The 113,252-nt window shown below is 32.8% G+C and overlaps 2 protein-coding genes across 4 annotated transcripts; both read right to left on the bottom strand.

The window, feature by feature from the left end:
* Positions 1-5,404: 5,404 nt before the first annotated feature.
* On the bottom strand, positions 5,405-13,787 carry LOC146998312 (neprilysin-like). Its single transcript, XM_085812494.1, has 3 exons — positions 13,630-13,787; positions 12,052-12,189; positions 5,405-5,586 (listed from the first exon to the last, which is right to left on the bottom strand). The coding sequence occupies exons 1-3, from the start codon at positions 13,703-13,705 to the stop codon at positions 5,405-5,407; spliced, it is 396 nt and encodes a 131-aa protein (XP_085668620.1). The 5' UTR covers positions 13,706-13,787.
* Positions 13,788-27,102: 13,315 nt separating this feature from the next.
* On the bottom strand, positions 27,103-80,386 carry LOC118181120 (putative G protein-coupled receptor AH9.1). 3 transcript variants are annotated; one of them, XM_035350194.2, is made up of 2 exons: positions 80,224-80,386; positions 27,103-29,956 (listed from the first exon to the last, which is right to left on the bottom strand). In XM_035350194.2, exon 2 carries the CDS (start codon positions 29,944-29,946, stop codon positions 28,810-28,812), a length of 1,137 nt encoding a protein of 378 aa, XP_035206085.1. In that variant the 5' UTR covers positions 29,947-29,956; positions 80,224-80,386; the 3' UTR covers positions 27,103-28,809. The 3 variants fall into 3 exon arrangements, with proteins under 3 accessions (XP_035206085.1, XP_035206086.1, XP_035206084.2); XM_035350195.2 differs by having other exon boundaries at positions 80,228-80,386; XM_035350193.2 differs by lacking the exon at positions 80,224-80,386 and adding an exon at positions 47,695-47,785.
* Positions 80,387-113,252: the final 32,866 nt, after the last annotated feature.

The raw sequence follows: 113,252 nt of genomic DNA, 5'->3' as shown, positions 1-113,252 counted from the left end.
TTTTATATGCGGATCAGAATTTATGCACCGTATTTTAGAATAAATATTTATTACATAGAGAATTTTGGCAGAATGTTTTGAAAAATGGTCATATTACTTAAGAGTCTCAATATTTCTGTTGAAATTTCATGTATATATAGTTTAAATATTTAAAATGTTTGCCAAAACATCAATAATTTAAATTAGTTGTATTGAGCCTTTTAATTTCTATAAGTATTCATACCCTTCTTGTTTTTAAACAAACCCGTCTTTGCCGATACGACGTAAATATGAGTGAGACATGTCCGCTATTAAGCGGAGCAAAAGCTTTCTGAACTGTATCCAGTTTGAGACAAGTGATTTACGCTTTTCGAAACTATCTGGCATAAGCCCTAAAATGTGCAAAACGATTTATCAAAATAATTTTGAATTTCAGAAAGAGAGAGCAATACAAAATTCTTTCGAAAACAATAGATAATTACTTCTATATTTTCAATAATTTTAAGACTATGCGGTACCTTGATTTTATGACTTAAATTGAAATTCGTTGAAGTATCGGCAGAAAAATTTATTTACAAATGTCTAGCTTGTAACTTTCTCATATAAACAAAACAAAAATTTGATAAGAATATATAACTGGAATATCTTATTTAAATCAGCAAACTAATAAAATCTGTACTGATCAGATAGTTAAAAACAAAACTTGTAAACATCTAATGAATTCCTTCACACCTATTTTATTTATATTAAGTTAATTTATTTCTTACCCAGCATGTTATTCATAAAACTATTCAAATATCATTGTATAAAAAGATATGACATGAAAAATGTGACGAATCCTCAGTTTTAGGATTTCAGGGTAATCCTTATACTTTACGTACAAATTTGTTTGCAGCTATAGAGAAATTCGTCTTTAAAACATAAAAACCTTTCGACTTTGACTAAGCAATGATTATCGCAATTTTAAAATTAGTTTTGGACCTTTTTTTCCTTTTAAAAAATCAGAGATATACAGGGTGGTTATAATTAAAGTTCCACTGGTCAGTCCAAATAATCATGAAGGGAAAACTTCTGGACCAAATGTTAAAACTGGTAATCGTGTAAAGAAGGTCAGGTGAGTTTATTTCCCGCAAAAACAGAAAAGTTTAAAAATTCACTACCGGGGGGGGGGGTAAATAACGCTGTATTCAATATTGTTAAACGAAATAAGGATCATTATCTAACATTATCTAACCTTTTGTTACACGGGTTTAACATGTTGTATATCCTTAAGAAACATTGACCTAAACAAAATTACTATTTAAAGACGTCAAAATTCGAGTGCGCCATCCATGTAACGCCGAAAATCGTCAATGAAAAACCACAAATTAGAGATTAGAAAGTGTGAGACAGAAAATCACTCGCAAAAGTGTGCGCATTTCGGAAACCGTTTTCTCACAGATTGTTAATTCATAATTTTTGAAGCCTGAATTAGGCCCTAAGACATGAAGATATCGATTTAATACGTTTTTAATCATTTCTAAAACGAAACTGTTTGTGGACTGAGACAAAACCGCAATGGCTTGTAATTGGTTTACGGCAGAAAGAAGCAAATAATCTAAACAGTTTGTAGTAATTGAAAGTTGCGATACACCGACATTTCCGTGACATTCCTCCTGATATGCTAAAAGCTGCTGTTGAGAATGCAGTAATACAATTTAACTTTCTTTCAGAAAACAGAGGACGCCATATTGAATAGGCTTTATAACCCATTTCAGAAACGATTAAGCGCAATTTAAACCGATGCCTTCATGTCTTATTTCGTTTAACAATATTGCATACAGCGCCATTTTTCCCTGCGGGTGCGTTTTGAACTTTTTTTTTTTTCCGTAGAAAATAAATTCTTATAATCTCCTTTACATGATTACCAAGTTTGATTCCAGTAGTTTTCATGTTATGAGCATTTTAAAGTGGAAATTTAATTATAACCAGTCTGTACATTTCTTTATTATCTTTAAATACATTCATATTCGCTGCCCCCTCCCAAGGACTGCACGTCCCGGGCAGTAGAACGCTTGGTCAGAAGCATAATTCGATACAAACAAAAGGTTCTAAAACCAACAAATAACATAACACAACATAATTCATAACTAAAGAAGCAAATATTTACACTATATACAGGTTATATAAACAAATTAAACACATAACAATTTCAAATTATACAAATTAAAGTCCTAAATGAATTTCAGTCGCAGTCTTTTCATTATTTATACCCGGGTCAAATACGTTTCCACTGCAGTTCTCAGATGCATTTCTGTTTTGCATATCACAGTCTGAAGATATAGTCTTTTCAGATTTTTCATCCACAGGGAGGTGTAAAACAGTTCGTTCACCACTCTGTAGTTCATTCGCAGCATGCGTATAGTTCATCTCGTTACTTTCAGCAATTGGTACATGCTCATTTTTCTCTATTTCCTGAAAACCAGTTCCGATGTTTGCATTAGAGTCGCTAACGGAACCCGATTCTTCACAAACACAAGTATTCTCGCTTAAAATCAAGTTCGTGTCTGTACAACTTGTATTAGGAGACATATACTCAGTTTGTGAAATGGGAGAATCTTCTTGCAATATTGGTGCACTCTGCGTAAGCTGTGCGTCAGCTTCTTTCATCTCTGCATCACATGCATTTTCAGATAGTTCAGTTCTTGCTAACTGCGACTTCGTAATTTCACTATCAGTTTCGACGAACTTAACAGTCGCATTTCCACTTTCTTCCACTTCAGGCACTTGAGAATCAAAAGCTGCTTTCACGTCTTTTATTTCTTCATGTTTTCGTTCTGTTTTTTTTTTTTTAATCCCGTTAGATGTTTCATCCTTCATTTCTTGATCTTTCTCAGACAGTTCATTAGCTACTTCCTTCATTTCTTCACCCTTTGATTCTTCAGAAGCCACTTCTCTCATATCCACATCGTCTTTTATGGCTCCAGTTTCTTCTGTAAGCTCCACTTTCGCCTGTTGGAGATGCTCTCACATCTTTTCTTGGCCGCCATTTATCTCTTCTCGTCGGCCTTTCTTCTCTTCTAGTCCGGCTTTGTTCTCAGCTGTCATCTTTTTATATCCAGCTTTTATCTCTTTACATCCAGCTTTTATCTCATCATATCCGGCTTTTATCTCAGCACATCCGGCTTTTATCTCAGCATATCCGGCTTTTATCTCGGCTAAGAAGTCCATCAAAGTCGTCGTTTCTTCCGCCATGGCTTTCCTCTGCAGGCGGGTCACTGGCATTCACTCGCATATCCCACTTCTGACACCAGTTGTTGCGTTTTTTCCTTATTCTTCTGACACCAGATGTTGCGTTATTTTCTTCCTTCACATTCGTACGGGGTTTGTAGATTTGAAGTGAATAACGACGACACTTGATGAAGTATCGAAACACACTTTATTTAGCCAATATTAATATGGATAGCTCCAATAACACAGTTTACAGTCGTCGAAGATCTACTACAAACACGCTGGAACAATCAGCGACACAACTTTCACACTGTCAGGCAATAACGGTGGAGACAGCTTCCCTCAAAGCACCCGACTCTGCTTTCCGGAGTACAGCTCCCGACTCTGCTTGGTCGCTCTCGTAACTTTACGTACTCTCGAGACTCTCCACGCTACAACTCGCGATGCACTCGACGACACACGAGCACAGCTCCCGATTCTTCGGTTCAGTCGTTCCCGGAGCTCAGCACGCTCTCTCGACGGTGCACTAAGTGCGATATAGTACGAGACTCTTGCGGTGCAATCGACGACCCAGTCGGCACTCGCTGCCCGACTATCAACTCGATCCACTCCGCAAGGACTGACTCGCTAGACGAGACACGCACTCAATGAGAGACACACACTGGCTGACTGCAGACCAGCAGGGTTTATATAGCTTTCAGCTTGTGTTCGAGAACCTTCTGGGCTAAACCGGTAAGAATTCGTTCCAGAAGGTTCTCCATCCGTCCATGGCTTATCGTCAATTTTGTCTCCAAATGTCGTCAAATGGGCGATTTCTCGCCAAATGTGGCAACCCTGCCTTCCCTTGCCACTTTATGGCAACCCTAAAACTGCTTTGCGAGAAAGCTATATGACCGCGCCTGTACGTTTCGTAACAATATATTGCTAATAACGATGGAAATATATTATGATTTTGTATTTTTTAAAAACAAAAAGCATTCAGTTGTTGGTATATAAAATATCAAATCTTTAAAGCAAACACTAGTATAGAGACTTACACTAGCAATAAAAAATATCATAACCCAGGAAATCTTTAACTATATTTTTGGCGTACCAGGTGCAAATATCATTTGCGAAAATTGCTCAGATAATTTCGAATGCAAATTTCTATCTATTGCCTTTTATATCTAGCAGAGTTTAATGTAGAAGCATAAGCTTCAAACACATATTTGTAAAATGGTAAGTCACTTTCTATAACTAAATTAAACTGTTATACAACCTATAATATGAATAATCCTAATTTTTTTCCCTGTGGAAAATGGTAGATTTGACATAAAGTTTTATGGACAATGTTATATATTGCAGACCATTTTGTCTGTAGATAAAATTAACAAATAAAACAACAGTAATAGATATTTAATAAATTAACGAATGAGCATATTACTAGCTAGTATTGACCTCGTACTATTTAATATTACTATTTAAAGACATAATGAGGTACTATTTAAAGACATAATGTTTCCAGGAATTTTCATTTAATAGGACACGTGTTTAAAGTGGTCTTATGACGAATACTTGCTATATCTGACTCATTTAATAAGGAATAACCATAATCCTATGACCAATTAATCAAGAGTGATATACCATATTTACTTTGAAGTAAGACCCTCTCAAATACAAGATCCTCTTGACATTTTTGGAAAAATTTGAAGAAAATAAATAAAGGTGAATATATGATAAGAACCTGATTCAGACCAGAATTAAAATTAATTTGTCTAATTAAATAGAGTATTATACTATGGTGAAGAAAGAAAAATTACAATAAGTTAGTATGAAATTCCTACCCGGTTGTTGTAAATCGCTGTGCTCGACATGCCTATTATAATTATTGGTAAATGTGCAGTTCATATATAATAAAAAGTGTAATTATTATGTACGGTGGGAGAATTAGATTACTTTCATCGATTTTGTAATTTAATATGTCAAAATACAAATATAATATTTGTAAGACCATAGTAAATTTTAGTACAAAACCATAGCAAAAATTTTTGTTCGGAGTTAAAATGGTAGTCGTTCAATTTTTTTCTCTGGAACATATTTTTTATGTGACATATTTGCGCGTTTTCGAACTTGTCCATATTGGGTGTTTCCTCAAAGAAGCTTTCACATAGTCAACCCAAAGATATTGTGTAGTTTTTAATTCCCAAACATCATAAAAACAATTTCGTTTCACTTTTCAGAGTTTTAAATACATATACTTGCATTTGAGTCTGAGATGGATAACACGTTGAACTGTGGACAAGAAGGAAATATCCGAAGTGTGATAGTCAAGTCTCTTTTTATAACCACCACAGGCAAACTGATAAAAGTCATTGCAAGGATCCATCGTATCATCCATATTGGATAAGATCACGGTAGCTGAAAGGCAAACGAAAAGTGATCAGTTTCGTAAGAATGTATGCAATATGCAAAATGCTATTTAATCCGTATCTACATTTCTAAAGGAAAATGCGTGAGTTTATTTTAACATTGTTCCGCATAATAAAAGTCAATAGATGTGTTAATCCATAATGAATAGGAAATCGGAGGCGAAGGCAGATTAAATCTTCACTTTTATTTCAGCAAATATGTTCTGGCCACAGTGAAGTTGGCACATTAATTGTGTCTATTCCAAAAAATTGACATTTTAGATAAACTTGCAGTAAGAAAGAAGGAGCAGACAAACTGCAGTCCAACTAGGCCAAAGCGTATAGAGCAAGTGATTTATGTTCAGGGTGAAATCTTAGTCCAGATTGAGTTACTTTTGGTTCTCAATGCATTTTGATTGGATAACTAATATTACTGTAAAATTACTATTGGCTGCTTGAGTATTAGTTCTATTTTCATCACCAGAATTATGCAGGAGTCATATGACATGGATTAATCCAGAAATGGCGCAGTGCAAACAGAGGTTATTATTTCTAGAATCGAGAAGGAAAATTTACGTTGCTAATTTAATCTTTTACATATTCTGTATTTTTCTTACATATATATATCTATATACATATTTCGTTCAAGTACAAAATATCTACACGAAGAACAAATACACACTCACACACTCATATATATATAAATATATAAATATAAATTGTATATATATATGTAAGATAAAAATGTATGTATCAGAGTTATAATATAACTATAAACATTAATTCTTCCTCTCTATTCTAAAATCGTAATAACTTATCTGCATTGCGTCATTCAAATTAATCATGCGATCTTACGTAACCATTTATTCCAGATGCCTCTTGACGACCAATCACCGAATTATAAACCAAAACTTTTCTCTTCGCGTGCTTCCATCTTTCATAACTATGCACTTCAGCTTTTGCTCTCTACTTTGCTAAGATGTAATTTCGCTAGCTTGCTTTATACTCAGCAATATCAAAAATGTAAATCTTCTGTGGAAAGGCACGACTAGAGTGCCAAGTGATTGTGGACACAAATATCAATTGGAAATAAAAATGGAATTAAAACTGCTTCGACTACCAAGTTAGCATTACTAGCATACTACGCAATCAAATTCTTCTTCAGTATGGGTCTAATCACGCATCTACAGTGTTCCGTCTTTTCCTTGTGCTTTTATTATGACATATACATATATATACAAATACATATATATATATATATATATACAATTTTTGAAATTTATTCCTTATGAATTTCAATTTTTAGTCTTTGTGAAAAATTGGTTCTAAATCTTTTTCTTTCTTTATATATATATATGTAATAATAAAATGCCATAGTCAAGAATACACTTAAAATTCTAACTGTATGTTCGTTTCATTTTTTAATGGCGACGGTCTCTTATTTGAAAGTACGTGGAATTAAATCAACAGCCCCGTAGTCAAGTTGTTTTTCCCGCCTTTTCTACACGTACAGTTATAGAATGTTCTGGAGATATTTAAAGCGAACTGGAATGGCTGACGTCATTTCTTGGAAGCTCCGCCTTTCCAGAGGCTATAAAAGGACTCGCAAAGGAATATCGGGGTCTTTTCTTAAATGCAACGATGCAGTAAACTTCATACAAAAAGTTATTAGTAATTCTTTTTTATTTACTCCGGAGATCTTAATTTTTGTAACTGCTATTTCTTCTAACCAATAATAAATGGATCCTGTTTTTTAACCTTATCGTCTGATAATTTAAGCTACGGCTACATTTATATTTCTTCACAAATCTATTTATTCCGGACAAAAGCTGGTACATCCTTTGTGTGTGTATACTTCAAGCAAATATATATATATTTTGCATTTCGATCAAATACATATATATTTTTGTACTTCAAGTAAATATATAGAGAGTGTTTCAAAATGTCGTTCCCAAACTTAAAATGTCGGTCTGTTACACCATGACAAACAAGATTTACATAGAAACTTGTGTCCATAAATGCGAACAGCGATCGTTAGATAGCAGTGTTCGCAGGCTTATAGGAGAGTGGGAAGTGTGATCATTTCAGACGAGCACGTTGCAGAATAAGGATGAATCGATTAACTAACTCATATTTTTATAGACATTTTGTGGGAAGAGTACGGCTGGATCTGATGGCTGACTTTCCAGCAGCTATACGCTGAAACAGCTAGTTTCAGCATGATGAAAAGCCTCCGCATTTTAGCAGCACTATGTGGGAATACATTAATAGGACATATCTTCATCTCTGGATCGCAAAAGCGGACCAGTCACATGGCCACCGCGATTCTCCGACCTGACTCTCCTGTATTTATGCCTGCCGGGACACATGAAATCCATGGTGTACGAAATAGTTGTAACAATGGACATGGATTTTGTCGCCAAGATCGCAGAAGCAGCGGCGCGAGTCCGTGACACACCTGCCCATTTTGAACGGTTCCTTGAACCCATCCATGTGAAGCGTGCGGTTTGGCGAATGGAAGGAGTTTTGAACATCTTCTGTGATTTAACCATGTTATTTAATAAAAGTCATATTAATACATCTTTCGACATCCTTTCGTTCTTCCCCTCTACGCTTGCGAACATTGCCCTCTTGCGGTCGCCATTCGCATTTTTGGACAAAATTCCTATGTAAATCTTATTTGTCATGGTGTGACAGACCAGCATGTTAAGTTTGACAACGAAACTTTAAGCACTCTCTCTATATAATATATGTAATGATATTTTTAAATCAATTGATTAAATTAAATTCTAATCATATCGCTTAATAATGTGTTGCGATTCTCTACCTAAATTGCCTCCCTGTTCCTAAATTTTGGCGAAATCCTTTCTTTATTATAAATTATATTAACCTGTTGGCACCCGCCAAATCGCCAAACTCATAAATCTGTCATATTACATAAAGTCCTTAAGAACACTCGTGATGAGAAGATCGCGTCACCTCGTGATTTCAATTAATATCGCTGATTGGATGAGCACCATGAAGTACACATATCTATAAATAGGGCTTCTCCTAGAGGTACAGATTGTGAGATTGGATGCCAAAATAAACGTATCACTTTATAATTCAAAAATTTGTCTCATTCCTGTTGCCCCGGCTGCAAAACACAAATAATGTATGAGATTCTACATTTCATATATATACTCCGTATATATGGTTGTGCATGAATGTGTGTGTGTGTATTTGTTAATTTGGAAATGTTGATGGCATGAAGAAGTAATTGCAGTCATGGTCGACTTTAATATTTATTTTAATTCTAGTTGGCAAACATTTTCAAACTAGCACAGATAAAGTAATGCAATAGGCGCCTGTTCTTAAAGAACTACTTTGGTATCTTAATTTCTGAAATTTTACGCAGCAGATATTGGTAAGTCGTAAAACAATGAGACATTATTCTCAGATGAAAGCTCAGATCACAATGATTTGAGTTTCATTTCACAATTTTTGTATTGATTAATAACCATTCCGATTCCCAAATCTGAAGTTATTTGAAATCATTATTGACTAAAATGTTTATGAAAGAGCCTACGTTACTAGTGTTATGCAAAAATTAAATGATATGTATTATTTCTTAAATGGGCGAACTTTTTCAGGTATTTATTATAAGCAATTACTATTTAAGAGCATAAAGCGAAACAGCCAAATTTAAATGGAAAGTTAAGAAACTATAACAATTTGAACTTAGTGTTTTTATCATATGCTTTTTATCTTGCAGATACGTATATTTTTGTACTTGCAACTACTATTTTTAGATTAATTTTGTTTGCATGTCAAAGCTACTCTTCATGTTTTCTTTATGTGAAATGCTCAATCGTAGCAATCAAGAACCAAAAGTAGATTAAATGTTCTTTTGAGAACTATGAGAAAGTAAGCATTATATAGTTGCAAATAAACTTAATTTATGGTGGGAATTTAAAAATGGGACAATCGAAGACAATTATGCTCATTTACAACCTGTTCTCATTTAATTTGCATTAAATCACACGTGAATCATAAGATAAAACGAATAAATTTTGATATGGACAGCATATGACCTCCCAGCAATTTCATAATTTGAACAGCAGTGAGCTCATTCATTACAATTCAGTTACAATCATTTGTAAACAAGCTCTAACAACGAATACGAACGAAATTGTACTGTAATACGAAATTTACATTAGATTTTAGTCATATGTAAAAATTGTTTTTTCTAAATGTATAGCAATGTAATCAAATATTTGCTCCTTTACTCCTTTTATTAAAATTACATTTAATAGGTAAGTTTAATAATGTATACCTTAAATGGATTTTAGTTAAAGGAAATCCGGTATTCTGACAGCAGATGTCCTACTGGGCCGTATCTATAGTAACAGGTGAAATAAACTGTATTTGCCTTTCGTGATGAGTATGATCACGTGCTATTCTCACCTGCTGATAAATCAGCAGAATTTTGTTGATCCTGATTTTGCTGTGCTACTAATCCTGAGTCTACAGAATACCTATGGAGTCATCGTAAACAAATAATTTTAGAATTTCAGAGGAACAAAATGATGTTGCTTCGCTACCTTCCTGTATCGCAATCGCAATCTGTCTGGACTGGTTACAAATTTCTTGCTATGTTGAAAGATATCACGAGAGTATTTGTGCGAATGATAGAATGGAATATCTATCACGGTTTTTTCATTTGTGATCACAGTAGTATACGATTCTGTGTTTCATATGCGATTACAAAATTGACTATCGACAAATGTAACTGATTTATTGACAGGAGCCATAATATATACTAAACTGACATTTAAATGTGCTAAAAGTATAATGACGACCATCAAATCCTCTTTAGAAGCACGTAAGGGCATTATTTTTTAAATGTCGAATAGTTTAATGTAATAAATGGTATTGCAATAAAAGTAACTATATTTATATATAATTTATTTGTATATATTTATTTATTTAATTACTGCTATTTTCCGTATGGTTTAGTACAGTAGTGTTATCGGTTTCATTGGTTTGATCATGATTAACAAACAAGCAAGCATTTTCCAAGAATACAGAAAATTAATATGTATAAAATATGTATGTACATAAAAGTTTCATGTTATATTAATATATAAATATAATATATAATAGAGCTTATGAATATATTATATTGATATGTATGTATATAAAAGTTGTAGTTAAGAAAAAATGACAATTTTAAAAGATTATCCATCCTAAGGAAAAAATGTAGGGCCAAATGATATCTGTATATTAAAATTGAAAAAATATTCCTAAGATGTAAAATATAATACTTTCAAATGAATAGCATAATTTAGTTTTCTTTTGTGTTGGGCTATATGAGTAAATCTAAATTCATATTGAGATATACTACTAGTATATATACTTTCCATATAGGTATCAGTAAATAATTCTTGTGCAATTGCAACAATAAAAAAATTATGGCATATATATGCAGCAGTATGCTATATTCAACATTACAAAATTATTACGAACTTCAAATAAAGTATCACGTCTGGTTGTCCATGAAAAACTGCTGTGGGCTTCATTCTACCACCTTCAGTTTATCTAATTTTACCCAAAATCTAATCAACGTTTTATATATGACGGCAGAAAGCTTAAATGCGGAAAACAGAAATTTTTGGAAATTTTGCATAAGAGCTATTGTGTGCACAAAAATCATCATCACAGATAGACAGACAGACTTCATTGTAAAAACTGTAAAAGCATGCTATGGAGATCATAATTTGCTCTTATTCACTGGAAACGCATGCGTAATCGAGAGGTCCAGGATTCGGGTCCCAGCGAGAGCACTGTCCATTTTTCATGTGTCAAGTTTCAAAACAACCGAGAGATTGAACAAGTGGTTCCCGAACTAAAAGGTGGAAGAATATAATTCTTAACCACCAGAATTTGGCGACTGTGTCTCCTAATCTCCCGTTACCCTATAAAAGTGGGGGTAGGTAAGGTACTTTTCTCCTCCATTTCGCATGCCTTATTGGTGTAAGTGGAGGCGTATTTGACAGGTCCAGGATTCGTCCCGGGGAGAAAAATGCTAATTTTTCATGTCTCCTGCTTCATAATGATCTAGTGACTATATACAGTAATTGAGTATTCTTAAGTTTTTTTTTTTTTTTTTTAATTTTCTGCGATTGTTAGCAAAATTTATCTTGAAAGTTTTTTTTTTTTTTTATTTTTTATATTAAGTATTAGTAATTATCAAAAGTAAAATTCCTGTGATCCTATGCTTTATACGACCACTTATTTGCAAAGCAAACAGCAGAAATGCTGCATGAATCGACTGGCTATTCACATAGTTGCGGATGTTTCGGCAAACTAGATCTCAAACTCTACCGCCTAATCATAAAAAGGCTCATTTTGGAGTACCAGTCCTTTCTTCAGTGGAACAGTAAGGTTTCCTTAAATGTGCTTTAATAAGCCGATCAACAAGAAAATCTCTTACCTGCTTTGACACAGCCAGGCGTCAGGCAATATTCGTATTCTGAAGAGATGTTGGAAGAATCATTGGGGCGTGCCGCAGCAAGGAGGCGGGAAGTGAGACGATTTACATTTATTTCTAGGTGATAACCCTGTCCTGAACCTGAAAGATAATATTTCATTTATTTCCCTACACATGAGAATATATTTATGTATGGATATCCATATTTGAAACGGATGAAACGGATTAAATACAGAGAGATGTAACAAGCTCTTTCTCCTGAACAAGAGAGGAGCTTGCAACTCTGAAGCAGGTTCATTTCTCGTGAATATTTAATGCTAAAGCTCACAGTGAAGCTGTAGCTATCGCTTAACATTTTTCCGATTTTTCTGGAGAAATCTGGTATTACCAGCCATTGTTATTCATAATGTTGTGAATGTTCCTTGATAAGTTTAAATTTAAAGGACTAAGAATGTTTGCATCTGAACTATAAAAATACTTTCTGCAGCTGAAATTAGATACGTAACGCAACAAGTTGCTACTCAATATCATCTTCTAGGCCAATATTAGCTTCATCAGTGTATTTGTAAACGTGTTCAAGAAAACAAGCGGGACAATCGAAACTGTCTAGGCAAAGAATATTTATAATAGAAGTTATGGCTATATTGCAATCAAGCATTTCAAATACGAGTAACATCGAAACGTCTAACAAGCGAATGTTGCCATTTCTGGCGTCATTTCTATCCTTACCGGAGATAAAGCATATCTTTCGCCCTCTGACCAGCACGGGGGTTCACTATGAAAGCCCAAATTTAGGAAAATTGCCATTAAGAGGTATTTTCTTGATTGAATGCCAAAATGACTCTGGTACTCTAACTGGAATTATGTATTTTTCATGTATATTGATTTAATTTCTTGCACATATTTCAAGATGCACGTATATATGTATGCATTCTTAAGGACATCGCAAAATTATTCTAGGCCTTATATATACGGGCATGCCCCTCGGAGTGTTATACCATGGTCTTCAAGCATGCAAATTCTTAGTGAAAAGACGCAGGATTAAGAATTGCAACTGATTGACTCATCTAGGAAGAAGGAAACATCTAAATTTGGTCAATTTCAGTATTTAAATTTACTAATTCTCTGAGTGGAATGCAGCATCCTTGGTTCTTTTATAAATAGTATTCGTCTTAACAGGTATTATTATCACCATTGCAATTTTAATAAAACATTTACTAGCATGGTTTACGAATTCATGTTAAATGTCTTTAGTTGGTAGAAGTATTAATTGAGAAATCACCGATTTCGAAATGCTTTAATTCGTTCTGAAATTACCTAATCAAGGTGAAATAAAACGCTTTGAATTAGTACTGAAGAATACGCTTTGCCTTATAATTACTAATGTCAGTGCATGTTTTGTTTACGGCTTACTCGACAAGGCGATTCGCGGATCTATTTTTAATCTTTAAACAAAACCGTATTTTACGCTATCTTCAAGGTAGTATGATTTAAGAATCAATGTTTTTATCTTAATAAGGACAAGCATTCTTTGTTTACTTTTTGGAAACTGCTAAATTATAAAATCTGAATTTCACATACATTTGGGTGCCAGACAGATTTCGGAGATAGAAGATACAGTTCGGGGTAATGCGTAGAGGTTCGTGTCGGATGGCATGCAAACATCTGGTCGGGGTTCTGAAAAACAAAAACACAAGTAATTCCTTTCACAGCTTCATGCTAAAAAATTTACAGTTTTTTTCACATGTCAGGAGAAATTTTTGTTCATTCAAACTAAATTAAGCAGTATATTAAAATATAAATATACATTTTAAAATGTGGCAAAAATGATTTTAAATTAAGCAACATGTTTAAATAAATAAGTAATAAAAGTTGAACATGATGAAATCTTTGCAAGCTTTCGTCATTTTGCAATTCATACTTACTCTAGCAAAGATTATTTTTTAGGTGCTTTTCCTTTATCTGCCAGCGATGTCATAAAATCGTAAGAACAAATAATATGACATGATTACATATGATAATCCGTAATAAAAATAAGAAAAACATTTCTTACTTTTAAATCCTATTTTTCTTCTCCTGTCCCAAAACATCTTCTGTACAAATCGCGCGTAAATAATTGTTCAAACCAACTACAGAATTATGGGCTCGTCAATTCGTCTTGGCAAAACTGAATTGGGAACAGTTTCTTAGACCATAAATAAATAAATCTGAGGGCTCATGGAAAGGAAATGCGAGGTGCTGGTGGTTTTTTTATAACATTTTTTTGTGTTACCTTTATTTATTAAATATCATGTTACTTAAACTACATAAAATTCAGTTGAACAGCGATATCACAAAATATTTAAAAACAGCATATCTTTAGAAATTTCCGATACGCACTCTCGCGAGCTGGAGATAAAAATGTTTTTTCCGTACAGTGTTGCCGTTACTCGCTTTGAAATCGTTTAGTTTGTTAATAAAACATTCGTTAAAGTTTTACAAAATAAATTCGAATTCAAAATTCAGGTTTCTAAATGCGCATGTTCGGTTGGAAGAATGCATTATTAAAAAATGCTAGAGCTATGTAGAATGTAAATTCAACAAACCCCCAGGGCGGCCCTTCTAGGGTACCGAGAAGTGCTGCTTTAGACAGTTGTGGGATCCGGACGATACCCAATCAGTCTATGCCAAGCCACCCGGGTGTCCGGACCTGCTTTCACATGTTCACATGCCCTTAGCATCTTGTTAGGCGACGTTTAAATACGCGGCGTTAATGATCTTGAGCATGTTTAAGTATTTGTTTTCTGTGTAAACTCAGACTACTTTACTTACATTGAAATTACGTACTTCATTTGTGTTATGTTAAAGACCTGCAAATAGCGAAGGTTTGTCTGTACTCAAGTAGTGCTTTCTGTTCATTTACAAGTTAATAAAAAGATTATTTGAGCCTCTTACCTTGGTTATTTTCTCCAGATTAAAGCGATAATTCATGGTTTATTAGAGTACCCAGAAATAAGCTTCTAGACATAGTAGGACTATACAACTTATTTATATCAGGTAATATCTAAAATGTATTCAAATTCATTGCAGAAATGTATTAAATGTAATTAGCCTTAATACTTGACATAAAACGAACTCAGCACGATGCAATAAATTATTACACGACTAGAGGGAAATCTGGGATGCAATTTTACTGATTACTTCCGCATGGGTCGTGAAATTTTGTTTTATGATTATATATGATAAAAGTTAATAAATGTTAAGTTAAAGAACATTTATTTGAGAACTTTCAGTGAAATTTCGTAGAATAAGAATGTAAACGTACTCATGCTTTTTTTAGATGTGGATATTATCCTACAAGATGATATTACTTTAACTATTTGTCTAGTAGTGAAAAATACAGTATATAGCTAAAGCTAAATTCAAATTCGTCCACAAGTTTATATCTCTTTTAAATTAAGACAGCTTAAAAGGTATTTCTCCCGCCTTCTTCGCATGCCTTCGTGGTGTGGTGGTCTGCACGCTGGGCGCGTATTCCAGATGTTGGGAATTTCATTCCCGGCGAAGGCGCTGCATATTTTGCATCTTTTGTGCTTCACTATGGTATTGGATGTACCTAATGTCTCTAAAAGCGTAATGTGTTTATCTTCTCAATATTAAACTGAGAATAATTGTCATAGTTCTCGTCACTCTTATTAGCTCAAATCTGTTTTCGAACGTTTAAAACAGTTTGCCCGGTATTTTGTTCTTCCCCACTGTGAGCCTTTGTTATGCAATTGGTAACACGTCCAGCTACCAATGGGGGATTCGGAATTCGAAACCCATCGAAGGCTACTGTTGGTTGCTCTTTGTTTTCTGGCTTCTAAAAATATAATGGGTTCTGCAGTGGTTCCCAAACTAAAATATGGAGGGACGATAATTCGTCACCACTCCAGGATTCGGCAACTGAGTTCCTACTCACTCGTTAGATGGAGAACCATGTAAGGAAATGTCTTCCTCCAATACCATAGTGTAACTGAAAGCATGTCTGACTAGTAATCCGTAGGTCCGATGTTTGAATACTGGAAACTCATTGCTTACATTTTACGTTTCCTGAAGTTAAGTATCCTACCTGAACATCTCATTTTTTCCTCGTATTTTCTCGCCAGGATGCAAATTTAAAGTCAAGTGAAGAGATTATAAATACAGATGAATCTAGAAGTTTATTCAGAGCGTGATTTCACCAGGCAACGCACGTTACTATTTTGTCCTTGCTGTTGTTATGCGAAATTGCTGATGCGCCTTGTGGCCATTTAATAAGTATATCGCCGGGTAGGTAGTTGAGTCAGCCTTAGTTAGCCTTAAACTAAATTGTTATTCTAGCCCTACTACGTTTGAATGTACTGTTGAATTATTCTAAAGTTCCACCGCAAGTCGTCGTTGTTATTGTAAACATAGTACGTGCATTTGTGGTAAGAGTTTGATGAATAATAAAGGGTTTATTTTACCTCTTTTTGCCTGCTCGTATTATTCAGGCCTGTACGAGAAGTCGTCAGGTTTCCTTATAAGATCCTTTTACTTTATAATAGGGAAAAGAAAAAGATGTTACAATGTTTTCTTTTAAACATTAAACAAACAGAAAAACACTTTACACTTTCAACAGCATTTAAACATAAGTTTTACTAAGCTATATTGGAGACAAACATCTGTATATCCCACATCAGCGAGCTGTTTTATCTTCTACGTATTTAATAGTTTGGAAGCTTCTAAAAAAGTATGAATATTTATAATTAAATTCTGGTATCAGTTGAGGTGAGTTAAATGTTACAGAGATTTTCTAAGTACTGCATTAAATTTTCCAGTGTCTAAAATACATTTCTCCGTTAATTATTTTGTATCACACTTTCTATACAGGATTTACTGAGTACTAGCCTGGTTTTATTGAGCTAGGGAAGACTTTTTCTAGAGTGTGTAATAACAAGTTATTATTTAGTATCCTCGCAATATTTATTTAAGTTAAGAATCTTCATTTACTAACTATATAATTTTGCATATAAAATATATATATTCACAAATAAGAAATATATTTTTTACACAAAATTAAAAGTTTAACTTACTGAAGTTATCGGTTAAAATGGATTCCAAGCAAACATACTTCATTAAGAAGTCAATATTCATTATTATGAGCGCCATTCTGAAATTATTATCTTCAGCTCCTTCTTGTAATTATGACAGTACAGAAAACGACTTCTCTGTTTACCACAATTTATGGTATTAACAACATGCAACTGTGAAACGTTTGGTTTGGAAAAATGATTTGGCCAAGAAAATAGCGCAATGTGTCTTGTTATGAAACCGTTCTATGAGAGCTGGTAAATTATAAAAGTAATTTTCATAGAATATGTTTTTTCAAAAATAACTTTTCTATAGATACTCCTATCTATTTAAGCCACGTATGTGTATATCATATCGTTGAAGGATAATTTTTAACAGGCGTTTGTTATAACATCCAATTGACGAAACACATGTGGAGGAAGTTTCGTGAGATAAAATCAAAAATGCCATTCAACAAATATATAGTTTTACTAGAATGAAAGAAACACATCAATGTTTTTATTCTTCATTGTAAAGCTTAGAGAAAATGTCATTATAGAGAAAAAATAGCATATTTCTTCCATTGTGCGAGTTAATTTTTAGATATATATTCTCCATTCTATGAAGGATTTATTTCAAATGGCCTGTTTTAGATTCGTCGAAAAGTCTGCGGTTGACGGAACACATATGGAAGAACCGAAAAAATGTTGAAAAGTTGAGTGAATTCCCATGGTAAGAGTAAGGTGGCATCTCAGGTTACAATAAAAATGAATCCCTATTTTTGTGCATGTAATTTGTATTTTTGTATATAAGTACCTGACTATTGAGAGCATTACTTTTATATCTAAACTAGCCGTTGAGTGATGGATTAGCCTTAATCGAGCATTTAAGATACTCCTGAATGTCTGCTTTTGGAGGAATTGCATAAATTAGGATAGCGCCTAGCCAGTCATACATTGGCCACTGTTTATCCCGAGGCTTGGATATCGGTCCTTTCCTGGAAGATAAGCAGTACACACCAAATCAATTGACGTCTATAATGTGGCAGCAGACTGAACCTACTTTCATCTAAGAATAGTACACAAGCAATGTTCTACTGAATCAAGTGTTATGATGCTCGCGATGCCATTGCAGACGAGCGGAATGTTGCCGTCAGGACAATGGAATGCACACCACAGGACGGCGGACGTTTAGTTCTCCTTGATGCAAATATCTCATTTAGTTGCAGTTTTCGGGAAATTCGCTAGCCAAAAGCAGCAATTAACTGATTTACTACCTCAATCGCAGTGCCTTGAAAGAGGACTGTGGTTGACGTCGAACTCTCTGACAACATCTGTTATTTTTCGCTCTTCTTCAATCTTGCCTATAATACTGCCAAGCATAAAATCATCTAAGTGATGAAAGGAAGGCTTACCGAAAATTGGAAGTTCGTCAATTGATTTTTTCCCTTTAAATTTTCCTTTTAAACCACAAAGATCAATACGAAACAAAACTTTTATTTCCATTATCAATAAAACAAATGGCGAATAACTTTGACAATCCCAAAACTACCTACGCATACTACATCGTCTTTTATCCCTCTCCATAACTGTATATGGGATGCATAAGATCAAGACTCTTCCAAATAGCTATTTCCTCTTCAATGGTATTGATTGGAATACTGAAACTGCAAAATTATTTTACTTGCCAAATACGCTTGACCAAGAGACAAAAAAGGATATTTAGTTATCTAGCTGGTATATTTTGCCAGTCAGCTTGAAATTCTTTGCGTGTTAATAAACAGTATATGGACAGTAAAATACATTTTATCACCTCGAGGAAAGTATTAAAGTGTATTAAGAATACATACATACGTTACAGTTTTTACTGCATTAACTTCATAGTGTGGAAAAATGCAACTTGTGCCACTTCGCTTGCTAAACATAGATGTATGAATTCTTTAAATTTTCTGAAATAATTTTGATGTCTGAAAAGACGTGTTTAGTAGAGACGTTTCAAATTTTCAGGCCATAATGAATCATTTAAAAATTTAAAAAATTAATTAGAAGAGATGTAAGTCTTTTCCATTCAATCAGAAAAATGCAATTCAATTCATCTTTTAAACTTCAGTGACATATTATTACAGTCAGTCTTTTCTTAGTCAAAACATCTCAAATTTCATAACAAAGATACAGATAAAACGGTGCTAAAATAGCTATATCCGAGGTGCCCATAAGAGACAATAGATTCGTATTAGAGATCACTTCAGCAAAATTTGAACAGGTAATTCAAATACTTAATGTAAAGGACACTTAGATTTAAGCTCTTATTTAGCACTTACGAATTGACAACAACATATTATATTTATTCTTTTTGCTCGTGAATTTTTTTCTGTAGCATAATAGCTACATTCTTCACATAGCAAATGCTTTTCTATGTTTACTGAGCGTTTTTATTTATTATTCAAGAATTAGATAGGTTTTCAAACCTTCTGCTTTTAACATTTTGGTTAACAATGAGACAACAATCTAAGAGATCTATATGTTAAAATCCCATCATAGAAGTTTATTTACTAGATCTTCCAAACGAAAACAAATCGCAGAGTGAATTTAACGAAATATATGCAGTAGACTGGTTCATATTCACGTTAAACACGGGGAAACAATAAGACTAGCTATGACCCAGCTGGTTCACAAGGATTCAAACCTGGGTAGAAATAACAAGAATATTTCTTAGGAACAGAAGAATAAACATAATAAGAAATGAAGAGATTATAAATGGCATTTAAGAACTATATTTATGACAGAAAATAAATAGAAAGTTTAAACGATTTATGAGCTTGATTATATTTGTGATAAGTAATAGAAACCGAAGAAGTTAATTAAAATCACCCTACGAAACGCTTGAAAATAGATTTAACTCATTAACTTGCTAATTAACTTAGTTAATGAGTTACTCTCATTACTCATTAACTTGCTAATAATTACACAATGTTTGTTCAAAGAAAATAAGAGCAATTGCAAGATAAAGCCTGTAATAATGTAAAATTTGATCATCTGACCTGAATGTTACGTCTATGATGGGTTTAAAATTAAGATTCAGCTCTTTGACTTACATGAAACTGATTAGAGTTTTCTTCAACTAAAGACCACCAGTTTACATCAGTTGATTCTCCTCTCAAGTTTTTGACAGTGTAAACAGGTATTTATTCCACTTATGAATTTCTAAATACAATAAGAAATGCAGCATGAAAAAGAGAATTTCTGGTTCATATTGCAAATAAATTTATAACAAAGAGATGGCGAGATTTATACCATTGGAATTCCTTTTGCCTAGAATTAATATTATTTCAAAAACTGAGAAATATTGGTGAAAGTGACAAATTATCTGAATTTATGCCTTTCAATACAAAGAATTTCTAAACCGTTTAACTCTTTTGAATGACCAAATTCAGTAATTCGTAGTAGATGAACGGTAATGCTGCCATCTATTGGCCATAAAGAAAAATAATTGTCGTAGTGGTAATGCCCGAGCAACCATCTGTTGAGAGTAATGTGAAACGCAAAAGAATTCTAAGGCAAAAGAATATATAATACATTGAATTACTGAGAGAGATATTAAACATTTCGGTTTTTTTCTATGTCTTAAGCTCTAACATAGAATAAAAAATATGCAAGGAATAAAAAAAAATGCGTGAAATTTGTAATATATTCATTTTCATAAAGCACACTTTAGTCACGGGTTTCTAACTTGAAGCACAATCAGATAAAAGTAAAATCGTGTCAACAGTATCGCTTTGTAAATAGCCTATTCAAATCGATCATTTTAAAACCCCAAATTTTTTCGTGACACATTGCTACAGACGTGAACTGTAACGACACGCCCATTTCCAGTGATGATAGTCTAGAGCAGGGGTTCTCAACCGATGGTACGTGTACCGCTGGTGGTACGCAAGAGAAAAATAGGTGGTACACAAAGAAGCAATGTATTTTTAACTATTAAATTCAAAAACTAATACCCCAACATCCCGATTGAGTTTTTTCTCTAATACTCGTAAATTTATGTGATCTGAAAGCTTTATTCAAAAGTGGTGGTGATAGTGGTACTTTGTAGTGGTGGTACTAAAGGTTTTCAATTTTTGTTAGATGGTACACGTTAGTCAAAAGTTTGAGAACCGCTGCTTTTAGTATTCTATTAGAGTAGATCATTGATTTCCAAACTTAATTCTTTCGCATACTCCTCAATAAGAGAACCCCTAAACACTTACAGAACTATTTTAATACATTAGATTTAATAAACTACATTTCATAAGGTTAATATGTAAGTTTTCTTCTTTTCGTCCCAGAGAATGATGACTTTAAGGCTGCTTTAAAAAACAATTTTTGATTGAAATGATCTGAAATTAATTGCTCCCCCTCATTTCCTTTGAGAACGTAATGTTTAAAATTGCCCTTGTAATTACTTAGGTGGGTTATTATGTCCTCTGAGACTTCGATTTATGATGAAACTCATTTTCTGAGTTAAAACCGTAAAGCGTCTTAAGTATTTCATTCCGAATTTTTCAATATTCGATCTATAAAATCCTAAAATTTTTATCAGGGAATTCATTTTGTCAGAAACTTTGAAAATAGTTATTTAATTGTTCTGTAATTCTAAATTGAGTTTATTTACAGTTGAAACACTGTCAGATAGTTATGCAAGCCTTTGAAGCCATTCATCATTGTGAAATGTGTGGCACTTAAAGTAAAATAATTTTAAACAATATGTGCTCTATCAGATTCTCATATTTTACGCTTTGCTTCTCAAATAGCAGTACCTGAAACTAGGGAAGAGAATCCTTTGCAGTAAAATGTTGTTCCTAATTATTAGAATGTTTCTTTTCCTATTTTAAATAGGGAAACTTTGCAGAGACGAAAATTCGATTTCGAAACTTAGTAGTTAGAAAATTCTAGAAATTTCATAAATGTATCATTTGGCATATAACTTTTGAATATTATATCTCCTGGCCGTAAAACTCCAATTTACTAAGTAAGCTGCACTTTGTCGTATTCTTCCATTTGTGTTCAGCCAACTGTAGAACGATTGGTCAAGAAAATGTGTTTCGATACTTCATCAAGTGTCATCGTTATTCACTCCAACTCTACGAACCCCGTACGAACGTGAAGGAAGAAAATAACGTAACAATATTATATTTGTTGTTATTCTGTTTAATTTGATAAAAATGCACTTTTATATAATTAGTTATGCTACAAAAAACCGGCAAAATTGTTATGTCACTTGAAAGATTATTCAAAGGAAAGCATTTATATGATAAAATATTATGAATAAAATATTATGAATAAAATATATGAATTTATATGATAATAATTGCAGCTGTCTTCCGATGTCCCAAATGATAATTTCATTTTATTGTTATATGTCTGCTTGTTATGCTCATTATTAACTATAATTCCGTTGCTCTTGTTAATACTGTGCTTGTTAAAAGTCATTTCTATTTAGATGCATTATAAATGGAAAAAAAAAAATCTGATACGAACATCACGACTTCCTTGTACGGCTGTTAGATTATACACATTTTTGCTGCATTTCATTTAGTCTTATTTCTTATTCAATTAATTCAGTTCTCACTTCCCGGCAAGCAAAAATAAATAAAACTCAAAACATCTTCCTTAAAAATTGTAAAATACACAAAAACATAAAACACCAAGTAAAGTTAAAAGAGTTAAAAGGCAGTTTTTAGAATTAGAGTTTGTACGAAAAAAAATGCAATTCGTCCAGTGGGTAAGTATAAAACTGAAAGTTTATTTTTGGTCTCGTTCAGCAAAAAGACACTAAACGTGCAGAAAGTGACTTAATTCACTATTCTACTAAAAGTTTCAAATGTAAACAAATGGCTGCTCTGTCGTTAAGCTTAGAAACACTTAAACAACTTTTAAATTGTTGATAATTCTACAGCTATTGCATGCAGATTAACTAAAGGCATAAAAACCGGAGCATAAAAATAACTTAATCACTTTTAAAGCAAAAAAGTACACAATTTCCCAACATAAAATAAAAAAACTGAGCTCGACGAGCTGGATAATAGATTGGAGTGGGTATATATATATATATATATATAAATGTAGGAATTGATAGAAAATTAAATAATCGGCTTAGCAATAAATCAGAGCAGTATATAGTTTGATCATATTTAGAGTTATTAGGAATGATTTCTTAGAGGTGGCAACAAGAATTGAAATTCAAAGCATTTTCTATTAGTATCTTGTATGTTGTGTGCCGTATGTGCATTTGGTGTGCGATCTCGCCCATGAAATTATCTTTCTAAATCAAGAAACTCCATAGATTCAACTTCTGCCGCCCACATAGCCTCTATCTATCTATGTATATATACTGTTACACTGGTGTGCAAAACTTAAGCAACAGGTGTTCTTTTTGGCATAACTCCACTAGAAAACATCTGAGAGACATGAAATTCAGAATTAAGAGACAGCATTTTGTATTTAAACGATGACGAAATCATAATTGCTCTAAAAATTAATACAATGCATACAGTACGGAATCAAAGAAAAACAGGCGTTATTGAACTCACAGTATCGTTACACATGATTGTTTGTACAAGAGGAAGAACACCAAGCAGGTGTTCATTAGTATGGGATATGCCATCCCCTAATTGCAATGGTTGCTTCGAATGGTCTCTCCATACTCAGCATCAGATTGTCCAACAGATCTTGAGGTAAGAGTGCCCATTCCTCAATCAGCCTCTGTTTCAGTTGCTGAGTGTTCCCCGGAGGATGTAATCGTGTCACAAGCATCCCTCCAAAGCATCCCACACATGTTCTATGGGGTTTAAATCAGGAAACCACGCTGGCCAAAACGGTGATGCCGATGGCCCACTTTCAAAGGGATGCAGCGTTCAGGACGGCAGACGCATAGGCCACCTTTGTGAAGGTGTTTGGACACAGTAAACCACGACAATTGTCGCCCGTTGCTGTTCACGGCTGTTGTTGAGCTGTGGCTCTTGCTGACTGGTTTCAGGCTCTTTTCGTCTGCAGGACTATATATCGGTTTTTTGCTGCAGTTGTTTTCCTGGGATGGCCACCACCAACCTTTCTAATAGCTGTACCTATGTTTCGGAAGGCTTTCTAAACGCGCGAAACGCCACTTTTGTTGATTCCGAACTCTTCAGCTATACTAGTCACACTTCGCCCCTACTCTAGAATTTCGATCATTCTTCCACGTGTGAAGTCATCCAGATCATTTCTTCTAGCCAATATTTCACGAAAGAACTCCTTGTACTTGCAGCGAATGTCTTTAATGGCATCTTCATCCTTCCTTGTATGGTAATCTCGAGTTGAGCGCGCCGACCGTACGCATTTTGCGTACGCTCACGTAGCCTGTGACTTTTTTTCTTGACATTTGCATGCGCATGCCTTTCTACTGAATTGCGTGTTCATTGTTCTGAACGCAAGAACCCCTTTTCTACAATTTTATGGCTATCTGATTAAAATTTACATTGTTGCTTACGTTTTGCACACCAGTGTAGTTTGGCCCATTACAACCAAAAAGGAGGTGCACAACTACATGTTATGGCAATCTCATATACAAAATTTCAATGTTCTGAGGGTACTCGTTTTTGAGTTATGAAAGACACATACATACGTATGAGTAACACGTAGAGACGTCACGAAAAAAATATATTTTGTCCTTACGTCCGTCAAAAACACCGTTCCAGGGAGGTCAGAATGGATATTTTCAGTGAATTATGAAACCGGAAACTTTTCGCGATTACAATACTCCTTTTACTATACAAGGAAGTAAAAAGGGAATATCCGAAGAAGACGCCAACATCTTGTTAAAAATCTCTAAAATGCAAAATAGAAATAGATAGGCTGTCTGAAATAAAATATGTACTATGTTTAAATAATAAGCTGCCTGTGGCCCATGTGAATGAGGCAGACTCGTATTTTCCGTTTTTACTTCCTTGTACGAAGTAAAAAGGAAGTATTGTAATCGCGAAAAGGTTCAGGCAGCATATTTCAACGAAAATATCCATTTTGACCGCTATCGAATGCAATTTAGCGATGTTTTTGCGTGATGTCGGTACGTAAGGACAGAATAAAAGACTCGTTTCCTCCAAAAAAATTATAAAACTGCTTTAAAATTAATTCTGAAGAGAATTTTTCGTGGCGTCTGTACGAAGGTCTGTACGAAGGTATGTACGTACGTGCGTACGAACGTACGTACGTATCTCGCATAACTCAAAAACGAGTAACCTCAGAACGTTGAAATTTTGTATATAGGACTGCTATAACATGTAGATGTGCACCTCGTATTTTGGTTGCAATTGGCCGCACCAAACCTATATAAATACTATATTTATATATATATCCACTCTGTTACTCGGCACAGTGATCTCAGTTTCGTTACTCTTATATGTTTGTAAATTGTACATTTTTTGCTTCAAAAATGATTGAATTATGTTGTTCTTATCTTCCAGTTAAGGTTTTTATGCCTTTCGTAATTCTGGAAGCAATATTTGTACAATTGTCAACAATTTAAAAGCTTTTTAAGTGCGGTTAAGTTTTAGATAACATGGCGGACATATTTGTTTACGTTTGAAACAGCAGAATTGTAGATTTTTTGCCAATCTAGAGAGACTAAGTTTCGCAACAACAAAAATAACGCCTTCATTTATTATTGCGAATTAAATCATGCTTAATCCTTTCTGGAATTTTTTCGAGGAAATAAGTGTTTACGATTTACTTAATTTTTAATAATTAGTAATTTTTAATACAGATATTTTGAGCTTTTATGTATTTTTGTCTTGTCGCGAAGTGAAAACTGAATTGATTGAATGAGAAATACTTAATTGTCTGTGAAAAACTGTTTCTTTTTTATTTTGTTTGCTTAATTTCCTTTTTACATCGTTCAAGCTTTATTATAGTATTTGAAAAGAACATGTGGCAACGATTAGATAATTCTTTAAATGATATACATTTTGTGCATTCTCAGTTATAATATGAATGAAATATAATACTGTTAAGTGAACCTAGTGCCAGAGTGTCGCTATGTTAAACAAATAGAGTGAATTTTAAAGAATGCTTTTATTCTATTGTGGTTTATGCGTTGTCGGCGAAGAACATTTAATTAAATCCAATAATTTTAAAAGAAATGCAAGAAACAAATGCGTATAATTTAATGTTCCATACAAGGAAGTCATGTGGTGTACACATCAGATTTTTTTAAATTGCATTTGGCCTTTTGGTAATAACACATTTTAATTACGTTTGATACACAATAAAAACGAATCGTTTATCAGCGTAATGATTGATATTTTTCACTCAAAAATTCTTACAAGTGTTAAATTCCCACTAACATTCCTGAAGTATCAAACATTTTATTAATTCTGATTCGAACCGAAACACAACATCGTAGAATTAAGCAAAAAACAACCTGAGTAGCAGAGATTGTGGTTAATATTCTTTCGATTTCCAAGGCGATTAGAAGCCCACCAGCGGCCGAGCGATAAAGACGCTGAACACTGATAGTTCCATCCGAGGTTCGAATCCAGCGAACGGGCTGACTGCATGGGCGTTTACGTGGTTTTCCCCATGTGTTACGTGTATACGAGCCATTTTCCCTTAGAACGTTCTCCACGAAGACACCCCTTCCTTTAGGCAGATAGCCCTCGTGTACTTTGCCATAATTAAATAATCCCAATCCCAAGGCGATCAGGCATAGAATCCCCATTCTTTAGCCCAAGTCTTTCTTTCAGTACTGTAAAACAGGTACCTACTTCTGATCACTCTTACAAATGCTAGAGCTTTATTAAAAGTCTACGTCAGTGTAAGGTTTTTCTTCGGAATTAACTATATTTTATAGAATTATTTTTGTGGTAATTTCAACTTGTATCATCCTGAGCTATGAGTACACGTGTGTCTGAAAATGTTTTCGATTTTTGCTAAAATAATCAGAAATTAGTTTCGAAAATATAATCGATTTATACAAATACAGTACGGATAATTAAAAACATTTTATTCAAAAAACACATACAAATATTTCGTAAAATTTTAAAAACTTCACAATCTTCACAAATGATTTAAAATGCTCTCTAGTAGAATTCTCAACCGATAAAAGCACAATAATTCTAAATTTAAATTTATTTGGTTTAATTGAATATTAAAGTACGTAGTTTAAAAATTCTAAGAAATAATTCTTAAGGATACCTCAAACCGATTACAAGTCAATAAAAATTAGTTTGTTCATTAGATGCTTAATTAATATCACAGAGTACATCTAACAAAAGAATTATTTTTAAATAATAATAGTAGAAACAGTTTAAATAATAATCACAGATAAAATAATTTTATAATACAAATAAAAGAATAACATAAATAACCAAATACTATATTTTTCAACTTTTTATGCTGTAAAGCGTTTCCGAAGTTCGAAAAAATTTCAATTTACAAAACAAAGTGCCTCAGTGAGACTTTAATGATGATTACAAATATGTGTAACAAGTATTTGTTCGGAAATTTGATGTGCATGGACTATATTTTCATGTAATTTACTCAGTGCCTTTGGCTAAAATATGTAATTTGATTACTTTACAGGAATTCGTAATTTTCTTCGCAATTTATCAGGGAGAAATATGTAAACAGGTATTTTAAGTATCGAATTCAATTAATTACTTTTAAAATACGTCTGTCAGCTTATTTAAGTAAACAGAAACTGTACATGTTTCAATTAATATGTCAGTCAATACTAACTGTTTATTATACTAAAGTGCATTTGTTACATTTTTAACACGCGAGTTCTTTTATATGATAATAAAGCTAAATGTCGTTATTAAATATCATTCTTCATGAAATGTAAGTATGATAGAGTGTGATAAATTTCACCACCAGAAAAGTCTAAAAAAATATAAATGAAATAACTCTTCATTTCTAAATATTAATGACTATTTATTGCAATCTAAGATTATGTTTTTCAAAATAAAATTCTTGAAAATTAATTTATAAATAACTCAGTAATTTTAAATGCAAATGAGATCAAAATTCTTACTTAAAATATTTTGCGTAAAGCAATTTATTTTCTCAATACATTAATACAAAATTCAGGAAACCCTCAGTGGATTCTTATAAACATGTCTGTATTTCGTGTAAACTCCACTAACCCATCCTTAACAGTAGTTTTTGACACACATGATATTATAAAGTTCTTTTTTTTAATATCATGTGTGTCAAAAATCCGAGAAATCAAATTAACTGTCATTTAAAAATTTCAACTAAGATGCATACGCTGTATAACATACAGAATAAAAATAACTACAATTTTAATACTGAAACTATTTTTTATGAATACCTACTACATTATGTACACAAACGTATAAGATATTCCTGATATCCCAAATCAAGATATGTTTCATGCCCGAAGTAAAGTAATTGTTACATTTTCATATACGAAACCAAATACTGGTAACTGTTTTTATTGAATTAGCTTCACTATTATTTCACCAAACCCTGTATCTTTAATTCTCAGTAATTCAATCAGTATAATCTCTTATATCAATAAAGTTAAAAATCATCTGCCATTAGACATTTTGATGCCACAATATACATATAATAAGCATCTGATACATCATATTTATAATTTAAAAACCATATGAAACAGTAATCCGTGAACTAAGCATAGGTAAAACTACTGAATTATCCATAAGAATGTTCTTCTTTAGTATTTATTGCTACTGTCCACTGATGGTTTACTACTTGCAGAACTTGCGTAAAGTGTAAGTTTCGTGCAAGTTGCTAATGCCACGAAAGTCCTTCGAATTTCGGAACTGCACATGCAATAAACATAAAAATTCATCGCGTAGTTCGACAGCTCTAAAACATTAGCAATGGCTCTGAATAACTGAAAGCCAAAATTGAATTCTTTATCGTCACTATTCAGTATAGTTAAAATGGCAGCTGGCGTCATGCTGATGAAGAAGAGTATCACAATACCAGCTAATAATATGATAAGTCTTTGCTCTTCTCTGTATTTCTTGTTTCCATCTCTCTGCTGATGAGTGGCTGAATTGGCATTTGGCATACTAAGCATCTCTCTCCTTTTACTCAACGTTTTTCGGAAAGTTATTATGATGGTTGTATTCATAACTGCTAACAGCACAACAGGGCCAAGTCTCACAATCACTTCTTTAACCATGAGATACGCTTTAAAAGCAGTATGTGACGCCACTGGCGTGTATTCGCAGGCTATATATTCAATTTTGTCGGTGAATGGCACTGGCACTGCCACCGGTTTCTTTTGAAAACATATTGGTATGTACAAAACGAAAGCAGAGATATAAGCCGCTAGTATCGAGCGCTTCGCACGTTGAGAGTTATGCATTTCTTTAAATCGTGTTGGCAAGCACACAGAGAAGTATCTGTCAATAGTTAATGCTACAACTAGGAATACGCTGCTTGCCATAAAGGCATTCACAAGGGGCATTTCGATATGAGAATAGTACACAGCTGCAGTGTATGTCCTGGGTTGCATGCCATGAAGTCTGAACATAGAACTCAAACTCACCACAAGAGACATGAGATCGGAGATGGCAAGCCATGTAAGATAGACGAATGTAACTCCTTTGAGATTAGGCCTAGTGAGAACGGCTAAATTGATAGAATTACCCAATATTCCAAGGGCTATGATGACGGAGCTCACGATGCCATAAGCGATGAATTTTAATTTTTCCACACTTTCGTTAGTAGTGCTTTGAAGTGCGGCATTAGATCCAGCAAGTAAAGTTACGTTGCCCAAGACGGTAGAGTTTGTTTCTGTATTTCCAACATGGATGCTTGGAGTTGGACATTCACCCATAACGTATTGCCTGAAATACAGAATGTATACATTAGCATAGTTCATATATAAAATAAGCAAATATTGTGCAAAACATGTATTTACCCAAAATAATTTTTATTATCATACGCTGGTGTTTTAATTTATAAAATATCTGGAATTTTATATAAAAAAATGTCTTTGAAGTGACGTATTATTTACTGTGTTTGGAATTTGAATACGATTCATAATAGTCGGAAGAGCTGAAACTACACGATCATCGCAGGCACGCATTGTATTTAATTTTGCATCAAATTAAGTTTACACATTTTCTGTTTCGCCTCTTAAAACAGCTTTCATTGAAGCGAAATCTTATATGTATACGAGGCAAAACTTAAATGTCAGAATTTACGACCCAACAGTTGTTTAATTCTACTCTCGCCGGACATTGGAAAGAAGGTTGGATCTCATCATGAGTGGATCATTGATAAAACTGCTATCAGAGCTGTATACGCTTGAGTGTAGCCTAGCCTAGAAGCGGACTTTAGTAATCAGCCTGAACTCAAACCACGTATCCAACCTATTCACTTGGATACTAAATCCGATCGAACTATCAGAGTACCAGCGGACTTATCCACTCGGTGACCGTAATTACTGAATGAAGGAGCAATCTGACAAAAGCAAATTCACGGAAATATCCCATCCTCGCAATATTATGGGAATGCAGACTAATAGCAGCTTACGTAATAGATCTGTTTCCATTTTAATTAATTTTTCAAATCTTATTACAACGCAGCAATGGAGCCAAAATGGAACTCGTATTCTAATCCTTTCATCCAAGTATTTGTTGAAAGTAAAATCGAGTATCTATGCAGTAAAAGAAAAACAGGTTTAGCAATGAGATTCACAAATCATTATCTAAACGTGATAACATGATAATCATAAAGCAAAAATATAAACTAGAGTAGCAGAGTACACAGTCTGAACAAGAACAATAAAGATAAATAAATGTTAAATTCGATTATGCGTTTCATATAACATACATATATATGCGTTTAACATATATACGCATATATATGCATTTAATATATGTATGTCTAGCGAGAAAGTATTTTGTAGTTCTCGTGAACTAAATATGTAGTTTTCGTGAATTCTTCTGGTTCGGTGACAGTTGGTTGATAATTCTTTTTCACATTTATTGGAGCTTTTGGATTTTACTGCTATTGAATTTTGTTATAAATTTCTTACTTTTTGTGTATAATTGATTATTTTTTCAACAGCATATTCGGAAATATGCAGACCACATGACTTCCTCGTATGAGCTATTAAGTTGCACATACTTTTTACTGCATTTCATTTAAATTTAATTCCTCGAATTTCTTTAGACGCATTTCTCATTCAATTAATTCATTTGTCACTTCGCGACAAGGCAAAAACATATAAAAACTTAAAATATCGTTAAAATTTGTAAAAGCACCAAATACAGTTATAAACCACGTAAAACAATTTTTACAGTTAAAATTAGAGTTTCTACGCAAATACACGCAATTGTCCAGCGGGCAGAGAAGACAACGTTTTCGGTTCACAAAACTAAAATATTAATTTTTGCCCCTCGCGGCAAAAAATACTGAACTTGGTCCACAAAACTGACTTAATTTACTATTCTACTAAGAGTTTCAAATGTAAACAAATATTACATATATTATATTTATTAATCATTGTCAACTGATCGGGGTTGGTTTGTTTCCCCTTGAAAGGTCAACCAGTTTTCGACCAGTGACGATAGTTAATTGGTTTGCCGATTAATTGTCATTTTTAAAAGTTTACATTTTAAATTTTTTCTTAATTCTTACTTGATGTTTCATTTAAAAAAAATTCAAAATTCTTTTAAATACTTATAAGTTACTTCATTCAATTAAAATATTATTAACTTTCTCAAAGAAGATAATATACTCAATCCATTAATAAATAAATTATTATTTTATTATTTTACAGCTTTTGCGCAAGTACTAGGCAGTTATTTTAATTAATGTATTTACTTCAATCCTTGATATATATATCAAAGATTTAATTTAGTTATATATACATATTTAAAATTAAACCAGATTAAAGGAAATTGAAGTAACGTTTTCAGATGTATTCATTGCCACAAAATTATTGTTCAACAGCATGCCTGGATTTATTAAAACAGTTCCAAAGTTCGTAAAATGACTGCTTTATTGGTTTTAAACGATTCACAGCCAGACGTCTATCCAAATCCAAATGCTGTTAGTCGACTAACCCACCCCCGACCGAAAAAAAAAGAAAAAGATAATAAAGTAATATTATTCCAAACTAAGCAGATATTCAGTTAAGATTAAGAAAGACTCGATTCTAAGCAAATAATTATTTCAAAGAGATACCTACACACTTTTTGCGTCGTTTAACTTACACCAGGCAAACACCAATGAAATTTTATTGCTTCGTATTAACAGATATGAGCCATATGACAAAAAAGGAGAAATAAATTTTCCATACCCAAACACTGTTAATTCCCGAACACTCTGGACGGGCCATGATTTCGCCAAGAAAGCACAAATTTCCCAAACCTATTATAAGACAGAATTTTTTTTTGATTTTAATGTTAAAATGCTCACAATACTTTATACCTATATTATGTACTTTTAATATATTACCTTAATTTCTTGGACCTGTTTTAAGATGCATGTATATCTGCGTTCTTACAGATATTGCAAAAATATTCTAGACCGTAAATATACGATCGTGCCGTTCAGAGAATTAATAATTGTCTTAATTTTCGTTTCGCTATAATATACACATAGGAATTTTTGAGTTGGTAGGCAGATTGACTAATTGAGATCGCTGAAAAATGGTAATTCGTGCTAGGTTCGGTTCCCGATGCATGAAGATTTCTCTAAGCGGTGTTTTTCGTGTCTGACAGGAATGTGTTCTTGTTTTCCTTAAATCCTCTATAAAGGAATCTTCCCCAGAGCACATAGCTCTTGCTTTCGTCTCCACAGTTAATCTATCAATCAGACTTTAGCATATCAAGAAGGTTTTTTAGAAGCTTTAAAAATATTTATGCCAATTTATCAGTTTCATAAATTCCTAAGCAGTTTCACCGAGATGGTGTAAAAATATATCTTTTTAATAGGTTAGCTCTTTATTATATGTTTGGATCAATAAGTAATCAAATAATCTATCTTTCTTTAGCTTTTTTTATTTATCTCATTTTGACTTTTCAAATGAGTATTTATTTTCGTCAAAATTGTGAAACATTTTAGCTTCTTATTAATCTCTTTAAATATTCATAGCTTTAAAAAATTAGAGTTTCAGTTTCGTGTATTTTTCCACTTTAGTTTGGTAGATTGTTTTTCATATTCTAGGTTTTTCAAATACTTAATTAATTTTCTAACGCTAGATTTCGCTATAAAATAACACTAAATTTCGTGGTGTTTACATTCGTTTCGCTTGGCCTTTCTTTAGCAACGTAATCGTGTGATAGACACGGTATTTTTTAAAGCAGCAGCGAAAGCATTATTCTTGTCTTTATCGTTCAACGGGGATTAGGTCATCCAGCGAAGCGATTGGGAGTCTCAGAGACCGGTAATGGAGCTTTCCATCAGTGCAAAATCCGCCCGCCTCCGAGAGGAAAGGTGCTTTGTTTTCTTGTGCTTGAAAGTATTATGCCAATCTTAAGTTAATTTAAGAATGGAAACAAAATACTTCGCAGGATGTTACTAAAATCCTTCTTGTCATACATCAGCATAGTTTTTTAAATATGAAATATTGATTTCTCATCAGAAGCAGAAATAAATCAAATTTAATGGCCTGAAGAATGTTATGCAAGTCCTAATCCTATGCATATAATTAATTTAAAAGTAAAAGTGTTTGCTAAAATAAAAGTTATGAGTTCTGCAGCACATAAAATGTGTATTTTGGTGAAAATATGGAAAGATAAAAATTAATGACTATCTGTGCATTTTAAGAGCTTTTATAAGTTTTCGCATCTTTATCGTTCGTGTATTGCACTTATAAAATCAGAAAGTTCCCCCAATGGTTTACAGTTGAATATTGGTTAAAGAAAATTGGTTATTTCTGATATATTTCCTTTCCCATTTTTCCATTTTCCACAATTGTTAAGCACACAAACTCGAATTTATTAAATAGTGTTATAAATCTAACTACAGTATTTGTGGACAGAAAAAGTCCACCATATGAAGCAGTCTAGAGAGTATATATTAATAAGAACCCGATTCAGTAATAATTTAGTTCAATGTTTTAAGTAACGAAAATACTAATGCTGTTTGATAAGGCAACATAACTCCAAAACATTTCGTGAAATCCTTGCTAAAGATATTTCTAATGTTATACTATGTAATGTGTTCGAATTTTTATTGACACATTACCTATTTCATTGGCACAATTACCTACTTGAAACAATTATCACAACAGATAAGTTGCAAAATATTTTGCATAAATTTAAAAAACAAATCGCGTTTACTGAATAGTCATGCATTCGATTAAAGTAGGGACAATGTAGTTTCAATTAATCATAATTTTTGAAGTAACGTTATTTCCTTCTTACCCTTTTCATGCACAATATTTCGAATATTTTTACTTTACATATAGGGCCCTTAAAAGTATTCTTGGGAGTAAAATACAAATCCTTTACAGACCCCTTTTGCAGATTTTAATATAAGATTAATAAAAAATGACAAACATTTACTGAATATTAAAATTTTTTTAATTCAAGCAAAATTTGAAATATGCGTTTGATAACAATTAGATTTATGAATACATTAAGTACATCTGTAAGCTACAAACCAACCTTGTAAATGGCCCAAATAATTAAATTCTTGAATTCGGATGCTCATTTCTTGTATAGTAAGATGAAAATCCCACCAGTGGCCATGCGGTTAAGGTGCTGAATACTAATAGTTTATCACTAACAGTTCCATAGGCTCGCGAAGTAACCATAGGCTCGCGAAGGGGATGGCTGCATGGTTGTGTTTCGTGAATTTCCCCGTTTCTAACTGGAATATGAATCAGTTTCCTTCAAAAAGGCCTTCACGAAAGCATTCCCTTCTCTTAGGCAGCTAGTCCTCATCCACTTTGCTCTAATTAAATTACCTAGCCTAACCTAATTTTACAAAAAATAACCTAGTAACAATTGAGATTTTTCAAATTTTTATCCTTTTAAATTGAGTGATGTATAAAGAAAAGAGGTTTATTTCAAATGTCAATTATAGTAAAATATTAGAAATGAAACGCTGATGATGTTTGGAAATTAAGAGCGTGGCGCACAAGTGGTATTACGGTGATCTATCTCCACTGAATTTGCAGCAATTGTATGTTGCTGATATTTTTACCAATCCCACTTGTCGACAAATGTTAGCACAAGCCCACGACATTCATCGCGGCAAGGAGTCATACGTCCTGTCGTTGGCAAGAGTCTTGAGCACCATACAGGTGACAGGCCGACTTTAGCTCTGTTCCGCCCCCAGTTTTGAGAGACCCCGAAAGTACCTGGAGAAATGGTTTCGAGGGTCTCCCAGCCCTGTTCTCCAATAAATAACATCTCGAAAGGACTTTCGGCTCGCCGCATATTTAGAGAGCCTCATGGCACACGGACACTATACATTTACAAACGTCCATGCTTTCTCCGGGTTTCGAACCCGAGTACAATAGTACTTCAGTACAATAGTCAGAGTCACTAATCACTGTCCCGGTTGGGCGGCCAGCAATTATATATTTTATATAACGAATGCTTTTGCTGGATGTCAATAAAACTAACTGTTGAGTTAAAACGTTTCACCTTATTTTTCAGCTAAGATACGAAGGATTAGAATGACGGCAAATGCGAGGAAGGTCTCGATCCTCAAATAATTTTTCAAAATTTATGGATTTGGGGGACTCGAATATGCCATCCTTGTTTTAACCCAAATGGCGATTCGTATATACTTTATATAATTTATCGAGTATATTACCTGAATCAATTGCAATAAATTCCAAATGGCCGAGTTTCTTATGCAAATTCATCGAAATTCTAAACGCGAATCTTAAAATCCATACTATAACTGGAGACAGGTCTTTTCTGGTCATACTCTTCTTCAATGCTTGATGTGTTACTTGAAAGACGCTTTTCAATATAGTATTCAAAAGCTGTGACAATACATACATGTGTCTACTCTCTCGAAAAACCAGGAACGTCTTACAAAATCATTCTGATATGTGAGTGAATTAGGAAAGTCTCGTATTCGAATAACTGGACACTTCCAAAAACCAGGGTCTGTATTATGATTGAAAAATGCAAATGGTATTTCATCTTGATGAAACATTATATGCTCGAATTCCTTCATGTCTTTTATTTGGGAGTACAAGAAATTCAGCATGTATAATACATAAATGTTTACACAACCGCTCAAAAAAACATTATTTTATTGATACTCTCAATTTCTAGAAAGTTTTTAGTGTTTAAATAAAAGAATCACATGCGACTAAAACTTCTCTTTAACGTTCTTTTTTTATTTTCATTAGCAACATTTGTTAGCATTTGTTTTTATTACACATATCATTGGATGTAAAAGGCAGCCCTTACTACAACATCAAAAATTAAATTCACAAGATCGCATTCCTTCCTGTACACACACACACCATAACACATTCCTTCCTGTAGTGAGGGTCAGTTATCACTTATTAATTCGTAGTTACTTCTAGATATTTAAATTATGCATTAAGTAGTATAATATTATTTATCAAATTCGCTTCTCATTTTCATTGCTCAAATGCATATCTGTTTTACTAAGCATAATTAAGTGAGCATAATTAGTTGAAAGTGTAGAGCATCTATCAATCGTTCAGGGATGCTCGCGTTGATATTAGCTGGTAATATTTCTTTCGGGCTTACTTTTCCCAATGAATCCCAGACAGTCTATATTTATCTTAGAAATCATTGAAGTAAAATGACCGTATGGGTAGAGCAGTACATTTTGATCAGAATAAACAAGGGACTTCTCCACAGTCTTTGTCTGATGGCTGGTAGAGAACGTGCTTAGATTTCATTAAAGAGAAATTTCGTATCAGTTATTTGCTTTTCTACTTGAAATTCTGTTATTCGTAGAGTCCACATGAAATTTAATTCTGGATGCCTGACCTTAAAGAAGACTTAATTCATGTTATTTAGCTTTAATATAAAGAGGACAACATGTTTAGGGTAGTAGAATATAATTGGTGTATTGGTAATTTTAGCATTATTTCATGATTTTTGCATCGCCACTTCGAGTACAAAACTGTCATAATTCAGAAAATTTCTTTCATTAATACGGGCAAAAATTGCAAAATATGAACCTATTTGCAAAGTATAGACTATTAAATAAAATTTTGCTCACCCTTTATAGTAAGTAATTTTTTGTGTACGTTAAGATGATACGAAAAAAATAGGGATTCATTTTATTCTCAAAGAAACTCCTAATGGGAAGAACAAAAGCAGAATTATGAATTGTCAAATACTTCTAATTAATTAGTTGTTATGCATTTTGTGATTCTTTCAATTCGAATGGTGTCTTTTTGATGCTGGTTGTTGGCTTTGTGCGAACAGAAAAATTACGTAAACAGGCAGAAGCTCAATTACACACGTAAAACAAACAAAAGGACTGCGTTAAAATGCTTAGAAATGAGAATTCAGGTAAACATCTTGTTTTAGATATGCAAACTGCTTAATTTTCAACGTGTTTCATTGTTCTCTAAGACTGGCTTGATCTTATCCGTATGAGTTCTGAAGACACAACCCGTGAATCGACATCACGAGTAGATGCTTCGCTGGAGCAATCAGGGATCATTGGAAGAATGGCAGATCTGAATTATGGTGACGGTGACCCAACTTGCTGAAAGATCATTTTAGGACATTAAGAATCCCTAAATCAAAGATTAAAAAATATCCTGGATTTTGTGGCCATCCTTGTCATTGATTTGGAGATTTTGTGATGCAGTTGAAAAAGATAATTACGTCTTTACAGCTGAGTTGTACATTACCTCTAATTAAAATAACACCATTTTTTTACAGATGCGCTCTATATTTTTCCACAAGCAGTATTTCATAGAACAAATACTTTGAGGAGGAGAACTCTGAACTCAGAATAGTGCTTTTCATTTAGTTAACAAGTTAAAACTTCTCTAGGTTCTCTGACGGCTCAGGCAAGCGGTGTTTGCCATTCAGGTTCCCGCACGGACAGCGCTGGCATGCATACATGATGACTAAGTACAGCAATTATTGCCATAAGTTCATAGCGTGTACAAGAATCGTCAAAAGATGATAAGCTTGATGTATGCATGTATTTTTATTTATTTATTTTTTTATTTATTTTTATTTGGAGTCACTTTGTGTTTAATTTATTACATTACAGATCTCACAATTCTGAGATAACGGATGTAGCAGAAAATGCTGTTTCATGGACGATCTGTCTCATTTTAATTGAGTTCATGGAAAAGTAAATATTCCAAAGTAAAAATTTTAAAAACATGAAAATAACACCGAATAGTTTAGAACAGAAGGAAGTACAGATAAGAAAATTAATCTAGCTGGTCGCAATATAAGAGTCTCATACTGTTGAAGAAAAATATTTTGATTCTTTGAAACAGCAGAATTTCTAAAATATTTTTATCTTTCCACTTCTTGCATAAATATACAAAATTTTACAACATTTTTAACGCTGAAACCAATATAAAAATATGAACATGTGATATGCTATTATTTCTTGATTTAATTTCTGTTTCTTACTTAGAACATAAATCAAACACTTCATAAAGACCTCAGACTTGACACTATTGAAACCTATCTCAATAAAAGTTTACGACAAAGTACTTGGCTGTGAGTGTTTAATTTCAGGTAATCTCTTCAGTTATAAAATACTAAAGGAAGACTATGATCTTAAACCATTTGCAGCATAACACAAAAAGAATTATTTGTCCTCTAACCTAGATTTTTTTACGCATTTTTTTACCATTTCTATAATTGCATTTGCTTCGTATTTCGTTGTATTTGTAATGTATTTATATTCTATCTTGAAGTCTTTCCTATTTACATAGAACGGTGATGTTCTTATTTTGAACGACTGCCAGTAAATTTTAACTATACTTGCAGAGCCATTAGGTTATTTTGAAGTAGGAGACGTGAAAAACTATCAATGTCCTCTCCTGGACTCGAACTTGAGACTCTCAAATACTCGTCAAGTGTGCTACTGTTACATCACAAAGGCATGCAGAAAGAAGGGAGAAAATGACTTATATACTCCCCCTTTTAAAGGGCGACTGGAGATTAGGGTATCCAAACGCCAAATCCTGGTGGTAATGAATTATTATCCACCAACTTTTAGTTCGGGAACCACTGTAGAGTTATTAGGATTTTTGAAGTAAGAAACACGAAAAGTGAGCAATGCCCTGGCCGGGACTCAAACATGGACCTCTCGAATACGCGTTGTGTGTGCTACCGTTACACCACGAAGGCATGCAGAAAGGAGGGGAAAATGCCTTATACACTTATCGACTTGTAGTCATCTTTGGGGTTACTAACAAAGTTTTCTTCTATAAATTAAATTGTTAGAAGCAAAACTAGATGAACATAAGACTTATACAGATATAAGATAAAAAAGGAAAGACGAGTGAATTATTTTAACATGATGCTTATAATGCTTTTCACCCAGCTGTAATGGCTATTGAACGAAGCACCAGGCTGTAATGGCCAATGAATTCTATAAATGTCAGGGTTAAAGCATATCTCCTTAAAGCCTTTCGGAAATCAATTTGGTTCTTGGGAAGTGAGCATTTGATGAAGTATGGGATTTCAGTGAATAATTTTGGCAGCAAAACTTGGCGTTTCTCTTTCTTCACTTTATGCACAAAAATGTGTGTTAATTTCCTTTTCGACTTGGACATTTTTGACCTGCTACCACCTTCATACGCAGAGTTTATTATATAGGTTTTACTGCTCATCGCCAGAGTTCTCATCTGACGTCTTGTCCGCATATGTTTCTGCACTAGTATGGTGCATATTAGCCTACGAACGCTATTTATGGAACCATTTGGTAGCAAGAACAACTCATTTAGATTTGGTTTATTTAATTACGGCAAAGGACTTAAGCGCTACCTACCTAAGAAGAGGTATGCCTTCGTGGAGGACTTTCTTAGGGAAATTGGCTCGCACACACGTTATACATAGGAAAACCCATGAAAATACCCATGCACTCAGCCCGTTTGCAGGGATTCGAACACCAGACAGAACTATCAGCGTTCAGCGATTTTACCGCTCGGCCGCTGCTGGGCCAAAACTATTCAAGTAGAAATTTAATTTAAAGGCACTTTTCTGACACTTGCAGATAATAATTTGCAGCATATTATTTTCTGTGCGTCTGTATAATCTAGGACTGAAATGGTTATGGAATCGAGATTTTTGTTGTTTCTTTACAGCATGGTGTAAATAATGGCTTGGTTACAGCATGGTGTGCATATGGAAAAGGAAGCATTCTCTAATAAATGGAGAACGTGCAAGTGACGTTTTACGATAGAGCTTGGGTATGAAAAATGAAGTAGGGAATCCATTTGTTTGATAGAGAATTGATCTTAATGCCGCAGTTGTAGTGTACTCCAACTGAAGATGAAAAGTCATACTGAGGTGACAAATAACCGAGCAGACATTAGAAAGAGCGAAACTTGGAAAGTACAGTATCTAATTTAGTCACTTTTTTTTTTTTTTTTTTTTTTTTGTTGCTGAATTAAATTAAAGTTACTGTTTATTGAACAATAACATAAGCTAGAAAGTCGAGAAATGGAAACTTTATACGTTCACTGTTTCATTAATATAAATTCTAACTTAATGCTGTTATTGAGCAAAATAATTAATCATTCTACCATGAGCACTACTTACAGTCAGGAATAAATAAATCTTTTTGTATTTAATTCAATTGAATTGTTGTGATTTAATTCGTCACTACTATTATAAACTACCTACAGCGTTAAGATGTTACCTTCGTACAGTTTTTGCCAAGCATACACTGTATTTTCTCCCTCGCTCTAGCACGCCTTCGTGGTTTAACGGTTAGCACACTCGGCGTGTATTGGAGAGGTTCAGGTTCCAGTTCCGGCGAGAGCATTGCTCATTTTTCATATCTCCTGCTTCAAAATAACGTAATGATTCAACAACACAGATTTTTAATTATTCAGATATGTGAGTAATATATAATGTTTCGAAACTAAGTAGAAATATATCTAACAAAAAATAAAATATATCAACTTTTAAGAAAAATTGCAATCCGGAAATTTTAGATTTCAGTTTAGCATTTCAAAAACTGTTTAAGAATAAAATATTAAAAATATGTTTAAATATTAAAATTTAAATATAAATACCAAATACAAAAAGTATAAAGTGATTAAGTTAAAATATAAAAAATAAATTGTAAAGATAAGTCTTCAAATGACTGTAATATATTACAATAATTTAAAGAAACACTTCTACGCTAAATAAATAAATGTGTTCAAAATATATGTTAATAATTACAAAAGAGTATCATCACGTCTACAGTACCTCTCTCTCTCAAACGATCCCTTATTGCACCAGCTCTGCATTCAGCTAGTAAATGATATATGACTGCATTGCTTGTAGTTAAACAAAAGTATATGCTGAGCATACTAAACAATTTTTTTAAGAAATAGTTTTCTTCCTGAAGACGTACGGTCCAATATCACATGATCTTACGTTGCGGCGGGGATGGCACTAACGGCAACGGCGTCTGTGTAGCGGGCACTCTATTCATGTAGAAGTTTATTGATGAGGGAAAAAAAAGCAATAAAAGTTGAAATTGCTTCAGTCAAAGAATGGTTTGTTTTCGGTTTGCTTCAGTTTTTTATGGAAAGCACATTAGAGCTATCTGCCTAAGGGTACGGTTGCCTTCATTGAGGACTTTCCAGTTGAAACTGGCTCGTATACACGTTACGCATGGCGGAAACCACGAAACGACCCATGCAACTAGCCTGTTTCCCTGGTATCGAAATCAGGGCGAACTACCAGTGTTCAGCAATGTTACCGTTCGGTTCTTGGTGTGTCTTAAATCAAAGAATGCAAGGTGAGAATTTTTTTTAGAAAAATATGTAGATCTCTAGTATAACTCGATTTAAGTTTGTGCTTCAGTAATTTTACAAAATTTTAAAAATAAGTAAAATGGGGGGCGCATTAAATTAAACATTAGCTAAACAATATTTTCTCAGTTTCCTTGCAACTGGACAGAAAATAAAAAGGTTTTTTTTCCCCTTCGTTTTGTTGCAGTGACGAGTGGCACGTTTCACAAGTAGGTTTCTGAAGGAACTGCAGAAATTTAATCAAATTTATTTCTGCTGTAGACGGAGTCAATTTACTATTGATTTTAATATTTATTTAGGTACAGTTTACTACTCTCTTGCAAATCAAAGGTAAAAAAATACATGCGGTGTGTCCTAAACCATAAAGCCTTTCTGAAACAATACTTTTTAGTTGATAAAAATTTCCAAAGCGGTATTTTTTTTTTCTCAAAACATTACGCAGTATAAATTTCGTTTTGTTCCTTTGATTACGGCAAAATACGCCAGAACTACCTGCTTTAGAAAATGGATATCTTAATGGATTACTTTCAAAGGGAAATCATTCCGGTATCCATGTTACACATGGGAAAAAAATCACGAAAGCTTCCAACCAGCCAGCTCATTCGTCTGAAATCAAACCCAGTCCAAACTACCAGTATTTAATGATTTTGCCGCTTGTGCTTCCATTATGGATTTACAAAAGTTTATCCCAGAGGAAGATGGAACCCGCTTAATACCTGTAAACGCGTGTAGAGTTTAGCGCAAAATCCTACGCTTTAACTATTTGGAAACAAATTTTATGAACGGTTCAGGAGTAGCATGGACTAGATTGGACTCGATTTGTATCACAGCAAAGAAACTTAGCCTATCTGCTTAAGGCGAGGTAAGCTTTCGTGGATAACTTACTAAGGGAAGGTTTTTGTATTCGTGTTTAACTGCGAAAATTTCCGTAAGCTTTCCCTTTCGGGGAGATAACTTCTAAGCGTTCAGCAATTTTACTGCTCCTCTATAATCATTAATAAATATAGATGCTTGGCTGATAACAGGATTATCTTATATATTGATTCTATGCTTTATTCCTATATAATTCATTCAAATGTTGTTATCCTTGCGTCCTTAAAACTACCAGCGGGCGAGCGGTAAAATCCTTGAACACTGATAGTTGTAACCTGGGTTCGATTCTACGCGAACAGGTTGGCTGTATGGGTGTTTTCGTGGTTTTCTCCATGTGTAACGTGTGTACTAGCCAAAGTTTGCCTTAAAACGTAAACCACGATATCATCCCTTTCCTTAGGCAGATAGCCCTAGTGGGCTTTACCATAATCAATAAACTAAATATCTCTTGTGCCTTTAATATCGTTTAGGGTGCATGCAGAACAAATCAAAATTTAAAACTTAGAAAAGAAAAATACATAATCAAATTTTGATAAAATAAACCACATTTCGTTCAATTTTAGTTTGCCAGAAGAAACTTTCTTGTAAATGAAAATAAAATTTTTTATACAAGTATTTTGTTTAAATGGTTCTATCACTTAGAAACGATGTGACCATCAATACATTTTTTAAAAAAATTGGCTCCGTTAAATTTAAAATTGTTTCATAAAATACGGTAAAAATTCCCTAGAACGGATTTCGATTTCATGCTTGCTTTACTGCAAAATATGTTTCGACATCAGTTTTAGATTGACGTTAAGAGACACACTAGCTTGATGATGATACATAATCATAAGAATTGCAGATATATATTTTACTCAAAATTCTGCGCAGATCATTAATACATCAAGAAGCAAAACCAATTTTGATTCTTAGCCCACGGGAACGTTGGCATAGAAGGGCCATTAGTCTCAAAACGGGATTTTGCGTTGAACTACTATAAAAGTCTGAATTAGTTTTCAAATTGTTGCCACCAGATATTATCGCTCTGTATTATATTTAAAGAAATTAAATAATGATGAATTTGCATGAATATGTGAATGTTTTCTGGATTCTGGAAAAACAACGGTACAAGGGGCTTTGTCCCTGATGGGCATCTGGAAGATCAAATTTGAAGTTTGGAATTTGTTTCATTATCGGTTTCATATTTTGTAAAACTTAACGAATTTTTGATTAACAAACTTAAAGATTTCAATGCGAGCTAGGGTAATACTCTACGGGAGGGAAAAAAAAACCCTTTTTATTTGCAGCGCGCGGAAGTGTGTATGGGAAATTCTAAAGATCTGCTCATTTTTTAAAATTATTTTGCGGCATTGCTGTTGAACTGAATTTTATGGTTTAAGGGCAAAGAGCATGATAATAACTAAATAAAGGTAAAACACAAAAGGTTAAAAAAACGCCTCTTTGAATGTAATTTAAATTTTTGGATTTTTTTTTTTTTTTTTTTTTTTTTGTTTCAAAGCGAGCAATGCCAACAGTGTACGAGAAAATAATTTTATTCCAGCACGCTAGACTGTCTAGCAGAAATTCTAAAGATATGCTATTTTTAAATATTTAATTGCGTATTTCAAATTTTGCAAAATTTTACTGAATGTTTGATTAACAAACTCAACGATTTCAAAGCAAGCATTGGCAACACTGTACGGAAAAATATTTTTATCTCAAGCGCGGGAGACTGTCTGTAGGAAATTCTAAAGCTAGGCTGTTTTTAAATATTTTTACTCCAAAGGAACATTAGGCCAAATGCTCTCGAAACGTATATGTGTATATGTAAAGGGGAAAACTCCCCTTAACAGCCCTTTGAGCGTAAATTAAAATCTGAAGGCTTTGGGATTTTTTTTAATATTTTCATTTATTTATTATTCATAGAAAAATTGACACATTTTAAAAACTTGCATTGATTTTGCGATACAGCACATGTAGAAATTAACTGTCTCTGTCTTCAGTTTCTCGCGTGTCTGTACTTCCAGGCAGAAAACATGCAATGACATCATGTAACTATCGATTCATGAAAAGAATTGAAAAAACGTCAGATGCGTTAGCAATAAAAGAGTGCAGCTCATTAAGAGAACTTCGTAGTGAATAGTTTATCATTCCTCACTGGGAATGACGGAAAATGACAGAAAAATCGTTAGAATGGTACCGAAAGCTCAATTTATTTAAATTGAGAATCTGTCCTAAAAGAAGAGTTGGCTTAGATAATTGCAGACAAAACGGCATCTAGCAAAAAAGAAGCTGTATTTAGAAAGAAATTACTGCGTATAAAATCTCGTTAACTTTTATCTCCTCTTTCACATCATAAAAGAAAGAGTTTTGAATGAGATTCAAAGCGCGTAACAAAGAGAGGTCTGAAATTGCTTTTAGCTAAATCCTCACATTTTTTCCTGAAGTATATGTACCGTATTTCCGGCTGTGGTAAGCTAATCTAGGAGCAAAAGATACGAAATCTTTTTTTTCCAAACGCAAAGGTATACATACAAGATCACCCGGTAAAAATATATTTACGAGTACCCCTTGGCGAAAATTGGCGATAGCGGCTTTTTTCCTTTTTGTGCAATTCTTTGACTTGTTATTTTGACTTTGTATAGAGGCGCGCTACAGAAAGACAAAATAACTAGTCAAAGAATTGCACAAACTCGGTATCCATGTACACATCGACCTATTTTCACTTTAAAAAAAAAAAAAAAAAAAAAAACAGAGAACTGTACAAACTTGGCTTTGCGCACTCCCGTGACTTTGTCCATGTACACATCGATCGATGTTCACTTAAAAAGTCAAAGGTGCAGCCAACAAAAAATACATAATATCAATAAACTACATTTTAAATCAAACAATGAAATAATATAAAAAAAAAAAGAAATTCATCTGAGCACTAAACGAAGGAAATATCCACATACTTTATTTACGAATTTACGCCTCTTCAGTCAAACAAAATTCCTTAACAGCATCCAAACACTTCCTAAAATTATCTGAACTAGAATCTGTATACTGGCGTCACCACACAAATTCACAAAAATAAGAGTAAAAAATATCCTCCGTTCAAAAGTCTCTGATGTTCGACCAGACGCATTTCCTTCCTACAAACAGGATACTTAATAATGGCTACTAAGTATACCTTCATTTACACACTAGTCAATTAGTGCTTTTTTCCCTTTTGTTACAAATCATACAGAAACTTCAAATTAATCTTCCCACATTCAGCCATTTTACCGTGTAGTACAGTGGGTAAAAAAGGTATTGGCAATTGCCTATAATTGATCATATTGCCTAAGAAAGGAAATGGTTGACGATTTTAGCTGGACATAACGAACATAGGAGATTATAAACACGCAAATCTAATGAAACTTTTAATTTATAATATGCGTTAGAACCCATATTAAATATACGTAAACCCAAACAAAAATGTAAATTTGCAAGTCAAAAAAAAGTATTGGCAACGCTCTAACTGCTATGAAAAATTCCTCAAGCTCATACTTTAAAACTAAATTTAAGGCAAAAAACATCTCGATTTGTATATAAAAACCGTTGAAAATTAATTGGCATACAACAAAATAGAACGCATACGTAAATAACGGCGTTGCTTCACTAAAACGATTATTATTATCGGCATGGTTACCAGAGTTCGGCACTTTCTGAAAATTTAGCTACTAAGATGGTTGCGATAGTATGTAAGTACCGCGTAATCCTGTATAATATTGATTTTACATTATGCTAACAACATCTTATTGATAATACGTTTGAAATTATCAGAATTTGAGAAAATTACCGTCCTTTAGCATAAAACTTCTGTAAATGTAACATAAAAATTTTACAATAATTTTTATAACTCAAATTTTAGAACCTGCTGCATTTTGTACATTATATTTCTATTGCGTATTTTACGGACTTTTTACCATTATAAGTGTAAAAATAAACGAAATATTTTGCTCGGGTTAAAAAGCAACTATTAAAGGAACAAGTATTCAGCTTTAACACGTTGAGCGCGGCGCCGAATTTGCTGTCCTTTCCGTTCAGCGGGCAGCGAGCTAAGCCGTATTTTTGTTTAGAATGTTTCAATACATTTCATTAAAACTAAATTTTATCACATTTCATTGAGACTATATTTATTTTTTAACTTTAATACTGTCGGTCCCGCGGACCGACGCCAGCCAAACGAAAATTCCAGTGCCGGTTTCCAGGGACCGACGACGGCCACACGGAAAGTTCACTGCCGGTCCCCAGGGACCGGCGCCGCGCTCAACGTGTTAAGGACCAAATGCTTGAGTACATTATTGCTTGTACAGTATTATTTGCTTGAAAGAGTAAACGTTGAACTATGATTTCATACTAAATTATTTTTAAAACAGCATATACAGAAGATGTATTAGTTACCTTTGTCTGATGTATTGAAGAATGACTGAGCAACTGGATGACCGAATTTTAAGGCTCGTAATTAAAATTATACTTTTTACGACTACCTTTTAAGTAAATAATTAGTTATTCCCATAGTTTGAGATAATAATACTTTCTTGTAGAAACCGCCATCTTAGGAAGGTCCACGTTCAGTATTGATATTTTATTCAGAAAGTCGGTCATTTTAAGAGATGGTCATCTTAGGGAGGTGGTGGCAACAATACAGTTTATTTTACTATTATTCGTCTAACAGGGAATGGAGAGGAAATAAACTATTTCTTAACATGCACAAGTTCTGCAAAGAAAAGCATTATGCATTATATAAAAATGATAAGCATCTTTACGAAATCAACTCACCTAAAAGATAGCACAAAGGACGTTAGATAAAAAAATCTTCATCCGCAGAGGAAATACCCAGTTCTTTTACACACATAATCACCACTACGAACATTTTCTGTTTTGTGAGAAAAAGCACGAAATACACTTTGTATTTTCGTAGTAGTAGGCGTTGTAAATCTATATATAGAAAGAGATTTAAAAAAATAGGATTCTGAGCAACGTAAACTCATGCCTAGGTTCGAAATGAGGAAGTCGTAGGACGGGAATGAATTTATTGCGCGTTCTACAGATGCCAGGGATGCATTTGGCGAAGAAGCTGCATTCTTTAATTCTTTAATGGAAAAGAAAGTGCCTTTTTTTTAGGTTTCTAAAAAACTAACGAAATCGAAGGGAAGGGATCTGCACCGTAATGATAAATGACGAAGAAATAGAAAAAGAATTTTGTTGTCTAAATATGCGATCGACAAAGAAAACATTTATAATGGTCTGGGAAGCAGACACTTTGAACAAAATTACCATTCAATGGTCTATTTATCAGAATTTATTTATTTTCGACAAATAAACGAAGACACTGTTTATTTGTTATACATACGGGAGGCAGTTATTTAGCAATTTGATTATGAAAAACGTCATTTGCAGTATTTTTATAAATTATAATAGCTTTCATTTTGGCAACATTTCAAACTTCTCTACTATTATTATATTAAAAGTAGGGATAAGGTATCCTGTAAATGCTCAAGATTGCATCAACACTGCCAATTTCCTCACTGGCTATGTGAAAGTAATCTTTCCCGATTGGAATTAGGTGGACCATGTGACCATTTTATATATCTTTTGACACCTCAAAGTGGATTCCTTACCATCTGAGTGAATTTTTTCAAATTAATATTCCTATCATGAACTTTCAGTTCTATTTGGATATTATCGTTCTATCAAGATGTAATGCGCTTGTTTTCCCCATTTACCTCCTTGATTATATTCTTCCGTAGTGTATTTCAAGGGTTTTATATACCTTAAAGTTCCTACCTTTCCTACCGGAGTTACTTAAGGCAACCAGAAACGGCTTTCAGACGTAATCGAGATTTTACGTACCACAGAGTGATGCGAGTGATTTTAAATCAAAATCTAAAGATACCATTTAAACACTGCTACTTCATTTCCGTGCTTAACTGAATATGGTAGAGCTCACTTGCACTCTTTTATCAGTGATATCAAATATCAACTAGCAGTTCGATCTGGGTTCAATGATGGCAAATGAGATATGCATCCAGGGTTACATACGCCGCCTTCATAAAAGTCCTTACGCAACCTGTATTTTCGCAGCCACTAGTCTTAGACATGCATTTCCAGTTGCATGGGCATGACCACCAGCGGCCGAGCGGTAAAATCTCTGAACACTGGTAGTTTCGACCTGGGCTGTATTCCAAGCGAATGGTCTTGCTGTATGGGCTCCTTCATCGATTTCCCCATACGGCACGTGCATACGGAACAGTTTCTCGTAGAAAGACCTCCATGACGGCATCCCCTCCCTTATGCAGGTATCCCTAGTGTGCTTTTCCATAATCAGTTTATCAATGATATTAGTTTGTGAATTACTAGCGTGTAATAATAAGTATTTATAATTTTGTTACATGTGGTATGTCGGAAGCATTTTCAAGCAAGTCATTTAAAAATTTTTAAAATTCTACTTCACTTTAATAATATACATATCTGGTTTCATTCCTTGAGGATCCTGCTGGTTATGGCAACCCCTAGCGCTCTCTCAGGAATTCTAAAGATATGCTGTTTATAAACACTTTTTGATTTTGCTCTTCAGTTTTATGTTGCGTATGTGCGAAGAAAGCGATGTTTAATAGTAAAGCTAAAAAGACAAAAAGAGTACTAAAAAACATCTGAGAGCTTGCACGTTTTATATTGCACCAAAGGAACGTCGTTTCTATTTACACATACATGAACACTTCCAGAGAATTTGAGCTAACTCCCCGTTGGGTTAAAAACATTTAAAAACAGCATATCTCTAAATTTCCGACAGATAGTCTCAAGAGTTGGAGCTAAAAATATTTTATTCCGCACAGTCCATTGCCATTGTGTTGAGTTTCTTAATCGAAACTTCGTTAATATTTAAAAATATGAAATAGATAATAAAGCATATTCGGAATTCACGTTCCAGGCTTCCAGCTGTCCATATTCTGGTGGAGAACTATGTTATTCAGAATTTGATGGCTCTAGGAATCGCTGTTTTTCCACACAGCAATAAATAGACATTTGTTCATACAAGTTCTTCATTATTTAATTTCTTTAAAGTCGACAATGTTTGGCGAAAAAGTTTGAAAAATGATACAGCCGTTTATAGTAAAACACCAGACACTGCCGTTTTGAAACTAATAGCCCTTTTGGGCTATTGCCCCTTTGGTTAAAAATAAAATAAACAAAAATAAATTAAAAGCAAAATCTGAAATCGTTGAGATTTTTTATTACGTTCAAACGGGCGTTTTTTCATTTACAAATACAGTCACATTTCAAGAGGATTCAGGCTAGCGCCACACATTGGTCTAAAATATTTAAAAATAGCATATCATTAGAATTTCCTATAGAGAGGCTAGCGCACTGGAGATAAAAATGTTTTATTACTTACAGTTTTGCCACTGCTGTCTTTGAAATTGTTTAACATTTTAATCAAAAATTCGCTAAAGTTTTACAAACTATGAAACAGGCATTAAAACAAATTCCAAATTCTAAATTTTGGCTTATAGGTGGCCATGTTCTGGTGGAGGAATATATTATTGAAAATTCGATGATTCTACGTTCGTGGTTTTTAGAAACATACATACGGTTACGAAATTTGTATTTAGTTAGATAGATATTTTTAGTAGAATTATAATTAAAATTGTTTTATTTCCCCTTGCAATGCAGCGCATGACAAATTTTAAGAGAAAGCTGCACCGGAAAAATAAAAATAAAAGAGCACGTGCATTTAACATTGAATGAAAGTTTATCTCTGTAATTGATATTTAATTTGAATAAATGTAATTGATGTTATCTGTAACTTTTTGCGTTCCTGAAATTGCTGGAACCGTCTCGCGCGGCTGATTTAAAAAGCTATAAAAGCCGGAGAGAAACATCTCAGCTCAGTTGTTTAGATAACTCTTGTTGTTGATTGTAGCGAATTCACGGTGAGATCGGATTAGCTTTCTCTGCGCTTTGAATTGCGTACTATTTAACATTTTAAAAGTTTAAAATATAGGTACTGTTTATATTGCGTGATACTGTGATATCGTACGAATATCTTTGCGGATAATCCAGCGTTTTGTTACATTTCTTGTGATAAGAATAAATTTTATTAACTCTTCATCGGACTTGTGCATTTAATCTATTAAGAACTCGTGCGCACGTAACAATACATTCATGTAGATTACTCATCACTTAGTTTCTTTAAATATAACATAGGTTTATAATATTTGGTGCCAACAATTTGAAAAGTGATTCGGATATTTAAAGTTATTCGACGCAAAATGTCCTTTTGAGAGTAATGGCCTTTCTGAGCTAACGTCCATTTGGGCTAAAAAAGGTTTTTAAAAATAAGCCTTTATTTAAGATTCGCCAAATAACTAATGAATTAAAAGAAGAAAAGTAATGTGCAATTTATTTTAATGGGAACGGAGCATAATCAGTTCATGAGACACATAAAACATAAACACAGATGATATTAAACACTTCTTTTTATAGAACTCATCATTAATATTATATCACGAATAATAAAAGTGTGAGGGCCTACATAAAGAAATTTATTAATTTAATTGCATTGCATGTAGTATAGTCAATTATCTTTATAAATTTATCAATGCGGCCCATGCTCTTGATATTCGTCACATAAAACTGTAGATGAATTGCCTAAATTGAATTAATTATTAAATCTTTTGTTCCCATTAAACTGTGTATTATTTTTCTTCTTTCAGTTCATTCGTTATTTTACAAATTTTTAATAAAACTTATTTTTAAAAGACCTTTTCTAATATTTTTATTATGTATCTTTTCTCTTCTTAAGTAACGGGTGATTTAACATACGAAAAGTTCAGTAACTTCATTGACCCAAAGAAAGGAAAAGCACATCCCCAGACCATTGGTTTAATCGAATAAGCGTCCTGTTTTATGTGCCGCAATCCTCTAAATGAAGATAAATCATTTCGGTAGTAGTTCTGCCGTTAAGGAAAGATCATTATCTGAGAATAGTTTTATTAGCCTGCATCTCAATTAGTCTGAAAATCACTTAAGAATTTAGTGCATTTAGTTTGATTAAAGTTTTGAAGAGTTTAATTATTGTAGGGCTGTTTGATAGCGAGCATTTGAAGATAAATATTTACTTTATAGTGTCCTGAATGTTTGCTACTTTTGTGTTAAATCAACATAACTGACAATTAGTTTGGGTGTTATTTCACTGAAGTTTTCAATTCGTATCTTGCCATCTGTTCTATTGAGGGCTTTTTACATTGAATTGCTAATACTCAAAGCATACATTTCTTTAAACAAAAATATGTGTTATATATTACGTTAGATAAATTTCTTGTTTTTAAAATTATCTCATTAAGGAAATTTGAAAACTTCAAATGGCAGTGTAACACTTTAAAAAATAGTAAAAAATAAAAAAATAAGAAGTAAAAATATTAGATAACTAAAAGCTAGAGAATATAATACAACTATTCGCCTCTTTTTTAAATAATAGTAGTACCCACCATATTAGAGAATAAAATTGACACTCAACTTTTAACAGAATTATAATTTAAGAAGTTTATTTCAGTTGTTTATCCATTTCTTTTTGATTGAAAAATAATATAAAATAATAAATAAAAATGCTGAAAAGAATTAAACCCAGAAATTTACTGAGGCTTGCAATATAGTTAGATAAATCATATGCAATATAGTTAGATACTTAGATACATGTTAGATCCCTCCATCAGTGGCTCAGCTATTAAAGACACCTGGATACTGGTAATTAATGCCGGGGTTCAAACCTAGGGTAAATGGGATGGCTGCAAGGTTGTTTTTTGTGGCTTTTCCCACATCTAACATTAATATGAATCAGCTTCTTTCAGTAAACTATTCCCGAAGGTATCCTTGCATTATGCAGCAGCCCTCGTGTGCTCTGCAATATTCAGTTATCCAAACCAAGCTAATCTAAATACCATCACATCCCTTCAGTTCTTTTCTAGATACAGAAGGTACGAAATTTTGCAGTCTGCTCTGTGTGGGATGTTAGAAATCTAATTTACTTATGTATAAAATAAAACTTGCAAAATATTTTACGAAGTTACATTCACTTACGTTAGCATAAGCATTATGTTTAAAAAATATGGTGTGGCCATCACATGAATTCCTTGTATGGCCTATTAAATTATACACATTTTTGCTGCCTTTCATTTAAACTTATTTCTTCGAATTTCATTAGAGATATGAATTTCATTAGAGACTATTGTCTTGCCATGTCTTGCCGCTTGGCAGTCGAGGCTGTTTTAATACATAAAATATCAAAAAATCTTTATTAAGGATTGTAAAATACAGAAAAGCATAAAACACAAAATACAGTTAAAACAGTTGAAAAAACTTACAATTAAAATTAGAGTTTCTAAGCTAAAAAAAAGCAATACCGGCCAGGGGACAGAAAGACAGATTTTTCGGTGCACAAAATTGAAAGCTTACTTTTCACAAGTCTGCTAAGAGTTTCAAATGTAAACGTATGACAGCTTTGTTACGCTTAGTTCAACTTAACAGGTTGACTGCCTGCTAGCATGAGGACTAATTTGAGCAGAGTAATTTGGAGGTCGAAAAGGTTTATATTCCCATATAAAACTGCAGAAATGTTGACCCACCAGTGGTAATACATGCGGCCACAAGCGTGAATATTGCTGTGATCTGCCGCTGGATTACAAGGCCGCAAAAACGAACTTATCTATAATACACTCTTGGGTCACGCGGCAGTTAAGGTGTTAAACAATGTTTAAATTGTCGATTAATTCCACAACTATTCCACTCAGATTAACTAACGGCATAAAAACCTGAACCGAAACATAAGAACAACATAATTTAATCACTTTTAAAGCAAAAAAATGTACAGTTTACCAATATATAAAAATAGAAAGGCCCGAGGTCACTAAGCAGGGTAACAGAGTGGATTTATATATATGACATAATAAGAGTACAAGGAAAAGCAGGAGCAATGTTGATGCGTTCTTAGATCCATATTGAAGAATTTTGATTGCGTAGTATCTAAAGAACTTGGCAGTCGAGGCTGTTTTAATTCCATTTTTATTTGCAATTGAGATTTATGGCCACAATCAGTTGGCCTTTCCACAGAAGATTTGCATTTTTGATATTGTTGATATAGAAAGCAAGCCAGCGAAATTACATCTCAGCACAGTAGAGAGCAAAAGCACATGTATTTTCTACTGTTCTTTTGCTCTCTACCGTACTCTGTGCATAGTAGAAAGTACGTAGGAAGATGGAAGCGCGCGAAGAAAAAAGTTTTGGTTTGCAATTTGGTGATTGGTTAAGAGGCATCTATCTGCATTAAGGTTTGCGTAAGATCGCATGATTAATTTGAATGACGCAGTTTAGACTTACAGCGCTATTTTTAGGACAGAGCAATGAAATTCCAAATGAAATAGAAAATAAAAGAGGTTATCGTGAATTAAATTTAGAAGTTTGCTTAAATATTTTTATCTTACATATATATACCTATTCTCTCTCTCAATATATATATATATATATACCATTGTTGCGCCTGATTGCAACTAAAAAGAGAGGTGCACAACTACATGTTAAAGTAGTCCATATACAAAATTTCAATGTTCTGAGGCTACTCGTTTTTGAGTTATACGAGATACATGCATATGTGCGTATGTACAAACGTCACAAAAAATATCTTCTGAATCCATTTTAAAGCCATTTTGTAATCCGTTTTGAGAAAAAGGATCCTTTATTCTGTCCTTAGGTACAGATGTCACGCAAAGACATCGTTAAATTACATTCGATATAGCCGTCAAAATGGATATTTTCAGTGAAATAATGATACCCGAAATGTTTCGGGATTACAATAGTTCCTTTACTTAGTCAAAAGAAGTAAAAGCATTGAAAAATATAAAGGAACAATCTAATCTATTGTATTGTTAAAATATTCTTTATTTACCGCAGACAAGCTTATCGTAATGAAAACAATAATATTTCGAAAACATTTTTCTTCAAGCTGTTAGGAGAAAATTTTACAGCATTGGACATCGAACTATCGCTTACTTCTTTTAATAAACTTATTTCAGTTACTCACACTTTTCCCAATTAGCTAAATAAAATTAAAGAGATATAACCAAAGCTTTTGAAACCATTATTTGAGTGATTCATTTTAGTTTAGTTTAATTCTCAATACAAATAAATATCTTTTACTCCTTGAAGTGAAAAAATGAAAAAAAATTACTTAAAGCGAAAAAAAATTTCTACAGCTATAAAAATCAAAAGAATCTTTTTTTACCACCTTTCAGAAGCACACAGCTTTATCTTTCGAAAAGGAAAGTTAACAATTTCCAGTACAGCTGTGCGTTGCTCACCAAACACGTCGACTTATTTCTGACACTCATTTTGTCTGAATCCCGGAATTGCCTCGTAATATACCATCTGTTAAGTACTAGTGGGTTTAGAATGCTTGAGCAAGTGAGCGGCGTAGTTTAGATTTTCTTTGTTTAATGTTTTGTCACGGCATCTGAGAAAGTGATTAATATTCACAAATCAACAAAATGTTTTATTATTTTACACTAATTATGTACATTTCAAGATTTTCGAACAATCTGTATAAATCTTCGATTCTAGAATGCCCTTGAATCGGAATGTCACAAGGAAAAATTATTGAAGAGAGAATTTGAAGAAAATTAAATTAATAAATAATTTTTAAAAACATAAATATAAAATATATCTAATTAGTACTTTTATAGACATCTGCTTTAGCTGAGGAAAAGCAATCATGTAATAATTAATAATTAGAATAAATTAATTATTTTGGAATAATTACTAACAGTGAAAAATTTAAAATTCTAAGAATGCAGTCTGACAAGAATAGTTTACTTGTACACTGTGCAAAAAAAAAAAAAAAAAAAAAAAGGGGGGGGACAGCTCTATATCTCTCGTTCTACTGGGCCGATTGACGAAATTCAAACTATGTTTTCCATGTCTTGAAAGCGCTACCTAGGATATGCATTAGATTTATTTATCATTGTTTTGACACAAAATCGGACATTTTCTGAAATGACATGCCAATTTGCTTTCCATATTTAGATTCTACGACTCAAATTATGCCAGACGCCGAAGTTTTGTAAAACACGCACGAGTAGTTTTTAAAAAATTAGCTCTCAAAATTTTAGCTCCTCAATGTTAATTCAATTTGGTATGTATTAATTAATATCTTTTTTTATGAAACTTATTTGATTCCTGCTTACACAGTTCGGAATTTAGGTTCATTCCAAAAAAGTTCACCCACCTTTTTGATTTATTTTTAAAATTTATATTTTTAAATAATTTTTAAAATCTTTTCAAAACATATTGAATTATGACCTATAAAGTTTTATAATCATATTAAAGAAGATGTATTTCTAAGCATACGTGCAAAAAATTAGACATTTTTATTCAAAATTTCCGAAGATATACGTTAATTTATATATTGGCGCATTTTGAAATTTGGCATATTTGTTGAAAGCGTTAATACCGAAAATGTGGTTTACGCACTTTGTTAAAGTTATTTGAAAATAGGAACGATATGACTTTTTTCCGCTCATTCACAATGTAAAAAGATAAGGAATATTGTGACTTTTTTCCCGCTCCGCCCAATGGAAAGGAAAAGAAAATAGGTTGCCATATATTAAGAAGCTCGCCAAGAGAATTATCGTTAGCTCAAACTGAAAAAGTGCGGCAAGTTAAATTTTTGAATTTCTCCGTAAATTTCGCATCAAATTTTACAAAATTTAATATTTAGGCATAATTTGAGTCGCAGAATCGAAGTATGGAAGAAATGTGTATGTTATTTCAGAAATTGTCCTATTTCGTGTTAGAATACCTAAGTTATGTATAAATATAATATATATCCCAACTCGCGCTTTCTAGACATGGAAATGCAATTTGAATTTCGTCAATCGGCCCAGTAGAACGGGAGATATAGAACTGTCCCCCCCCCCTTTTTTTTTTTTTTTTTTTTTTTGTAGTGTACGCCTTAAAATCTAAGTCACACATATTATCTTGATCTAATCCAGGATATGCGGATAGTCAAAAGTCAGTTAAACTTTAGAAAACATGTTTTATTTCATTTACAGCATACGATTACGAAACTAATCTATAAATTTATATAAACATTGCTCTACTTCTTAAGAAATTTCGTTACATAACCATTTTACTTGCTGACAGGATTATACTTTGAGGTACGGATTGTATCAATCTGAGCTATCAAATTCAAAATTGAACAGCACACTAATATGTAATGTATTAATAATATTCCTATTCTGGAAGAACTGTAAGCATTGAAATTCGGCTGCCTCTTTCAATTATTTTGTGACATTTTTTCTATCTTTTTATAGATAAAATGTTGTTTAGCATACATAATTGTAATTTAAAAATTTTGCATAATACCTTCTTTTAAAAAACTAAGTAGGAATTTCATGCACGTCTGTTCCGATAGCATTACTATCCACTACAAATTCACTAAAATATTTTTTGTAACTTGCAATTCTAAATCTTTTTAAGCGAGACTTGCAAGCTACATATCGACAGTTAAAATATAGTTAGAATAAATGTCTTGAGAATCTAATTTCTTCTTACTTAATTATAATTATTTCTTATTACTTAATTACAAGCTTTCGTTAAGAGGTAAGTGTGCTGGGCATCAGCCAAACACACATCTGAACAGTCATAGGCTACGATGACCATGGGCATTACTTATAAACTACAGGCGATTCAAACTCGGGCAAGTCATACTTTCAGAAATTTTGAAAATTCTAAAATCTATATTAATGGCAAATTGTTTCAGTGGATAACACATCTACAGTTTACAGAGTTCCCGTTTAAGTTTCTAACCAGCAATTTTATGTTGATTTATTTTTCTATGTCTGTCATTTTCGTACTGATAACAGAATATAAATTTCTAACTCACGTGATGTTCAAATGAGGCAGCAAGAAGAAACAATTTAAAGGAAAATTTTAGAAAGTAGAATCAGAACGTGTTCTGCCTTCCTGAAGGCCACGTTGCTAATTTGATTCTCTTTCGAATAGTATCCTGCAGCGTTGAGCTATTCTCGCGATTAGGCTTGTTACGTCGACCTTAGGTCAGAGCCAGCTTGCGTGTTATTCCATTTTGCAGCCATTAAGCTAATTTAATTTCGTTAATTTTAGTTAACCCATTATCTTTGATTTAAGCCCTAACTGTTGGCTTCTGTAAGCATGAGTTGGAGCGGTCTATTAAATCTTTATTTGAGATAATAAAGAGGTCCTTTGCAGCATTTCACTGTCTCTGTGATACAAGACATAATTTGCCACTAGTGTTTACAAGGGTATTCATGCAATTGATATTACAATAAGATAAGAAAGTCTATAACTTTATAAGAAACTCATAGTTTGAAACTATAGTTTATCCTTATTAGCTTCACGAACGTTTCTACAAATTTATACAAGAACGTTTATTCGAAGCACAAATTTGACTTTGATACTTATTTTCATATTTTTCTCACTCTCGTTATAACTGACCATTGTAACATTTTATGCTTGACTTCGTCCATTTTATCTGAACTCAAAACAGATGGTGAGCGCTTCCATATTTTCGATGTTAGGTTATATACCACATGGAAAATTATTGTTTTTCAATGTTTATGAACGCTGGGAAGATTTCTATAAACGTGTCAACAGACTTTTTGGAAAAGCGCATTGAGAGCTAATCCTCAATCATAAACATCTTTGTGTTTGGGAAAATCAAATATACATCTTACACCTTACAAAGGGTTTTTAAAGCTGACAACATAAAATTGCAACTGAAATCACAAGGGCTGAAGTACTTATAATAGTAGAGCAGTTAATTTACCCCATGCATCCCTTTCACCCTTATTAGAAGATAATTCCTGCCCTACTTTCAAAAACGTAAAAAATACGTACAAACATGTATTTACAGTTTGATTATTCTTAAACTTATTTTATAAATTAAACAAAAAAGTGTAGAAAACATTGATAGGTACCAAAACTTTCATAAAACTAGTCTTATATATTCATAAACTAAAACTTAAGATCCCATTCTCTCCCTGAAGCTATGAAATTCTTCCCAGGGTAAACTCTCCCTAGGTTGAGAACCTGCGATATATAAGTTTCATCAATTAAAATAATGTGTCCTTAATATCCGCCCTTAAATTTCCTAATTTTTGAAAGCTTGATGTTCGATCTTCTAGAGTGCTTATAAATTGATTCCCTCCCCCTTTTTTTTCCCGGCTTTTCAAAATGTTCCTTTCTTTGATGTACGAGGTTCTCGTGATTGACCCTCGGCCACCCCCTGAGGTTTTCTCCCTCAAAGTTGAGATGAAGCAAACTAGTTAGTACCCTGGAACTACCCTTGTATGAACAACGGTGAATATCTGACTAAATACAATGTTCTTCCTCTCAACAAGGCCCACCAGCGGCCGAGCGGTAAAGTCGATGAACACTGGTAGTTCGGTCCAAGGTTCGAGGCTGGCTGCATGGGCGTGGTTTTCCCCATGTGTAACGTGTATACGAGCCAGTTTCCTTTAGAAAGTCCTCCACGAAGGCATCTCTCCCCTTAGGAAGATAGCCCTCGAGGCTTTGCCATAATCACACACACACTTTCTCTCAACAAAAAAGCGAAGTGAAGGTGAAAATATTTATTCGAAAATCTGGAAACAATAGTATGTAATTTGAAGCTATTATTAAATGACAAATTCAGCCATAAAAATTTGATTTCTGGATTACCACTTATTTAAAAAGAAAATTCTATGATCTGATATAACAATCCATAAGTTAGATTATTTAAAGAAATACCAAGAAATGATGAAACATTATGCTTAGAGATTCATTATATATTATCTCATCTTCGTATCAAAATGAGTTAATTGTTAATTAGCTATAAAGTAATAATAATGAGAGTTTAGAAAAAATTAGGGACTAAAATTTATATTTTGCCAGCGTACAGCACTGAATGCGTGTAAATAGTAAATTTCGTTAAAGCAGCTCATACTTAATAATTCCCATATTGAAGGCGTTCAGTAACACTTCGCAGTTCTTTATAACATTAGCAATTTGTTACTTTAAAAACTTATTTTGTTTGCCAATGTAATTTGCAAATTTCACGGTCGTTTGAACCCAAATAATCTTATTTTTATGCCAATAAGCCATAAATATCATTCCTATGTTCATTTATGGAACTATCGACTGTATATCTGACATAAATAATACAGAATAAACATTATTTTTTTTAAAAAACGAAATAAATGAGTATCGTGGGCATGAAAAGTGAATTATGGTATACTAGTGAAAAGCGGTTTATTTGTGGTTCTTCGAACGGTCGTTTAAATTTTTTTTATGCCATATGCTTTGTTTAGCCATTATACGGCTGGCGAATGTCATCACTCAGACCAATTTATAGTTTAGGTCCACGGAAAATGGCTTTAGGAGACATTTATTTTGCGATTGTTTAAAAATATGGCATAACAATTCATGTCTGCCGTTTTATTAACTGTAGCTCCTAACTTAAACGATATGTCTTTATGTTTATTGCTTTCCTGGATGTTATTTATATTTTATAGATAGATGCTTAAGCATAAAAAAACTCATTGTATTTCTAATGACATGGGAATAGTAAACTTTAAATTGTCTGTAGCTCTACATTATGTATAAATAATAACGTGAGGTTACCAACTTTAAATCATAACCCCTATAGTCTGAATAAAGTCGCATTTTTGTCGAAATACGGTCTCAAAGATGTAGGCATGATATCAACGACGTGTCACAAATACTTATCTACAGAACTGTGTTTCAAAAGTACAGCATTTAAACTTTGGATATGGTTTTGGATTTTAGAAAATCAAATTACGGCTGTATTACTAAATGTGTCATGTAATTTCAGATAGAGAAGGAATATTCTTTAACAGCATACACTAAGTACTAATTTCTAGTTTGCAACTTCAGTTTCATTACGGATGGATATAAGAGATTGGCCATTTCAAACGTATTGAACGACTTGGCAAATGGATATCACTGAGAAAATTTTCTGGTATTCACGTTATACATCTGGAAAACAATCAAGCAGTTAGCCTATTTCCCTGGATTTGAAACCAGGACAATTGTCTTAACCCTGGAGTACTACAGTAGTTGCTGAGGACACTAATACTACACTGGGGAACTGTATACCCCCCATAGAGTAAAAACGATCTGGGGAATCTAGTACCCCAGTATAGTATTCCAGGGTTAAAGCAATTAAGTAAGTAAGTAAACAATGTTCCAGGGTTAGCACTGGTGATGTTATTTAGTATTCTCAAATATTTGAAGAGAAGTCATGTACTATAACGAGACGTACACTGCGAAAAAAATGGGACACTTCATAAAATCCGACTTTTCCTGAAATAACATACCAATTATTTTCCATGTTTCGATTCTACGACTCAAATTAAGCCTAAATATTAATTTTTTTTTAAAATTTGGTACGAAATTTACAGAGAAATTCAAAATTTATCTTGGCGAATTTTTTTAAGTTTGGGCCTAGAATAATGGCGAACTTCTTAATATATGGCAACCTATTTTCCTGCCCGTTTATACATTGTGCACGAGGGGGAAAAAGTCACGTCGTTCCTTTTTTCAAATAACTTTGTCAAAGTGCCTAAACCACATTTCATGTTTTATCGCTTTCAACAAATATGATATTGCATGATTCAACAAATATGATATTTCAACAAATATAAAGAGAGATTAATAAATATATACCAAATTCAATTAACATTGAGCAGCTGAAATTTTGAGAGCTAATTTTTGAAAAAACTGCTCGTGCGATTTTTGCAAACCTTGGCAATTTAGCATAATTTGAGTCATGGAATCGAAAATTGGAAACAAATTGGCATGTCATTTCAGAAAAAGTCCAATTTTATGTCAAAATACCTATATTAGAACAATGCTATATATAAATCTAATACGTATTTTAAGTCGCGCTTTCGAGAGATGAAAAACGCAAGCTGAATTGCGTCAATCGGCCCAGTAGAACGGGAGATATAGTACTGTCTCATTTTTTTTGCAGTGTACTAAAAAGTCGTGCATCAGGACTGAAACTTTAGTACGGGTTATGAATGCAGTGCAAACGTAATTTGAAAAAATACAATTATACTTTGAAATAAAATTCAAACATCAATTATACTTTGAAATAAAAACAATTCAAAACAAAATCATCAATCATACAATTATGCTTTGAAATAAAACCAAAAATCTTCAAATTTGTCCAGATTGTAATTAATATTTAACAAACTGAGTTTTTCAGAAGGTATTCACAGTACGTTTTAATACTTTATATTTTTGGTTAATTTTTTGATAATAAGATATTTAAAATTTAAATAGTCCATTATAATTCATAAGTAAAATATATCCGACTGATATTTTTTTTTCTTTTTTTTTTCCTTTTGAAAAGGAGTTCTTAAGTTCAATGCCATTGCTTTCTTTAGAAATGGCGATCAACGAAAAATTTTCCCAGACCAGGAATGGCCAGAACGATTGAGACACAGAAAGGAGACCTTTTTCCTAAACGCATAGAGCCGGTGGGAGAAGAATTCTACCCTTGATTCGAGTCCGAAGCATCTTCGCTGGGCAATTACTTCCCTTAGATCAGGGTTCTTAAACTGTGGGTCGCGACCACCAAGGATGTTGAGGGACCTGCAGCAGGGGGCCCCAAAAATCTTAGCAGTTTTGATATTTCTATAACTTATTATAATAATTTTACAATTACCAAGTAGTTTTACTCAGTGTATCTGAAAATAGAAAAAGATAAGACAATATAGACAAAGAAAAAAAACGAAAATGTTTCGACGCATTCTTTTTAATAATACAAACGTTCAATTTCCTTGCTTTGCACCTGGCACTGTCATTTCGTCTGTTACTTATTTAAAATTTTCACATTGTTCTATGTCTTAAAATTAGAAATTAAAGTTAATGACCTAAAATGTAATACTATATTACAGTACAATTGGAAAAATTGACAGTTTCACTCACGCGTGAGTCGGATTTGTGTAATACTTATGGAGTCCCACAAGTTTTGTAAATATCCTGGGTCCTGGGGGTCGCTGTAAAATCTCAGTGATTAAAAGGGTCGCGACTGAAAAAAGTTTAAGAAACCCTGCCTTAGATCGCAAAGCCAGTTGTCTTATTTTTTTCCGCTGGCTAAAGATGAAAACTACGTTTAGTCCGAACTACTAGAGTGGGCATTTCTGATGACGTCAGCAAGTATTCTTTCGGACACCGTTGCCACGGAAGTGTTTCGATTTCTTGCTAGTACCGAAATGCGTTTAGTGTCATCATAAATATCTACAATTTCTTACCTTCAGCGACCTGCCACATGCAATTTTCCAGCTTGATATTCGAATTTTCGTTTTCAGTGGAATTTTAAAATATACGAGTACATATATATAAAAGAATAACTTGGAGAAAGCTGCGATGCATTGACAATGACTTTCTGCGCTATAATAACTTAGAGAGGCTGTATTGCTTATTTAAAAAGATAACACTCGAAGACAGGCATAATAAATTCCGCACATAATTTTATTGCATATTCTTTTCGATTTCACATCATCATTGTGGTTGCGCTAAGCACCCCACAATTTTATTTTTAGAACGAGGGACAACATCTGGCAGAGGTTAAGATAACTAACTAGTGTCTTACATGAACAACAGAAGCTAAGTGCTCAGTTATCCAGCATATCCGCCTATTAAAAGAAAGGTTTCGGTTTCAGATCCTTACTATGAGTTCAGTTCTCGAATCAGGAGCTCAGGCTCCAAATTAGCTACGTCATCAACATTATGGAATCATATGACTTAGACTGATCTAGAAATGGCGAAGACGAGAAGAGTTATTACTATTTTTGGAATAGAGATAAGGAATTAAGGGCTATTGCTAGCTTCAATTATTAAATTATTATTTTGAGATTTACATATTTTTATCTTACACCCGCACATACACACACATATATATATATATATGCAGCTTAAAGCGCGAAAATACTAGGCATGTTTGTGTTTTGTTTTCAAAAGAATTGTTTTGTAATTATTTATATATATATATATATATATATATGTAAGATATAACAAAAGAATTAGTGACCTCAAAATTAACTATTCTAGATTTGGTGCTCTCCGCCGTAAATTCATCTATTCTCCCAAATTTGAGATCTTTCCAAGTTACATAGCAACCTAAAATTAACCAATAAGAGTTTACAATACTTTCTGCATATACTCGGTGTAAATACCGTTCGCAAGAAAATAAAGATCTGGAATTCTTCAAATTCATTTGCGTCAGCATCATCTTCCCGCCTTTCCACTCGACTATCTAAAGCTGCTGAACATCCATCTACATAACTGCGCATCAAAAATAATATCAAAAATAATTATTAATTATATATATATATATATAATTAATAATTATATTGGTTATTTACAAAGTGTAAGATTATAAAGAGAATGGTCATCCGCACTACATTATAAGATACGTTCATCGATTTTGTAGTTAACTATAAATTGTTAATATACTTTTATTATCATAACTTAGTAAGTATAAGTTAGTGTACTCAAGAGTTGTCTTTGATTTGTGATTTCACAGTCCTCACTAACGGGTAATAAAGTTAGTTATCTTTCCTTAGAACTAACTACTTTAACTCTCTACGATCTAAGTTGATTTTAAGGACAGGTTGATAGTTTACGGTTTAATTTGATTAGCTTTTATAAATGAACACAACGCAAAATTTTATTTTACTTTATGTGCTGAAATCTTTGTTTTAATTAAAGCGTCACTAAATAATTAGCTTTCCTAAGTAACACCTTTGTGGAGAGAAACTGAGTCGTATACACATTATGCCCTGGGAAATCTACGGAAATTCCAATGTAACTAGTCTATTAACGAGAATTTGAGCGCAGGTCGAACTACAAATGTTCAGCAATCATACAACGTGACCACTGGTAGGTGCAAAATTGTCAAGAAATTTAGCGCGTTTGAAAGTTTTCATGTGTAATTCAGGCCTTCTTCTTCTACCAAAACATCTTCTTCCACCAAAACATCTCTTTCCTCATGTAACTGCAGATATACAGTGTTTTGATTTAATCAAGTAATTTAATTCAATTTAGTCGTCACAAAGATCAACTTATAACTACATTAATCTTTATTACTTTATCACGCTAAATCGATGGTTTTGGTCAACCTGTGTTTAGCCAAATTTACAACAGAATTGCAGTCAATTAATCTTATAAATTCTCTGAATTCTGGTAAACTGTTGCCATTACCTTTCCCACGCTGAGTTTTTATTGTAGCTAACCTGCATGCCTTCTGTAGAAAGTGCCATGTGAAAAAAATTATTACTTTGAGTGAGTACAGAACAGTTTGAAAGGCAATGTGTTAGTAAATACTTAATTGTTTTTTTGGTCCGATTAAGAAATGTGCTTTAATTTTTAAGCCAAAGCTGCGTGAAACAGCAACATGTTTAAGAACTGGCCGTTTGTCTGGATTGAAAATGAAGGATCTTTCGTTGCATTAAATGGTAAAACTTCTAAAAATTTTCAATGTCACATGAGCAACGAATGCACTGGTAAATATCAATGTAGTGTAGTAAATTATAATTCAAAGAAAAAATGCACAGGAAAATGTATATATTTTTGACATGATTAAATGAATGTTTTTGTTTTGTTTAGTTCATTATAGCAAAACAAGTAGAAGTTAACTCACTGTGAATATAAATGCCCTTATAGCTTTCTTTCTAAGAGTTATGGTTACTTTACCTGGAAATCTACGCAAGGGCTATCTACTTCATGGGAGGGATGCCTTCATGAAGAACATTCTATGATAAATTGGTTCGTATTTACGTTACATACGAGTAAACGAAACATGCAACCAGACTGTTGGCCTGAGATCAAATTCAAGTCGAAATCCGTTTTAATCCCTTGGCTATGGGTGCAGCGACTTTTTAAGGGATACTGTTATACAGTTACGTTATATATACGTGCAAAAGACGGGGAAAAATACGAATACATCTTTTGTCAGAACATTTCTCCATTTACCTGAGTTCAACAGTCTTAGCGATTCCGCTACCGGTTTGCATTCCGCTACATATTAAATGCAAAAGGCGTGTTCACTTAATTGAGGCACTGATTTCTACAATTCAGAATAGCTACAATTCAAAAGGCACTGAATTGAAATAAAGTATAATCGGTTTGTATGTATACTTATTATGTTTCCTTTCATTATGTCAGAATCGTTCTAGATTTTCCCCCATTTAAATGATAAAAGACAAAAAGTATTGGAAATGATCCTTATAGATGAGCAGATTAATAGTTAAATCCAGACATTAAATTCCACAAAATACGAGTTTTCTTTCTCTGTAAACAAAGAAATATTATCGGTGTAATTTCTTTCTTTTCAAAAAGCGATAATCTAAAAATACTTACCGATGCGTATAAATATGCGGGAAATTTTGCATTTTTATCAAACTCCTTTCCTTTTCTTTTCCGAAATCTGAAATTTACGTACTCGAGCGAAAAGTATTTCTTTGTATATAACGAAGAATTTTCTTTCACGCAACTAGCTGCGAGGTTTATTCTTGACAACGGTGATTGTAGGCGCTGCTTTGCAACCTCAATAAATTATTAACACTAAACCTCAATTTAAAAGGTCTTCCAAGCTTTTTTTATTCTTTAACTGTCGAGGCAAAGAAAAAATAACAAAAGCGCATGCAAATTCTGCGCTTTCTTTGACGCTTTTATGGCCTATAGTGTTTAGTATTTATTACGCATTATGGACCAAAAGTAACTCAGAAATGTATTTGTAAAGATACGAAAAAAAAGAGAAATTTTTTAGTAGTCTATTCTTTGAGAAGCCGGGAGGAAAATTCAGAAACATTTTACACGTTTTTATTTTCCCTTTTTCAATTCAGAATATGTTTTCCCGCAGAACATTGTATGTGTTAAAACTGTGTTTAGAAACTCTAGCTCAACAAGGACTGAAGAGTTATCTATTCCACAAAAACATAATTCTGTTATTTAAATATTTGGGATATTTTGAATTTCTTTGGGAAATGCAAAGTGAACCAAATATGTATCGAAGAGGAATTTTGAACCCTATTCTATCTTAAATTTGTAATATTCCATTCCACAAGTTAGAACTTTGCCCGTACTTTTCTTACGTTTTTGTTGTATATTTTGTATAAAAGACACATTAAAATGAAAGTTTCATTACGTTTGTGTACTTATTACTTCCTATGTTTGGTAAGTCCAGCTTAACTTGTCAAGCATTTCCTTTATTAGTTAATATTATCAATTATAAGCAATTGCCAATACGTTTTTGACCCACTATATATATATATATATATACCCACTCTGTTACCTGGCTGCGTGAGCTGAGTTTTTTATCCTCATATGTTGGTAAATTGTGCATTTTTGGCTTTAAAAATGGTTGAATTATGTTGTTCTTATGTTCTGGTTATGGGTTTAATGCGTTTAATCTACTCTTCTCATGCTATTCTTATGTTCCAGTTAAGGTTTTAATGTCTTTCATCTGCTTGCAATCGTTGTAGAATTATCAGCAATTACGTGCTATGGAACCTAGCAAAGCCGCCATTTGTAAACATTTGAAACTTTGTAGAATAGTAAATTAAGTCAGTTTGACCACCAAATTCAGTGTCTTTTTGCCGAATGGTACCAAAAGTAAAATTTCAGTTTTATGTACCGAAAAATCTGTCTTCCTGTCCGCTGGCCGAAGTTGCTTGGTTTTACGCAGAGACTGTAAGTTTAATTTTAAAATCTGTTTATTTTTTTAATTCTTTTAACTGTACTGGTGCTTATGTTTTTCTGTATTTTACAATATGTAATGAATATGTTTTAAGTTTTTGTGTAATTTTGACTTCTTGCGAAATAAGAATTGAATTGATCGAATGAAAAATATATCTCGAAATGAAATTCAAGGAAATAAAAATTCTAAATATAGAAAAAATTGTGTACAATTTAATAGGCCGCACAAGGAAGTCATGTGTTGTCCACATCAATTTTTTTAGATGAATCTGAAGTGTGTACATGGAAATATAGGAAAATTCATCTATGGAGATATGTCTTTGGAAAAGTCAGGAATGTCAGGTGAATTTTAGTGACATTTACTCGAAACGTCTAATACTTTATGTAACATTCTGCTAGAATAATCTTAACTCCCTATAGATATAGGAGCACCTGCATCTGCCTTTTGCAAATGTAGCATCTTTTGCAGCCCTTTTGTAGCCCGATTTAAAAAATGAAAAAGGACCAGAGTTAATACGATAATGTGTTACTCTTAAGTGGGCAATTTTTGAGAGGCAAAAGATTTAGTAGACGAAATCCAAGTTATTTTAATTTAGGTACTATTTTAAAGATTATTATATATCTTTGAAGCGATAAAAGTGAAAATTAACGGTACCTTTGCCCATATTCGACCTACCAATCTTTCAGTTGCTAATTGGAAAGATATGCTTCATTCAGGCGTTGCATTGTGCCTGAAATAATCTGCGTGGTTTCTGGTTGAGAATCATTTCAATAAAGCTGATTAAATATGTGCAATAGTAAAATCGAATGGATTTGTTCTGAGTTATGCGATCTATGATATTTAAAACTGTGCTGTATTAATAACAATAATGATGGAAATTTCAAAAAAATTATCACTATATATTAAATTAACTATTACTATCAATTAAAATCCATTAACGTTATATCAATTAAGTGTGTAATAAAATTAATTTTAATTATTAAGTATTGCTTTTAAATTTTAATTGTATTTTTTAAATGTTTAAATAGCTCAGTTTTGTTTGAGTAACGCAGTTTAAAATTAAAAGAAAGATTGTAAAATTTATACTTCGCTGAATGGCAATTTTATGAATATTGGCTATTTGTCAATTGGCGCAAAGGATAAGTTTAAGATCTAAGATCTTAGGCCTCGCTCAACGGAATTACCTGTCAGCTCGCATGGTTGATAAATGGAATGGTAGAATAACGTCGCGTAAGATAACGGCTGCAAAAAAAAAAAATTGGAAAGCTGTGGCCAATAAATTTATTTTTATTTACACGATTCTGAGGCCAATAATTTTATTTACATGAAGATAACACTTTTTTAAAGAGGTTTTGCACTTTAGAAGATTTGTTTTGTTCAGTTTATTTGATATAACAAATAGGTTTACTGGTCAAAATTTGATATTCATTTTACAAGATATATTAAAAATGAGTTCAGAACTCTTTTATGTGGTATTTAGAAAGCACTCAAAGACGGTTATTTTCTCAATTTCAGTGTAATTTTACCAAAACATTTATAATAAAGATTTTGAAGACCCGTTTTAAGACAGTCTTCTTAAAACGATTAAAAAAATTTAAAAGTAATTTTGACTGTATAAAGAATATTCCTTTCTTTGTCTCTTAGCAACTTTAAAATTCGTTTCGCAACGCCTTCGATTCTATGTGTAATGTCCTGAGAAAAGTCTGACTAGCATTACTTCTGTGAAACAAGCTCGAAAGCATTAAAAGATAAAATAATCAATGAAACTGTCAATTGAAAGGAAGATAAAGTGCCTTCAGAAGAGAAAGTTACCAGAAAGTGCCTTAAGTGTTATGGGATGCAATAGTAGGAGAAAAGAGGTCTCAATGCAACAGTGTCAATGTCGATAATGTACCATATTTATTGCTTTTTATCTACTTTTCTAAAGTAGCTACAGTAGAACTCGGATTACCGAAAGTCTTCTAGATCGATCCATTTCAGATAGCAGAAAACTCAGACAAAAATTAGAGCTTTAACCATTTCTGATTTAAAATTAAGGATATAAATCTTCGTTTGTTTATAGTAATGCAGTTAGAATTTTTTCCTCTAATAATATTGCATAAATAAGAAAAATCTGAAAGGGTTCAGATTTTAACGGTCACATGAAAGGGTTTGTTAGGGTTTTTAAAGCCCTCGCTGAGCTCACAGTCTACAAGTATGCTGTTAAACTTACTCCTACTAATCCATTTCTTTCTGTCATTTTAGCTTTACTATTAACCACCATTTTCTTCGCATTTACGCCACATACAGTTCAACAACAAAATTACAAGAATTTTAAAACCAGCATAGCGGCATATGTTTAGAATTCTTGATGCAGTGTTAAGTGATGACATATATTTTCTATTTTGTTCAGTTTTTGCTCAGTTCATCACATTATTATTCAGTTTTCTTAGTAAGCTGGGTTGTAACACTTTTTTTTTCGTCTTTTAACTGTTAAAGTTTTGTGTATTAACTTACTTATTAAATTCCTGTTCTTCGCATAAAAAAATTTCCACAAAAATTCAATTTAGCAACACAGATCACAAAATATTTAAAACAGCATATCTTTAGAATTTCTGATAGACAATCTCGCTCACTGGAAATAAAAGTGTTTTATTTCGTACAGTGTCACCCCTGCTCACTTTCCAATGTAATTTTTAATCAAACGTTAATTAAAATTTTATAAAATATGAAATTAAAATTCGAAATTTAAAAGCTGGTGTCTTCCAGGTGCCCTTGTTCGGGTGGAGGACTACGTTATTCAAAACCAGTTACCGTCGTTTTTTGAAATTGCGAGGAACATGCATCCATACATGAAGAGTATTAATTATTATTATTTTCTTCAAAAATAATACAGTGATAACATTTGGTGGCAACAATTAGAAAAGTGAATCACCGTTTATAAAGGACGACGCCAAATCCCATTTCGTGATTAATAACCCTTTGGACTAATACCCTTTTGGGCTAAAAGGTCATATCAAAGCTAGTTTTACCGTGAAATTCTTATCATAAAAGCACAAAATGCAGGCATTTTAAAAAATAAAGACATACAGATTTAAAAAATTTAGATTAGTTTGAACCGTTTGGGTCACATGAGTTACATATAAAAAACCAAATAGTTTTAACAACCTCATTGGGAAAGGACAATTAACTATACAGCATATTTCATAGTTCAGAGCGAGGATCATTTAAGCTCTTTTTCTCCGCTTTCTTTTTACCTGCTTGTAAAGGAAGTATTGTAATAGCGAAAAACTTCGGGTATCATATTTCAAAGAAAGCATTCATTTTGACTGCTATCGAATGCATTTTAAAGATGCTTTTGCCTGACATCTGCGTGTAAGGACAGAATAAAGGTCTTTTTCCCAAAACACGTTAAAAAATGGATTCCAAATGGATTCAGAAGAGAGTTTTTCGTGACGTCTGTACGTATGTACTGAAAAACGAGTAGCCTCAAAACGTATTTTGTATATGGGACGTAATTTTGTATATGCGACTGCTATAGAATGTAGTTGTGACCTCCACTTTTTGGTTGCAGTCGGTTGCACCAAAAGTATATACATACATAAATGTGTACACCCATTCTGTCACTTGGCTCGTTGAGTATAGTTTATTTATTCTTATATCTTGATAAATTGTGAATTTTGTGCATTAAAAATGATTGGATTAAGGATTTTATGTCTTTAGTTAATCTGCATGTAATAATTTTATCATTATCAACAATTTAAAAGTTCTTTAAGTGCGACTAAGTTTAACGGAGTAGCCATTTGTTTACAATCGAAACTTAGCAGAATAATGAATTAAGTCCATTTCTGCACTTTCAGTGACTTCTTGCCGAGTGGGACCAAAAGTAAACTTTCAGTTTTACGCCCCGAAAACTTCCCGCTGACCGAACTTCTTGTTTTTGCATAGAAATTCTAATTATGTATTTTTGCCTTACCGTGAAATGAGAACTGAAGTAATTGAATGCGAAGTGTATCCTTAATGAAATTCAGGGAAATAAGTTTAAATGAAATGCATCCAAAAATGTGTATAATTTAATAGGCCGTAGAAGGAAATCGTGTGGTGTCCACATTAGATTTTTCTCTGGTTCTTAATATTTTTTTCTCATTTTTCTATGATGTTTTATACCAGAGCTGTGACATTCTGCTGTTCAACACACAATTTTTCTTTTTCTGAGAAATAAGGATAAATTGGAACGTTATTCCTCTATAATCAAAATTTTGCCAGTATTTTCTGTGCACTCGTATGCTTTCTTATAGTGTACTTTATGTGTTATCAAAATACTGTCGGTCTTCTCTAGCTTTCTTTCTATTTATTGAAAAGATTATGTGTTTCGCTTTTGGTATTTTTCTCATGTAACATAAATACAGATTAAATCAAAAGTCGCTCGTTTCGTGTAAATTTCAAAATAGATATTAATGGTAAATTTTTTAATGGATGACACTTCTTCATATTAACAAGTAATATACCATTGAAATTTCAGTTGGAGTTTGCTTTAAAAACTGTTTGTTTATTTCAAAATGAAGCTGATTCTCAGGCATAATGAAATTTTGTGATTGAACACTGCTTCGCAGAGCATTATTACAGAAAAACTGTTGAAACGTTCAAAGAAACCTTTCCAAAAGCTCGTAAATCTAACAAGACAAAGATTTTCCACTGGTAAGCGTTCACAATAAGAAATGATTTATGCTTTCCCTAACGATAAATTTGATTGCGATGCTAGCTTTTTTACACTATTTATTAGCGACTGCAATACTTTTCTGACTTCTTCAATTTCTTTCAAACTCAGAAGTGACTAGCGGCCCCTCTTCTTTTGGTGAACGCTTACACTTTCTTGAAATCAGTTTACCAAGCGGAAAGTCGTTCTCTTGTTAGGCTTACGAATATTTGGGAAAGGGGCTCCTTAGACCAACCAGAATGGACAAAGTCAGGGAACAAATGTTGCAGTTATCGACAAAGTGGGTGGGTGAAAAATGTTATCTCAGTTAAATTTACACGTCGCAAAGTAATGCTACATCATAAATTTCGCTCTGCTTGGGACAAACACATCTTTCTCTTGCACCAAAGAAATGGTTTTTAAGTTGCTAACGTGCATTCGAATTTTCAAGTAATTTATTGCATTTAATAGTATTGGAGTGACATCTACTCAAACAATTTGCGAGTAATATCGATTTTGGAATTTCCACAATTTTTGAAAGTTTGATATATGTGTGACTTACGGATTCTCTTTTTAATAAAGATCTTATACTTAACCAGGAAGTCATTACTGAGAATGTTTGTTGTTATTCTTATTTGCAACGATAAATTTAAATGAATAATATGATATTCCAATTCGATATTTACCCTACTAAGCATGGTATTATGTAAGAAAGTTGGCCCATGCTATTTTTATTTAAAAAAAATTTTGGATTTCAAGACCTTTGATCAAAAATTAATTCCAATGAATCCCTGAACTATTAGTTATTTATTGGCAATGTCTTTCTGCTTTACCACAAAAGACGAAGGACTTTAAAAGAGAAAAATATCTTTTTTCCAATAACAGCTTAATAATTTGTTATAAATTTTAACAATGAGACTTTTGCGTTAAAAAGTGTAATTTTCTTATAAAGCTTCACACAGTTTTAGCCCAAAGGAACTCAGAATGGCTATTAGTCTCAAAACAGCATTTTGCGTCGGTTCATTACAATTGCCCGTTTCATTTTTCAAACTGTCGCCACCAAATATTACCGCCCTTTATTATATTTAAATAAAGTAAATAATGAAGAATCTGCATGAAATTATATATGCTTCCTTGCACTCTGAAATCAACGATACCTAAAATCATCAAATTTTGAATAACTTAGTCCTCCATCCGAATATGGGCACCTGGAAGCCAGAATTTGTTTTTTAGTATATTTTATATTTTGTAAAACATTAACGAATTTTTTATTAAAAAAAACTGAACAATTTCGAAGCGAACAGTGGCAACACTGTAGGGAGCATCTCAGGAGGACATATTTGTCTCCAGTACGCATGTCTGTCTATAGTTAAATTCTAAAGATATGCTGTCTTTAAATATTTTTAGCCCAAAGAGGCGTTAGCCCAAATGCTCTCGAAACGTATACATGTGGGTAAATGAAAAAATGTCCTTTTGAACGTAATATAAAATGTGAAAGGTTTCATTTTTTTAAATATTTTTTTTTCAAATACTAAATTAAAAACGTTTGTAAAGGAAAAGAATAATCCGAAAAAGACATAAACTGCCTACTAATATTTGGGAATTTAGGGTATTCCAATCAATATTCAGAACTTTGGTTCATCAGACTTTAGGTAAAATCATGGCACTATTATATGTAAAAGTACATGTTAAGTAAAGGAAACTACGTTAAGTATTCAAACCTGAAAACAAATCTTTCAAAAAGAAAGAGAGGGAAAAAAAGAAATATAATTTTTCAGGTTTTACGTATCAATGAATTTGTTCAATTATATTTGAGTTCATCTTCATGCCTTAATAAAAATATTCATTCTTAATAAAAACTTGTAAAAAAATGCTTGCATTACGAACATCGTGAACACTTTTTTTGCGTTAATGGAATGATTATGAAACTAAAATTATCTGAAGCTGAGTTTTTTAAGAAATCGCTAAGTAATGAACAAACTGAAATATTCATTTCTATCACACAAATCCCTATTTTTCCAAGAAAATGATATTATTTGTAAGCTGCATTTCCAAAATGCTCATATTAATTGCTTTATTTGTAGAATATTCCTTCACAAATGTAATTTTTGCAAACAGTTAATAGTAATACTAAAAAACTGAAAAATATTCTGCAACAAATGCATAAGAGTGAATACCTTTAATAAATTGCAATAGCGTATTTTAAATTATATTACTTCGGTATGCTGTAAAAAATTATGATTTCATCTATTATGATATAAGGTATTTCTCCCAATTTCCTAGTGTGCCTTCGTGGTGTAGTGGTTCTGCACGCCGGGCCGATATTCCAGAGGTCCGTGGTTCGATTCCTGGCGAAGGCGGTTGCTAATTTTTCATCTCTCCGGCCTCCAAAAAATTCCTAATGTCTCTACAGTGGCGCCCGAACTAAAAGGTTTGTGGATGATGAATCTCCACACCCAGGATTTGGCGATTGGGTCCCCTAAAACCCCAGTCGCCCTTTAAAAAGGGAAGTATATAAGATATTTCTCCCGCTTTCTTAACGTGCCTTCGTGGTGTAGTGATCAACAAACTGAGCCGGTATTTCAGGGGTCCGTGGTTCGATTCCCGGCGAAGGCGTTGCTAATTTTTCAATATCTCTCTCCAAAAAATCCTAATGTCTCTACAATGGAAATGCATTTATTGTCTTTAATAGCTTAATTTTTTAGGCAGCTACAGGCTGATTAAATTGGTAAAAATGAACATTTTGCGTTTTGCCTAGTGACAATATTCTGACAACTGTTATAGGCGAGGGGTTTGAAACATTTTATGTTTTCTGCCGTGGTAACATTTGCCACAGCGACTGGATGATGCCTATGACTTCAAAAAGTGATGTAACCGTCGGAAAGTTGAAAAATGTCTGCATCAAAAAGATATCTTACGAAAATCTACATTTCAAACAATAATTTAAGTAGTAAAATTTCCTGTTTGAGACGGATAATAACGTTATTGCATCAAGATAGTTAAGATAATGGCTAAAGTAATAAAAATGTGGAGCAAATGGCTTTTATTACGGCACTTTTTGTATGTAATTACATATTTCAAGCAAACATATCTAAGTTTTAAGGGAATAAACACAAGAGTAATAAGATGGTAATAAATATTTCAGAAGTATACTTACAGTACCTTTTTTATAGGATTCAAAGTCAGTTTTGAAGGAAATAACATTTTCGAACTAGAGGGAAAGTATAAATAAATAAAAGAGAAGGCCTTAAAAAAAGAGTATTTTAGGAATTCCATTATCTTTATTTTTCGCTTTTTTTTTTTTTTTTTTTTGAAATTTCCGCAACTACGTTTCATGGTTTATCCGCTAGCAAGATTTTATTTCATTCGCTCCCTTAAAATTATAAGAAAATGTATTGAAAACAGAAAGGGAAACACGTTTTCTGTTCTTTTTCGCATTTCCCTTTACTTTATATATCATAGATATACCAAGACACAACGGGTTGGTGGAGTAATTTACGATAACACTTGATGAAGAATCAAAACACAATTTATTTGTCAGTATTACACATGAGAGTTCCAAAGACGAGTGTTCAGTTATCGAAAAACTATGATAGACTCTCTAAAGCAATCAGCAATACAGGCTTTAGGATAAAATGGTGAAAACAGCTTCATGGCAAAGTACTAAGGTACAGCTCCCGAATCGGTTCAGTCGCTCTCAGTGCCTAATCTCTGAACTCAAATTACTACTTCTGAACTACATACTCCTTTCTCCACGTACAGGCAGGCTATATATAGCTTCACCTACCTACGAGCTTACATCGAGAAAACTGCTAGGAATGCGTTCTAGAATGTTCTCACTCCGTTTATGGCATATCGCCAGTTTTGTAGCCAAATGTCGCCAAATGCGTGATTTCGCGCCAAATCTGGCAAACCTAACCCCTTATTACGGGGAAGCTATCTTACCGCAGTTGGGTATTTGGCAACAATACAGAGTTATTCTTCGTCCCGTGAAATATTTCATAATATTTCTAACAAAAAATTGCATAAACGATACCATATTGTATTTTAACTTACTGTATAAATCGAAATAATAAGTTTGTTTTACGTGTTTCTAAAATGTTCATCGTGTCCATATGTGATGATGCGCTGAGACATTTATGCTGGAAAATGTGTCTTTCCATGCGCAAGGCAGTACATGACGGCAGTCCGGAGCTACAGCATGGGGGCCAATACTCTGATGGCTCCTGGTGAATAGCTGAAAGTGGAGGTACAAACACTTAAATTCCCTAAAACAAAAGTCAAGAATTACATTGTTTTAGTGTATCCTCTTCGCCTTTAAGACAAATATTTGTTTCTGTACTCTCATAGCGTCCTTTGCAGCAAAGTTTGATTGAGGTTTTGTCATAAATATTCTCAAGAAGATCTCTGTAGTTGTTAAATGGGCAACACTCTCGTTTGAAAGAGGTAATTATACTTGCTTTCATTCAACTATGGCACAGCCAGCTTTATACTACGTCGAAATAAATATTTGCATGAGCGCATAGATATCTGTCGCATTATCAAAGTTGGTCACGTTAAGAATTAGCGAATTATGTTTAAAGAACTTTTGAGATTACTCTGTTTTAGAATAATGAAATATGGTTTATGTTAGGCAGTTTATTTGTTATAAATTTTTAAATATTTCCTGGAGTTGAGAAGGATCTTATATTTTTCAATTAACAAATACCGCAAAATATGCTTATCTTAAAAATTGAAGCTTTGTCATGTTTCCGGACTTCACAGTCGCACTCACAGCGGAGTCACACTCACAATCATTAATAATATATTATGCTTTGCGCACTTTCAATTAAATGCTCGTCACAGTTATTCACAAGCTTATCAGTTCTACACATTTACAATTACATTCTTCAGCCCCAATTAACTTCTTTTTTTCTGTGGCTTGATGTCCAAGTATTACTAATTATTACCAACACATAAAATAATAAAATCTTATAGCAATGAGGATGTAAGTACTTTAGTAAACCTACAAGAGGAAATTCAAATTTAGATAAATTAGATTCTCCATTAACATGCGTAATATTATTGTTAATTATTTAAATTTCGTATATTTTTATAATGTTATTAAAATAATTCTCCTACTGCTTAAGATGAAGGAAATATTATTTGATAACTGTTTAGTTTTTATATCACGAAGGTTTTAATTTTCATATTGCTAATTTTGTGCATCAATTGTCATTTCGTTTTACAAAACTTAAAACATTTTGGATACGGGAGTTTAAAAATATTTCTATAAAATTTTGTATGTTTTCTAGACAGAGATGTATAGTAAATATTATGAAACTGCTTTATTCTTTAAGTTCTCTTGCTAGAAACCCAGTTTTCAGTATTGAAGTTGACCACCGTATTTTTCATGATAGAAAACGAAACCATTTTTCGGAATCTTTGAAAACTTTCTTCAGTTACTGCAAAATGATTTCGCAGAATGCTTCGGTGTCCATAACCCATAATATATGCAAATGTGGCTCTACTAAGTGAACAACTATTTTTACAAGACTATTCTAAAAATAATTTAGTGCGATAAGCAGAAAGTGCTTGCTTAGCAGTGGGTCCAGCTCTACCGAGTTATTTTTCTTAAGCATGTAGCTTAGAATAATTCGCACATCCTAATTACAAAAAAAAAAAAAAAAAAAAAAAAAAAAAAAAAAAAATTGTATAACACTCAAATTTTTAAAACTGTATGGAAAGAAACGCTTTTGACTGGATCTTACCAGGCAGTTCTCCTGTGTACCTTTAAAGCTATTAATATTGATATCCATATCCAAAATTATTATATTTAAATACGCTATTGTTGTTGTACTTATCACACTTCTCTGACAGTAATATCAGAACAAGCCTACGAAATTCATCATGGCAAGTAGTTCAAGATTGAGCCTGTCGTTGGCAAGAGCCTTGAGCACCATGCAGATGACATTACGAATTTGCTCAGTCCCGCTTCCAAGTTTGATGGAGAGCATTTTGGGGGGACGGGTACGAGAGTCTCTCCCCCTACCACGAATCTCTCTAGAAAACTTTCGGCTTGCCGCATATTTAGACTTCCCCCTCGTCGCATAGTCATTATCCATTTACAAACATTGACGCAGGCTCCCAGATATCGCATAAACCTACATCGTCTTCGCCTGAAATCCTGCAAATATTATTAAGGGGGCTCATACATCTTAAACCCCTTAAGATCTTCGAATATGTGACTGTTGCAAGAATTGGGATATTTTATTTATTTTAAAAGTAATTACATCCAACCTTTTACAGCTGACAACTAATATAGCTGCTTTGGGAACTAGTAACCAGAACGTTTCTGTTGCCCCAAATATTTTTCTAATTTAATCCGCTGTGTGACAAAATTTTTCGTCATGTTTCCACCTCGCACGCATGATATTTTAAAAATGACTGATGGTGCATACTTGAAATTTGATGTAATTCGTTATATGGGCACATTTTTCAAACTGAACTAAAAATCTTATGAATATTTGAATATTAAAAATTTTATGCAGGAAAACATTACATATTTTTTTAATAAAATACATTAAATAAAATCAACTCCAAATAAAATAAAAATTTAACCTGAAATTCTTAGAATTTTTTATTCACAGTAGTTTTTGAATGTTATAAAAGCTATATATTATATATTAAATATGTAATTAAATTATGCAAACAGAATGTTTTAAACTGTGCGCGAAAGTTGGAAACACGACGAAAACTTTTGTCACAAAGCGAATTAAATTATAAAACATATCTTTGGCAACACAAGCTTTCTGATTAGTATTTCGGAAAGCAGCTAGTATATTATGTAGTCAGCTGTAAAAAGCTGGAAGTAATTGCTTTTAAAATAAATAAGTTATCCCAATTCTTCCAACAGTCACATATTAGAAAATCTTATGGTTTTTAAGGTGTATGAGTCCCCCTAAATTTACGGAAATTACTTTCTGGGATCCAAAGAGTTAAAATATTTGGAAACGCTAACATGTGGATCATTAAACAAGCTTCTTTATCAAGTTTTAATTTGTTTTTTAAAGATTGTTTTTTGGCTCTTAAGACCATAATGAACTCACAAAAATATTTTTAGAAGAAGACTGATGTTCAAAACTAATTACTCATGCTTCAAATTTCAAATTAGTGAATACTAATTAACAATGCTTCAATTAAATACCTCAAAATGACTTAAAATTAGAAAGCAGACAGCTTACTAGTTATGATGATAAATACATATTATGTTACAGGATAGCGCAAATGATAGGAGTTAGTTGAGATTTTCAAGATTTTTATGCATTTTTGCTGGTTGTGGTAATTGTGCAGTTCATCAGTTAATCATTATCAAATTTTAATCTGGAAAAACTTTTTTGTGAAACTTATGTATCCTATTCATTATGTCTAAAAATACATCACACCCATAAAAATACAGGCTTCAATTTCAATAAATGAGCGTTAGAATACTAATTGCATTTCAAAGCTCAACTGCACATATCGACCAGCAGCAGGAAAAGAGCGAAAATTTTTCTCAGCCGGGAGCACTTCTGGACTTCATATAATGCAGTCACTTACATATAATGGAAGAGTCACTTATAAATAAATAAAGAAATAAATCAGAGCTTTAAGGGATTATACGTATGCAAGCTGTTGAAAAATGAAGACTCAGATCAGGACATTTAATTAAAATTAGCGACAATTGATAAATGTGGCAAGCTTCATATAAACATGTATTTATAAACTTTGGATGTTAATACATTATATGTTGGTTTACGTTGGTAGAAATGTCAATAATTATTTATTTTTAAATAATAATGCTAAAAAGACATACCTACAATTTATATGCAGAAAAACATCAGTCTTCCTTCAAAACAACAGACAGCTTCCAGTAGTTTCTTGATTAGATGGATACGCTTCAGAATGAGCATAGGTTTAAGCTTGTATCACCAGTTTATTTTTCAGTCTAGGTTTGCATGACATTTACAATCAAAATCCTAGTTTAGTTTCCTCTATGCATTATCTTGAAAAAAAAAAAAAAAAAAAAAGCTGCCAGATAACACTTTTTATCAAGACAACACCTACTAAATATGTCTGACGAAATCGAGAGTTTAAGTTCCTTTACAAATCGATTTTGACTAATGTAGTGTTTTGATTTTGATTCCTAAAAGATAAAATTGACAAAGGATGGAAGAGAAACAGGAAACTTTGAATTTTAATTGAATTAAAATCCTATTTTTTAAACAGGAAAAGATTCCCCATCAGTCTGCTCAGAATCATATTACTAAATTCAACCAAATAAATAAGTTTTAAGTTACAAAATAAAAGAAATAATGACACTTTATATTATTAATAAAATAATAATGACAATAAATGCCAATATATTATTAATAAAGAAATATTATTTTAAGTCGAAAGATTTGATAATGGGTACCAAAATAATTATGTTTACTGAAGCATATCAAAATGTAAATTCAGTGTTAAAATGCATAATCAGTTCAGTATCAAAATGCATTATGCCTTATCAAATAAGCATCTATAATATTAGTAAAGAAATTAAAAATATTAGTAAAGAAAGGCCCTTTGTATTGTAGGGTTTATATTTATTTTAACTCTAACATTTAAAGTTTACCTGTCAAGCCTTCCTTTACCTGGAATTGCCAATGCCAGAGTATGTAAATTTTAGTAGAACGCGCAAAGTATTAAAATTTTCAGCAGAAGTATTTTGAGTTAACTAGAAGGAAAACGAGTTTGTAGGTGTGCTTTCTTGATTCACGAGCGTGAAGGCTGCTAGGTATAAATTTAAGAACCGCGCGTTTCGGCCTGTGTGCTTGCTTCGGCAGTTAGTTTAATCTTTCAACTTTTTATTCAGAAAGTTTGCTGAAATCTCAGCTGTATCTTAGAACGCGGTTAAGTTAGTCACGTTTAGAGAGCCTCGTAGGTAGTGACTTGTTATTATTCATTTTTAGTTGTACTTTCTAATTTTTATTTAACCGCCAGGTCGGCGTAGTTTGTGAGCGTCAAGTGAACGCATCTGTAACTTCTAAAGTGGAATAAAAAGGGAGTTAAACCCTTCTTAAGAGTTTGTGTACTTTCCAGTTCATAGCAGTCACTACTATTGTTGCGGGCAAAGTGGGGCCACGCAACACCACAATATTATTAATATCCACATTTCCAGTTTCAACATATGTTAATATATTTGAAACGCATTTCGTATATACTTGTATATGCGACAATATGCAGTGAGACATCCTCGGGCATTTCTGAATACATGTGGATTTTATACCCTTTGTATTTAACCGTGATTTCGCTGACTAGTAGCCACTCCCCTCCCCAAGTTATTATAATTATTATCATTAACGTATATTTTCAACAAAGTTTAATATGACTATGAAGTTTATCGGTAGATCTTCAGAAATACAGTATTTTACACAGTTATAAAAAATGCACAAAATTTTGTTTTTATGAAATTGTATTTCCTAAACAATTAAACCTGTGAGAATGCTATGTCAAAATCTGCAGAAACAATTTTAGTGTGTGAATCGAAAATTTGTTTTAAAGATATTCAAACCGTTACAGTTCATCTTTTTATTATTATTTAGGAAATTGAACAGTTCTGATGAGCCTTAAAGTTAGCCAAAAGACGTTGACTCAGAAAACCACCAATGAATTAATGAAGTTTTCGAAGTTGTTGATAATCATGTAGCAACGAAGTTATAAAAGGAAATAAGTTATTTCTTTTTTTCCTATCAATTAACTTTTGTTATTCAGTCTTAGTGATTATGTTCACATTTTAATTTATGTTAAATGTGCTACAAACCCTTAAAATTCCATATTAAGTAGCTTAAATCCTGTATCACAAAGAACTTATGTAATAAATATTTTTTCAATAATCGTTTTTGATCCCTGAATCATTAGTTTAACTTTATTAGGATTAAAATGTATAATTAGAGTACTTAGGATACAAACTTTACACGATTTCCTTAAGGCGTTTTATGAGAAACATACTATAACATTTAAAAATCTGCTTTGCTAAAAAAACAAAAAATATGACTTCTAAAAACACTGAGACATTAAAATATACTTAAGCACAAAAATTAAAATTATTCGAGTCAAATAATAAGTAACAAACATAAAAAATATGATTATATTTCAGTATTTTACTGATCGCCATTTTAAAATCAAAGAAATACTCTTCAAGTGTAGGCAGAGCTTCACATAGAATCTCAGAAACTGAACTACCATTGTCTTTAGCAAATTCATAATCCTCATAATTAGCTACAGATCAGCAGTGCTACATTTCTCAAATGATGAATAATTACGTAACAAGTTTAAACAGGTAAAATCCGTGCGTAAGCACACCCGATGAAGATAGCGTGGAGCTCTAAGCACAGTGTTCCCTCAAGTGTCTTTATGATCACTTATTTTCTTTTTATGACGTAATAAAAATACTTGACTATATATTCTACTAATATATTATACCACAATTTGAAAATGAAAATCATATAAAAAGTGTATGTATGTACACACTAACGAGAAATCGTATGTAACATTTCTGATTTTGGCTATTATTCTGTAAAATATCAACTGAGAGACTTGCAATTCATTCTACAGTGGTGCAATATAGTAATTAAAAAAAAAGATGAGAAAAGTATAGTAGCAAAAATATGAATAGCCTGCGTACAATACAGAAAAAAGCCTTTATTGACAGAATGGCGTTGTTATAAAAATCTGTCTGGCCAAAAGCAGAACAAGAAGCAAAAAAGCTTTAGTAAGACCTCTTACTTAAAAACATGATATTCAACACCAGATTATCTAATAGTTCTCGGGTAAGAGTTCCCATTCTTCAAAGAACAACTGTTTCAGTATTCTGATATTCTTCGGAGGATACGATCGTGTCATCTGGCGTCTTCCTGAACCCACACCTGTTAACTGGATCTTAAATCAGGTAATGATACTGGCCAGACCATTCTGTAAATATATTTTACTTTTAAAAGCTTCTCAAGAGCTTGAAACCTCTGCGTTCATGCATCGCCAACCACAAAAAAGTTGAGACCAGTGGCACCCCGAAAAAAAGTTACTTTATCACAATAACGATTTCCGATTAATAAAGCTCTGTCGGAATGTGAAGCTCTGTCCGTTTATTCGTCATAATGCATCCCCATGCAAGCACGCCAGGACACCTAACTGCCTCTTAGTCTGATGTTAGTGCGATGAAAGCTTATCCCAACCTCTTTCCATATCAAGAGGCGCTGAGAATCGTTTGTTAGACTGAAACGAATCTCATCAGTAAAGAGGACGGGACTCCAGTGATGAAGTGTTTAGGATTTATGTTGCTTACACCATTATAAACGGTTCTGCCGCTGTCAATGATATGAAGCATTCAAAGCGACGTGAAATAGGCCTTGTTTATTAACTCGTATCCCTACAGTAAACTGGGAGACCTGACGTCCGGTTGTCGTGCTCAGCTGCTGAGCAGTGTTGTCCGCTGTCTGCTTTCGAATTCGTTTTGGATGCAAGGCGATATATTAGACATTATTAGCACTGTTGGTTTTCTTGGACAACTGCCAGCAACCTTTCTTATATATGAACTTCTCATTTTCGAACTTTCCAAGCTTTTGAAGCAACACTTTTATCAATTCCAAACTCTTGGGCGACAGAATCAAACTACGACCTCCTGAAACTTGCCGATCATTCTAAAACATTTAAATTCGTCTTGATGTTTTCTTGTAGCCATACTTTACGCACAATTTCACTTTCACTTGCAGAAGAAACCTTGGAAATGCGCCTTTTTTTCTTACGTTTTCTGCACTTGCTGACTTCTCGTATTTTGGGTGCACTTCTGTATCTTCTGATGACGACATTATGCTGGTATTTGAATATACATCCTGTTTCTCTTGAGTTGACTATATTTTGTATTGACTGAAAAACGGCCTATAAAAGTTTATATATTTAATTTGCATGAAAGCTTCCTCTGCTGCTTATTAGTAAAGCAGACTGTTCATAAAAGAAAATTTATGATTTAAATTCTAATTTTCTTTTACTTTTAAGTGCGTGGTTGTCTTTTACTGGTTAAATCGTTTCTAATTTGTTTAACAGGGGATTATATAGTTGTTGTTCCTCTTTTCCCTATTGGTTTATTTTTAGTTCGGTTAGTTGGATAATATATTTGTTGCGCCATTTATTGTAAGTAAATTACTTCAGTAAATACTTTGTTTGAAAAAGAGTAGCAACGCCTCGGACTGTGATTAGAACAGTAATTTTAAAATTTTTTTGAAAGAAATGAGTCGTAATAAAGCGGTTTTTTGCAAATCATTAAAATAAAATGTTTATGCCTAAAAAGAAACTTCTAGTCTGTCAATTTCAAGCGTGCCGTCTCATTTATTAATTTAATAAGTATCGTTAGACTAAAGTAATCGACAATATTAGCAGCCAAACTGCACTGAATTTTTTTTTATTTCTTAATAAATAAATATTTCAATTTAATTTTTTTATTTATTTTTCTAATGTCAGATTTATCTTGAAATGCAGAAATAATAGGAAGTTATAAAGAAAACTTCGTTCTGCGACTGAAATTGGTCAAACATTAAAAATCTGAATTTTTTAAACTCTTACTACAAAATTAAGCAAAATATCGGATTTACGTTCCGCAGTAAAAGTCAGATTTAATGAAATTCCATATTTCAAAACATTTTCAGACAGTGTCCAGAATTCCAAAGAACAGTGTTTCAGATACCTTGAATTTAAATGCATGTAAATATTTTCGAATTATTTCAATTTTTAAGGTAACTTTGAAATATATATTAGCGGCATGAAAAGAAGCATTCCAATTGCAACTCTATTAGGTAAATTTTAGCTTAAATTACCGTTAATTTCATAGAAAAAGAGCATGGACTTTAAGACAATGTAACCTTTATCTTTAAAAAGTTTAAAAAAAAAATATTTTTTCCTCTTTGTTAAAAACGTGTTCATATTCAAATTAAGGAGGGAATAATTGTAACACTACCTGTTCAATAAAACGAAAACGAAAAAAAGTAAATCCTTTCCAGATTACACATTACGGAATATAAGTGTACTACTGCTATGTTAAACACGAAAATATGTATCGTAATCTCTTCAGATGTAAAGATCATTTCTAGAATTATACCTTCTTGAATATTTCTTTCTTAAAATTTCTTCCATCAATCTATTATACATTTTACTTAAGGGAACTCGTCTACATTTAAGATCTTCGAATATGTGACTGTTGCAAGAACTGGGATATTTTATTTACACTGCTGGCCACCCAAATTGCAACACCAAGAAAGACAAGAGATATCACAACAAAATTTATTTAGTAAATAGCATATTGGCCAAGTATCAAATGATTAAATTTATAGACTTCTGTGAAGTGTGGTTCCTTCCAGAATATCACCGCTGCCACACGTCTTGGCATTGATTCAAAGAGACTTTGGATGTCTTCTTGGGATATAGCAGACCAAGCAGCTTCCACACGTTGGCAAAGTTGATCTGGTGTGGCAGCTTGGGATGTAATCTAGGTCAATCATTCAGCAACCATGTACCACATGTTTTTTATCGGCGAAAGATCCGGAGAGTGAGTCTGCCAGGGAAGCATTCAATCTAGCGATTGACGAAGAACCCCTGGACAAAATGCGTGCCACGTGTGTCGCGCATTATCCTGATGAAATATGGCTGAAGGCAAGCCCTGAAGGTAAGGAAGGACAACTTTCTCCAACACTTTGGAAATGTAGGGCTGGCTGTTTAAAGTACCGGCAATGCGTATTAGAAGAGTGCAAGAGTGATATCCAATACCACCCCATACCATAATACCCGTTGCAGGATCGGTGTGGCGGTGCAAAACGCAGCTGTTCAGCATCATCTCTCCGGACTCGAATCCGACCATCAAGTTGTTGCAGACAGAAGGGTGACCCGTCAGTAAAGACAATTTCATTCAATGTTGCAGTCCACATCCTTCTTTCATCGTACCATTGGCGGCGGAGACGTCCGTGGTTCTGCGTCAAGGGTAGACGAAGCAATGGTCGTCTTGCGGACAGACCACTCTGCTGCAAACGGCGTCGAATGGTACACGCAGACACTGGATGATGCGTTACAGACTGAATGTGTTGTGCTATGGCTCGTGATGTGACTGAGCGATCCGTTACTGCCATGCGCGCAATGTTCCTGTCATCACGTGAAGTGGTGCAATGTGGTGGATGCTATCGAACACGTCGGTCCGTCGTACCCTCCTACAACCAGCTGTCACATATCCGCATTACAGTTCTTTGGTTTCGTCCAACACGACTTCCGATTTCCCTGGAAGATAATCCACACTCTCGGTAGGCCACTGTCTTTCCTCTGTCGAACTCGGATTCTTGATCAAACGATGATCGCCTGTTTACTACGAGGCATAATTGATTTATTCTTTTAAAAACATCACAAGAAAAACACAATTGACGAACTTGAAATCGTCGAAAACTCCAAGCCTTAAATAGCGCTTTGAAATGGCGCCATTGGCGCGCGTGATGTGCGTCTGCGCTGAAATTCTAATCATTTGCATATTTCAGCTCTGCTAACGCATGTTGTAAATTTCATGTTATTTGCATGCTTCCTTCAGGGTGTTGCATTTACGGTGGCCAGCAGTATATTTTAAAAGCAATTACTTACAACTTTTTACAGTTGATTACAGAATATTGCTGCTTTGGGAATTAGTAACCAGAAAGTTTGCGTTGCCACAAATATATTTAGAATTTAATCTGCTTCGTGACAAAAATGTTTTGCGTTTACGTCATGTTTCCACATTTCGAGCAGTTTAAAATGTTCTGTTGCATAATTTAAATCGATATTTAATATATAGCTTTTATAACATTTGTAAACTACTATGAACCACAAATCCTGAGAATTTCATGTTATAATTTTATTTTATTTGAAATTGAGTTTATAAAATGTATTTTATTAAAAAAATCTTTCGAGCATAATTTTCTTTTAATATTAAAATATTCATCACATTTTTGGTCCAGTTAGAAGATAGAGCCCATATAAAGAATTTCATTAAATTTCAAGTATGCATCATTAACCATTTTTAAAATATCATGCGCGCAAGGCCGAAACATGAAGTAAAAGCATAAAATATTTTGTCAAAAAGCAGATTAAATTATTAAAATATTTTTAGCAACAGAAACGTTCTGGCCACTAGTTCCCAAAGCAGCTATATTATGTAGTCAGCTGTAAAAAGTTGGAAGTAATTGCTTCTAAAACAAATAAAGTATCCCAATTCTTGGTACAGTAACATAATCGAAGATCTTAAGGGCTTTAAGGTGTATGAGTCTCCTTAAAATTTAAATCGTCATGCTTCTCTTCAGAGTGTCAAACTAAGATTTTACGATATTTGTTTTATTTGTTATAATGTAATTTTGAAATATTTAACAACACAACTAAGTAACTGAATATAATCAGTATCAGCTAAATTTCTATTTTAACCTGCAGTCGTATGACATGACAGTTCTCCGAGATGCAGATAACACAGTTTACACACGTAAGCCGAAAAGATACGAGGCCAATATTTGCTATACAACATTAAAAATGACAATAAGAGATAAGCGTTATCTGGTATCACAGCGGTACACTTTCTGATATTACTCCTCTTTGATGACGCATTAAATGAAAGTAAAACTGTTTTGTAAAAGTATAAGTTCGTTAGCATATTGAGAAACGAAAGAAGAAAGCATGTTAATGCTGCAGTAATTTTAATCTTCTCCTTTTTTTTAAATTCCTACTATTAGCTCACACTCTCCCTATATCTTGTTCAAATTTTCAATCGTTAATAAAATACTTTGTTTTCATCCAGTCAAGTTCAAATACATTTTTTAAACTTGTAGTCTATGACATTTGATGTTAATATAATTTTTTCACATATTAAAGCCAATTCATATTTATTTATTCCTGTTTATCGGAACTAAAGATATGCTGTTTTTTAAATATTATAAAACTTACAAATAATGACCGTTTATCAGGAAATCCTCACGTGCTCTAAAAATTATTTTTATAACAACTTATAAATAATAGTACATGCCTGTGATAAATGGTCTTGTAATATTTAATAAAAATAACTGGCAACGGTAAGACAGAGTTCTAAAAGTTTTTAAAGTGTATGGAATTAAAGATTTGCAGTTTTAGGGAAGATGAGTTGGATGAAGCGGATGTAATGTCCCATCATGTAGCGAAAATTTTCCCCGTATTTCTATGTTAACGTGATAATATTATATGTTTAAAATATAACCCTTTAAAATGTCCCTTGCGTATTAAAATAAATAAATAGCACTGTAGATTATGCAGTAATATATCCAGGAAGAAACCCCTTTGCAGCAGGTTAAGCATATATCGCCTTGAGTCGTGTGAAACCATTAGATGGAATATTAGTTGAAGAATTGGACTGCTCGAAACTCATTGGAAAGATTCCTTGTTATAATGAAGCATTACAAGAGATGGATAGAAGGAGAAATTATAGACTACCATCAGCTTCATAAATTAGAAACGAAAAAATATTAATAATAAGGTGAAGAAATGTAACTAAAATAGTGTATTTTGCTTTGTTGACCAAAGTAAGAATTGACTTTAAAACATTTTTTTATATTACTTGTTAAATAAACCCCCTATATAAACAGAAAAAGCTAAAGACGGAACAGCTGCTCATTCTGTGGCTTCCTAAGACTACTAAATAACAATTCTGAATATTTTGATTTTTCAACGGGCTACAAATAAGCATTTGATTCCTCCATTTGCTTTTTCTTTCTTTCTACGCTCCTTTTTTTCACAGATGCAATTTTTATTTAAAATTAGGCAAAACAGCAACCTATTTTGGCCGTTGAATTTTGAAATTAAATGTTTATCGGTTTTGAAGGTTTTCAGAAAAAGATCTCTTTTCTTGAGGAGAAGAATAATTTTTCCTGAGGAAACCAGATATATGTGTGGTTGTTCTCGAAATCGATAGGAGTTGTATTAAAAATCTACACTATAATGAGTGTAGATTTTTAATGCAACTCCTATCGATTGCCTGATTTTAAGTTTTACATTAATGTGCTTCTCTTCAAATTCCACATATGAAGTGTTTTAAAAACTGATCCCCCACTTCTGAAAATAATGTAAAACCTTTTAAGTGCATAAGACTGGAAGTAAAAAATATGATTTCCACTAAAGTTCGCTATTAAATTATTAATTTTTATGCATATTTTCCAAAAATTACTCTTTCTTAAATATGTAAAATATTTTAAAGTAGAAATGCGATGTCACTGAGACTTTAGACGCTAAGAAGAATGATAAAGCCATCTAAAATAAATATATTATGCAAATTTCTGACATACTTTGCATCGAAGTACGTTGGGGTTTATTTCAATTTTCTAATAGTTATTTCTAGTTTTGAACACTCTTTGCTTTACTTCCTTATTTTTCGCCTACGATTCGCTACCAGAACGAGTTTTCAGGGTCGTGGTTTATGTACTAAATGAGGCAGAAGAGCTTAGAGCGTGTTCTGCCTTCTGGCTACGCTGTTTTTTAAGTCTAATTTTACGCCATTTTAGCCGTATTTTTACGTGCCTGCTAGTATTCGCCAGAAATCTTAACTAAGGGTCAACTCTGTTCGGTATTTCTGTGCAACTTTAGCTGGTTTAGTTAGTATTAGATTACTTCTTATTTTTATCTTGAGTTAAAGCCTAAGTGGAGGCTTACTGTAAGCCTGAGGAGGGTGCAATCTGTAAATCATTGTTGAGTTGTAATAAGGGTAAATTTGACCCTTCTTTGGACTTACTAAGACTAGTAAATCTACGATTCATTCCTTTCATAGTTCTTAAGTTTTCTAGCTTACATGGTTCCAAGGACTACCAATTTAACTAGAATATTACAAGGTAACAACATCAACAACATAGAAAATCCTTCTCTGTTGTTGTTGTGACTTATCTCATTTTTCTGATAGTAACAATAGAATAAAGCACCTAAATCCATCATGGCAAAGAGTGGATGATTGCGCCTATTGTTGGCAAGAGCCTTGAGCACTATACAGGTGACAGTACGACTTTGCTCAGTTTTGCCTCCAATTTGGATGGATAGCATCCCAAGGAAAAGTGTTCGAGGTCTCCTACCCTTCTTCTCCTACCATCAAACAGTCGAGAGGACTTTCGGCTCGCCACAAATTTCGATTACCCCCATGCCGCACAGACACTATACATTTACAAACTTCCATGCCTTCTCCGGGATTATAGAGCAGGCATTTTGGTATGCCAGTCAGTTTCGGTAACCACTATCCCGGTTGAGCGGAGAACCTCTTCTAAAATTCATTAATAGAGTTTTCTTAGAATTTTTATTCCCTTTTTCGTCATGGCTGCTTCAAAGGATGATATGAGATAAGAGATTGTTAAATTAATTATGAAATCGCAAATAAAATAATAAAGGAGTAAATTTTAAAAAATTTGTTAAAATAGTTAATTTTAATCTTTGAACGTTATAACATTTTCGATACAATACAATTGTGTTCAAAGTCAGACTTTAAATGAAATTAGATTTGGAAGACCATTAAAGCTATTCTATTTAATGCGCCATAATATTGCCATTAGTGTTACACTAATCTAAAGCTAAGCATTCTGGATTTCGCAGCAAAACCTCATTAAATATACGAAATATATTTTAAAACAAATGTATTGGAACAATGATCCGATGTCATTCAGTGTAACGGGTGGATGGCAAAAAATAACTCTTTCTGAAACATTTAGAAGAAATATGAATTATAAAATGTTTGATAAAATACATTTGCTGAAAAAATGATAATTTAACATCTTTGCCAAGTGTGGTTATTTTGTTATATGAAGAAGATTCAAAGAGAAGTTTTGAAACCAGTAATTATTTCTATTACGGAGATAAGAGAATGGATGTCATGATACGGACGTGCAAGTTATACGACAACTGGAGCCTCGGTGTTAAATATATTTATAGTGTAATGGATCAATACAAATGCTCTCACATTTAAAATGGATACTTTCATAATTTAATCTATAAAATAATTCCAAATTCAATCAAAAAACGACTTTAATCATACTACTACGAATGTTTATTGCTGCTGGCTGTTGAAATACTTTGAATAAAATCAAAATATCTCTTCAGTGTCCAGCTTTAAAGACTATTGAACATATCTGGCGAAAAACACAGAACATAGCATTAGAAAAAAATTACAAGAATTAAAATTACTAACATAAAATAACTGCGGTGAGAAAGTAGGTCGAAAATAATAAAAGAAAAATATCTATTTAATTTCATGTCAAAAGGATTAAACTTTGTTTCGAAATATAACTGTAGTCCTACATAGATTAGAACTTTTGAAGATAAGTATTTCGAGTATTCTCTGATTGGTTTCTTAACGACATTTTATATTTCTATATTATTATATCTAACAAAAACAAAATAGTTTAAAGAAAGTAATGGCGTGTCGAAAACAAAATCTTTTAATATTAGTGTGTGAAAACAAGATATTTTAATCTGACTGTGCTTTAAAAAACACTGTCAGATTAAAATAAAAAATAAATATGTCAGATTAAAATAAAAGAATTCGACAGAATTAAATTTTTCGACCAAAACAAGAAATGACTTTACCGCACATTCCATCTTCGTTTATCCTGATGGCGGATCCAAGCAGACTTGAAGAATTCATCAATTTTAAACAAGTATTCAATTTAGGAGCAATACAGACAGAAATTCAAACTGGCAGTGAATTAATCAGACATAATTATCACTAAAATTTGCATTATTATTTGTAAATTAAGTGCATGTGAAATTTTTGCAGAAAATATGATGTTTACTAATAAGACATTTATAAATAAAGTAGACATTGTTAACTGAATATGCTTCTCACTAAATCAAAACCAAATCTTCTGTCTGGTAATAACGTTTATATTTTATTAATACTATATTAGTGTAATGAAATATATTAATATATTGAAAGTACTTACAAAATTAATCCTGCCAAAGTTGTTCATTCCACCATTCATAATTTTGCTACTAGTCTCGATTTTATAAGAGTGCTGTTGTTTTCAAACTTACCTTTTATCCTTGTGCGAATAAATTCTAATTCTGCGTTTGGCGCATGTGGCCTTTAGAGTTTTGCTCCAGAAATGCATTACCACCACCACCACCATCACCTGTCCAAAGATGTATCAAAAATATGACAAGCCCAAAATTTGACTGTTCCCGGAAATACATTTAATCTTATAAAAACTAAAAATTATCTTCTTTAAAAATACTATTAAATGACAAGAAAAAAGCTATGAAAGAAAGATGCAAATTACACAGACACTACTACTAAAGGCAGAATATTATTAATGCACTGTCCATCGAAAACTATTCCATGCGAAAAATTAAAAAAAAAAAAAAAAAAAAAAAAAAAAAAAAAGATTTAAAAATAAGAGTGCACACACTGGGCCTATCGCTGGACGTGGTGAGGTTACGTATACCGATGAAGGAATGTCAAATTTCATTGCTAATAATTTAAAAACTCCGTTGACCTTCTGCTTTCCATTACACGGGCACTGAAGGTAACAAAAATGCAAATAAATAGATTAGGATATACAAGAGTATATAAGAGGGCCATCATTTTGATAACCCCGTCCTATCTCTTTAATTGAATTTAAATCATTTATCAAAGAATTGAATCCTCACAAAGCTTATGGTGTTTACAATATTTAATAAAAAGAACAAACGATTTTCCAACTCAAAGGCATTGAGTGTTTTTGTAATATTTTAAAAGCATATCTCAGAAACGTTTACTAGCTTGAGTGCTAAAAACCTACAGTCATCATTGTGTTCAAAAAGCTGGACAAATCCCCAATCAGCACTATGAATTCCAAAGCACATCATTCTGCGCTCTACTGTCGGAAACTGTTTGAGAAAGTTATTCTAAAACAAATTAATAGCTTTACTAATGAGCACTAAATAACATTTCCGGGTTGGATCATTTCCCATGCATCAAAATTTGAGGGCAATCGAACGAATCTTCAAAGCCCTGAGCAACAAATCGCTGTAGCCGGATGGTTTCTGGTTTTCGAGGAGGCTTTCAACAAAATTTACTGTGCAGGTCTCATCCAAAATCGTATTGCTGATAACGTTCAAGATGCAATTATTCATATGATCGTAAAATATGTTCAAGTAAGCGTTGGTACTTTTCACATAACCTTCAAATCGATACAACAGGATGTTCCTCGGCTATCACCCCTTATCGTCGTATTATTTTAGATTTTTATTAGTGACTGTTAGGGTGTGAAGATGTAAAAGAAAAATCTATCTTTTTTGAAAGATTAGGTCTTTATCTTAGGTCCTTTGAAAGATTAGGTCTTATCTTTAGGTCCTTTATCTTTTTGAAAGATTAGCTTTTTTGAAAGATTTAAGATTGTGTATTTTGAAAGATACAAGGCCTCGAAGAAATTGAACTGCGGTGCAGAAAGAAGTGATTTAAATAAACACAGATAAAACTTTACGCTTTTGAGCAACCATATTATTCCAAATCAAGTTAACGTCTATTTAGTTGTCTTTGAGAGAAATTTGAAACTTATCTTCCGCCAATTACTTAGAAGTCACTGTGAGTTACAAATAAGCTTTCAAGAACCCATTAATCACGTTCTCAACAAAGCGAATGCGGTTGTATGGAGCCACCTTGCACTTTTAAGAAGAAATTCCAACTTAGCTATTAGCTCCGAGGTATGACAATATAATTGGGTAATTGACATTAGAGGGTACACACGGACAGTAGTGAGCGAATGACACTTCTTTTAGTAAATTTCCTGGACTTCTGTTAGTAACACTCTGTTAGCATGCAAGGTTTTAGCAGTAGTTGTGAAATAGAGCATCGCACCAAATTAAAGTTATGTTTCAAGTTTAGGAAATCATCAAAAATCATTACTTTCTATTGTAAGCTTACTGAGATAAAGTCCGAATTTTAAAGTACATTTATGAGTGATTTAAATATTTTCGAAATGGACACAATTCCCTTGAATACGTTGCTCAAAATGTTGGCTTACGGTTTATGGCATAGACGCAAACTTTGAAAATATGAAGATAATGTTAGTCAAAAAGTGCAATAATTAATCATAATACGGACAAGAATGTTGAGGCAAATTAATTACAAACATTCATCTAAGAATGCCATATAACTAAGAGGCATATTTGGGACGTAATCCCAAATATGTCTCTTAGTTCTCTCTCCATGATAGTGCAGTGCTCGACCACAGTTGGTTCTCATCATGAAACAGCTTTTGGGCTGGTAGTGAAGCTGTAAGTCATATTTATCCATCATATTCACTTGAACTTGCTCCATCATATTTCTTTCTATTCTAGCGACCGAAAGGAAACCTAAAAGAGAATAATTTTGTGCATTCCAGACATTCAAAGCATTTGAAGAGAATCCTCAGTCTGGTGCAGAAAGAGAACTTTGCCTGCAATTTTCAGGAACAATACAGTAGCAACCAAAAAGGATTGCAAATGACGAGAAAGAATACAAAACGTTTAGACTCATTTAAGTAAGATTCTTTTAATTATAATGTCATTCACTACATTTTATTGTCTGACTCTAAACTTTATAGTTGTATTTATATATTCTGCCATAATTTAGATAATAGCTTGTTTAACTCTTTCCAAAACGCTTCAAGTCCTTAAAAATGAAAAGCCGGCATATAATTACCAACGTATCTTGGTTTGTGAGAAATGCTTTTCCCACAGGTATATGAGTTGAATATATACTGAATACCTCTCATAAAACCTTTCTTAAAACAAAGATCTCTGTTTTCAGTGAAATTCAAGACATTCTTAATTATGATGAATTTGCCGATCAATTTATAAAAACTTCAAAGACCCTCTTTTACAATGCTTTGTGGTAACTTGCAGTTATGGCATTTTTATGTCCTTAGCCCCCCTAATAATAAGCCTTCAACCTTCTTATCATCAGCAACTAACACCTACTGTGCCTGCTCTATGAAGTTTCAACCTTGAAAACTAACGTTTCCACTGTACTACACAAGTTAATACAGGAGAAAGGTAATGTTACCTAAGCTTCTGTTATATTTCTATTTACTATCTTAAAAGATTAAATAATGGATGCAAAACATTTTGTTTGGATAGATTTTTTGTGTTGTTTACAGTCATTTAATTTAGGGATTTTTAAGAAGAGTAATAATATACAATTATATTAGTGAGATACTGCATTTGCAATTATATTATCAATACAGGATATTTGCTCAAAACATCATATTTAAAATAAGTTATTTATAATGGCGCAGCTATTTTTATTCGAATTTGTTTCTTCTTTGATTAAAAATCAGACAATCTGGAGTTTTTCGCACGGTATTATTTATATTAAACTATTTTATATTTGCATTCTATTACTTATAGGAAATATGAACTCTTAAAATTAAGTATTAGATACAAAAAGATAAGTTTTTACGAGTGTCGTTGCAATCGTTTAATAACTTTATGAAGAATATTCATATTCGATTAATTTAGAGAGACGCTTTGTATATCGTCAAGAACTAGTGTTACTGTAACATTCATATTCAAAATAGTCTACAACTACTGATAAGTTAATTGGCTATGTCATCAATCATTAGAAGTTTAGCGTCTCTATGCTTGGTGTCAATGCCTTATTAAATGATATTATCAAATACTGTAAACACTGAAAAATAAAGTAGTATTTAAATACTGGTAAATAAAGCAGTATTTTTTTTCGTAAAATTATTTATTAAGTATTGTGAATACTGAAAAAATTTAATAAAAGAGAATTCTAAAGCCGTTTTAAAATAACTCTTTCCCAAAATGAAGTGATATAAAATAGCTATTTTATTATTAAGTAATTGCATCTTGAAGAAACTCGAAGAAAATATAAATTACAGTTAGATGCATTTAATGCAGTTCTTTTTGCGCAGAATTTTAATATAATAAAAACTAATTTTATTTGCTTTAAGAAAGCATTTTTATTTCCTTCTAAGCTGTAACCTAAGTGACGTGAAATGTCTCCTCTAAAGAATTCCTGTCTCAGTTTATTAAATTTTCATATATGAAATGTTAAAGCCCTGAAACGTCTTGTCAGAAGTAACTTATGACACTTCTAACGAACAGTCATAAAAATCTCATTTTAAATTATAAATAATTGCTTCTTACTTATTTGAAGCTATTGAATTTGGGGAAATACATTATTAATCAACTGGTAATTAACCATATGTCCTAGAAATATTACCTAAAAACATCTGAATTTTGCATTTTCAAACTTTCTAAAACTTAAAAGAAATTTCCTACTCGTAGTTTATATTTAACTAATTACATAATTAATAATTAGGCAGTTTTTTCAAAATTTAGTTGAATAATTCATTTTGTGTTTTCATAATTATTCGTGCATATATCCACGAGGGTAGAGATGTCGACCATTTTCTTCTGCATTTTCTCAATGGGTGTATTATTCATTCTGGTTTCTGCCGTTTCTTTAATAGCTAGATGAACAATTTCTTATTTTCCTGAAGCTATATATACGATCTGTTTGCATAGCAAATAGTGTTGTAAATTTTGGTAATTATACAAATACATTTGACTGGATTATTGCTTTTGCATATTGTTGCAATATTGCTTATCATTTATCTATTTATTTTTTTAATTTACGTAAGTGCTTATTTCTTGTATAGATTTAGAAATATTTTGATTCTGAAACCTACAACCCTTGAATTCTGAAAATAGCTAAACTAAAAGAGATATGGAGAGAAACATTCCTGGAGTGCACTAGCGATGAATTTTTTCATCTGGTTGGTGGCATTTGGCAATTTCTCATTATCTTCACGGCTTGCAGTTTTGAAAAAAAAAAAAAAAAAAGGCATTTTAGAATTCCTAGGAGCGATTTCCAACGACGTTTTCTGCAGTCTTGCATCTTGCAATATCATATTCATATGGCGTCGACAGTCAGCAACCAATCATTTTGTAACCAAATCTCAGAAAATGTGGTTCAAAGTGATTTGGTTGAAATGCACTGGCTTTCACACTCTGATTTAAATAATTTATGGTATTTTCCTTAAGATGGAACATCTTCATACTCCTTACGTTATTTACTGCTGTCAGCTTTTACTGTTTAGTGTTATTTTTCCAATAACACTAAAGAGTAATAACTGTTTAGTTCAATAACACTAAACAGTTTAGTGTTATTTTTCCAATAAATTCACAATTCCCTTCTGCTCATGTTGCAGCGATATGCACAAACCCATAGCTCGAAAGGATATACATAGAGTCTTAATAGATTTTCCTTTAACTTACGTTTCCAATAATGCTACATTTTCGAGCGCTGAAAATATTTACACATGTTAAATACCGATCACGTCTGCATCATTTATGATCTCTTAGTTGATATTTTTACAGTATTAATTTTACAGCTACAGCGTTGTTGAATGTAAGAAACTAATGAAAATATGTATAATAGCAAACAATTTGACTACAGTGTAATCAAGCCAGGATGCTGCTATCAGCATTGCCGTGATGATAGATCCGTGAACCAATGCTGTAAGATTCATAATGTAAAGTATTATCGGCATTGCTGAATCATGCAATTAAATACTATCACCAGAAGTCAATTGATTCAAAAATAGACGAAGTAGTTGAGCCGGGGATACACCTTCGAAGGAGGCCTCCAAATCCTTCTCCAGTATTTAAAATAGTCAAATTTTATGCGTTTTTTCAATTTCAAGTTTTATAAAATTTTAAGCTGTCTAGTCAGTATAGTGGTTTGGGAAGCCTACTGTACCGCAGGGCTCAAGTTTGAATCTCGGAGAAGGAATGGATGTTTGTAAACGTAAAGTATTTTTGTGGCATGGGGGTGCTCTATAGCGAGCCGAAAGTTTCCATTAAAAACTTTCAAAGTACCTCGAAAAATTTCGAGCACCTATAAAAATTTGGAGGTGCTGGAGCACACATAACTTATTCACATATACAAAACATATACAATCCTCGAAACTATAGTCTCTTTACAAAGCTGATGAAGGCTGAAAATTAACTTTATTTGTTTACTAAATGATAATTAAAATCATTATCGTTAATAAAATACTTAAATTAAATTTGAACATGGTACCATATATATCATAAAATGAAGAATACGTGAACAGATTTTTCAATTGCAAGATTTAAATTTAAATGACATATTTAAAATTTCTAGTTTCTTCAATAAAATATTTAAATTTTACTCAACAGGATATATGAATGAAGATAGAATGAAAATATGGAAACACTTTTAATTATCAGAAGAAGCTCTGAGATAATCTTTGTATGAGTTCCTCTTACTGTGATTTTTCCCTAGCCTCAAAGGGATTTTTTCCCTTTCTAATTTGATGAACAATTTAGACATACCAATAAACACCAGAAAAGAATTCTTCATTGAAATGTTTTGATGAATTGCTTTCATGACATGTCCCTTTAATCTTCACATTGATCACATTCTTTATAAAATACAATGATTAGAAGTTTTCGCGGTTAAGAATGGTGAGTTTTTTCAACCAAATACCCCAACATCTATATAAAAGTTTAAGTAATCTGCTTTTTTTTCAGAACTGTACTAACGATGAAGTAAAGAAATACGGAATTTAATTTAATCTTCTTTCAGCAGCAAAAAAGGAAAAGCATCTACAAGGTTGTCAGTTTTGCTATAAGAAAGGTGTGAATTACCTTTAAAAGGGGAAGGTATTAGACCTGCAAATTTAGGAATCCAGATAAGCAAAAGAACAGTAAAAACGTTTCGCCGCTGGTGTTTGTTTGTTTCCTTCCACTTATTCTTGTATAGATAATAAAAGTGTTGTCAGAATACGAAATTAAGATTATATTTTTTCTGCTCACAGAATTGATATGTTTAGTAAGCAACATCTACTTGAATCACACGAAATCACATAAAGGCAGTTAGCTAATATTTACATCATGAAGTTTTTTAACAAACCACTCAGTTTTAACACTTTATTCAACTGCAAGTCACTTATAAGAATGAATCACAGTTTTCACAGTAATGAAAAATACATTCCACTAATTAATTGGTAAATACGGAACTACTAGGGGTATATGCTGGTCAAGATACTATCCTTTTCATCGCTACGTAAAATCTAAACAATAAAAGCTTTTATTATGTATCATGATATTATTCTTCCGCATGCTCAAACAAATATATTGCTTCATGTGAAAGAATGTTCTGTTTTTATTGTTTTCAGTTGGCTTAGACGACGTCTGAGCTCGAAAAATCCATTGAATTTGATATAAGTATCTTAGAAATATGTTTTACATTTAGAAACTCGTGTTTAAATATTTCAATATATTCTCAATGTCCATGCTCGTTTATAAGAAAGATGGAAATATTGTTCAAACAGTGCAGAGTGAAATGGACCTGGCCTTCGGAGTTTCAAACATCAATTTAATTCAAGTTCCGCTCTGCTCTACTAAGCTGGAATTGACTGAAAAAATCTTCTAGAGCAAAAGTGACATCATTAGAATAGCGTATGAGCCCAGAGTGAAATAAAAGCCTATGAAAATCCAAATGTAAAAATTTGGTAGTTTAAAAGACATAATGCTCCTACATTTGATCATACTTAGCCTATCATTCTTGCAATATCTAAAGTAATTTTTGAAGTCATCTTTCGTAAGTGTCTTTATTTGCGCTGCTGTAGTTCCCTCGATGTCCTAAATCGATCCAAAATGTTTAGCTCCCAAGCTCATTTATTTCTGAAGACTAGCCATTAGACGCATCGCATAAAATTTGTGAACAAGGTATGTGAGGACCATAATGTTTTTACCTGACGGAAAGTGAAACATCACTAGAAATGTGAGACACAAAGAATTGTCATGAAGACACTGTTTACATTTTTTTATTGTCACTTCCTACATTAGTATTTCTTAAATGCTATCATAAGCTTCAAATATTCATAATTCATTGTAGTGTTTTGAAGTAGAAATAATTTGCAAGTTTCCATCGAAGATGAAATTTCACATCATTCCTATGTTGTTTTTCTATTGCCGCACTTATTTGCCACATGTAGTCATTCCGGTTACACTTTAAGAATTTTCTACATTCTCTAATTTTAGCACATTTTAGTGTTTCTTAAGAGCTTTTCGGAATCTTATCCAAAACTGGATGGTTCCATGGTTCATACAGAACATGGAACTGTTTTTTAAACAGTAACGTGTGAAATGGTGCTGGCCTTCGGAGTTTAAAACGTCAATTTAATTCAAGTTTCACTCTGATTTACCGATTTAGAATGAACTGATTCTCGATCTTCCTCAAACTCAAGGGTTGAATTTGTATGAAAATACTACTACAGCGAAAGTGACATCATCAGAATAGTTTATAAACACAGAATGGAAAAAAGGCTTATGAATATTCAAATTCAATACAATTCATAAGGAGCTATTTGAGCTCTTTCAGACCCACTAAATTACTCTTAAAAATGTTTAGAGTATTTTATCTTGCTTACAATGAACGATATTGAGTATTTTATTTTGCTTTGGATTATGCTTATAATTAATTATTTTGTACTCCTGATTAACAGCACATTTAACATGCACTTATAAGGTATTTCTCCCGCCTTCTTGACATGCCTTCGTGGTGGGGTGGTCTGCACGCTGCGCGCGTATTCCAGAGGTCCGTGGTCCGATTCCCGGGGAAGGCGTTGCTAATTTTTCACTTCTTCTGCTTCGAAATAACCTAATGTTTCTATACACTTACGTTCAGCCTCATTCTCCGCGCTCAAAAAGATTAACTTTGTCACATATGTTGACTGATGTTTAATGTACCGCTTAATGTACTGACGATCTGTGCTATTTCATTATTATCAGATTACAAAAAATATTATTTTTATCGTTGTTATTACACATTATTATTAGACAAAATATACTTTAAAACTCATTATCAGCAAGATCCAAATAAGTAAAAGTTTTTGAAAATTAATTTAGTGAATGTGAAAAGGTCAGATAGCTCCTTATAAAGTGGCTGAATTATCTGCTTTTAAATTAAAGCCTGATAATTTGGCTGAAGGAATTTTATTACCGGCTTGTCATAAAATTACAAGAGGAAGAATTTGTCAAGCAACAGAAATTAGTTATTTGTAAAATACCAAATTCAAATGATACAGTGCATCGGAGAATTGTAGGCCTGTTCCGAAACACTGAAGAACGTTTTGCTAAAAGTCTTGCAAAATCAAAGTTTGCTCGTCACATTCATCAAACAGCTGAGATTATGGAAAAAAGCACATTTAATTTCAAAATTAAAGTTTCACAGGATCCGTGCTTTCACATTTGCATAGACGGTACTGTGGCTATGACTGCGTTTAAAAGCGAATTTCTAATACGTTGTAAAGGAGTACATAATTCATTTTATATAGCCATTATTTCTACATAAAAAAGCCAAATCGAAACTTGTGCTAGAGCATTGTGTTAAAATGATTAATTATATAAAATCAAGATCGTTTAAATGTCTCCTATTTAGTGAATTATGCCAGGCTATGGAGTTTATATACGAATCTATATTACTGCGCACAGAAGTTGTATGATTGTCCACAGGAAAAGTTTCATCTCGCATGCGTGAATGAAAAACGAGAAAACGGTACTTTTTTAACCCAGCTGATAATGACTTTGTTGATTTGTTAGATGTCAAAATATGATGTGCTAATCTAGCTTACTTATCTAGCTTACTGATACTTTTGTTATTTTTTATAATATAAATACAAGTATGCAAGGACTAAAAGAAAATATTTAATATTGGAATTAGAAAGCCTCGTGTATTAATTATCAATTTTAAAAGTCTAAGATACGTATGATGCTACTATAACCGCGAGGAGACTGGATGCGGATGACGACATATCGATATAAGATCAAGCTTTATAATATAATAACCATTAAGTTATCAGTTTTGGGACTTGTCTAATTTACACTTCGTTTGATCTAAATTTAGCCTTAAAAATACTATGTCATCGACTATTTTTAAGAAAAAATGGTTTATAATATAAAACTGATATTTTTAAGAAGAAAAACAACTTCTTTAATGAAATGAAATTTTAGTCATTTAAATCAGTTATTGCAATTACTTATAAAAGCGCCACAAACCCCTGCATCAATTGTAAGCAAAGGTATTAATATAACACTAATAAAAGACTGACGTTTCCATAATTCTTGGACAACAGGGCATATTTCATCCAAAATAAACGTAAAAGAGTTTTTGGTTTCCAAGCTGAATGTATTTCTTTCTATTTTTGTAAATTACTTTGTAACTGTGAAAGAGACTAATTAAGAATTCGAGTATTTCTTCAACGTATACACTCATAAAGTCATTGCCGGAATCTCCCAAAAGATCTAAGAACGTTTTATACATATTACGTGTGTACTTTCACTAAATACTGCCGCTTTTGTGTGTAAACAGAATAAATGAGCAAAATGCAATCAATGTCATTTGTCAAGACTTTGCTTTGCCATGAATACTGAGTCTGATGAGAAAAGTTTGGCCCCTGAAGGATTGACTAGCAAAAAGAAGAACTGTTAACTTCAAGCTAAATCTGTAACTCGAATTGTATCTCAATTTCTCCGAATTTAAGTTGTAACTTAAAGTGTGTGAATTCGAAGAGAAAAAATGTACAAATGTTTATCATTTTTATTTCCTACAAATGTTTGGCTAATAGTTTAAAATAAATATCATGTTTGCATTCAGCTGTAAGAAATCTGTAGCATATTATTAAAAATCTATGTCAAATAAAACTGTAAAAACCGTAAAAACCTAAATGACAGAATAGTGTAATTAATGTTTGAAAGCTTTTATAATCAGCTTGTAGTCTTTCTATTTTACCATGCAAAAATGCATTTAATTAAAATCATTGGTCGAGATTAACGTCATGAATAGTTAGCTTGAGCCAAATCGCAGACGACTCCTTTGAATCCTTAAAGCAAACATAAAGGACAGTCTATGCTTGTAGTCATCGATTTAGCCATTCTAAAGTCTATCAGTTCCATCAGCCAGAGGAAGCCTTAATTGTAGCTTTTCCATTATACAACAATCAATACACAGCTACTACTATTATTAAATAATTCATAGGCAAGGGCGAAGGCATTAAAGAGTATTGGATCAGAGCTCGTAACTAATATAGAATCACGATTAATCTCAGTGGAGACGAACGGGTTCAATTCCAGTTGGGAAATTTTCTTTACGGACGAGAGCTCTTGTTCGAATTGGGTGAAAGTCTCCGTTTCAGAAATATTGCTTTCTGCTAGAACATTTTATTCTCCGTTCTCTCTCTTATCTTTTTATTCTATGCGTTGGATATTCCATTTTTCCCCCTGTTTTTCATTCTGAAGCTCCTGTTTTCCTTTATATGAATTTTGAAATATTTTATTCTAATTGATGCTGCTAAATATTCGTTATGATATCGAAAACATCAGTCATTCGGTGTATATTTTAAGGGAATATTAACTTTATAGATCTGACATTATAAAGATCTATATTCTGTTCTATCCATTTTCATCTGAAGTTATGTTATATTACAGTGTCTTTCTTATCATAACACTGATCATCTCCGTGATGTCATTGAATTTAAAGATCTTATTTGCAAAGATATTGTTATTCCTAGACCTTAAGATATTTAGCTTATCCTTCTAATTACAATACTGAATTTCTCATCTGCGCAATGAAAAATGCATTTAAAAACAATACATTGAGAGTTCACAAAATAATATATATTCTTTAAGTTACAAAGTTTCATAGTTTATCAGAAGGGAAAAACGGATAATTTCAAAACCATGCCTTTCTAAATTTATAATGTAAACATCAGTATCAAGTATTTATAAATATTGTTCGTAATACTGTATTATAAAAATTACAGATAGTCATTGACTTATGATCTAACTGTCAGTATGTCGAAACGGTGATACGAAAATACGGAGTTTGACTTCAGATGAGTGCTCTATCTACACAATAATGGCATTGCATTGCTCAAATGATACGGCATTTTTGAAGTCATATATTTTAACTAAAGCATTATAATATTTTCCAGCGTGGGATAAAACCTACTTTAAAATAGTTGATTGCTGGAAGACTAATTTGACTCTTATTACTACTTGGAAACTTTTAATGGCAAAAAGAGAGTCATTTTCAGTGAAAACGTTTCAACAAAATTCGTACTGTAATCTTCTTATGAAGATTACAATACGAACAGTTTAGGAAATTAGCAGTTTTGGAACAATAAAAATGAAAAAATAATGCTGTGTCTCTTTGAGGCTCGTGTTGTGGATCTTCTAACTACTAGTTGTATGGCTAACCTGTTGCACAGGAAGAACACTTACAGAGATATGTAATAGTTCCTTACATTCTTCCTCAATTAAAATGTGACAGAATGCAGGAGTGAAACCCAATCGTACCTTCATTCGGGGTCACATTACAAGCAGTTAAGTGGTTTGGAATGTAAATTACGTACGGAAAATAAATGTCACGGGGAACCAAAATTCTAAATACTGGTTTTATGTGCACTTACTTCGCAGAAGATTAAGCAAGAGGGAATGCGATAATTTCTTACAAACTAGTCCTGCGATTCACTTGCATAAAAGCGATAAAAAGAATTTCGAAAACAGTTTAATATTCTTAAAGAAAAGTAATTAAAATTTGAATTAATTAATTTAAATATTCAGTTTGAAACTGGACTGGAAAAAGTTTTAATTTATTGTTCAGTTTGAAACCGAACGTTTTAGAAATACAGTGGCTTTTCTCATATTAGAAGAAGAAGGAGCTTACGGGATTTTACAATGTTACGATAATTATGCAAAATGAAAGAAGTAAGAACTAGAAGTATTTTTTCAGAATTTATTCAGGGACTTAAAAATCATATATAAAGGAAACTTCTTAGCTGTCGTCATTTCGAAAGACTGTAGTTTCGCTATAATCAATAAAATAAACATTCCAAATCTTTTCTCTATTACTCTCAGCTGCTTTTATGAGAGCAAATTGAAAATATATTCAAATATCGATGAAGTGAATATGACGTGATTGCATATGCGATCATAATAGAAAAGAATAATTGAGTCTCTGGGGAAAATATTCTTTCAGTAAAACTTTCTTTCTGCTAGATGCTGACAGAAACCCCTTGTTAGAGAAAAGTTTTGTTACGGAGGAAAAATAAGCAGTTTATTATCTTTTTTTGGGGGGAAAGGCTTAAAAAGCAGATATCTAATTAAGCAATACATATTTATGGAAGATTACTAAGCAAGGTACTGTGTAGTTATAAAGTTTGAGTAGCTACGTATAAACGGAATAAGTAAAGTTTTTATGTACCAATTATAATAATTAGACCCATAGACCCATATTTGAAACTAGATAAAATATGAAAGATTACCTCTTCATTTTCTCTTAAATAATTTGGTGATTCTTAGATATAATATGAGATGTGCTAAGCAATTATATTTTAACCCTTATGGCAATTATACTTGTTTTAATTCTTTACTTTAATTATAGCATTATGCATGACCAAAGAATTTTCTACAGGAGTGTAAATTCAGTTCATATTTAGCGTAGACTGTCAGAAAATGACCTTTCTTCAGGTTTACGATAAGGATATGAACCGGAATTCGATTTCGTTTGAAAACGTTATTAGAAGAAAGTAATTCCTTGGCATACAAAGCAATAAAAATAGCTTCAAATTTAATCCCAAATACTAGAATAAGTATCTCATCAGTGTCTAAGAAAATAAGTTCTGAGTACTTCTACTTCTTAAGTGTGTGTTGTGTTGTGACTTATCTCACTTATCTGACAGCTATATCAGGAAAAAAAAAAAAAAAAACTACGAAATTCCTCGAGTGCAAGACTGCGCCTGTCGTTGGTAAGAGCCTTGAGCACAATACAGCTAACGGTGCGACTTCGGTCAGTTCTACTCAACCTCCCCCCACCATTTTTACCTAAAATACAGCTCTATAATTATTTTTTTCAATATAAATATTTGAAATAATAATTACTTCAGTGGTACAGAACTGAGAAATATACTACGAACATTAGAGTTTCAAAGTTTACATCAAGCATTTTTGTTTAAAATGGTTTTGATTTTGCTATTTTGAAAAAAAAAATTACCTTTGATGGAATGAAAGCTTAATAATTCAATATTTTCTTTAAAAGGTTTTGCATTTTTAATTTCGTGAGTAATTTAAATATTTTGCTAAAAATGCATGTTTAAATTTGCCATAAGTAGAAAGTAAGCGATTTATTAATTATTTCCTTGTACTTTTAATTACATGTGTAATGCTGTTTTTCTTACTATATTGAAATTTAAAAAAATCCTGCACTGTTTTATGAAGATATCAGACTAAAATTTTATGGAAGTAAGAATTTTAATTTTAATGCCTTGATTTCATAAAGCATAAAGAATTTTAAGATTTTAAAATTATTTTATATAAGGAAAGTTATTAAAATTTCTGTAATAATAATAATTAGAAATTTGTACTATTGTTGAAACATTTTCAATTATTTTTTATGAGTTTTGAAAATCCATCCCTAAAAAAAATTATTTTGAGAATCCTAAATTTAAAAAAAAAATTAAGTAAATTAAGTAAAGAAAGCAAGGGAAAAATAAAGTAAGTAAAGAATTTTATTATTTTTAAATTCTTTTATTTAGGGAAAATTATTAAAATTACTGCAGTAATAATTAGAAATGTGGGTTATTATTAAAACATTTTCAGTTATTTTTTTACGAGTTTTGAAAATCCTTCTCTGAACAAGTATGATTTTAAGAATTCTAAACTTAAAAAGAAAATGTAAGTAAATTAAGTAAAGAAAGCAAGGGAAGAAAATAGTAAGTAAGGAATAAAGTAAGTAAAGAACTTTAAGATTTTTAAATTATTTTAATTGGGAAAAGTTATTAAAAGCGCAAGCGTTGGGTAAATTGTATAAGGTATCAGGCAAAATGAATAGCCAGAAAGGTATGAAATGTAGAATGAGATAAAGAACTGTCGGTAGTTCAGAGAGAGACCAACCACAAGTGCAGGTGGCTACACAGTACTCAAAAATTTCCAGGAAATCTTCGAGCACAATCCTCAGCAATATCTGAACAATTCCTGACCAATATCTGAATAATTTCCAGGAAACTGGATCCATATCAAGAAGACCTGGACGTATTTCACCAAGATCCACAATACCGAATGAGGATCGTTATTTGGCCCTTTCAACGCGGCGACACAGCTTCACAGCTACTGTAACTAGAGATTCATGGTCTACAGCTGCTGAAAGGCCTCATGAGATAGAGTGTATATGCCATATGACTGGCTTTTTGTGTCCCATTCTCTGCAGTACGCTAAACAGCTCGTTTAGCATGGTACATACAACATGCGCCTTGGATCAGTCTTCAGTTCATCACGTTGCATTTTAGAAATGAGTTGAGATTCAACCTGGACATTGACTCTTGAATTACCTATATCTGGACAGACCCTGGAACACGATAACATGCCTCCCTCATCAGGACAAAGAAGTGCTCTTTCAGATAAAGTTCAACTGGTCGACAATTACCTGAAAAGTGAAGATATTCGCCGTATATATTGGTCAGCTAGATCTGAGCTTAACGCTGTAAGCCTGTCTGGGAAGCTGTTGGGAGGGCAATCTCATTTCGCATGCCCATCCATCCCGGATGTGAACACCTGTAGGACTGACTGCCACAGTGACTCTTCAACTGCCTTATGTTCAGTATGCCGTTATGTTGCGCGACTCGTCTGACTGTGAGAGGGGAGCATTACCCCTGCTAGACTCCTTTTGAGTTCGAAATAACAAATAGAATTTTGGAGATTCCTGCACCACTAGCTTTAATGATAATCGTGCTTACATACAATGACTTTTAAATGGTACTTTCTTTTCTCTGTTTTAAATGGATATTCATAGGAAACCTCATTAAAACCTGTCCCTTAGATTTTCAGAAATTCGAAATAGAGATCAAATTCTTTTAATGTTGCTCCCAAGTATAGTTCCCTGATTCTCTTGTGAGGACCAGCCCATTTTAGTCAAAAGTTATTTTGCTATTAGAATATTCTGTCACTTTAATTTCTAAAGCGTTTTTTGCATTACTTTAAAATAATAAAATGAGGATTGTTTTATAATGACTAAACAGTTAATTTTAATAGAACTTCATGAATATAAAAAATAAAATTTCTGGTTTTATAATGACTTTCAACAGTTTTTATACAAGGCTTTCAAGACAAGGATCGTAGAAATCACATTATGATATTCAAGTAAAGATTTTTCAAGAACTATTAAATTTTGCGATAATTTCTTGAAAGATTTAGAACAAAATTCGAATTTACATTTTAAAATATAATGTAAAAAATTTGTTATTTAAAATATTATTAGATACAAATTTTATTAATTTTTTTCAAAGTTATGTTTCCCTTGTTTTCGTTAATGCCCTAATGCTTCTTTTTTAAAATGGCTTTTCTATCGCCAAGCCTAACTCTTTTAAGTGCAGGAACACGTAAGTTATAAAACACGGAAGAAAACAGCTAACTTATCTTAGTCCTTTTCCTTTTAATTCTTCATTTTAATTTGGCCATGTCCCCTTCCTATCTTAAAATTACTGTGTCATCTAAAAATTGCCCCATTTCGTGCTCTCTCGTGTAATCGGACTACGACGGCTGTCGTCCAGTTACACCCAAATTTAAACAAAGGAAGCAATTTTTTAAAAATATCGATGCTAATAATTGCACAGCTTTTTATTTCTACAAATTAAACTGTGCTGAGTCAAAAGCCACACCTGAAAGACTTCCTTCTCCTTACATTACATGCATATATATTTTTTACAGTTTTTAAAATGGGTCTCAATGACCCTTTTTTTTCCTTTGGTTTAATAAGAAAGATGTTTGGAATGATCTTTAGAAATCATATTAATGATGTGTATTTTTTTAATCGTAAATCTTTCGTTAATTTTGTTTAATTATCAATACAAAAGACTTTGTTAGCTAATAAGTACTTACGAAATTTATGATGCTTTGGAAAAAATTCTCAGAAGACCTTATCAGAGTATAATATTCTGAAGCTATTTCAAAATTAATTTTACTTTCCATGAAGTTATGTGCTCAAAATTAAATAGTATAAAACTCTTATACTGGTTTATTATTTCTGAAATTTTAATCCATGTGCCAAAGTACCATAAAAATAGCTCAAAATCTCAGTGTATATGAATCGAATTGCAAGCAATTTCTAGCCTTAGCATATTAAAATATTATAAAACTCAGAAAACCCGCCCGTTTATTTCATTCAAAAGATATGATGAAAATCGCTCACATTTTCACCACAGCTCTTTGTTAATTTCTGTCTCACTTCACTTTTAAGCGAGGTGAAGTTCTTTAATTAATTTTCGTTCCCATAAATTAACTTCCTAATTGAATTTCCATTGTTTAGTGGAAAGTTCGTGAAGGGAATAAGAGATAACGCCTCCAGAGTTCCTAGTCTGAAGATTAAATGAATGAAAAGAGATATATCATAAAAAAGGAAAATTTATTTTGGAGGAGGACGAGGCTTTTATTGCTTAATAAACTAAATGTTATATTACGTTCAGTATTTTAGTGCAGTAGATATTAATGTATGCAAAACCAAGTGAATTTAATCTCCTCCGGATTTTAGTAGAACACTGTTTCGTATATGAACACTGTTTAAAAATAAATGACGCACATTCAACTGCTGAACTTTCTTAAAACCAATGACGTTTGCATATGACTGAAAACTGAACATTCCATGCTAATTCTAAGAACAGAATGATGATGATTCTTATTAGTCATTCACCTTGGGCATGACCTTCATATTGATTTAACATAGATAAAGTTTTGCACACCTTCGAAAGCTTGAGATACGAGAGTTTAAGAAACCGAAAGAATACGTGTATTTAAAAACTAATTCTGCACTAAGGTGCGTGATATGCAATTTTAGAGTATCTTTCACTACTTGCAAAACTGTTACAAATGTTATTATTGTTGACTTTTCTGTGTGTTTCATGGAAAAAGAATGGTTGACAAAAACTGAAGGAGTTTGGACTTCTACTTCCACCCCAACTTTGAAGAAGAGCATCCCGGAAGTGGTCCGAGAGTCTCCCACCCTACTACCAAACCACAAGAGAGGACTTTTGGCTCGCCATATAAAGTGCCCCCATGCAGCAAAGGCACTATACATTTACAAATATCCCGCCTTCTCCTGGATTCGAACCCAGACCCTTTAGTTCTGTAGTATTCTCTCCTAACAAATTTACCGTTTGGAAAACTAGGTTCTTAGTTACCAAGGGGATATGTTATAGATTAAATTTAATATATCAGTCATATATATATCATAAAAATTAAAATAAAATGTTAACTTATTAGTTGTTTTTTATTCGCTCCATTTGTTAAGTAGTTGTAGTTTTAACGATAAACAAAGACTGAAAATTCAAGACAGAGTTAAGTTCGCAAAAGTGAAAAAAGGCATGGTAAATTATCTGAGCTACCAGAAGCATATTTCACAAGTGCACATCAGCGTAGCCACTGAGGGAGGGGTTTCGAAAATGGACCAATGAGCTACTATTGCTCCTTGTGACGCTAAATCTTCGTGCATGTGAGCGTATGTTGTTTACGTTTTAATTTGCATTTGTTTCGCAGTTATAAATATATGGTGTAATAGTAGAAAATCTCGTAGTTCTTTTGTTTTCTGAGTTTGATTAATCGCTGACATTTCACTTTCGCGATTTTTATCATGCATTAATATGAGGATTGATGTTCACGGCATATTATGTGGATTAAGAAATTCAAGTGTATGTTTTTTTAATTGAGCTGAGAATGACTGAAAGTGTTACAATGAATCTAGTGTTTACTTATTTCAGTGTTTGCATTCTTTTGATTTTTAAAGTGTAATATTCATAACACATATGTTCTGATTATATCTATTGTTAACATTAAACGTTATATATGAATAAATTGAATATACTCATTGTGAATACGATAAATTCACACTGTTTGATGAGTATTTCTTGTGTAGACAGTACATTTAAGAGCATTTATTAAATATGAAATTTAACGCACTAACTGCATGCGAATGCAAATTAGTAAAGTTCACCTTGAATAAAATTATGCATTGATTATTATTATAGAACACCTTTTTCATACAATCTGCAATAAAAAGTGCTGACTTCTATTTACATACATAATTTGTGTAAATATTTTTCTCATACGCATAGTTTTATGTAAAGATTGCATTTGGGCTCAGATGCTTATCACATATTTCTTTCTTCATCTTACAGGGGTTGGACAAAAATATGGAAACACCTTTAAAAAAATATGTTTCTTTGCTTAATATGGTGTAGGAAACCCGTTGGCATCCAAAACAGCTTGCAGTCTTCTCGGAATGGATAAATACTGTTCCTGTATGTTTGCCAAGGAATATTATACCATTCTTCCTGCAAAACGGTGGCAAGTTCAGATAACGCTGTTGGAGGTGGATAACGAGAATGCACTTTCCGTTCCAATGTAGACCACAAAGGTTCGATAATATTCAGGTCTGGTGACTGTGGTGGCCAGGGAAGATGGGACAACTCATCCTCGTGCTCAGAAAACCAGTCCTGGACAATGTGAACTGTGTGAACAGGGGCTTTGTCGTCTTGGAAGACACCATCACCATCGGGGAACAAAGTTTGTACCATGGGATGAACTTGATCGGCCAAAATGTTCACATAACTCTTGGCAGTCATGTGCCCTGACACAGTTATTATGGGGCTAGCAGAGAACCACGATATGGCTGCCCAAACCATAACAGAACCCCCGCCATGTTTCACTCTTGGCAACAAGCAGTCTGTATTATAGGCTTGAGATGGCGTTCTCCAGACGTAAACTCGGCCAGAAGTGGGAAACAATATGAAAGAAGACTCGTCAGACCATATTACTCGCTTCCACTGCTCTATAGTCCAGGCTTTATGACTTAAACACCACCTTTTCCTGTTACGGGCATTAGCATCACTGATGAGTGGCTTCTTAATTGCAGCATGAGTGGCTTCTTAATTGCAGCATGAGTGGCTTCTTAATTAACTCATGACGGTATTCGCAAATTTAATGCCAGCAATTAATGCCAGCAATTCCCTGTTTATGAGCTCCCTTCTAATTGTTTTGGTACTCACAGGGTTCGGTAACACAACATTCATTTCAGCAGTAACTTTTGCAGCTGTGGTCTTCTTATTTTTCGTCACAATTGCCCTTAATGATCGTCTGTCACGATCACTCAGGACACACTTTCGTCCGCGCTGTGATTTAGCAGATGATGTTTTTCCGCTTTTCAAATATGCGGAATAAATCTTCGATACAGTACCTATTGAAACACTAAACACCTCGGCTACCTTGCTTACGGAAGCACCTATCATACGTGCTCCAACAATTTGCCCACGTTCGAAATCTGTTAACTCTGACATAATGCAATGACAACCTCACATAACAGTACTCCGACAACAACTGAACTGTTTAGCACATTTACAAAGTTGTATAGGTATCGTCAGTAGTCAAAAACGCCAGCGCCACCTACATATTTCATTAAAATCAATCTTTCTTTTCAAACATGCATTTCACAAGGTGTTTCCATATTTTTGTCCATCTACTGTATTTACCACTTATTTCACATCGATATTTTTGATTAGTATCCAACATGTGTTTGTATTTATTTCAACAGATAGTGAAATGTTCATAATTGCGTATATTTGATCTAACTTCACAATGAAAAGTTTCAGAAACGATCGACGATGCTTTAATTATTTTGTACAGAAAAGTGCGTGGCAGAATATTTTCAACCATCTTGCTTAAATCTTATAGCACGCGAAAGGTCATGTGACATGA

The sequence above is a fragment of the Stegodyphus dumicola genome, chromosome 3 (assembly GCF_044657685.1).
Source record: "Stegodyphus dumicola isolate Sdum_Otavi_A_Nest chromosome 3, ASM4465768v1".
In the NCBI taxonomy this organism is placed as follows: domain Eukaryota; kingdom Metazoa; phylum Arthropoda; class Arachnida; order Araneae; family Eresidae; genus Stegodyphus; species Stegodyphus dumicola.
The sequence above is the reverse complement of the archived record's forward strand: the minus strand, read 5'-3'. Positions and strand labels throughout refer to the sequence as shown.

Excerpts from the sequence above, each read along its gene's own strand:
- LOC146998312 (XM_085812494.1), bottom strand. The coding sequence starts at position 13,705 with ATGCCATCCGACACGAACCTCTACGCATTACCCCGAACTGTATCTTCT. Across the intron at positions 12,190-13,629 it reads AATCTGTCTGGCACCCAAAT|GTTCAGGACAGGGTTATCAC; the intron begins GTATGTGAAATT and ends ATTATCTTTCAG. Across the intron at positions 5,587-12,051 it reads GCCTGGCTGTGTCAAAGCAG|CTACCGTGATCTTATCCAAT; the intron begins GTAAGAGATTTT and ends TTTGCCTTTCAG.
- LOC118181120 (XM_035350194.2), bottom strand. The coding sequence starts at position 29,946 with ATGGGTGAATGTCCAACTCCAAGCATCCATGTTGGAAATACAGAAACA.